This window comes from Felis catus, chromosome D1, assembly GCF_018350175.1.
Source record: "Felis catus isolate Fca126 chromosome D1, F.catus_Fca126_mat1.0, whole genome shotgun sequence".
NCBI lineage: Eukaryota > Metazoa > Chordata > Mammalia > Carnivora > Felidae > Felis > Felis catus.
In genome coordinates, this window is record NC_058377.1 from 111,817,046 (window position 1) to 111,954,709 (window position 137,664).

Below are 137,664 nucleotides of genomic sequence, written 5' to 3' on the forward strand. Positions count from 1 at the left end.
GATCCCTTCGGTCTGCGTGGGGGCCCCTCCCGAAGGCCCACTTCCTGTCCACGGGAACCTGGCACCCTTGTCCCCTCTGCGCCCGTGTTCCCACTGCTGGTGAAGGACGGTCCCCCCTCAGCAAAGCCAATTTCAAAGCGCAAGATGGTCTCTGGTCCGCTGTCACCCCAGGCCCCCCGAGACTCCTTGAGTCTCCCCCGGGCCTTGGGCGAGGAGAGGCACCCCTCACTCGGAGCACTTTCTCCCAAGAAGCGTTCTCTCTTCGTCCAATGTGACGTCATCCCCGTCGCGATCTTGAGGATGGCGTCCAGCTCAGGGTCACCGAAACGGTGCTGGCCACCTTCTCGGCAAGTGGTATCCAAGCAAGCCTGGATCAGAACCAGCCAGCAAAAGAAATCACTCTCCGTGCAGCAAAAGAAGCCAGGAGCTATCTTTATTAGAAAAAACAGGCCAGCTTCTTAATACTCTTGCGACATAATTTTCGCCAGCGGTAATAACCATTTATGATTTATTAAGAGCGGCTCCTTTGAGCCCGGCATTGTGAGCGTGCCCTGCGAGGACGCCAGGGCGCGGCCCGTGGGCGTTAGTATTTATTCTTCAGAGAAGTGAAAGGGCGTGTCCAAGCCCCCTGAGCTGCTGAGATGCAACAGGACTCGAACTCTGACTTCCAGATGCTCAAGTCAGTGCGTATCCCCACCGCGTCACCATAGGATTATGTAGAAAAGAAAAAAGGACGCTGATCTGTGCAAAGATCAAGAAAGACAGCGATGGGGGCACCTGGGGGGCTCAGTTAAGTATCAGACTCTTGAGTTTGGCTCAGGTCGCGATCTCACGGTTCGTGGGTTCGAGCCCCGCGTCGGGCTCTGTGCCGACAGCTCGGAGCCCGGAGCCTGCTTCGGGTTCTGTGTCTCCCTCTCTCTCTGCCCCTCCCCTGCTCACATTCTGTTTCTCTCTCTTTCTCAAAAATAAATAAACATTAAAAAATTAAAAAGAATTTTTTTTAATCTTGTATTTGGCATAACATAACACTCACCGTCTTAACCATCTGCGAGCATATGAGTTCAGTGGCACCAAGCACGTTCACGGTGTTGTGTAACTGTCACCACTATCTGCCTCTAGAACTTTTTCATCTTCCCAAACAGAAACTCTGTACTCATTAAGCAATGACTCTCCCTTCCCCTCCCCCCGCCCCTGGCGACCTCGACCCAACTTTCCATCTCTATGAATTTGCCTGTTCTAGACACGGTGGAATCTAAGTAGAAGCACACAATACGTGTCCTTGAATTTCTAATTTTAGTCATCTGTTCTTTTTGTTGCCTTAATCTGGCTGAGTGTCTGTCAGTTCTGTAGATCTTTCAAAGAGCCTATTCCTGGTTTCGTGGATTTCCTCGATTGTCCTCTGATCCTCCATTGTGTTCACCTCTGTTCTAATCCTTACTACTTCCCTTTCTTCTGCTGGCTTTGGGCTTGCTTTTCACTTCTTTTTCTAGTTCTTTAAGGCCTATGGCTAGTTTACTGATTGGAGATCCTTCTTCCTTTTTTAATACAGGCATTTACTGCTGTGGATGTCCCTCCTGGGACATCACCTGGGATGTCACCTCCTGGTGCCCATCTCTGATTTCCCTTGTGATTGGTTCTTTGTCCGATTGATTGTCTAAGAGTACATTGTTCGGGGCGCGCCTGGGTGGCTCGGTTGGTTAAGCGTCTGACTCTTGATTTTGGCTCAGATCATGATCTCACGGTTTGTAAGTTCGAGCCCCACATCAGGCTCTATGCTGACAACGTGAAGTCTGCTTGGGATTCTCTCTCTCTGTCTCTCTCTCTCTCTCTCCTCCTCTCTCTCTGCCCACCCCCCCCCACCCCCGCTTGCTCTCTCTGTCTCTCAAAATAGACTTCAGAACAAAATTCAAAGAAAAAAAAAGACAATGGAACTTTTAAATGTGCCAATGCTGTTGTCCCCCTCGGGGCCGGGGCTCTGGACATTTTGAGTGTCTGTTTGCCCTCTCAGACCCGACCGTGGCAAGGCCCCGTGGTCCTCGCAGGGCACTGTTTTGACCTATATTTTAGCCCCCGCCCCCATTTCTCTTTTAAGATTTGTATAAATTTCAGTTTTTAGAATAAGGAGGGCTATTTTTTTTTTTAGCTCTATCAGAAGAGATTAAGCAGAGGCAGAATGGAAAATAAAGTATATTTTAAAATAAACCAACAGCTTGGTTCACATTCTCCCTCGGAACCTCTGTCCATTTAAAGCAGCCTCGTTATTTTTAATGCGTCTGCTTCCTCGGCCCCCGTCCTCGGTTTTCCCATGTTATTCGGCCGAGAAACCCCAGCGGTGAGATCCGTCCCACGTGGGCCAGCCGCTGGGCGAGGCCTCGGGAGCCAGGCTCTTGCCCGGGAGGCCCCAGGGACGCCAAGTGAGAGCCCGTGAATCCGTGACCCGGAGCCCCGCAGACCGTCCAGCCCCGGCCGCTGTCGGAGCCCCGCTGCATCCCACCGCGGTGACCTGGAAAGTCAGGAGCGTGTGAACCGAATCTCGAAAAGCACTCAGAGTATTTTAAAACCGAGCCGCCGTCACATGACAGCTTGTTGTCCCAAAGACGCAAGCGTCAGAAGGACAAAACAGGGAGACGGAACTGAGAACAGGCGTGCTGCTGTGTGTTCTTATCAGCCCAACCTGAGAGATCCTGCTTCTCCCCAGAAAACTCCCCTCCCCCTCCTCCCCCTCCTCCCCCTCCTCCCCCTCCTCCCCCTCCCCCTCCTCCTCCTCCTCCTCCTCCTCCTCCTCCCCCTCCTCCTCCTCCTCCCCCTCCTCCCCCTCCTCCTCCTCCCCTCTCTCTGCTTCCTGGCCCTCTGACATTTCCCTTTGCAGCAGAACTCCCAGAGAAAAACAAGGTTTTCCGAGACGGGTGGGTGCGTGGCCTGGGGAGGGGGTGGGGAGACACCAGCTCACCCTCTGGGACCCACTCGGACCGGCTCATCACCTCCCTCAGCCTCTCTGTTTTCACTAACAGACTATCTTCAGTTAAAAAAAAAAAAAAGAAGGGGCACCTGGGGGCTCAGTCGGTGAAGCGTCCGACTTCGGCTCAGGTCACGATCTCGAAGTTCATGAGTTCGAGCCCTGTGTCGGGCTCTGTGCTGACAGCTCAGAGCCCGGAGCCTGCTTTGGATTCTGTGTGTGTCTCTCTCTCTCTGCCCTTCCTCCACTCAGACACACACACACACACACACACACACACACACTCCCTCTCTCTCTCTGAAAAATAAATAAAAACATTTAAAAAATTAAAAACAAAACCAAAAAAGACCCCCTGAGGGTAGGGACTTGGTCTGGCCTCCTGGATGCTGTTTCCCCAGCAGCCATAACAGAGCCCGGTACACAGTAGGTGCTCAATAAACATCAATGAACGGGCGCCCGGGTGGCTCAGTCAGTTAAACGTCCGACTTCGGCTCAGGTCATGATCTCGCTCGTGGTCCGTGAGTTCGAGTCCCGCGTCAGGCTCTGTGCTGACCGCTTGCTCAGAGCCCTGGAGCCTGCCTTGGATTCTGTGTCTCCCTCTCTCTCTCTCTCTCTCCCTCCCCCACTCACGCTCTGTCTCTCTCTGTCTCTCAAAAATAAACAAATATTAAAACAAATTTTTTTAAAAAAAAATTTTTTTTCAACGTTTATTTTTTGGGGGACAGAGAGAGACAGAGCATGAACAGGGGAGGGGCAGAGAGAGAGGGAGACACAGAATCAGAAACAGGCTCCAGGCTCCGAGCCATCAGCCCAGAGCCTGACGCGGGGCTCGAACTCACAGACCGCAAGATCGTGACCTGGCTGAAGTCGGACGCTTAACCGACTGCGCCACCCAGGCGCCCCTACAAATTTTTTTTTTAAAACATCAGTGACTGCACGAGTGCGTGTGTGGCAGGTTAGATGCTTTTCTCCAGTTCCTCTCCCCCCACGCTGGGACCCGTTCACACTCAGGGTGCAGCAGGCAGAGTGATGGCCTCCCCAAGAGGCCCACGTCCTGACCCCTGGGACCTGTGAAAATCTTACGTTACGTGTCAAGGAGAAATTAAGTTTGCAGGTGGAACGAAGGCTACTGAGCAGCTGACCTCGAGAGGGGAGATTATTCTGGGTGATGCGGGTGGCTTCGCGGGGTCGCTGAACTTGGAAGAGGGAGGCAGGGAGGCCAGAGGAGACGGGAGGCAGAGGTCACGGTGATGGGCTGCTGGCTGTGACGATGGGGTAGGAGCCCCGAGCGGAGGGGAAAGCTGTTCCGGTGCCCTGTGTTTCTGTGTCTTTCGGGGTGGATTTCCTGCCCTGGGGGTCCATCAGTGCCAGCCCCTGCCCTCTGGAGCCGACCAGCTTGGGGGAGCCTGGGCTAAACCAAGTGGAGTCGATTTCTTCACAACCCGTCTTCTCGGATGCTGCCGTGCACGGGGGATGCCCAGAGGAAGGGGCGGGGGACAGCCTTCCCGAGGCTTCAGGTCGGGGGAGGGATCATTCAGTCTTCCTCCAGGGGTGGGACTGGACCCGGCACTGAGATGGCCCGGCCACCACCAACGTCAAGGCTTAGGGAGGTTGGCTTCTGTTCTGTTCTGATTTCGGACTCACAGACTCGCGCCCAGACTGCAAGACGACCCATGCGAGATCTGTTTATTTTAAGAAATGCCAAATATTCAAACCATCGCTAAATGGCTTAAGATAATAGAGGCTCTGTTAATGAACTCACGGAGAAGTTTCCTTCCCAGAACGGGCCTAGAAGCGTGTGCCTATCCCAGGCCGTCTGGGAGCAGCTGAGAGGAAGACAAAGGAAGGACACAGGTGGTGCTTTAAATCTGGGAGAGCTCACCAGACAGACGCGGAGTGAGAATTCAGGCAGTTCAGCACAAGCCCTCCATTTGATTCAGGAGCATTCGGGTTGCAAGTGACAGAAAACACCATCCAGCTTCCGTCATAGCTGGACCCGGGCACTCAAGGTCTGCAGAGTTCCGTCTTCCTCCGTCTCGTGGCTCTACTGTCCTTCGAGCTGGGCCCACCCTCAGGAGAGTCCTTTCTTGGCGGCCAGGTGACAGGTGTGCCTCCTACTCTGCACCCTATGCAGCCTCCGGGGACAGAGAGCACTCGTCCCCTGGGCCCTCCAAACGAGAGTTCCAAGGTCAGCTCTGATTGTCCTGACGTGGGTCCGTGAGCGTCTCTAAAAGTGAGTCACCATGGCCCGGGGAATGCTAAGCTGGGACTGACCAGAAGCAGCCCCCGTGGCCACTTTTAGAGCCGGTGGGGGGGGGGGCATCCACTGCTTCTGAACCGTGTGGGCTAAGACAGGACGCTGGTCGGTCCTCCAGGTAAACCGGAGTGCCTAGAACAAACGTCGGGAACGGAAGCTGGGCAGAGGACTCCACGCTGTGGGCTCCCCCACCCCCTAGAGAGTAGCCCCTCTTCAAGGGGTTCCTCAGACGTCGTGAAGAAGACTGTAATGGCCCAGGTTTCTCACACCCGGCCGGTCTGGCACTGTGGCAGAAGCATCATCTGCTTTCGTTCCTGGAACATCGCTGGGAGGTCAGGGCTGACAGCCCTCTTCTCCGTTCGTAGAGGAGGAAACTGAGGCTTAGGAGCCACAGCCCCTTGTGGGAGGTGCGTCTGTCCAGGGTGATGCACGGAAACCCGGGCCGAGCTCACAGAGCTGCTTCCCCGGAAGAGGAGGATTGAGTCCGAGCAGGGTCTCCTGACGCACCTCTGGAGGGACTCGTCTGGTCCTCCCGCCAGCCGTGAGCTCTGGAGGCAGAGGCCACGAGGGGCCAGCAGCGACCTTCACAGGCACGCAGGGGTCAGCAGGCAGGGGACGGCCAGCTCCAAGGACTCGGCGCTGAAATGCTGGGCTCCCGTGACAGCGGGAGGCCATCGGATGGTCTTCGCGGAGGGAAAAAGACAGGCAGCGAAAATAAAGGCTTCTCCAGGGCTGCTCAGGGAAACGGCCGGGCCGGAGCGGGATTTCAGAGCCCGCCTCGGCCTCGGACTGAAGTTCCGTGGCCAGACCTTCTCCCCGTCGGCTGGATGACCGTGAGCAAGTGACTTCGTCTCCGTGAGCCTCAGGCTCCTCATCCAAACGAGGGCGTGTGACCGAACGTCCAGCCGATAAGGCAGTGGCCAGGATTAAATCATACCCAGAATCTTAGCTCCGTTTCCGACGTGCAGGAAGGACTCGATATCTCTTGGGATAATGGTACCAGTGATATGACGGTGAAGGCAGGACCCCTGACATCTCTGAGTGTGACAGCCACGCCTCTAGTCGCACCCACATCAGACCCTGTGTGCTTTTCCAGTTCCAGACGAGTCGTATACTGGGAGGTTTGCTGCCTGCCTCCACCGCTGACGCATAAGCCGCGAGAAGGTGGGGACCGTTGCCTCCGCGTGCAGGACGGGGCCTCGCACGCAGTAGGATCACAGCTGGCCATTGCTGTGCCTGGGAGTAACGCTGAAGACAGAGCTGGGCAGGATACACCGCAGGGGTCGGGCCAGTCCCAGGGATGCTCTGGGTGCAGGTGGACGTCTCCTTCGGGGAAGATGCGGGCTCCTGCTCAACTCTCGTTCAAAGGGGCTAACCCACCACCGTTGATGGCACATCGGGAAAACCCTCGTCTCTGTGTTCTGCCATTCTTGTTGTCTCGGGTCATCTGTGGTCGAACCTCGGTGTTTTTCCTTTGTATTTCAAATAATTAAGTTTGGGGCGCCCGGGTGGCTCAGTCGGTTCAGCGTCCGACTTCGGCTCAGGTCCTGATCTCACCGTCCATGCGTTCGAGCCCCCGCGTCAGGCTCTGTGCTGACGGCTCAGAGCCTGGAGCCTGCTTCCGATTCTGTGTCTCCTTCTCCCTCTCCGACCCTCCCCTACTCGCGCTCTGTGTCTCTCTCTCTCTCTCAAAAATCAACATCAAAAAACAAAATAATTAAGTTAAATTCACCCATGGGGTTTTAAAAAGAAAGGTAGACAGTATTTTTGTTTTCTTAAAAAATAGATTATTTCGCTATCAGTTAGGTACCACGGGTTCCCCCCAGAAGAAACGGGTCTGAAGAAACAGCAACCCTGTTCCCCAAGGGCAGATGGGTAGGTTTTGAAACCTGTTGGGTGTAGACATGAAACGTCTTTAAAGGCAGGTCTGTCACATTTCAGCCTTAGTAACGTTTGAAAACTAACAGGCCGTTGCCTGTGGTTTTGGTGTTTATCCTACAGGTGCCTGTCAGGTCCACTCTTCCTTTCCAGACGTGATCCTTCTCCTGTCTCGTTTCCAAAATGCGGAGCTAAGATCACGGGCAGGCGTGTGTGCATGTCGTGTGCGTGTGCAGAAGGTTTCCGTGTTCTGGGACAGCTGGAGCCCATCAGGGGCCCCCCACGGCTTTGCCTTAGTTCGGGTTGTTCCAGAAGTTTGCAAGACTCAGTAGGATCCAGAGTTTCATCAAGTCCAAAATCCTTCATCGGTGCAGTGATGTTTAAAAAAAAAAAACAGGTCGGTTGTGAGACCTCTCGTTTTGTGCCCCAACCAGAGGAGTGAAGGCTGGGGGCCCAGGGCCTTCCTGTCCGCGTAGGGCCCTACGTTTTGCAAAGGCGGGCTGGCGCTGGCCCTCCCAGCAGCCCTGGTGGGTGCCGCGTCACGGGGCTCGAGGCTCGGACTCTGGCGGATGCGTGACCGGGAAGGAGCACCCAAGGCGCCGTCCGCATCTCCCTCCTCCAGAGTCAGAGGGTGGTGCTCCCCTCGCTGTCTGCAGACCGCTGGCTCCTGGTGCTGAGTCAACACCACGACCCGGGCCCGGCTGAAGGTGGGGAGAGGGACCACCCCGCGGCCCGCGCGTATCACGGCCCCCAGCGGCCGCTTCCGTGGCCCGTGGCACCCACCGCCCCGGGTCAGGGCTTCGTCCAGCCGAGAAGCCGCAGGACACGAGGTCAGCTCAGGCCGCGCCGTGCCGGGGGGCAGTCAGCTTCTCTCCTGGTCGATGCAGTGTAGGACACGCGCATAAATTCCTCATCGTAAAAGAAACAGGGAGGCATCGGGTGGTGGCGCCCCCGCCCCATCTGTCGTTCATTTTGCCGTCTCAGCCACAAGGTCGGGGGGGGGGGGTCCGCCGCAGGAGGGGGGCTGCTGACGCACTAAGGACGTACCTGGACAAAGGTTGCACGTCCGAAGGGGAAGCAACTCGAGAAGATGAGCCGGGGCAGAGACGCTCTTTCCAAACCATACACAGAACAAGATAGACTTTTGGCAGAAGCAACCGTTGCAAGCGTCGGGCTCTGGGCTGACGGCTCAGAGCCTGGAGCCTGCCTCCGATTCTGTGTCTCCCTCTCTCTGCCCCTGCCCCGCTCATGCTCTCTCTGTCAAAAATAAACATTAAAAATTTTTTTTTGATAAAAATTAAAATGAAAAATAAATTTAAAAATTAAAAAAGTATAAAGAAATCCACATTCTCACGTTGCGGGGGTCAGGATGCAGACACGTGCTTTTGAACCGCCATTCAACCCACCACACCTGCCCACGGCCACGTGAGGCATAGTCTGCGACTCTTCCTCTGGGGGTGAACATAAGAGGAAGGGCTGAGGACCCTTGCCCCCTTCTACACCAGCTCTGACATTTGCACGCACTTAGTTTTTGACACGTTTTCTCTCCCCGAAGCCAGGAGCCGCGTCTCAGGCACCCTTGTGTCCCAGCATCTGAGGCAGTGATTGGTGATTTGCTGGCCTTAAATGAACATCTGTTCAGTGTGTAAGTGAGTGAGCAAATGAATGACCCGTGAGTCCCTGTCCCTCAGTCATCCGTCACCCGTAGTCCCGCCCCTCCTCCCCGAGAAGCGGCCCCAGCGTCACAGGAAGCTTCACAGCGTCCACGTCCCGCCCTGACTTTCAGCGTCGGCGTCTGGGCCAGGGTGGCCCCGGCCCATGGAGACGTGTGCCACCGGGCAGGGCAGGCGGGGACAGGCGCCTCTGGGACACTTGGGCAGAGCCGTGGGGGAGGTCTGGGGAGGGAGGGGTGTGGGGCCGGAGAAGAATTCGGGTTTGGGGGGTAATGGACGTACAGGGGTGGTTAGGACAAACGTGAAGCAGGGGGTGGAGGGCCGGCCCCGCAAACGCCCACATTTGGAAAGCAGACGGGAGAGAAGGAGCCATGCCCGTTTGACCGGGTGGCCCAGTGGAAAGAGTGTGTCTTCCCAGGTCACACACGAGCACGGGCGAAACCCGCCTCCGCCGCCTGCTTCTGAAAAGGCTTCGTGAAGACTCGGAAGGATACACCCAAAGCGGGTGGTAGGTAAAACTCTTGCGGGGGGGGGCACAGCCGTCCTGGGTAGTGTCTGTGGAGCCCTCACGAGCGCCGGGGCTCCGCGCGTCATAACCCGGCACTCAGGTCCACCCCGAGATGAGCACGGTCCCGTCCACTGGCCCGGGAGGAAACTGGGCAGTCGTGAGTGGTTAAGCCACTCGTCTGCCGTCACAGAGCTCATCCCGTGGCTCCGTCTCGGATTCCAGCCCCGGGAGAAAGCAGGGAACCCCTCTCGTGTTGCAAAAGCAGAGGCGGGGAGACTAGGATCTGAATGTGCCTGCCCGGGGCAGCCGCCCAGAGCCCGGCTGGATGACAGCGGGACGTGCGAGGAGGACACAGAACCGTGTTCCAGGGAGACCCGTCAGGAGAAGCCGTGTGGAGAACAGAGGCTCCGAGTGAGTCATGAGACTCCGCGGCCTCAGTATCACGCAGTGGAGCCGGTGAGAGCTTTAAGAAGCGTCAGCAAATATTTGAATGGAGAAAAGCGCTTTCTAAACGTCCCAATGCGGGGGGCTCCGTCGGGGGAGCGGGGGGCCAGGGTGGGGGGACGTCTGCAGAATACACACGCGTCTCTGGCCAAGTGCTGAGACATGTCTGCCCAGACACGAGACAAAACCACCCAAGGCTGGGGCACAAGCCACCAGAACGCACTTCTGAGGACGCACAGATGTGTGGCAACAGCTTGTGTGCCCACGGGCGGAGGTGGGGGGTCCCGTGATACGTGGGGCATCACGTCGCAGGGTCCCCTGAAGCGTGTCGGACTGCTGTCCCTGCACCCGCACTGTCAACGCACGAGAGGGACCTTGGGGACATTGCGGGGACTCCGGGCAGCTTCAGCGTGCCAGCTCAGAGCCGAACACTAATCAGAGGAATAAAGAACAAAATCCAGCATCCGGCATCAGTGAACGTCTGTCATCCCTTCAGAAGGTACCAGGCGAGGGCGCCCGGGGGGCTCAGTCGGTCCGGTGTCCGACTTCGACTCGGGTCACGATCTCAGTCCCTGAGTTCGAGCCTCGCATCGGGTGAGCTCCGCTTGTCTCTCTCCCCGTCTGTCTGACCCTCGCTCACTTGCGCCCTGTCTCTCAAAAAATAAATAAACAAAAATGAAATGAAAAGCAAAGAATAAAGAATTTTTTTAAAAAAAGTTACCAGGCAAACAAGGAAGGAGGAAAACGTGACCCGTAACTAGGGGGAAAGTCAATCAGTAAAAACAGACCCAGAAATGATAAGATGATGAGGTCAGAGGAGTCGAATGTTGAAGCAATAATTCACGATTTGCTCCGTGTGCTCAAGATGGGACAGGGCATCATGAAAGGTAAGGGATGCAGAAGAGATAAGAAAGCCCCCAATGGGATGTCTGTGGTTGGAAAACACACAGAATGAGGTTAACGACAAATAAAACGGCCCAGAAGAAAAGATCAGTGAACTCGAAGACGCCCCAATAGAAACTTTAAGGCCCAGAAGAGGAAAAGACGGAGAAAAAGACAGAACCTCCACGTCTTGGGGGGCGATCTCAGGTGGCCCCGCGTACATGTGCTAGAAGCCCAAGAAACGGAGGGAGAGGGGACAGAGAAAGCTTTCGAAGAAATAGTGACCGGGAATTTTCCATTATGAGCGTGAACTGCAAGCCCACGGATTTAGAAGGTTAATAAACCCCAAGCAGGAGAAACGTGAAGAAAACACACAAAGGCACGTCGTCATCAGACCGCTGAACACAGTGGTGATGAGAGCACCTTTAATGCGGCCGGAGGGGAGGCCCCGGGTGGGCACGTAGCAGACTTGCCCCAAAACACATGCGTTCAGGAGACAGAGGGGCGACGTCTTGAAGTATTGGGAGAAATTCCAACCTACGGTTTTCATCCGGCAACGACGTATCTCGGCGTGAAGGTGAAAGACAGACGTTCTCGGAATAACGAAAGCAAACCTGTTCCACGAGGAAGCTCCTCAAACAGAAGGAAAATGGAAACATGAAATTCAGAAGGACACACAGGGACGGAAAGTACGGTGATTAACAAATAAATAACAACCAGGGGCGCCTGGGTGGCTCCGTCGGTGGGGCGTCCGACTTCGGCTCAGGTCACGATCTCACGGTTCGTGGGTTCGAGCCCGTGTTGGGCTCTTTGCTGACGGCTCGGAGCCCGGAGCCTGCTTCGGATTCTGTGTCTCCCTCTCTCTCTGCCCCTCCCCTGCTCATCCTCTCTCTCTCTCTCTCTCTCTCTCTCTCAAAAATAAACAAACGTTAAAAAAAAATTAAAGCAAATAACCAGTATGTGGGTGAACATTGGAGCATTTTCTTATTGTTTACATCTCCTTATAAGATAATTGGTTGTTATCGCAAAAAAGAATAGTAATAGTTGGATAAAGACGCACGGAGCGTGGGAGGAATGTGTGAAAGTATGTGGCCACGAGGTTCTGAAACGATACGCGAAGCGGAGAGATAGTATCTGAAGGGAGACTGGGCGGGGGGCACGTGCGTGAGTGGGGAAGGGGGGACGTAGAGAGAATCCCAAGCAGGCTCCACACTCAGAGTGGACACGGGGCTCGACCTCACAGCCGTGAGGTGCAGACCCGGCTCCTGGTGCCGGCGGGAAAGCTGTGTTCCTGCAGGAACAGAGCAAATCTGAAGAATGAGGCTCTTTTAGAGCAAAAGCTTCGGCAGTCTCGCCCTGGCCCCAAAATGTCGTGATGGGGACACCAACGATCACCAGCAAACATTCCAGGCCAGGCTCCCGGGGCAGGTGTTCCAACACCAACCAATGGATGCAGGGTTTTTTTTGTTTGTTTTAATGTTCATTCATTTTTTGAGAGAGAGAGAGAGAGAGAGAGAGAGCGCGCGCGCGCGCACAAGCGGGGGAGGGGCAGAGAGAGAGAGAGAGAGGGAGACCCAGAATCGGAAGCAGGCTCCAGGCTCCGAGCTATCAGCACAGAGCCCGACGCGGGGCTCGAACCCTCGAACCACAAGACCATGACCTAAGCCAAAGTTGGACGCTCAACCGACTGAGCCACCTAGGCACTCCTGAAAATAGGTATTTATTTTCTTTTTAACATTTGTTTATTTATGAGAGAGAGAGCATGAGCAGAGAAGGGGCAGAGAGAGAGGGAGACACAGAATCTGAAACAGGCTCCAGGCTCTGAGCCATCAGCACAGAGTCTGACGTGGGGCTCGAACCCACGGACCGCGCGATCGTGACCTGAGCCAAAGTCGGACGCCCCACCGACGGAGCCCCCCAGGCGCCCCTCGCGAGTGGGAGTTTTAAGGGAAGCTCTACGCTTTCCACATCCCTGTCCCCACACCTGTTGATGCTCTAGGCTCGCCCCACAAGGAGCAGAGCTGGGCACCCCCTGGTTCAGACTGGAAAGGGGGCCCCTACAGGTGTGCTGCAGATATCCGGGGGTACAGGGGTGCGAGGCGGTAAGACTTGTTCATTCGGGGACTGGCCCCTGGAGAGAAGGCAGCGCTCCCTCCCCGGCCGTCCCGTCTTTTCTTGCTCTGCACTTTGTGACGTCTCCTCTGACGACCGTTCAGAAACCAGGTTCAGGAGAGGGATGGGGAGTTCGGTTCCCAGATCGCGGCCGATGGCCCACAGGCCAGCTAGCCCGCCAGGCAGAAGAGCCCGAGAGCTAAATGGATGCGAAAGGCGTGACGAATAACCGGGAAGACACAAGAACGACATGGAAGTCATCGGCTTCCCCGGAAAACAGCCGGTGCGGGCCACCTGCCGTGCCAACCTTCTGTGCTTTGAAATGATGCGAAAGCACCCGTGGGCCCCTGTGACGAGGTTTTGCGAGGCTCTTTCTGTTTGTTCAGGCGTGGGCATGCCAAGCGTAAGCGTGACACACACAGTAGCTGGTTGTCACCTGACAGGCACCCCAGAGGCCATCCCCGGGAACACTTTTAACAGGGCCTGCAGCCGGGGACCTCTGGATTCCGGAGGGCTTAGCAGAACTTCCCCGGGCAAAACGACACAGAGGCAAGGCTGTGGATGTCACAAAAGCAGGTCAGATGCCAACACAGCGTGGCTCGTTGTGATCTCCGGCTTTTCCAGGAGGGTGGCAAATTGAGATAAAGGACCCGCCTGGGGTCCCGTGAGAGCTGGCTGATCCCAGGTCCCGGAGGAGGAAAGGACCGTCTCGTTGCGCTGGGCGGGCTGGCCGGAGACGAGGCCACCAGAGCCTCAGAAAAGAGTAACGATGTCATGTGATGCCCTCGATGGGATTCTGGAATAGAAAACGGACGTTAAGTGAAAACTAAGACAATCTGAGTAAAGTGCGTACTCTGTTCAGTAATAACATATCGGGGCGCCCCGGGTGGCTCAGTCGGTTGGGCGTCTGACTCTGGCTCAGGTCACGATCTCACGGTTTGTGGGTTCGATCCCCGCGTCGGGCTCTGTGCTGTCAGTGGGGAGCCTGCTTGGGATCCTCTGTCCCCCCCCCTCTCTCTGCCCCTCCCCAGCTCGCACTCTCTCTCTCTCTCTCAAAAATAAATAAGCATTTAAAATAATAATAATAATAATAGCATATCGAAATGGGTTCATTAACGAGAGCAAGTGTACCCCCAGATGTAAGATGTTAGTAAGAGGGGCAACTAGACACTGGAACATTTGGGGAACCCTGTAGCACCTTCTCAATTTTTCTGTAAATCTGAAACTATCCCAGAAGCAACAGCAACAAAAGCAACTATATGAAAAACCAGGAATAACGGCCACAGTCCTGAGGACCTGTCAAAGTTGCAAGAATCCTCGAGTGGTCAGGAGAGAGAACGCCAGCTTGGGAGAGGCCTCGGTTTCACAGCGCGCGAAGAAGGCAGAAACCCGGTCAAAAGAGCCCCGGCTCTGCAGTGAGGGCAGAGAAACTAGACCAGAGAAGGACCTTCTACTAAGAATAACTTCTGTTTACTTTTTGGGTCTCTGAAAACTATCGTCTCAGCCGAAAACAAAGAGAGGAGACAAAATTTTCTATACACTTGTTCGAATTCTAATGACCTTTGTCATTCGGCATCCCCGTGACCCCCTTGGAAATGACTTTGAGGGTTCGGCATCCCCGTGACCCCCTTGGAAATGACTTTGAGGGTTGCGTGTAAACCCGTCGTCGTCAACAAAAGCTCTAGAAGACAGAACGTCTCCGCCAGGAAGGCGGGAGGGACTGGACACAATCGGAGGGTCGCCCTAGGTGTGCAGGCTCACAAGGGCTGTGCTTTGTCACCTGACTTGCCGCCAAGTTAAAAGAAGCAGGGAATTTCCCCTGGAGCCGCTAGGATTTTACAAGCCTGCGTTTACAGGCAGTTTCTGGCCGGAATGACATTTTTAGAAATAAATTGTATCTCCGTGGAATGAATGTTTTAAATAATAACCCCAGCCAGTTTCCAGATACTGTAGCTCACAGGACTCAGCTGAGGACCTCCATAGCAGAAGTTACATTGAATCTAGGTATCCAAATTAAGAATAAAATAACTTTTCCAAATATTTTGGTGAAAATAGAAACTTTCCGTTTTATGAGCTATTATTTTTGTCGTCCATCTGTACTCAAAGTAAAACAAAATATTAACGCTTAATTCCATTTTATTTCAACAGTTTAACTTTGCCCCTGAACTTTGAGATAAACATTTACCCAGTGGATGAACTGGTGATTTGAATTTTTGAAACATAGTAAACATTTTCCTGTTTGATCATCTATCTAGTTTCTATAAACCGTATCAATCTATTAGATGTTTCAGCGTCTTTTAAGGTTGACTAAAGTTTAAGGTTCATGGGGCGTGTGTTTTTTTTCCTTTAATATGTTCTTTTCTCCCCCATCTTGTTTCCAAAGTGGTTACGGATGCCCCCTCTGCTCGTGTATAATCAAGTTTTTGAGGTGAGGCGATGAATGGGGTGTGGTTTATTGATTAGGTGTGAGAGTGGAGCTCAGGAAATCCAAGCTTTGAAATAAACCTTGTCCTGGGTTCTCACTCCCTCCCTCCGCTCCCCCCCCTCCCCCCCCCCCCCCCCCCACCAGGTGGGAAGAGGGAAACGCAGTTAACCTCTCCGGCCACTAGGTGCTGTGTGGCACCTGCTAGACCTCTCCCAATTGTCACTTGGCTTCTGCTCACCAGGAAATGATAAACCTGGGGCCTCACCGCCACCAGAAAGTGGGCCGACGGGATTCTGGGCGCTGTGCTTGCCAGAGGAAACAGGTTCTACTCGACTGTGCAGGGCTCTGCCTTGTTTCTTCGTGTTTTTATGTGTGTCCTGGGTGAACACCTGGGCATATGCTTCCCGGACGAGCAGGATGTTTTCTTCCTGGACCGCCACTGCTTTTCACAGCAATTGCCACTGGCGATGGCCTCTGACCGATTTCTGGTGGCTCAGGTCGGGAGCTGGCCGCGACACCCAGGAGGTGGAGGTCTGAGGTTCAAAAGGGGCCAGAGCCCAGCTCAGCAGAGAAAGCCATGACCCGCGTGAAGTAAGACCGAGACCTCAGCCTCCACTGCCTGTGCCTTCCCACCCCTGCCTATGTCACCAGCGGAAGCAGCAGGTGTCCCGGGGGCCTCTTGGCTTGGAACTCTGGCTTGGCGGTTTTGAGCCCTGACCCGGCTCCTGACAGCCCGGTGCGCTTGGCCAAGTTACCTCGCCTCTCTCTGCCTCGGTCACTCATCCGGCAGGTGGGGGAACCCGTCCCCGCCTAAAGGTTTTCTCGAAGATGACCAACGTAGCGGGTGTGACGTGAAACACCCGCCACCTAGTTGGTGTCAAATAAATGGTGGCTTGTTCATTCAATCAGCAGGTGGTGCGTTGAGCACCTACTATGTTCCGGGCGTTGTTAATGGGCCCTGGGGCTAGATCGTTAAAACATTCGTGTTGCATTTACCTCATCAGACAAAAGCCAAAATGCAATGATAGAACTTGTCCAGGAAGTGAATGGGTGGATGGACGGACGGATGGATGAGTGAATGAATTAATGAATGAGTGAGTGAATGATGTGCCCACCCTAGTCCTCTACAAACGTCCGTCCATCTGTGTTTTAAGGAGCAGATGCGGCCCCTGGGCGCGTTGAGGTGAGATCATGCCATCCCTGCAGAGGACAGACGGCGTTCTGGGGAAGTCTCTTGAATGTTACCTGGAGATTTTCCTCCTGGACCCAGTCCCTTAACGTGGAAACCAGTACCCCTCGTGGGTGAGGCCGCATCGTGACAAAGCTAGCCTGATGCGCGAGCCCATAGCTGCTGTGATCAGGCAGCTGTTTCTGTGCCTGTGACAGGCAGACGGGGTCTCAACTGTGGAGGCTGCTGACGTAGCAGGGCTGTTGGCATCGGGGGGCCTCGGCTCCTACTCGCCCCTCACAGACCCCCCCCCCGCCTCCGGTCCCTCGTTGGCCCCGAGCCCAGCCCCCTGTCTCCTTCCAGAGCCTTCTTTGACTCTCCCCAACCCTGGTGCTCCTCCCCTTTCTCCGCTGACCTCGGCCCCTGCCCCCCACCCAAAAGGTGCCTCAGTGCCCACCTGACTCCTTGCGGGGAAATCGCTGCCCGGCCACTGTGGGCCTGAGTCCTCTCTCCCGGGACTCTCCTCGGGGCGAGGCCCACGCCTGCACCTTCCCCACGCCCGGAACATCGGTCCCATGGGGACCCAAGCGTGCCTTACAGAGGTTGGTACTCAAATTAACGTACGCCTGGGGGTCACGGCTCTTTGGCCTCCCCTCAGGGTCGGCGAACTTTGGAAAGGCAGAAGGGACGAGGTGTGTGTAGCCGGGAGACCTGGGCTCGAATCTTCCGGTGCGTTCACGGCTGCGCGGCCCCCGGCAGGTTCCTTCACACCTCTGACCTCGCCCTCCTCATCTGTAAGATGGGGGTGCCAACGGGGTTAGGGGTAGCCAGAGGGGGGTGTCCAGAAGTGGTTAGGAGGATAGACAAGGCCCACGTGGCTGAGAAGCAGAGAGGACCGTCCACAGCCGCCCTTTCTCCTGCTGAGCCCGTCGGCGTTGTTTCCAGCTGGGGCTGTGATTAGCAACGGGCCGGTCTCCGGGTGAACTTGAGCACGCCCTTGCACGGGGCCCCCGCCTGGGAGAGGTGCCGCAGGGCCGAGGACACGCTCGTGTGCCCCTTAGGTCCTTGCCGCCCGCTTTCCAACGTGGTCGTCCCGGCAGGACTTCCGTGGACAGGCGTGAGCCGCCCCGTCCCCCACGTGTGGGTTGTGAGGTTTGAGTGCTTTGTTCTGTTTTGCTTTGCCCTCCACGTTCCGGTGAGGACATAGTGGGGTCTCTCCAGCTTTTAAGTAGCCTTTCTCTGTGGAGCGATGGTGGCAGTCACCACGTCGTGTGCATACGGGGCCGCTGGGAGTGGATCTTTTAAGGAAATATTTTTATTTGTGTTAAATCTTTATTTTTGAGAGAGACAGAGAGAGAGAGAGAGAGCGCAAGCGGGGGAGGGGCAGAGAGAGAGGGAGACACAGAATCCGAAGCAGCTCCAGGCTCCAAGCCGTCAGCACAGAGCCCGACGCAGGGCTCGAACCCACGATCCGTGAGATCATGACCTGAGCCGAAGTCAGCCGCTTAACTGAGCCACACAGGGGCCCCATCTACCTCCTGAACTCCTATGCATCCTTCAAGGCCCGAGCCTTAGAAGAACTTCCCTGATCTCTTCACTCTCATCTCTAAGGTCTGTGATGGCAGCTTTTTGTTGTTGTTGTTGTTAATGTTTGTTTATTTTTGAGAGAGAGACAGACACAAAGTGAGTGGGTTAGGGGCAGAGAGAGAGGGAGACACAGAATCCGAAGCAGCTCCAGGCTCCGAGCCGTCAGCACAGAGCCAGACGCGGGGCTCGAACTTGTGATCTGTGAGATCGTGACCTGAGCCGAAGTCGGACGCTCAACCGGCTGAGCCCCCCAGGCGCCCCTAGTGTGCATTTTTTTAGCCATGTATTGTTATTGGTCTCTATTTGCTTCCACCGCTCCCAGCGGACGGGAGTTCACTTCAACACGTCTCGAGACTGTCTTTGTGGCCCAGCGCAGCCCAGGCCACTGAGGCACATGGCCCGGGGGCCCTTGGAAAGTCCGTACTCGGTAGTTCCGATGGAGTCTTCGCTCTGCCGAAAGCCTTAAAAAATCTCCCGGTAACTGAGGATTGATTTCTTTTTTTTTTTTTTTAACGTTTATTTATTTTTGAGACAGAGAGAGACAGAGAATGAACAGGGGAGGGGCAGAGAGAGAGGGAGACACAGAATCCGAAACAGGCTCCAGGCTCTGAGCGGTCAGCACAGAGCCCAACGCGGGGCTCGAACTCACGGACTGTGAGATCATGACCTGAGCCGAAGTCGGACGCTTAACCGACCAAGCCACCCAGGCGCCCCTGAGGATTGATTTCTTATCTCAGCTCTGTCAGCTCTGGTTTCTCGTAGTGTGAGATTAATGAACATACTCTACAGTTGCTACATCTTTCTGCTGAGTTGATTTATGTTACGAAACATCCCTTTTGGTCTCTGGGAAGACATCTCGCGTCTCGCTTTGAAATCCAGCTTCTTCTGTATTAGGACATCGGCACCTGCTTCATTTTGATCGTGCTCGTGTGGCCTGTATTTCTCCCACTTTTCAACGTGTGAGCATCCGGGGTCTTTATACCCAAGTGTGTCCTCTGTAAATAGTACGGAGCTGAAGTTTTAAAAAATCTAGCCTGATGACGTTGTCATTTGATCGGAGTATTTAGTCCATTTATACTTAATATAATCATCGATGTGTCTGGATTTGCACCCACTGCCTTACTCTTTGTTTTCTATTTGTCCTGTTTGGTTTTTGGGGCCTTTTCTTTGTAACCTCCTCTTTGATTAATAAATTCTTATTTAATTCCAGTTGCTTTTTGATTAGCTGCTTAACCGTACATTCCTCTATTTCGCTTCAAGAGGTTGCACCGGAAATTATGAAATGCATCCTGGCATTTTAGCAGCTGCCTCAAAATAGCACTGTTACCACTTTTGAGCCCAGTAGAAACTTAAATGCCTTTCCCTTCATGTAGCCCTCTTCCCTTTTGTTTCATTTTTGTCACGGATTAACTCTATTTATATCCTAATCCCACGGGACGTGATCATTCTGGCTTAAGCAGTGGTTTGCCCACACGTTTGCCCTTCCCAGCACCCATCCGTTCTGCTTCTATTTGGAGTTATCTCCCTTCCGTCTGAAACACTCCCTTTGCTATTTCCCTTAGCGCAGGCCTGGGCAGTGAGTCCCCTTAGATTTTCTTCGTCTGAAAAATCTCTTTCACCTTCATTTCTGAAAGATCTTTCCCCTGCATACAGAACCCGAAGTGGGTGGTGGTTTTTCCCAGCAATTTAATTATGCCCTTTGATCGTCCCACCTTTTAACGTCCCACCGTTCTCTGTGGGAAAGTCAGCCGTCGGCCTTACGATTGATCTTTCGAACACAGTGCTTCCCCCACCCCCTCTGGCTGTGTGGTCCCCAAAACTTGTGAGTCTCTCACAGTCTTTTCTGTTTCGCATCCCTTCCTGCCCCTCTGCCCCAAGCCGAGTATTTTCTACTGGCCCATCTCCCCGCTCACGGACCTCGTCCGCTCTCCAGTTTGCTGCTCTACCCCCCTTCTGAATTCTCCTTTGGGGTTTTAGAGTCTCCGATGCCCTTTGCAGATTCCAGCCCTTCTATGACATTCTCCTTGTTTTGTGCAGCAGGTTAACACCCGTGTCTGATGACCCCCAACATCTGGGGCTGCCGTTGGACCATTTCTGTTGTCAAGGGAGTGTGTGTGTGTGTGTGTGTGTGTGTGTGTGTGTTGCTTGAGTTTTAACGATCTGACCCTTGCTCCTGGCACCTGCTGTAATTTTCCTCGACAACTTGGATGCTGTGTGTGAAAAGGGGGCAGCCCTGGCAGACGCTCGCCTCCTCCAGAGAGGATCTTTGTGTCTTTGGTGGGCATGTCCACTCATTTCTCTCAGGGCTGCAGAGGACTTGCGGCTAGACGTCCTGATTCGGGGAGGCTGGGCTCTGGGAACGTAGATTTTCCAGGCTCGATTGAGAGCCGGTAAGTTAACGAGGACCCCCGCCTCCTGATGGGCCCTGGATTTTGTGTCCCCAGCGTCAGGGGTCCTGCTGGGGTCTCCGACCGGCTGCCTGTTTCTCAGCCTGTCGGTCTGTGCACCTGCAGCTGTCTGACCAGCTGAGCAGAGTGTTGGACCCATTTCTCGGGGGTCCCCTTCTCTCTGGGGTCTCAGCCCCCGAGTCCTGTCTGCCTCGGTCACCCTCCAGGCCCTCCCAACACTCGGGCCCTTCTCTTTCCGTTTTTGCTTCCATCCAGCTTCTGTAGTTGCTCTTGGCAGAAAGGCTCCTCCGACACGGTCACGCTGTGCCATGGCCCGAAGCGGGCTCCCCGTTCTGCATCGTAAAAGCTGGCTCCTGCAGGCCCCCGTATGCCTTCGAGGGGTGTAGGCGCAGAGGGGCGGCGGAGGTGGGACTTCAGACCAACAGCAGAGGGAGAGCCTGCCCCCCGGGTCAAGTAGTTAGGGAAGAGACCCCCCTCTCTTGCTTCCAACACCGTGACCTTGAGCAAGCCCCTGCATCTGTGCGTGGGCCTCGCTTTTCTTACCTGCAAAATGGTCTAACGATGCCCCTTGCCGTGTATTTCAGAGACTTTGTGGGAGGAGGAGCCATAGGGAGTGTAGCCACAGGCAGTCTGAGAATAATGACTTCTTTTCTTTTATTTATTTATTTATTTATTTTTTATTTTATTTTTATTTTTAAAAAAAAAATTTTTTTTTCAACGTTTATTTATTTTTGGGACAGAGAGAGACAGAGCATGAACGGGGGAGGGGCAGAGAGAGAGGGAGACACAGAATCGGAAATAGGCTCCAGGCTCTGAGCCATCAGCCCAGAGCCCGACGCGGGGCTCGAACTCACGGACCGTGAGATCGTGACCTGGCTGAAGTCGGACGCTTAACTGACTGCACCACCCAGGAGCCCCATGACTTCTTTTCTTAATAAAGATGCAGAGAGCCCCGGTCCAGATGTGACCGTCTCTCTTCAGCCTTGTGCAGCAGCCCCTCCTCGGGGCATCCGTGGGCTCTGTGCCCGATCGATAAGGGGTTACTGGTCCAGCGGCTGCGTGGTCCCCTGTGTGCATGTCCGTCGTCCTGAGATTAGGGGGCGCCCCAGCCCCAGCTGCCCTCCGAGCCCCTCGGAGCGGTTGAAATCTGTGCACGTGAAGACTTCCATCTGGCATTTTCTAAAGCAGTGACTACCCAGACCTTCGCTCGGTAAACATTGGCCGAGACGCTGCACTTTGCTGGGGCAGGGAAGTGCCGTCGGCTCCAGGGTGCTGGCACTCGCTCTGTGCTCGTTGAAAGAAGGCAGGGAGGGAAGGGAAGCATTCCCTCGGACAGCGGATCCAGCTCCCGGCGCCCGGTCCCCAGTCCCCAGTCCCACGGCAGACCCAGCTCCCGGCGTGGTCCGGCGACCAGCCGCCTTGCAGCGAGAGCGGGCGTTTCAGCCGAGCGATTTCTGCCTTTCTTCAAGATGACAGCGCATTTATGCTAACGCGGGTCTTATCACCGGGGCATTACCCTTCCCTGGGAGTCCAGCCTTCCCGAGGTCTCAGCGCTGTCTTCTGGGCATCCATGAGGAGAGTGCCGTCACCTTAGAGCACGTTGTGACCCTCCCCCACCCACCGGCCGCCCCAGAGCCCCATTTGTCCCTTCTTTTGGTCATTTTTTGATGACTCAAAACCAGCCCCCCCCCCACCCCCCGAGACAAAGGTAGGACCTTGCCTGGCTCTGGGCCGGCGTCTCGGGCTTTGCCCACCCGCCTTTGTTCCCTCCGTGAGCCAGCTGGAGTCGCCCCCCCGCCCCGCCCCTGCCGGTTTCTTTCCCTTATCTTCTCTTCTTCGATTCCTTTTTTTTTTTTCTCAATGTGGAAGCAAAAAGCTTCACTCTGGCCTCCCCCCGACCTGCCCCACTGCAGAGGCTGTTTCCACGGTGGGTACACTGGCAGGGTCATGGCTCGTGGAGGGGGGGGGCACTGATGAAATACCACCCAGGGTCCTCCCTCCTGCCTCCGGGGCTCCCTGCATCGGGTTGATGGGGCTGGAGCCTCAGCCCGCAGGGGCAGGTCCGTGGGGCCTCACAGCCTGTGCCCGGGGAGCTGGGGCCCGGGTCTGCACACAGGCGCCGACTATCGAGAAGAACCCCATGCCCCCCCCCCCCCCGCCCCGTGCTGGTTCCCTGGCCTCAGCCCCACAGACGAGAAGGAAAACTCCTCCAAAGGCCAGATGCTTATCTGAAAAACAGGTTTCTCAGTCCCCATGTTGCCCTTTGTTTCTCTGAACCATTTTTTCTCCTTTGTTCTTGCTTCTATTTTTGCAGTGGAGAAACTTTTCAGATGGACACCCTGGGCTAGGATGAACTTTAAAATCTCCCCCCTGGGGATCAGGCAGATGCTGGCCCCTTCCCTGCTTGTGTTGGCGGCCAAAGTCAAGACACTGGGCAGCGAAGGCCTGAGCTCGTCCAGGCCAGCCCAGCAAGAAACAACAATTTTCCTTGTCCCTGTTCCTCCTTCCCTGTCCCTTTGCTGTGGAAAGTTCTTTCCCTTTCTTCACATCCATAATCCCCACGAATCTGTGGGCCTGTTGCCGGTTGCCCTGTTCACCTACTAAAATGATTTGGGAGGGGATAGTCATTTACACCTTAGTATGAATTTGATCGGTAATTGGCCCTCTTCTCAGCATGTTTGCTCTCGGTGCCAGTGAAAAGCTTAGTGCCGCAATGTAGACATCTGGGGTGGTTACAGGAAACCGGGGTTAAGGATGGAGGGCCTCCCGCAGAGCCCGGGCACTCATACACGCAAGCCGCTCACCCTGAGTCCCGGCTGAGTCTGCGTACTACCCGTGCTGCGGGACAAAGGGGCCCAGGGCGGTCCCAGGGTGCAGGGTGCTTTGCGGCATAACCCAGGAGAGGGTGCGGAGAGAGCTGGGGGCTGCCGGGCTGGGCAAGGAAGGGACGCACGGAGCGCAGGACGGCTGACTCCAGTCTGTGAGGTCCTTCCTGTGAAGGAGCCACTGTGTGGGGCCCACGCGTGGAAGCAGCGGCTTTTGTGGAGCGGATGCCCTCCGAGACAGGCAGGGCTGCCCCGCGGACAATCAGCCCCCTCTGGGATCTTTGAGATCTCGGTTCGCCATCATCAGAGGAGGCCTCGCGCCTTGTTGGGGGCCCTTGGCTGAAACTTCAGCACAGCCTGCTGAACCCCTACCTCTAAGCTCCTCTCCAGCCCAGCAGGGTCGGAGCCCCTGCAGCCTGACCCCCCTCTCCCTGCCGGACCCCCTCCCTCAGGGCGGGCCCCGGCTGTGGCCTCCACCCGGAATGCTCCTCACGGGAGCATCGGTTCCTGCGCTGGCTCCTGCCGTGGCCTCTGCTCAGTGGACACCTGCCCAGAGGGACCGCACGACCATCCCTACGTCCCCGTCGCCACGGCGGCCCGCTGACGCTCCTGCTTGCTCCTTGCCTCCCGCGCTGGGGTGTCGGCCCCGCGGGCGCAGGGGGCGTCCAGTGGGTGGCTGTGACTGGTGGCCGAGAGGCAGGTCCCGGGCGGCTGAGTGCTCTTCCGTTCAGGCCCCTCCGGATCCGAGACAATTGTGACGATCGGCGGCTGTCACGAGCAGACGGCCAGGCGAGGAGCTCCGCCCGCGTCGTCACAGCCCTGACCAGCGGGGTCCGGGCAAAAAGCTTGTGTCACGTGTGGGACTTGTGCTGGGCATCTTGGGTCCCTTCCTGCCATCCCAACAGCCTGTTATTGGGAGCCAGGGTAAACAGGGACCCCAGAGCCAGGGGAATTTGCCCAAGGTCGCCCTGAAGGCGTATGGGAACTTGGCGGGATTCTCGGGGAAGTTCCGTCCCAACAGAGGACTTAATGCTTCTGGAAGCCTCCCGGGCCAGTGTCTCCCAGGCTCTTGGAGCACCTGCTGTGTGTCAAGTGATTCAGGGCGGGGTGGCAGGGGCACCCTGACTTTGGCCTTCCCCCTGGTGGCTGCCAAGCCTGCTGCTCCCCCGAGGACTTTTAAATCCGTCCAGGAGCACGGACGCAGGCCAGGCCACCATTGTGACCTTCCAGGCCACGGAGGGTCAGAGGACCCCAGGGCCACCCCCTTATAGTTCAGCGAGGAAGTGCCCGCCCGCCCCGACGAACGTGCAGAAGGGCCCAGAAGCAAGGAAAGGCCGTCCCGAGGCCCGAGGGAGGCCAGTCTGTGGCCCGCGCCCGGGCTGACAACCAGCACTGCCCGTGTCGGTCACCCTCGTCCCCAAGGACGTTGCTCTGCAGGGGTCACCCCTGCTGCCGAAAAGAAAGTGCCAACGTACATCATTAAAAATCCTTGTGTTTGGGGCGCGTGGGTGGCTCGGTCGGTTGGGCGTCTGACTTCGGCTCAGGTCACCATCTCCAGGTCCATGAATTCAAGCCCTGCGTCGGGCTCTGTGCTGACAGTTCAGAGCCTGGAGCTGCTTCCGATTCTGTGTCTCCCTCTCTCTGCCCCTCTCCCGCTCACACTGTGTCTCTTTCTCTCAAAAATAAATAAACATTTTATTTATAAACATCCTCGTGTTTGGGGCTCCTGGGTGGCTCAGTGGGTTGAGCATCCGACTCTCGATCTCGGCTCAGGTCATGATCTCACCATTCATGGGATCGAGCCCAGAGTCGAGCTCCGTGCTGAGCGTGGACCCTGCTTGGGATTCTTTCTCTCTCCCTCTCTCTCTGCTGCTCCCTCCCCGCTCGTGCATGCTCTCTCTCTCTCTCACTCTCTCTCTCTAAAAAAAAAAAAAAGCCTCCCTTCAAATACTATTTGAAAACTATTGGTCCTGGCGCCTGGTCAGCCATGTCATGCTGTGTTCCGGGCAGCAGTGGGATGGATGAGCCCACCGCCCTGCCCTCCCCTGCCACCCCTCCGTCTCCCGTGCGCCCTGCCGGCCCCACTCAGGCCTCCTCCGGGCTCCTGCAGGCCCTCCCCCTGCTTTGGAACAACTGTCCCCTCCTCTGCCGCTTCCTGTCCCCGGGGGAGTTCTTAGGGCTCCGCTGAGAAGCCACTCCCTCTGGAGAACCTTCCTGAACTTTCTTTCCCAGATCTGTCTCTACTTCTGTAGCCCACGGGTTTTTCTTTTTTACTTTCCCGGGCGGCTGTGAGCTGCGTCCGTCCGTGTCCCTTTGTGTCTGTGGCCCACAGCTCCGAGGCAGCTCTTGGTAGGACCCCAGTAAATCCGCTGATGGCCCCTGTTGGGGGGGGAGGGGGTGCCGTCCTGCCTGGAGAGCCCAGCCCTGCCCCCTCCCCCGGCAGGGGCTTGTCAATGGTGCTTTTGTGGCAGCTGGACCAGTGGCCTCCAGAACGTTCCCTAGCTGCTGCATTAGCTTGAAAATGTTAAGACAACAACCTCGTCCTCCTCGCTCCCGGAAAGAACCCGTCTGTAAAGATCTCTGGCGTCCCGTGACAGGCAGGCCGCGCAGACGAAGACGGGCCCGTGGGTGCCAGTTCTCGCTCCGCATGGCGCTGGGATGTGTGGACGCTGATGGAGCGCATGTTATTCGTTCGTTCGTGCTTCGGAAAAAGACCTCTGCAGCCTGCCGAGTGCCAGGCTCCACTGGGTGCTGAGAAGACAGCAGACAGCAGGACGGACAGAGAGGAAATACTTAGCCAGGGGACAAGTGACAGAGGCCAGATTGGAGCTCAGGAGCTCGGGCCGGGGACGCGCTCTGGAAAGGCGCTGTCTGAGCCTGAGGGGAAGAAGCGAACTCCTGTGAGGGCGTTAGCAAGAGGCTGCTCCTTGGTGAGGGGCTCCCAGGAGTCATTTAAGGGAGAACAGTCCCCTTGCTCTGGTCCCCAAGGCCGTGACCTGGGGCCGTAGGACCGGAAGCACCTGGCTCCTCGCCGGAAAGCCGGCCCCACGCGTCCCGGGGCTGCAGACGGCCGTCCAGCACCGAGGGCCGGAGGCCGTGCTGTCTTTTCTGAGCCGCGTTCACAGAGGCGGGGCGGGGCCCGTTCGGCGTCCCCCTGGACAGCGGGATGTCCCCCCCACAGACTCGCCTCACCAAATGGTTTCAGTGCATCTGCTCACACAGGACCCGGTCCACCTCTGGGCACCGTCCAGAGTTTCTCCTTCCCTTTGTTCTCCTTTTGGAAGGAACTGGGCGCGCCGACCTCCTCCCTGAGCACGGACAGGATGGGCTTTCTCTTCGGAAAGGTGGCAGGAAGGAGCCGGGGCCAGCAGGGGTCTTGGGCATTGTACCCAGAGCTGAGGTCAGAGGTCGGGCTTCCAGCAAATGGGGAAGAGAGCAGAGAGGAGGCGTGATGCTTAAGAAAATCTCAAGGTCTTTGCGCCGAGGATCCAACCACGAAATAAGAAACCGACACGTTACCTGTCCAAGGGTTTCTCTAGGTGCTTAAGGGTGGGTGGGAGGGGCAAGAAAGGGGCAAGAAAGCAGAGACATTTGGTTTTCCAGAGTCTGATTTCAGAGGTAACAGTCCACACACAGGGAGTGGGGAGGCCGAGTCGTGCAGGGTCGAGGGGTGCGGGTGCCTCGAAGGGGGCCGCCGATGTCCGATGTCCGCGGACCTGGGCAGTGCTGGGCTGTAGCCGGGCTGAGCTTCTGGATGGATTTCAGGGCCACTAATTATATCGACGGGAGAGGGGAGGTCAGACGCTTTGGGTCCCTTTTGGGCCCCGTAGGGATCAGCTGGTCTCCCCGCGTACGTGTGTGTGCACATGTGTGTGCATACGTGCACGCGCGTGTGTGCCTTTCTCCTGGGTGCCCACAGCTACTGCCGGTGTCATTTCCAGGCATGAAAATGTAGAGCCAGTGACTCGGGACAAACTGGCCTGAAGCCGACGTTGTAGCTGAGGGGGAGGGGCAAGACAGCAAACAAGACAAGGGCCCCAAAGTCTGGGGACGGAAACAAAGCCAGGGGAGGGAGAGGAGGGCAGAGGTGACAGGATGGTGGGAGGGGGAGGGAGCAAATACCAGAACACCTGCCGATAAGCCAGTGCGGTGGGAGGGAATGAACAGGGTAGATGAATGAATGAATGAATGAATGAATGAGTGAGGGAATGAGTGAGTGAATCCTGGGTAAACAAGTGAATGAGCGCCCCCTCCCCCAACCAGACATCCTGGTGCAGAAGAGCCTGAGACACCTCCTCCAGGGGGCCCGCCACCTCCTGAGCATCGGCCTGAGTCCAGGGCTCCCCAGGGGAGGCGGTTGGGTCCGACGCCCCCAGCCCTGTGCACGCGGTCGGGCGGTGGTGAGGCTGACACGGAGGGCCCCGGGTGCCCTCGGGGAGCCCTGGTGGGCTGGCTTTCGGGGCCGGCTGGAGAGCTCCGCCCCCTCCACTCAAAGCCCGCGTGACCCGCTCCACGTGATCGGTCTCGTGGGTGGAGGCGCTCTGTCAGAACCTCGAGGAATGTGCTCCGTCGGCTCTGAGGCAAAGGGGGCCTTCTCTCAAGTGGTGCCGGAGACAGAAAAGTTCAGCAGGTGGGTCACTTTCCCTTAAACGATAAAAGGGCCCAGCGGAAGCCCGTAGACCCCACGGGAGGTCAATGGCGTCCGAAACCGTCACGCGTTTCCTGGTGAAGAAACTAATTCGGGTTCCTTGCGGAAGCTTCCGGAAACGCAGAAGGATACACGGCAGAAAGCTTTGTAGCCAAGCTCTCTGACACCTTGTCCCTGACCCCGCGCGGCCCGAGCCCCGGGAACGTGGCCTGTCTGAGCTGGGACGTACCGTCGGGGCAAAAGGCACCCCAGGTCTCGAACATGCGGTGGGGGAAAGAAACGTAAAATATCTCATTAGTAACTTTTGTATTGATCACTTATGGAAAAGATGTTACTTTTCTGTGAAATAGGCTGCATGAAGTCTTATTAACTCCCCCGGATTATTTTACGCTTGTGATGTGGCTACTGGAATATGTCAGGTTACCTGCGCGGCTCACATCACGTTCCCGTCGGCCAGTGCCGTTCTCTAGGGTCCAGGAAATCCCTCCTTTCAGAGAAGTTCCTTCCGGAGGATGAGGTCTGCGGTTCATATTCTGATCGCCGGGGTTGGGTCGGGGAGACGGGCTGACTTGTCGCTGAGGCCCCTGCTTTCCGTGTTTGTTCGTATGTCCCGCAAACATCGTGGGCAGTTGTGCCCGGCCGGGCCGGCCCCGGGGATACCCCGGGGGTGTCCGCCCGAGAGAGGCTTGTGGCCCAGCAGCTCGGTGCAGGACGGAGACCCTGGCCCGTGCGGAAGTCACGTACATGTGAAGGGCGTGACCAAGTGAACGTCAGGGTTTCCAGGGGAAGGCCATTCCGGGCCCCGCGAAAACCTGGAAAGGTCGCTTATTCCTGTCCCTTATTTCCAGTCCCCCAGGAAAGCATCAGAATCATCCCATAAAGATCCCTAAGCCTGGTCATCTGTCCAGGGGGCTCTGGGTCTGCTCGATCCTTGGGGAAACTCTATGAAGCCACACACGTCCAAGGGGATTGGACGTCCAGCCATAGCCAGAGCCCGTGACGTCAGGGTCCGGCCTCCCTGGAGATGGGTCCTTAGGGAAATTAAAGGGCAGCGTGGGGCCACTGACCCCAGGGGAACGACCGTGCAGGTGTGATGCATTTACTCGCCCAACACACACGCGCGCACACACATGCACACACGCGTGCCCCCCGACACACGTGGAGGGTGCAGGGCTGCGTGGGGCGGGGGGGGGATGTTCACACGCTCTCCGCAGGGCAGGGGCCCCGGCTCGCCCCCCAGCTCCGCAGCCCGGAGGCCTCCCTGCCCTCACCCCGAGCGAGCACCCCGTCCTTGTCTGTCAGAGCCTCCCGTCCACCTGGAAGGCAGCACGCGGTTGGGAGGCAGGCTCTGCGTGTGCGGAGTGGTTTAGGCTCAGGGGACGGCAGATCAATTCACGTAGGTGACATGGGCGTCCTTTGTCTTCGCCGGGAGCTTTGGTGCAAGGGACTCCCCCCTGCCCCGAGCAGGACAGTCTGAAGCAGGGCCTTCTTTCAAACCCCGGGGAGAACAGTTAAAGCGGAGAAGGACCTTCTGAGGCTTTGCTTTTGAGAAGCAGGGGCTGGCGGGCCATGACGCGGAGTTTCCACACCGCTGGGCAGGGGGGTCTGGCGGCTGGCTCGGCCTCGGCAGGGAGGGGGGCTGTCCCTGTCCCCAAGCCCCCAGAGCGGGGAGGGGGGGGCGGGGCTTCTGAGGCCCAGGCATCTGTCGTGAGGATTAACGCTGTGATTCCCAAAGGGGCACTGGGGAGGAGGGAGACTCAGGCCGGACTTCCCCCGACGCTTCCGAAGGAAGGACCCCGGGGTTGGAGGGTAGGGGACGGCTGTGCCAATCTCCTCGCAGACGGCTGTAGTGTCCGTAAGAGCTCGAGCTGATGTCTGTAGAGGGCTCAGCGCGGTGCGGGCTCACAGCAAGCCCCGTGCCACTGCTTGTTAAATAAATAAACACCAACAGGGAAATCTGTGATGTGCTGAGGACCGGAAGGGGCGAAGGGTGGAAAGAGAGCAGAAACGAGCCCGATTGCCGGGACGGAGCCGGGAGCGGGGCCAGGAGAGGAGGGTAGCACCAACCGAGCCGGACCAGAGAGGCTTCCGGGAGGAGGCGGCGGCCGGCTGAGCTGGCCGGGCTCTAACCCAGCCGGGCGTGCTCGCGGGGTTCTTAGGAATTCTCAGAAGGCAGGCACGGGTTAGCAAAACACAAGAGGCGTCTGAAAACGCCTGATCCAGGGATCAGACAGAACTTCATGCCCTGGCCGTGCTCCAGAACTCGGGCCTGGCGGGGTCTGTGCCCGCGGAGTCTCCCTCGCCGCCTCTCAGGGCTCTGACGTCATGCGAGGGAAGGAAGTGACAATAGTCCCGTCTCCTGCCCACCCTATCTCAGCTGTCAGCTCCCGGGCACGTCTTCCCCGGGGGAAATGACACCCCGAGGCGCATTTAGCGCGTGAGGTCATACACCTGTCTGGCGCGTGTCTTTCTGGCGGTCGCCCACCGGACCCTGGAAGGGGCGCGGGGCCGGCCCGGGAGCGGGACGGGGCCGTTGGGCTCACAATAGCCCTGACTCATGAGTGGCTCACTCCTTCCATGCTGTCTTCCCCACCCGGCTGCCTGCGTGAGTCAACAGCATTTATTTAGCACCGCTGAGTGCAGAGACGGGTACTGGGGCGAGGGCTGTCCTGCTGCGGGGACGCGGCCAGAGCCAGTACGACCCCCTCCACCGGCTGCGGGCAGCCCGAGGGCCACGTGTGCATTTTGTGAAAACAAACTGAATCTCCTGCTTCATCGGTCTAGTCCCGTGTGTGCACGCGTGCATGCGCGTACGCGCGTGGGCGTGGGTGCGTGTTGAATTCACGGAACGAGCCCTGGTTTGCGGGGTCAGGAGACCTAGATGGAAAGGCAGAGCTGCCTCCTGGCCGGGGCCTGAAGCCAAGGACATCACCTCTCCCGGCCTCTGCCCTCCCATCCGAGGACGTGGGTGGTAAGATCAGCCTTGCGGGTCTTGAGAGGCAGGCAGGGGCCAACGGGGAGCCTGGAGACAGCGGTTCTCACCTTGGTGGGGGGGGGGGTGCCCCCCACCCGCCCCGCCCAGGGACATCTGACAATGTCTGGAGACATTTGTTGTTGTCACACTGGGAGGGAGGCTGTTATCGGCATCTAGTGGGCAGAGGCCAGGGATGTCGCTGACCTTCCTGCTGGGCACAGCCTGGCCCCCGGGACAAACAGCGAGCCAGCCCAGATGTCAGCAGCGCCTCCGAGAAGCCCAGCCGGAGGGCGCCCCGTTAGGAGAGGCCATCGCTCGAATAACCCTTGACCTGGGGCTCACCAGGGCCTGGACGGGTGACCTGGGGCTCACCTGACCTGCCTCACTTTCTAAAGCTTGGCCTGTTTACCTTTTCGCTAGGCTGCTGACGGCCGGGGAGTGCCCTGGCAGGTGCAGCTGGGCAGGGACAGAGCAAGGTGTCCCTTCTCGTGGGCGATGGCAAGGAGGGGAAATAACTGTCGCTGGCCGGCCCCCTGAGCCTCTTAAAAGGGAGCTTGTCTTGCAGCTGACTGTGAGCTCAGCCCCCTGCCCGGCTGCCCTGTCACCCCGTCTTGTGCTCCTGGCGATTACTCAAATGTCGGCAAAGACGTGAGGGCATGACAGCACTGGACATCACAACAGCCCGAGAGGGTAGCGTCGCGGCAAAGTAGGGCGAGCGGTGACGCCCGGAACTTCCCATAATAAAATGCGCCATTTAGACTAATGAGGCTGGTTTTTACTAATTCACGAGCGGGGACTCAATCCGGCTGGCGAGATCTGTCCCTCTGGGTTTTGGACGATGAGAGTCACTGAGGCAAAAAGCAGAAAGTGCGAAACCAGCGCACCAGTGTCTCCAGAGGTCCGGTTGACGAGCAGTTAGCGGCTCAGGGTAGAGACCCAGTCCCAGCAGGACAGCCGAGGCGGGAAACCAGGGAGGGAGGCCTTCCGGGTCCCAACTTGGAGGAGAGCTGTAGGTGGAAGAACCCCGTTGCCTTCCCTGGTTTGGGGGCAGGGGGCGGAGAATGCTGCTTTTCGTTTCGGATCCCCGAGATCCCAAGACCCACAAAGTCCCGGCCCAGGCCCCAAGCGGCCCTGGGGACGGAACGAATCCATGCTGGCCTGTCCTCTCCGCTCTGCACAGAGGCCACCTTGCACGTCCCCCTCCGTCTGCTCGAGCGTTTCCACCCTGTGCACCTGGCAGCCCGGGGGTCGGGAGAGGGCGCAGAATGCAAGGCCAGGGGCAGAGCAAGGAAATCGGCCGACGTGTGGCCGAGAAACGTGATGCCTGGCGAGCGCACCCGTGTCCGGACCTGGCCACGTCATCAACCACGGACACAGGTGAAGCCCAGCTTCTTGGGCAAAGCCACAGAGGGGAGGTGGGCACGGCCTCCCCTGAGAGACTGTGCCCCACCCGGCATCTCCCAGAAGCGCCCGGCCGCTGCGCCCCAGAGCGCTCTCGGTCCGCGGTCGGGTGCCACTTCCCAGGCGTCGGGGACTCTCAGTGTACCCAGAATGGAGGCATTCTAGTTTTTGCTCCTTTTTCCCAAATCATACCTCGTAGATGTTCGCCTCTCCGAGTTCAAGAAATTCACAAACCCGAGCCTAAATGGGGGTGAGGGGTGAGGGAGCAGGGAAGGTCACGACAGTGGCAAGACCAGCCTCCCCGTGCCAGGTGCTGAGCCGAACACAGCTTCACGCACACGTGACTTTCACGGGACGGAGCCTCTGTGAGGCTGAGGGGGCCTGACGGAGATCACAGGGCCGGAAAGTGCTGGAGCTGGAACCGGACCCCACCCCATCCCCCCACCCCGTCCTCTGCGATTCCAGAATCCACCCTGGGCATCAAAGCGTGCCGGTGACATCACCACCTCGGAGGACAGCTTTCTGGTCACTTCTGTAGGCCCTGGATGTTCCTCGGTGGCCGGCCAGCAGCTGTTGAGCATTGATTGTATGGAATAAACCTGGCGTAAAGTGAGGTGGAGGAAAGGGAGTGCTGTAGTCGAGGTGCAGAGTGGGTCTTAGGCTCGAGCGCTTGGGCGAGGAGCAATCCAGAAGGACTTCCCGGAGGAGGTGGCGCTCGGTACACCCCTCCCCCCCCCCCCCCCCCCCCCGCGAGGAACTAACAAGACGTGGGGAGGCAGAGGAAAAGGAGACTTCATTCCCCTGGGCAGGGTTGCCAGCGTGGCCCCTGGGGGTGGGGGTGGGGGCTGAACCCGAGCACGGCTGCTCCTGGAGACCTGTGCCATCCTCTTGACGGGAGGGAGGATTAGAAACATGTCCTGAGAAGCACCTACCTGCCTGCCTACCTACCATGTGCCCGGTCCCAGTCCCTGCTAATCCCGGGATGAGAGCCATCTAAGTCACCGTCCCTCCCTCGGGGAGGCAGTAGAGTGTCGTGCAGGGACTCCAGGCCCCTTCCCTGGCCCTGGGAAGCCCTCACCACCACCCCCCCGCTGCAAAGTGAGGACCAGACTGTGCCCGGTCACGGGACACTAAGCCTCCCGTAAATGGGGGCTCAGAGAGACGCTTACCCCGGAGGAGGCTGGAGAGGGTGGGCCCACAGGAAGCAGGGGAGGCTCCCCGGAGGAGGTGTCTGACTGGTAGCAAAAGTCCCCCAGGGCGGGCATTCCCACTTCAACCCCAGGAGCCCCTCCCTCTCCCCCAGGCAAGGCGACCCCGCCGCCGCTGAGCTGAGCAGGGCGAGGTTTGGAGACTTTTCCTGAAGGTGGGAGCTGTTGGGAGCCTCCCCGCCCCCCCCCCTCCCCAGGCGACGAGAGCGCCGCCACCCTCCAAAACTGCACGGGGCGCCCTCGCGGGTGAAAAGAACACTTGGAGGGGGCCCAGGGACGGAGCGCTTTCTTCCTGTGTTTAAATTTCTTCGGAAACTCTGACCGCGCGGCCGCCGCCCCTGCCCCAGCGCGGCCCCGGCAGCCCCGGCAGCCGCCGCAGCAGCGGCCGCAGCAGCGCGCGGGGCCCGCAGGGGGGCGGCCGCAGCGCACGGGGCGCGGGCAGGGCAGGGCAGGGCGGGCGGCGGGCGGCGGGCGGGGCGGGAGGCCCGGCCCCCTGCGAGCGCGCCAACGCTGCCCCGTCCGCCCCGCAGAGGCCGCCGGGGCCGTGGATGCGGAGGGCGCGCCGCCCGGCCGGCCGGGCGCACAGGCGGCCGCGATGAGGGTCAACGAGAAGTACTCGACGCTCCCGGCCGAGGACCGCAGCGTCCACATCATCAACATCTGCGCCATCGAGGACATCGGCTACCTGCCGTCCGAGGGCACGGTGAGTGCGGGCGGCCGCGCCCCGGAGGGAGGGCCGCTCACCTGCGCCGCGTCCGGGGGGGGGGGGGTGGCGCGTGGGGGGGGCGCCTCCCCGCGGAGCCGGCCTCCCCCGCCCCGCCCCCACCCCGGGGGCACGGCTGGGTCCGGGGGGACGCCCCCCCTACCGTGGGGGCCGCCGGGGGCAGCGCCGTGGGGGAGGGGGGGAGCCGCCTCGCCGCGCCGCCAGAGGGTGGCAGCCTCCGCCCCCCCCCCCCCCCCCCCCCCCCCCCCCCCCCCCCGGTGGCGACAGCCGCGCCCTTCTGGGGTTGGACCCTCCGGCGAGTCGCTCACCTGCTGGGGCACGCGGAATCCCCGGGACGCGCCGTGCCGCTCGGAGCGCTCAACGCCCGGGCAGCCAGCGAGGGGACGCCGGTGGAACCGGACTTCTTCCCGCGCGGGTCCCGTCCCCAGCCGGCGCCCGGTGGGAGTGGAAGCCGGCCGCGTAGGCTAGCGCCAGCTGGCCACGTGCTTGGGGACCCCTCTCTGGGGCCTGCTACCCCCACCGTTCCCTCTGGGGCCAGATCCAGAGGTCACGGGGACCCCTGGAGGGCAGAACTCGCCAGTGAGGGGGTTTGGTTTAAAGTTAGAAGGAAGTTTGCCCCGAGAGGGAAGAGCTGAGAGGGGCCCTCAGTGAGAGCAGAGGGGACCCCGGGGTGCTCACTCCGGACCAGAGACCAGACTCTCCTTCCCCCGCCCTTCCCTACAGCGCTGCCGCTGAGGCCCCAGCCTTGTTTCTTGGCTCTGACCTCGCGGGGATGCAGGCCTGGCCTCCCTAGTCCCGGACTGGAGAGCCCGGCCGGCGTTCAGGGAGGCGCCTGTGGGATGGGATCCTGGCAGGGCGGCTCTCAGTGTTCCAGGGACGGCAGACACCCTCAGGCCCTGAGCCCTCTCTGCACTGGGGTTTGCACAGAGATGCAGGGGGCATTGGGAGCGGGTGTTGATGGAGGGAGAGGTGTCTGCTTGGGATAAATACCACTGGCCTCAGAAGCTCGGAGCCATCGTTTCGGCAAAAACAGCGTGTGCCCACATCGGGTCGGGCGGCGGGCACCCCCGGGGAATGAGACGGGGAACGGCACCCGTCTGGGGCTTTGTGAGTGGTGACGGAGCGTGGCCCAGGACAGTGGCGGAGGGACCCTTCCGTAGAAGGGGCCGGAGCTGAGAATTAGCCCACTTAATCTTGACGACTCTGGGGGGTAGGCGCTGTTACTACGACCCGTGAGCACACGGAGGCCGGGAGTGGGGTCACCCAGCAGCTGGGAGGAGAGCTAACTGGGACCTAGGCACAGAAGCGGGTGTCATGGACGGCCTGCCAGGGGAACAAACGTCCTGGGGGAGGAGCTGGTTACACCCGTAATGGGGGTCGGGTGGGGCCTTCCAGACAAAGAGGTCTCTCTCCTGTGGCAACACCCAGAGGCGGGAGTGTGGGGGCACCAGTGAGAAGGCACCGGAGATGATGCCAGCCAAAGAGGTGGAGAGGAGTGGACATTCCAGAGGAAGACCGAATTCCCCTTGATGATGGGCTGGGTCTGAAATAGGGAGCCGAGCCCTTAACAATGGCCCTGGGCTCCGGAGTGTTACTTCAGGGGCCTGTTGCTTACTTATCTGGATCCAGAAACTCTCTGTCTGCCCCCGACCCTGGCGGGGGCCACGAAATCTGCAAAGACTTGGCCCTTCGTTAGAGGTCTTCACGGTCTGGAAAGGCGTAGACGAGCCCCGATGAGACTGTCGCCTCTTAATTTGCACACGGCTCTTCCTATGGGCAGGTGTCGGGGCAGTCCCTGGGCTCGGAGGGCCGTGAATCAGGGGCACTGACCCCACGAGCAGTGTCCTGCCGGTGAAATGTCTACGGGCCGGGCTGGAGGCACGACGGGGAGAGCCTCCAAGGGCATCCCCAGCACAGCTCAAGCCAGTGATGGTCGCTCGGTGATTACCCTGAGTCACCCGGTGAAGGCCGGAGGGCGTGGGCTGGTCACAGAGTTCCTACCCAGTTCCCAGACGAGCTTGCATACACGTGCCGCTGCAGCCCGCACGGAGTTTAACTTGGCCATCGGGACTCCCCTCCCGCGCGGGCTCCACTTCCCAGCCGGAGTCCCCGGGCCTCTCCTTTTCCTGCCATTCCCAGGTTCCAGGATAAGAGCCCGTTGTTTCTGCACCGAGAGGCGCCAGAAACGACTCAGGAGCCAGAGGCCAAGTTGAACGCAATTCATTTCGCTAAGTTTTCTTTGTGTTTATCTTTGAGAGTCTCTGCTGGCCGTCGGCGGCCCCGGATCCGTATGCCCCGACGAGCCCAGACAGCCGCAGAGAGAAGTGCCCGGGCCTGGTATCCACCTGCCTGCAAAATAAGGGGGCTTCTCTGTCGGCGACCGGGGGCGATCCGTGTGGAGGTGGTGGGGAGCGCCCGACAGTCGTGGGTCGCGCGGGTGATCTAAGCTTTAACGTTTGGGGAAGCAAAGTGAAGTTCGCAAGTGAACGCGGAAAGAGTCCCAGAACCGAGAGAAACTTTGCAGGTGGCTGGTTCCCTTTTCCCCGTTTTCGGAACAAGGGAACGTAGCAGCTTCTCTCTGCCCCCCGTTAGACCTGCCCCGGCTTCGGCCATCTCGCACGAACGTGCGACTTCGGCTCCTGGAGCTCCGGTTCCGAGCGAGAAGCCAAATAAACGAATGCTGGTCCTAGGCCAGCTCGCCTCTTCTGCCGTCTTCTCGGAGCTCGGGGAGAGAGTTTAGAGAGGCAGGTGTGGACCGGATGTAGGCTGCCCTCCCGCTGTCTGTGCTGCTTGGGGCAGGCCTGCCGTGGAGGGGACCCCGGTCCCCTGACATCCTCCGGTGTGACCTCAGGAAGTCGTTTCTTTTCCACTATGTTTACCGTCCTCCTCAGGGAAGCTCCTTCCGGGAGCGCTTCCTGCCAGGCGCTCTGGGGATGATCCTCGGAATACTTTCAGATCTCCCGTGACGCGTGTCCGCGTAAGAATCCCGTGACTTAGGTCGAGGGGATGCTTTTGTCCCCACCTTACAGATGGAAAAACTGAGGCTCGGGGCTGGGGAGTGTGGTGTTACGGTTGCTGGCCCGGCTGGGTCTCAGCTCCGGTATCCTTGACCTGGCGACGCCCGCCGGGAATCGTGCAGAGGCCCGGCCCCGGTGGCCCTTTATGTGCGCGTGCGCTCGTTCGTTCCTTAACCACGCATTGGGCGCCAGGCGTCAAAAAGATGATGACAGATCCCCCGCCTTCAAGAAAGGTGTGCCGAGCGGCCACCTGCCCCTTTCTCGAGGATCCGGAGAGGAGAAGGTCTTGAGGCTTTTTTCAAGCTTTTCTCGCCCTGGAAAGTTGCACATAGAGTCTAACCCGTGACCTCCCTGCTGCAACTTAAATCTTCACCGCTTCGTCCCGTCCTGCACGAGAAAAGCACCCACTGCCCCGCTTCACGGAAGGGCCCCGCGGAGACACATGGCCACCACGGCCGCCCCCGTGGCCTTACTCTGCGACTCCCTCTCCAGCTCCTTCTATACCCGGCTCAGAATCGCTCTCTGATCTGCATACAGTGTGGTAGAAAGGGAACCCACACCTTCTGTGTAAAGGTTGCTAAGCCCTTACGCTTACTCAGATAGTTCCGCCCCCATTTCATAAAACTAAGACCCAAACAGAGAACGCCCCTGGTCCACAACAAATCAGTGACCAGGCCAGGCCCTGAGGGAGATCAGGGACTCTCGCACCAGTGCCTTGGGCTGTCTCCTGCCCGTCCCCACGGTGCAGCCCACCGTCTTTCACTTGTGGTCCACTTGGACCATGGGATTGTTTTTCCCCTGCCCTCCCCTATTTCTTTATCTGTTCTTGTCTCAGTTTCCACTTACAGCAAACTCCTCTTGTGGGTTCTTTATATGCCGGGGCCTGGTGTGAACTCTTTGTGTATAGACATGTTTAATCCTTCCAGTAACCCTTTGAGGGAAGTCGTGTTCTACGAGGGGGGTTTTATTATTCCCCCTGACCCTCATTTTGCGAGGAAGGTTCCAGAAGGAGCTACCTGGGGTAGCAGAGCTAAGTGCCCAGCTGGTCTTGGAATGCAGGTAGAAGGGACAGTCGTTCCTGACGAGGCCTCCGTGCCGCTCCCCCCAGGTGGGGGGAGATGTTTCAGGGATATTTTTTCTCTCCCCCAGACTACAAAGGCCCTGAAACGTCACGATCGGGCCCCAGCAGACAGATGGTTAGTGTTCAGTTTTGAACCCGGTTAACTTTTCCCTGTCTCATGTTGGTGGGGGATTCTTGGATGTCCCCAGACCCACTTCCCTGCCCTCTGACCTGATGGGCTCACTCTGAATTTCCTTCCCGTTCACTACAGCTTTTTTTTTTTTTGTCCACTTTGTTCAATACTAGCCATTATCCCAGCCACGCAGGAGCATCTGCAGGGCCCCCGGGAGGTGCCAAGCCCCTTGTGTGTGTAGCTGGTTCTAGACGGAGCTGTGTGAAGGGGGGTCCCTGGCCCAGCTTTGGGGATCCCACCACCCTGCTCCTGGGAGTTAACACCTCGTGAGTAGATGGTCCCAAGACAGCCCCAGCCCAAGAGACTCCGCTGGCTGGAGTGACCGGGGGGCCCCCGGAGCACTGGGGATGGGGATCGGCCCCACGTCCGGGAAGCAGGGAGGCACCTGCAGGGAGGGAACACGGCGTGTGCGGAGGCGAGGACGGGGGAGACGGATGTCCCGACTCGGCCAGAGCCTGCGGGAGTGGGGAGAGGAAGCTAGGGAAGTCGCTACAGGCAGGTTGGAGAAGGCGGTCGGCCCCCGCAGCGTGGGCTGACCTCCTCCCACGGGTGAGCCTCCACCCGCTGTGTGGGAAATAGTTCTGCCCATGGTACCGCAGTGCTCCCTCATCAGGTCAGGACTCAGTGAGGGGACGTGCCCTGAGCTGAGGAAGAGTGTCGCCCCTGTCCCAGTTACTGGGGCGGGGGGGGGGGGGGAGGGCGCCCTGGGTGTGCAGACGGCACTCGGGGCTGGGCTCAGCCTCCCCACCTGTGCTGTATCCCCCCCCCTGCCTCCCAGAGGAGAGGAGGAGAGCCGCTCTTTCCTGCCTCTCAGGACCCTGAAAAGAGGCTGGGGTCTTGGGCGGACGTGTCCCGTGCGGGGCTTGGCGGGGCTGGGACTCCCTTCTCCCCTCTTCCTCCCACCCTGCCTGCGCAGGTGGGGCCCTGGCCCTTGCTCACCCACGAGTCTCCGGATGGACACCCATAAGAGGAAGCCGGCTGGGCATCCACACTGCCAGGTCCCGTGAAGGCCGCCTGAGCGGCCCTAGATTCCCAGTCGCTGCGGGTGGAAGTCGACTGCTCACGTCCAACCACCTGCCGGCCCTGGGTGCAGGCCGCGCCCTGTCGGGCTGTGAGCACCCTGACACCAGCCAGGGAGCCTGTGACTGGGGGGGGGGGGGAGGTGACGCCCCCCCTCCCTAACCAGGGGTGCATCCGTCACTTTGCCTCTCTCCCTCTCCTCTCTCCCCACTGCCCCCGAGCCGGACATTTGGAAGGAAACCTGATCACACGGGGGCCCCCGCCCTCCAGATGTCCTTGTTGCACCTCGGACCTAACACAGACCATCAGCCCCGAAATTCGGGACTCCCACGGCTTCTCCTGACCACGCGCGAGGCCCGCTGGGAGCCCAGTGCGGGGGTCGGGGGGCATCCTGGGTCTCCAGGAGACCCTGTGGGGAGACTGTGAGCACAGCTCTGTCCTCGAGCCATGGGGCCTGGGGCCTGCCTTCAGCCACGTGCCAGGCTCACGCGCTGGCTTCATTCTTGGATGAAGGTGCGTGTCTAGGACTGATGGCAGGAATGGGGTGAAAGCCGGGAGGTCAGGTTGCAGGACTGAGGCTCGGCTCTGAGGAGAGCTGCTCGTGAGGCTACTTCCAGCATGATTTTCTTTCTTTTCCCTTCTTGCCGAAGACCCGTTTGCGGATTAACCTGTCTGCCCTCAGCAACCAGCGAAATCCCACGGGAGTTCTAGAAATTCGCGTTGAGCGTTAGTGGCAGTGCAGCTGTGCTGAGGTTTTTCATGTGTTTTTAACGTTTATTCATTTTTGAGAGAGACAGAGCGTGAGCGGGGAGGGGCAGAGGGGGGGAAGACACAGAATCCGAAGCGGGCTCCAGGCTCCGAGCCGTTGGCACAGAGCCCGACGCAGGGCTCGAACCCACAAACTGTGAGATCGTGATCTGAGCTGAAGTCAGACGTTTAACTGAGTCACCCAGGCGTCTGGAGGTTTTAATTTTTACTCCTCAGACCCCCATTTCTGTCTCGTTGGCCCCCTAGAGCCCCTCAGGCAGACAGGGAAACCGAGGCAAGCAAATCCATGCAGAGCAGACCCTGTCAGGGCCCTGCCCCAACCCCTCGGCCCACTCCAGGGCACCCCCTGGTGCGGGAGCAGGTGGAGGCCACCTGGGAAGGGGAATTAATGCCCAGGAGTAGGTAGATAACCACCCAGGATGGAGCCCGGCTGCCCCAGGCCGTGACCCTGCCTGCAGCCCGCCTCTCTCAGCCCCTCCCTCCGTGCCCACCTCCCCTCACCCTCACTCTGGCCCCCGAGACGACCTCTCGGGTAAACCTCTGAACCCACGCACTCAACTCAGGCTCTGCCCTTGGGGGACCCAGACTAACACACAGCTAACTGGCGTCAGAGCTGGAACCGGGCCGGTGGGGGGGCCCACGGCCATGCTGCCGGGAAGTTACCCTGCACGCCGGCCATCAAAGGCTGAGATCTGTAGGCGCGGGACCCGAGCGTGGCTCTGCCCCGGCCGGGGACCCTGGGGAAGCGAATAAAGGTCACTTCCCTGGGTTGGAGGGGGTGGGTGGTCTTGCACTTTTTCTGGCCGCCTTTGCAAGCAGGCCGGGCCCTCCCCGCAAGCCCGCTCCACCTCCGCAGACCGGGAGGCCTCCCGAGCAGGGGGGGCGGGGGGGGGGGTCCGGCCCGGCCTCCCTGCATCGGTGACGGCGAACGTCTCCTCGAACGCCGGCTCCACGGAGACGGGGCCGCCGTGCGCCCACCCTGCCGGCCCCAGGGTGGGCGCTCGGGCGGTTAGGACCCTGCTCCCCTCCACGGGCCCGCCCCTGACGGTCTGACAGGGGTGATCTGTCCTCCCCTCGCAGCTGCTGAACTCGCTGTCCGTGGACCCCGACGCCGAGTGCAAGCACGGCCTCTACCTCCGGGACGGCAGACGCAAGGTGGACTACATCCTAGTGTATCACCCCAAGAGGCCCTCGGGCAGCAGGACCCTGGCCAGGAGGGTGCAGCACAGCGACGCGGCCCCCGCAGCCCGCGGCACCAGGCAGGACCAGCCGCTGCCGGGCAAGGGGGACGTGGGGGCGGCGGGGGGGCCCGAGCCCCCGATGGACTACCATGAGGACGACAAGCGTTTCCGCAGGGAGGAGTACGAGGGGAACCTCCTGGAGGCCGGCCTGGAGCTGGAGCGGGACGAGGAGGTAACCATCCCCGCTTCCTGTGGGCGCGCGGGGTGCGCAGGCCAGCCAGGGCCCCGGCGCCGTGTCCAGAAGGCGGTGCGGCGAGGGGTCCTTCTGGCTTTAGCCTGCTCTCCGACAAGGGCCGATGCAAAGGCCGCTCCTGTTAAGGTTGGGCAGAAATCGCTCGTTCGGGTTTGGGGGAGACCCCCCCAGCCAGCAACCCGCACCCACCAGCCCCGGAGACACCTGCTCTCGGGGAGGGGCTGGCCTTCGGGGTCAGGGCGTTTCCTGCTCCGGTCACGTCCTTCCCTAAGGAAGATGTGCCCCTCCCCAGGGACTGAGGATGAAGCTCTCCTGGAGACTGACCTTGGCCCTTCTGGGGCCTCAGTTTCTCAATCTGTCAGGTGGGGAGGTCAGTCTGGCTTGATCTCTGGGGGCTCTGGTGCTCTGAAATCCCCCGACCATAAAACCGTTCTCTGGAGCGCCTGTCCCTGGCAAAGCCTGAGCATCTTTCGAAGGAAAGCGTTCTGGGGAGAATGAAAGGCTGAGTCTCCCGGGGTGCAGGGCCGCCCCGGTGGCGGGAGGCTGGGCAGCGGCCGGGAGCGGGGCCTCGGCAGCCCTTGGGACAGTCGGTGCTTCCCTCCACTTCTCGGCAAGCTTGCCGTGCCCTCCCCTGCCAGCTCCTTAACCTCTCTGTGCACAGGGTGGTGGGGGGTTCCTTCCGTGAGCACTGGGGGGACAGGCCCCTCGCCCACAGCGCTGTCACCGTGCAGACTGGCCGAGAATGAGCAAAAGTCTCTGCGACACGTCGAGAGCAGCGCGAGTAGTCAGCCGGCGGCCTGAGGGAGTCGTGAGCCAACGGCGCGTGTTTAAAAGTCGGTTTCAGTTTGCCGCGTATCGCCGAGAACCACCGCGTCCTTAAATGATGGATGCTTTGGGTCTGGCGAGAGGGACGCCTTTGGGGCCCTCCGACCAGCAAGCCGGTCGGCGGAGTCAGCTGGCGTGAACGCCCTTTCCCGACACGCTCAGAGTGCTGGCCCCGAACGTGTCCGGAAACGCGTATGGGGCCTCTCTCTCCCCTGACCTAGCAGTCGAGGGATCTCGTGCTGCACACGGAGCATTTCTCTGGGTGACTTTCTCCTTCGGAGGCTCGGCTCCCTGGCCGGGGTTGATTTCTGCGGCTGGCGTGGTTCCCGTCGGAGGGGCGTGTGAGCTCTGATGTTCGCGGTCCTAAGGAGACTGCAGAGGGCTCTCTCGAGGGCAGGGCGCGCCTGGGCCCGTCCCCTGGATTTTCTGTCTCCTCACTTTGTCTGAGACCTGAGCCCCGGGCCGCTCAGAAGAGGGGAGCCGTCGGTGCACTGACTTCCGGCACGTTCCGCCCGGCCAGCCCCGTGCTGTTGTCCGAACAACGTGGCCACTACGCAGACTGAGGTCTGACGTGGCACTTTGTAGCTGGAGGAGACATCGGGCTCCGTCGGAGGCAGGAGAGGCTGCTGGGGGCTGCGCACAGAGCGGCGAGCCTGGGCTCCGAGCTACCTGTGCCTGGTCCGTCCGCTAAGGGATGCGCTCCCTGTTTCTGTCATTCTTTCCCGACGACGGGAAAGAGTCTTGCGCCCGGAAGGCCCCCCTGAGGTGTGGCAATGCGCACTGACCCCGGCCAGATCCCAGAGCCTTGGCCTGCCCTTCGCAAGGCTTACGGGGTTGCGTGGGCCTCAGTTTCTCCGTCTGTAACGTGGAATGGCAGTCGTGTTTGTATCACTGGGTGATCCGAGTCTGGCACGAGGCAAATCCTGGGCTGTCGTGAACGTTAAATCACGTGTTGTGGTTCATCTGGAAGGGGGGGAGGAGCCTTTCCAAGTCCAGTCAACGGCAACACACACGCCTTTCTTGAAACTTCATAGGATGTGATCGTGACTTTGAAGTAGAAAGCAAACACAGAAGGGCGCCTGGGAGGCTCAGCCAGTTGAGCGTCCGACTTCGGCTCTGGTCGTGATCTCACGGCTCGTGGGTTTGAGCCCCGCTTTGGGCTCTGTGCTGACGGCTCGGAGCCTGGATCCTGCTTTGGATTCTGTGTCTCCCTCTCTCTCTGCTCCTCCCCCACTGACAAAAGCGCTCGCTCGCTCTCTCTCTCTCTCAAAAGTGAAAAAAAATTTTTTTTAAATAATAATAAAAAAAGGAAACGGAGAGATGGCAGGCACTGTCCCACAAAACATCCGGTTTTCCCAACAAGACCTAAGAATTTCATTGAAAGTTTTGCCCTATGGCTAAAAGAGGTTTTTCAGCAGTGGATTTGGGTCGTTTTAAAGCAAAAGCAGCGCAGGGCGGCTCCGGGCTCCAGCGGCTGAAGCCAGGCCGTGTCGTCTCCCTCCCTGGGGTCCCTCAAGTCCTAAACCGTGCTCTACGAGGGCCCCTCTTCCCCCCGGGCTTTCGTCGGAGATGGCCAGGGCCCAAGGCGGTTGGCAGAACCATCCGCCCGCCGCAGCCTGGTGCCTCCCCCCGCCCTGCTGGACACGGGCAGACCCAGAATCTGTTCAGAGACCGTCTGGGCGCACGCGGCCGCTGAGGTGTGCCCGGGCCCCTGCCAGCGTGATTAGCAGATCGCGGCTGTCGCCTCGATTTCAAGGAGAGACGTCCTGGCTAATGAATCACTCCCGGGGGTGTGTGTGCTCCGATTACAAGGAGCGAAGGGTGGCAGTTTTGGAAATAGGATAGCCCCCAGGAGAACCCAGTTGTGCAAGCTGACCCGATTGGAAGCGGCACCGGGGCTTAGGTGCGCTTTCCTGGTGAGAAAAACCCACGCGTTCCACCAGATACTCAAACGCTCGCAAGGTGGGGAGGCACTCTTTAAGGAGGGGCTTTTGCCATGCCCCGGTGGCGCCCCCAGGTCCCGATCACCAAAAGGCTTCAGAGGTTTCCAGACGTCCTCGGAGCCAGCATCACTCCTGGAGGAGAAACCCGGCATTCGATGGCCTGGATGAGGAGGCAGAGGAAAAGACGGAGGGAGAGAAATGGGGCGGGGGCGGGGGGCAGGGAGAGAGAACCTCAAGCAGGCTTCCCAGCACGGAGCCCTACGCGGGGCTTGATCCCACGACCCCGGGATCGTGACCTGAGCCGAAACCAAGAGTGGGACCCTCAACCGACTGAGCCGCCCGGGTGCCCCGGATGAGGGCCCCTCTTGCACTCTGCTGGCCCAGGCTTCTGCGGCCACGACCGGGCAGCCGCCCAGAGGTCACCAGGGCACGGAAGTGACCTGCCTTTGCTCCGCGAGAGGCCAGCGGGCGTGCAAGGCCGCGCTGCTCCTGGGCAGAATGTGCGCCCCGACGGGGCCTTTCTCCCGAGTCAGGAGGTTTATTGCTTTGAAGACATCCTGGGATGATGTTCTAGGGACGCGGACCGGTTAGTGCCCTGGGGCAGCCCGAGCAAATGACCACAGATTGAGTCTCACGGTTTTGGGGACCAGATGTCCAAAATCCAGGTTTCGGCAGGGCTGTGCTCCCTCTCAAGGTTTCAAGCGCAGGGTCCTTCCTGCCTCTGTCAGCTTAGGGGGCCCCCGGCATCCCTGGGCTGTGGTCGCGCCCCTCCAGCCTCCGCCTCCGCGGGGCCGCCTTCCGTGTGTCTCCTTTGCTTGTAAGGGCCTGCCCTCCCGCGCTGTGACCACGTCTTAACTTGAGCGCATCTGCAGTCTTATACCCAAATAAGCTCCCGTTCTGAGATTCTGGGGTTAGGACGTGGACGTCTCTTTGGGGGGACACCACCCACCCCCTGCAACAGCTGAGGCTGCGCTGGAGCGGGCATCTCAGGGGTGGCGCGGTGCCCGTGGTGGGCAGGAGAGGCGTGGCTCGTGGTTGGGGGCAGATCGGGGCAGGTGGTCTGGAGGGCGGGGTCCGGCCTCGGGCATGTTGTCCAGCTGCAGGGCCCGGAGATGCACAGGAGCGCTGGGGGGGGGGGGGGGGTCCTGTCAGGATGCTCGCTCCGACTCAGCAGGCCGGGGGCGGGCCTGAGCGGCGTCTCCAACCAGCTCCCAGGGTGCACGGTGGCTGAGGAGCCCGGAACGTACTTGGAGTTGTGAGGAGCTGGCACGCCTTTTCCTCCATGGGCCAGCAGAAGCATCCCCCGAGATGGGCCTCCCCGTGTCCACGCGAGCCCCCCGCCGTGCACTGTTCGGTCCCCCAGAGGCAGCCCCGGACAGAGACCCCAGCAGTGGCTATGCTGGGCCAAGGGCGCACGGGGCACGGGACACACACTGTCCCTCACACCCCCCCCCACCCCGGGTACGGGACAGTAAAGGTGGGGCTTGTGGCCGGGGGTCCCCCATCTTTCCCCTCCGCACTGCCCTCCCCCAGGCACCGTAGGCTCCGAGGAACCCCATTTGAAAACCACGTCCCAGACGCCTAGAAGGGAGAGACCCCGGGGCGGACAGGCCTCGGTGCCGCGATCCGGAGGGTGGCCCCACACGTCCGTTTTGGACACGAGGTCCAGGAGGGCTCCCGTGTCAGAGGCCCCAGGACGGCATGACAGGAAGTGGCGGGAAGGGAGGGCGGTGTCCACCCCCTCCCCACCCACCGCAGCGGGGCCAGCGTCCGGGCTTCCCACCAAACGGAGGACAGCGTTTCCTTGCCACTGAAACCCGTCAGCGTTTTTCAAGTCTGGCCTCAAAGCCTGCCGGACATTATTTATGTCCGCGGGTCACTGCCGAGAAGGCCACGCGCTCAAGTACCGGCTGTGTGTGCTGGGGTGGCTGGGGCCCATCCTGCCCCGGGGTTGAACTTGACCCTGGTTTTGGTAGAGCTGTGGAGGCCACGGACGCAGGAACCCTGTCACGTCTGTTTGCTTTCATGCTGCTGACGGGGGCTCGCCTCTGCACCCAGGCCGGCCGGCCGGCGCTTCTCGGCATGCCTGCCCCGGAGCTGACGTGGCCCCCGAGGCAAGGGTTTCCCATCTTTGTTAGCGTGGATGTTGCTTTTCAGAAGCGAGTCGGGAGGAGTGGCTGCTGTTTCCAGACGAGCTTCGGGGGTGCACGGTGCCGCGGGGAGGTCGGCCTCCGAGCTCCCAGTGAGGTTCAGACCCGCTCGGCCGGGGCAGCCGGGGGGCTTCTCCTCTCTGGGCCTCAGTTTTCCCGCCTGTGAAATGGGGACGATGGCCCTTCCCTCCTCGCGGAGTGCTGGGGGGGGGGGGGCTGGAAAGCAAACAGCTCCTTGCCCGCAGCCCCCCGGGACCCCTCCCGCCCAACGGGAATCAGAAGGCATATCTGGGCAGGGCAGGGTCCTCTGGTGCGTGGGGACCCCTCGTGCACCACACTGACACGAGGTGACCATGGCTGGTGGTGGGAAGGGTTGCCGTGGTCCCGGGAGAGAGAGGTGGGGGGGACAGATGATCCAAAGCAGGCTCTGAGCTGTCAGCACAGAGCCCGACGCGGGGCTCGAACCCACGCGCCGTGAGATCGTGACCCGAGCCGAAGTCGGACGCTTCACCCACTCCTCTGACCCTCCCCTTGCAGGCAGGGAGGATCTTCAAACGCGTTTGCTGAGCGTTAGGGCTCCTTACGACACGTTTTTGTTTCTGGAAGTTCTGCTTGGTTCTTTCCCAAATTGGCTGTGTCGCTTTTTCTGTGGTTTCCTGTCCTTTGCGGGACCTTTCTGACTTGACGTTTATTTCTTTGAACGAGGTAAACATGGCTGGTTTGTGATCCATGTAATCCTTTCTGCGTCCCCTGGCTGGGGTCGGGGGGGGGGGGAGGAGGCCCTGTGCACGTTCTCCCCGGCCGCCTCTCATCCTGGGGCGCCTGGCCCTCTCGCCCGCCAGCCCCTGCCCTTTACATGCCCAGGGGTCCCCAAGGCCTGGGAGGAAGGGGCCCTCGTCCGGAGAGGCTTGGGGCTTGTCTGCATCACCCATCTGAGGGCGTTACAGCTGGAACCACCTTGAACCAAGGTCACAGGCTGAGGTCCCCGGATGCACTGGATCCGAGGAGTTTGGGGGCCAGGACTTTTCAGGGCGATCTCCACCTCCTCCCTTCCCCCTTCTCCGGCTCTGCCCGGCACCACGACCGCCCTCCCTGCAATTGCCCGTGTGTGGAGGGGGAGGGCCCTTCCTGGGGGTCTCCAGGGGTGTCCAGCTCCCTAGGGGGTGGGCCTGGGGCGCCCTGGGAACGGCCCAGCCTTGGTCAGCGTTCTGAGCCCATCAGTGCCCTGCTCTTACCCCTTGAGCTCCTTTGAGGCTGTGACGTTCATCTTATTTACTTTTTGCCTTTCACAGAACAAGGACCGCGAAAGACTATTTTTGGTGATTTATTTATCACTTATTCCCTCAGCACACCAGGCCTTGGGGCAGAGCCCGTGGCAGGGACTGGGGGGTACAGATGCCCCCCGCCCTGTCCTCGCTCCCGTTCTCGGCCTCCCCCTGGCTCACCTGAGCCTTGACTCTGGCGACAGCGGTGTGACGGTGTAGGAGGCGTGACTGCCCCAGTGCACGACGTGACCGCTCCTCCTGGACATGGTCAGCAGAGACTGTGACGCGGGGAATGCCCGTTGGCGGACCACACACCTGGTGACGGAGGGTGACTCCAGGACGCCATGTGGGTGGGGGAGCAGGTGTGAACCCATCAGGGTTGAGCTGCCCCGAGCCAGGGCACGGCGGTACCTGCCAGCGGGTCGGGGAGGGGGCCGCCCCAGGCTGCGCCCAGCGGGTGCTCGGCAGGGGTGGCCTCGCCCTCCTCCCCCCGGCCCACTCGGCGAGCGTCATCGAGCACCCGCTCCAGGGACCCAGGGCACCAGGCACCCTCTCCATCCCTAGGATCGGGGGATCCGTGGTCAGCCAAACGGACATCTCTGGCCCAGAACCAGTGTTCCAGGTCACGTCCGTGCGGGACACTGGTGCCGACCAGAAGAGCAGACAGACACCCGTGCCGCGGAAAATGCGCCTGGCGGAACACGCGGCACCGGGCATCGCGGGCCACGAAAACCTGTTTGTGGCAGAGAACAGGACCCCTCCCCGAGGGCGGGCCCGGCATTCCGAGGGCAGGGTCTGGAGGGGGCCTGTGCCAGGTGGGCGTCGCGAGGTCCTCGTCGGGAGCTGAGGCCCGGGTGGTGGTCGGGGTCCAGCCTGAGCCCCTCCTGGGCTTCCCCTTCCGGACTGAGCTCAGGCGTCCCTGCTGGGGACAGCAGAGCCAGCGCCCGTGGAGCCGGGGCAGGGTCAGCACACAGGGCGGGAGCCGCCGCGGAGACCTTCCTGGTGCCACCAGCACCCTGGGGACCCTCAGTTCCCTCAGTCAGGACCCCGCGGCAGCCAGAAAGGTGCCCGCGGGGCGTGAAGCGGCCTGGGGGTCAGAGGGGGGCGAGGAGACAGTGCTGCCCGGAGCGCTCTGGGGAGCCAAGGGCAACCCGAAACCGCCCATGCCTGGTCCTTGCCGCCGAGAACCTTCCAGCAATCCCTGAGCCCTCAGCTGCCGGAGGAGGCCGCGACCAGATGGCGGCCGTGGGGACGTGGGGGGAGCCCTTGCGGCGCTCAGCCTCCGCGAGTCCCCTGTGGGGATGTTATTTTGTTTGGTTTGTGACTTTCTGCTTCCTTCTGAAAGGAAAGTGCTAGAAACAGTTCTGGCGAGGTCACGGTTTTTGCGAGTTTGGCTCAGAACAGAGACTTGAACGTACTTAGTTTGCACCCGGAGAGCTCCTGGCCAGGTGGGCATGTCCTCGGCTTGGGCGCCGGGGGCCCTGCCCCTGCCCAGGACAGCGCCAGGGGCCTGCGGGCGCTCCCGCCCCTCGCTGCTCGGGGCATCCGGCTGGGGAAACGGGGACCCGGCCCTCTCGCGCCTTCTTCCCGCTGGGGGCGGACTGCGGTCAGGCCGGGCACCACGTCCGAGAACATCCCACATGTGTTTTTTCCGAACTGGTCCCACGGCCCCTTTCCCAAATCCCGCCAGATGTTTCCTGGGAGAGACCTCGTTGCTCACGTAAACAGAGGAGCGTGCTTTCCCAAGTGGGCCGGCCACAGGCACCAGCTCCTTCGTCGTCGTCCACACAAATCTCCGTGGGACTCTGGAGAGTGGATTTCGGGTCTTTGTGGGTGGGTGAGCGGTGCCCAGAAATAGACCCGGGTCTGTGACACGGGAAGACAGCCTCCTGCTGCGTGTGGGCTGTTGACGGTCACTCATCCCCGCCCCGGGTGCCCCGCGGGGTCAGCCTGTGTCCGTGAGTCACCGGGACCCGGGGCCCTGAGGCCTCTCAGATCTCGGTGCCCGCCAGGGCTTCCCCGGGCTTGCTGGCCAAGGGCGCCCGTGCACGTTAGCTTCATGGCCTCGGCTGCCCCGTGGCCAAGGGGAGGCATTCCTGAGCAGAAGTAACAGAGTGACCTCTCCTGCCCGCCGGGGGGCTGGGTGGAGACGCCAGGGGCACCAGGGGCTGCCCTGAGGATGCAGCAAGTCTTACGCTGCAGAGATTTGCAGATGGGGAGACGGGCTCAGAGAGGTTGAATCGCTCGCCAGAGACACACAGGGCTGGGCAGGGTGCTGACTCGGGCCACCCAACCTCAGGACCTTATCCGGTGCCTGCCGGACCCGCCGGCCCTGGAGGAGGATGGGGGCTCCACTCCCCAGAGCCCCCTGCGCTGGGTACGGCACGCCGGGGCCCCTGAAGCCCTCACCCGTCGGGCCTCTGTCCCGAGCACCCTGGTCCTGGCTGGTCCCTCTGAGGCAACTTCAGGCCCCAGCTCCTGGGCCCAGGCTTCTTGGAAGCTCCTCTGACCACGTAGACAGGCTCCCTGCACAAAGCCCTGCGGGGCTCAGAGCTGCAGCTCTACGACCCGCGTGGCGGGCTGAACGGTGGCCCCCAAAGCTGCGTCCACCTGGCACCTGCAAATGTGACTTTGCTTGGAAGAAAGGTCTTTGTGGATGGAGTTCAGGGTCTCTGGGCAAGACGACCCGGGATTTAGGGCAGGCCCTGCATCCAATGACAGGTATCCTTAGAAGAGAAAGGAGGGGGTTGAGACGTAGAGACACACGGGTGAGGCCACGTGGTGGCGGAGGCGGAGGCTGGAGGGACGCCTGGAGCCCCCAGCGGCTGGAAGAGCCAGGCAGGACCTTCCCGCTCGAGCCTCCAGGCGGACTGTGGCCGCGAGGGCAGCTCAGTTTAGACTTCCGGCCCCGGAACCGTGAGAGAACGAATCCGCATCGTTTTAAGCCGCGCAGCGCGTGTCGTGAGCCTGCACGGGGTCCCCAGCTCCAAGACGAGGACAGGCTTGTGTTCGGGCTGAGTCCACGCACACCCGTGCGCCAAGCGGGTCTCAGCACCGTCACGGCCGTTCCTCCTGTGTCTGGCTTTCGTCCCCTCACCGGACGAGCACGTGTGGGGCGCGTGCGCTGTGCCCGTGGGCAGTGGGGCCGGGAGGCCGAGGCCCCTGAGCGGGACCGGCCCTCGTGCTGGGGCGGCGCAGAGGAGGCCTGTGCGGTGGCACTGAGGCCAGGGTCCCGGACAGGACGGCTCCCCTGGCCCCCGAGGGGAGTGGGGGCTCTGGTAGAGGAGGGGCGGGCTGGGATTCCGCCAGAGGGCATTTGTCCCCCTCTCTTGGGATGGGGAGGAAGCCCCAGATGGAGCTCGGCGTCGGGGAGGGCCCCCTTCCCCGGGCCGGGTGCAGGTGGGGTCCGCCTGTCACTCTCTGTGCCAACCTGGAAGCTTTGCCTCCCGCCGCCCAGCTGCCCGCGTTCTCCTGGGTTCCTGTGAATTTCGGCTTCGCGGGCTGGTGTGCGGGTGTATTTGGCCCACGGAGGATGTTCCTCTTAGCATCCCTCCCCACGTGACTTTGGCCCCATTGTTCCTCCCCCCGGACCTGCAACGAAGCCACGCGCTGTGCCCACTCCCGGGCTGGGGATGCGACACGGAGCCTGGGCCCAAGTCTGGGTGCCGGGCTCACGCGGGCGACACCCTCCCTTCCACAGCCTGGGCCCCTTTTGCCAAGACTCCCAGTCGGTCCCCTTACGCCTCAGGACCGTTGAAAGGAGAGCCGGGCGGGACCTCTGTCTGGGGCAGCCCGGCCTTCGAGCCCGGGGGGGGGGGGGGGTCCCCCTCGAGGAGTCGGACGGGCTGCGGGCCCCTCTGCCGTAGGCGCCTCTGGCTCACAGACGAGCCGTGTTTCTTCGCTTTTGTTCGCAGTGACGTCACCACCACGGGGCACGCTGGTTATCTCGGGGCGCTCGGAACGTCCGTTATGTTGCACGCGCCTCGTATCACCTCCTTGGGGCTGTTGGAGCCACCAAGGGAATCGAGGCCCAGAATTCAGGGGCTCGGAGATAGGTCGAGGGGTGTCGGAGGCTTCATGTGTCTCACCCGCCGGGGGCAGGGGTGCGGTGGCCCAGGTGAGATCTCGGACACGGCCGCCGTGGAGGATCTCCGCGGTGTCGGCGTCGCCGTGCTGCGTGGGGACCTGAGAGCCCGGCTTCCTTTAACGCCAGCTTGCAGCCTCTGACCCACCTCCCTTGGCAGCCAGCGGTCGATTCTCCGCTTCTGTGAAACCCGCCGTCGAAGATCCCGCGTGTCGGGGGTCCCACGGGGTGTTTTCTTTCTCCGCCTTGTCTCATAGAGTAGAAGGCACAGGTCTGTCCACGCTGTGGCAGATGGCGGGATTTCTGCCACGTCGTGGCCGGTGATCCTCCTCTGTGCGCACACACCGCGTCTTCTGCCCGCCCGTCCATCTTTGGACGCGGCGGTTCCGCTGTCTTGGCCGGCGTGAAGGGTGCTCGTGAGGGTGGGATGCACGTATCTTTCCAAGGTCCAGGCTTTTTCCCTCTGGGTATACAGCCGGGGCCGGGGGACGGGGGGCGTTGAGGCACCGTGTGCTGCTTTCATTCTAGGGGGAGGCGGGGTCGTGACTCTACTCCCCAAGCCCCGTGTTCCTGCCGTGAAGGGCCATGGTGTCCACGCTGATAAAGTCCCTGGCCGTGCAGCTCCCGGCCAGCCAGCCCCCGTAGCCCTGGGCCGTCCCTCTCTGTCCCTCAGACCCGCTGGCCCAGGGGGAAGCGACTCCCCCTCCGAGCTCTCAGCAGTTTTGGGGGTGCCAGGCTCCAACAGGCCCGCCCTCGAGCCCCTGTACCGGGCTGTCCGCTCACGTGAGCGTGGAGGCAGTGGGTGCAGACGCAGGGGCCGCAGGGGGACCGCAGGGGGGCCGCTGGGCACAGGTGGAGGCGTGGCCTGGCCCCACGGAGGGAAGACATCCAGCGGGGGGGTGGGGACGCCTCCACTTTGCCCGTCCCTGCTGGGGGACACCGGGCGGCTCGTGTATCCCCCGGGTCAAACGGGCCCAAGCTCCCTTGTGAAAGGTCCTCTCTTGCGGCCCTGCCGCTTGGAGTCCCTGAAAACGCCCCAGGTGTCCCGGAGTCCGGGACCCCGGTCCAGGCCCTTCTGGCTGCCGGGCGCCCTGCAGGGGTGGGGGGCCAGGAGGAGTGAGCGAGCACCCCAGCAGCCGCGGTCGTGCCCCCGGGGGAAGACGGTCCCCGAGCCCGGGCTCTGCGCGCTGACCGAGCACTTCTCTCCTCCCTAGACTAAAATTCACGGGGTTGGATTTGTAAAAATCCACGCGCCCTGGAACGTGCTGTGCAGAGAAGCCGAGTTTTTGAAACTGAAGATGCCGACGAAGAAGGTTGGTGCTGACGTTCCTGCCCCGAGGTCTGAGTGTCGCAGGGGCACGTGGCGGGGGAAATGCCACCCGGGGGGAGGGGGTCGGGATGGGGGGGGGGTTCCTCGGCTGTGGTGAGAAGCCGAGCGAGGGCCGTGGGCTCCCGTGTCCTGACTGGGGGGGGTGTGGGGCGGCCCTGGGGGGCCCTTTAGAGACCCCGGACCAAACGCCAGCAAGAGATTGGCGTGAGCAGAGGGGTCAGAGGAACCTGCTATAAACACAAACACAGGCTTCTCGGTCTTGCTTTTCCGGCTTGCGGTGTTTCGGCTAATTCATCAGACTCCTTTTGATTACGTTTCCTAGCTTGCTGGGATTTTTCTTTGTCATCTCTAAAAACTTCCGGCCGGGAATCGGCCTGACAGCGTGTTCCTGAAGCTTAGCGAGGCGTCCCTGTTTACCTTCGCGTGCAGAGAGGGAGGCAGGAAGCGAAGCTGTCCTCGGGCGTAAATCAGCCCCCGGCTTCTCGGGTCCACTGAGACCGTCTGGATTACCCCTTTTGACATGAAGCAAAGTCCACAGGCAGGCTTTCTGGAGGGTGTGTGCTTTCGGGGCTCTCCTCGGACTCCGCCGCGCCCGCTGGGCTTGTCTGGAAAGCAGGCGGGGAGGGAGCCTTCTGGCCCATCCCGGAGCTCTGTTCCCAGGACCTGCCATCTCGGTGGGGAGGGACAGTCCTGTGACCTTCTGAGAACAGACTGCGAGGGTCACGGCTCAGCAGATGACGCAGACTCCCCCCTTCCCGGTCTGCTCTGCAGCTGTATCACATTAACGAGACCCGTGGCCTCCTGAAAAAGATCAACTCCGTGCTCCAGAAAATCACGGACCCCATCCAGCCCAAGGTGGCAGGGCACAGACCCCAGACCACAAAGAGACTGTCCTACCCCTTCTCCCGGGAGAAGCAGCACCTGTAAGTGGGGAAACACCCCTCCCCCCACCCGCTCGTCCCTTCCCAGAGGGCCCTACCGGGTGGCCCCCACAGCATGGTGGGTGACCTGAGAGGTGCAGGTTGTAGGACAGTCCCCCGGGGCCGAAGGAAGCTCCCCATCACCCAAGGATGTGGGAGTTTCGGCCCCAGAAGCACGTCCTCATAAGAGCCTATGGTTCTCGAGCACAGAAGAGGTTCAAGAGTGCTTTCCAAGGTCACCGTCCGTGGAGGAGTTGTGAGGCGAAGAGTCTCGTGCTTCTGCCGGGGGACCCTTAGGACAAATCGGGTGGGCTCGAGTGAGAGCATGCTTGCACCTTGGCCCGAAGCCCCAAAGCGGTGATCTGGGCACCTCCTCCCTCCCGCCCCGCTCCGTCCCTCTCCGTCCCTCTCGGGACGTGTTCCAGCGGGAGGGTCCGGTTGACCGTGCCTCCCGAAGGCTGCCGAGCTCCATCCGGGAGGCAGAGGCTGAAAAGCAGCCCCAGCTGGAGTCCTGATGCCCCAGGGACTCGCGGCCAGCAGGCTTGCCTGGCACCTGTTCTGGAACCTTCCCTCCTACTCGGCTCCCGAGGGACAGTGGGGCATAGCCCCCTGGGTCGCTGGTGGCTGCGGCTTCCGTGGGGCCTCGCAGGACACAGCTGGAGTGTGAGCAGTGGTGGGAACAGAGAGGGCTCGGGCTCTGGGCCCAGTGGGACGTGGATTTCAAGCTCGGGGTGGGGGCGGGGGCGTCACCAAGATGCCACTGGTCTCCCGGGGCGTGGAGAACTGTTTCTCGGTTCAGAACTGGGGCTCCTGCTCGGGCAGATGTATTAGTCACAGGGCAAGGACCACGTGCTGCACTCCGCTGTATTTCTCGATCCTGCCAGGGATAGGAAGTTTTTAAAAGGTGGCCCCCAGCCCAGCTGCTTCCAGGAGGGGGGCTCCAGGACAGGGGCACCCTGGGTGTTAGAGGGAGATGCCCTCCTCCTAGGACCCCACCCCCACCCCACGCCCCAGCCTCCCTTGGCTCTGCCCTGGCTGACACCCTTGGCCAAGCCCAGCTTGCTTGCAGGCTCCATGGGGACAAAGCCACCCTCCCGGCTGTACCCTGAGTGCCTTGGGGAGCGGGGTAACACATCCCAGAGACATCGCTCTGCCCTCAGGAAACTTCAGGAAAGCTCTGTGGGGGCCAAGACCTCAGGGCTAAAACCATTTGTCAGGAACAGGGAGACTGCCGTAGATACTAGACTTGTCTGACGGCGGGTTGGCATCATCGGTTGAAGCAGAGACTGGGGGTGTCATCAGAAGGAAGCAGATCCTTAGGAGGGAGGCGTGGGTGTGCGGGCCTCCCGGAGGGGGGCAGAGGGACGAAACGGACCGTTCCAGACGCCCAGGGCTGGCTCACCCCTGGCGTTCGAAGGGAGCTTGCCCAATTTCACGGTCACGGCTCCTGGGGACGGCGTGGCCTCCCAGGGCCTTGGAAACCGGGAGAGCCGCGACCCCAGCGAACTGTGTGTCTGTTTCTGCCCAATGTTTCAACAGATTTGACCTGTCTGACAAGGATTCCTTTTTCGACAGCAAAACCCGGAGCACGATAGTAAGTATTGCCGTGGGAACCACTGGCTCACCAGCAGGGGGGCCCCGGGGACACACGGGTGATGATTCCATTTCGGCAGAACGCCTCGGGTGGAGGGCCGCTCTAATTGCCTGTGACAGCAATAATTAGAATAATGAGACGGAGAGGCTTCAGGGCCCAGGGGGGGCCCCTGCCCCTCCTCGGGAGGAGGAGAGCCTCTAGACCCCTCGGCGTCTCTCCCCCGCCTCCCTGCCCTTGCCCTTAGTGGAGATCGTGGGGCCCCAGGCCCGGAGGGTTCCAGGCAGGCAGTCCCAGCAGGAGCGATGGCAGGGGGGGCAAAGCTGTGTGGGCCCAGGTAGATTGCGGGGGCTGTGCTAGAGGAATGTACTGCAGTTGGAGATCTCACCAGGCCACCCTGCCCTCTTCAAGGTATCGGTTTAATGTTTATGCATCAGCCACCGGCTTGTCTGCCAGCCAGGCTGGGCCACGCACGGCTCGGGACCCGACTTTCCTCTACACCAGAAATGAACCTCGCAGCCAGGCCACCGCCGCTGCCTCCCCTGCCCAGAAAGCCCAGCCTGGAGGGGAGACGTGCAGGGCTGGGGGGCGGGGGGAGCAGCCATTGGCTTTGAACAGATAACTGCCCCTCGCGGCCGCGTTCCCCGGCCGGCAGGTGGCCGGGCGCGGGACACCGGTGCCGGTCGCGTTGGCGAGGGGGGCTCGGGAAGGCAGATCTGGGTGCCATCCGCCCTCGGTCCCCTCCCAGCCTCGTGACCTCAGGAGACACCGAGCCTGCGTCAGAACGAGGATGATTCTGGCTTCCTGCTCGAAGGGCGGTGGTTCACCTCCACGCGGGGTGACCTGGGCACAGCGTGATTTTCACTCGGCGTGTTACTGATTGATCCTGGCAATGAAGTCTCATTACAATAAACGAGAAGGAACTCGTTTATGCAGGAATATCGGCCCTCTGGCGTAGCTGGGGGCCGCCAGGTAGCCATCAGGGGGAGAGTCTCCCTCAGACTTCGAGCACGGGAGAGGAGGAGGACCAGCCACGGTTCTTTGTCACCATGAAATGGGCGAGAGTCGGGACGGCTAGGGAGACTGAGTCACGTGTCGGCTTCAGTATGTGCGCGTGCCCCCGCTTTTTTGCATGATCTGGGGTTGCCAGGATGCCCCCAGAAGTACAGGGCAGGGTGCAAATTTGTGAATTCACACTGCAGAGGAAGGGGGAACATAGGTGAATGGAGAGCTCTAGACCCCATCTCATTAGGGGTCTCTGTAATAGAGCTCTGCCCCTGACCCCCTGGTCCATTTTATCTCCGGGCTGGGGGTGGCCTCTCCCAGAGACCTCGAAGGCCAGTTTGTAAACCGCCAACCAAACACCAACCCCCAGAGAAAGCGGCAGTCCAGAACTTTGCCCTTGGTTAGTCCGGCCCCATGGTCTTTGAGACCTGACGGTCTCCGGCGTCGGGGGAAGGTCATTCTAGGCAAAGGTATGGCGGTCAACAGCCCCTCCCGCCTCCCCCCCACCCCCCGTGCTCCTGGCATCAGGGTCGCCCAGTGTGCACGTGGGTAGGAGTCAGGATCAGCAAGAACATGATCGGACATGTCGGTCTTGGGACTCGGGCTTTCAGCCTCTGGCACTAGGGAGCCACAGAAGGCTGCAGAGCAAGGTTTGGGTTGTGATCAGGTCTGTCCTTAGAAAGATGACAGCCAGTGGAGGCGGATGTGGTTATGAGGGGGGCCGTGACCCCAGATGGATGGGGAGGAGGTACTTAGGGGAGAATCGGCGAGGTCAGGACGGGGCCACCAGTTAGATTCGGGAGGTGACAGGGAGGGGGCCACCTGACTGAGTGGTTTGTTCATGTATCCGTGGGCGGTTGTGGGAGCACCTGGTGTGTGCCCAGCACCGGCGGGAGGAGAGAGGCGACAGGCACCTCTTTGGCAGGTGGTAGGGAGCACCCCGGGACAAGAGCAGAGTGAGGAGGCAGAGCAACAGAGTGGCAGTTGCCCCGTAGCCTCAGGTCTCCGGCCACAAGCGCTTCTGGCAGAAGGAACAGTGACAGCGAAGGGCCTGGGCCTCGGGAGAGGGTTTGCTGAGGCCAGGTTGCTGGGCCGGGGCTGGGACAGGTGGGGACGCCGGACAGGGGTGAACGGAGCAGGGCCTGGGGGCGGCCGGCAGCCGTGGGAGAGCCCTGTGCGCCCCCGCTCTCACTTCTGTGGCCTCGGGCCAGTCATTTCAGCCCATTTTGCAGGTGGGGAAACTAAGGCACGGGGTGGTGAGGTAGCTTGCCCTTCACATCTACACGTGAAGCCAGGCCCAGACCCGGGCAGGCTCCCAAGCCTGGGCTCTCGAGGCCACCGGGTGAAACCTTTCGTTAGTGAAGACGGCCCAGAGCTGGGCTGGTGCGGGACCTTCCAGGCGGCCTCCGCCAGGCACCCCATGCCCTGCTGCCTCGTGACGCACGGTGGCATGGGACCCCGAGACCTGCCCCCACCTCGGGCTTCTAGAAGATCCAGGGCTACACCCGGGAGGGGCGCTGTTGCTTGGGTCCCTGTGGCTCTGAATGCCAACTCCCTTCCCAGCCCAAAGGGAGGGCGGCCCGTCCCCCAGGGCGCCGGGGACAACCCTCAACCCTGAACAGCACCACACAGCCGGTGCCCCCACGGAGGGAAGCGCGACACGGGACCCCTCGGTCACACGCATCCCTGAGAACGCCACGCCCTTGGCCCTGTTCTTGTGCACCTCACGAAGGCTGCCGTCTGTCCTCAGAGAGCGGTGGGGGGTCGTTGCCCGTAACGCTCGGCCACGTCCCTCTTGAGCCACCGCCTGGCAGGTCCTGCGTGCCGCTGCCGCCTGGATAACCGTCTGCCCCTCCCTCTTGTCTCCGCAACAGGTCTATGAAATCCTGAAAAGAACGACATGTACCAAGGCCAAGTACAGCATGGGTGAGGACATTGCTGGGGCCTGAGCCCAGCGCTCCCCTCCCCGGGCTAATCTTGCCTCCATCGTCTCCGTGGGGGGCGGGCTGCCGGTTTGGGGGTTTTGAGCGTGTTTTGGTTTCAGCTGGTCTAACCGTTTCCGACGGGAGGGCCGCTCTGGGACCGCGGGGCCGTTTTATGCCCCGGTGCTCAGGATGCCTTCTCTCTGCTCGAGGCTTCTGTGGTGCCGTTCGGAGCCTCCCGCTGGCCTCCGGACGCGACAGGGGTGACCGAGGCCCTGTCCCCCGCCGTTGACCTTCACGGTCCAGCGGGAAGTAGGGTTCCAGCCGGGGGCGGAAGGCACCCCACCAGGGACCCGCACGGCCCCACACCAAGCCTCGCCAGAAGGCGCGCGCTTGGCACGCGCCCCAGGTTCCGAACCTGCCGCGGAACCAGCCCGGCTGGGCGCCTCGGGTGCCGGTTTATAGGACACCTCAAGCCACAGATGCAGACGTTTCCCGACCGAGGTGTGCAGAGTTGAACCCCCGGCCCCACCCAGTGCAGGCCCCTTGCTCGCAGCGGCAGGCTGAGGTCCCCAGAATGAGAGACTCGGAGCCAAGGAACGTCCTTGCCTAGCGCTCCCCCTTCTCCTTAAGCTCTCCTTCGCCCCGCTGAGAGCTGTGTGCACAACGCCCTCCAGGGGTACAGGGCGGTGCTGGCTGGCACAGAGCCTGTGGCAGGACAGGGAACCCTCGCACGCGTGGCTTCCCGCAGAGGGGAGAGTACCGCCGGAAGCAAGCAGAGAGCAGGAGTGTGGGGGCTTGCTGGGGGACGGCCCAGGAGGCAGGGAGGGAAGGCTGGGCCCTCCGGAGTCAGAGGGAGGGGAGGCTGGGCCCTCCGGAGTCAGAGGGAGGGGAGGCTGGGCCCTCCGGAGTCAGAGGGAGGGGAGGCTGGGCCCTCCGGAGTCAGAGGGAGGGGAGGCTGGGCCCTCCGGAGTCAGAGGGAGGGGAGGCTGGGCCCTCCGGAGTCAGAGGGAGGGGAGGCTGGGCCCTCCGGAGTCAGAGGGAGGGGAGGCTGGACCCTCTGGGCTGACGTGTCCTGCTGGGATGCCCGATGGCCAGTCACAGGGACTCCTTCTGGGCCTGGAGTCTCTAAGCCCGTGTCCTAAGTCCGTGGGAGCGAGGGCCCCTTCGCGGGTCAAGGAGGAGCCCAGGAGACCTGTCCCCGGAGGCCCAGCCCACCTCAGGGGGAACAGGAGCTTCCAGGGTGGCCCGGGTCACCAAAAATGGGAGAAAGTGTGGCTGCCGTCCCTGCATTGTGGCCCAGACCTCAGTCTGCCTGTCGGGTCCCTGTCGGGTCCCTTCCAGCACAAACCTGCGTGGTGGCTACGAAGGTCTGTAAGCGGTCCCGGGTCTGGGGGCTTCTCGGCTGGAGTTGATCTCTGTTCTGGGTCTTCCCCGGGGTGGACGTCTGAGTGTTCCTGTCGGTTCTCTGGCAAACCCGGTGGCAAAGCAGATAGGTGAGGGGTCCCTGCTGCACCCCGTTTCACCTCGGTCCCTTGTCTGAAAGCCCTGCCGACCTCCGAGGTCACACATTCACCTTGCAGCGAGTACTGATGGGTTCTGTTGCCCTCGGGGGATTTACATTCTGGGGGACGAAATAGATAATAAATAATCAGAGAAGCCAGAACATCGTCTTGCTGCGGTCGGAAGGGATGCCAGGAGGATTTAGGACCAATGACCAGAAAGGCCTTTCTGATGAGGGGACATCTGAGCAGAGATCTGAAGAAAATGAGGGGTCCAGACAGAGGGAGCAGTCTGTGCAAAGGCCCTGTGGCAGTGCCACATTGAGAGTGTTCTAGGAACAGTAAAGAGCCTATGAACCTGAATCAGACCCACGTCCGCTTTTATTACAGATGAATTCTCACGCAGGTGGGCGCTAGCCGTAGGCTTCCGCCTCTCGCTGGCTTGGGTTTCCAAGCATCCCTCAGGTACCCCGAGCATTCCAGATCACTGACCGGAGAGGCGGCCTCTTTTTAAGTGGGTTTCAGGAAGACACTTTCCCACCGTTTTCCCGTGGAGTAGCACAGGATGGGCCGGCCAGGCCACTGCAAACCCTGACCCACTGACCCCCTACAAAGCCCCTTCGGCCAGGCAGAGGGTTCCGTGACCAGGAAAGGGCTCCTGGAGACTCGTGTGCCGCGCTGGCCCCCGAGGATGTGCGCGAGATCAGAGTTCCGGCTCCCCGTGCGTGCGTGGCCGGCTCTGCCTTTCCGTCTCCAGGGGCGGGGGCGCCGAATGCACACCTCCGGGCCCCGGGAGGTGCAGGTTTGGCGACTGTCGTAACACGCCCAGCGCAGGGCCTGGGGCAGCCGTCGAGGCCCGGCCACCGCCCCACCGAGCGCTGTCTCCCCCAAATGCAGCTTTGGTCCTTTCAGGCGTTTTCATGTAACTAATAGCCCGATGTACAAACAGGGCAAGGAAAGGGAAGAAAGAAGGACTCTGCCCTTCTAAGTAAGAGGCGAAAATGTAGTAAATACGGTAAGTGCCTCCGCCCCCACGCGGGGCCCACAGGCCTCCCCTCCGGCTTCTCCCAATCAACCTAAAATCTAATTGCAAATTGTATGTGTGTTTTCTGACACCATCAATTTTCCCCGTCCGTATTTTTCTCGTGATTCGGCTTTTCTAACCACTTACAATCCACCTTTCTTGTCTGTAGGCTGGCCCTCCAGCAGCTGTGGGTAGTTGGTGGATTGGCAGGTTCGGGGAACCTCCTTCCTCCCAGATGGAACTTTCTCTCGGGGTGTCCTCTCTGTCTTCCTAATTCTGCCGATAGAGCATGTTTTTTTTTTTACCGTCTCCTGGTCGAACCCGGGGAGGAAACGCCAGAAAGGCGGCCTGGCTCCGGGCCGCCAGGTGCAGTGGGCTTTGAGAAAATTCTCGGCGACTGAGTCAGTCCTGGGACTGTTCTGTCTGCAAAGAGAGAAGCAGGAGACAGACCTGGTCCCTAATCCTCGCTCTGCCTTTGTCTTTAAGGTATCACCAGCCTGCTGGCCAATGGCGTTTACTCGGCCGCCTACCCCCTGCACGATGTAAGTAACCTTGACGGAGTTTGCCCCTGCGTCATTGGCCGCCCCGAATCCCCGCGGGCCACACCCCCGGGGAGCTCTAATTATCCTGCGGTCTTGGCTTCCTGCTTTGGCTCTCCTGTAAATGTCAGCCGCACGCAGCCCTTCCCTGCTCCCCCGGTGGGGGCCCTGCTGTTATACCCCCGAGCATCTCTTCTTGCAGACCGAGCCCACCGAGGCAGGGGCGTTTGTGGCCGACACCCTGTCCCAGTGGCCGGCTGGTCCTTGAGATGCTGCCCCTGCCTGGGTCTCCCCGGCCACCCCGCCCCCGCTCTGGCAGAAGGACCCGGGCTCTGTGTGTGTCTGTTTCTGCAGAGCAAGTGGCCAGCTTCCTGAGCTGGATCTCCAAATCCCTCCGGTATCCCCCGACAAATATAGCCCATGGCCACGGCCGTGCATTGGCTTGGCCGGAGAGGGATGAGTCTCTTCTTGTTGTCTCTATGGAGACCGGGGCTAGGGTTCAGCAGGGTACTGGGAATGCAACCGTGGGGCCCCAGCAGTGTGGGAACCCCGGACAGAGGGCCTCTGGAACTTTCCAGACGTGCGTGGCTACGGGGACTGGGGGCCTCGAGGCGGGAGCCGGGCGGGGAGGCGGGGCCCCCAGAGTCTCGTCCTGGCCGCTCTCTTCCGCAGCCCTGAGCGGAGGCGGCCCCTGTCCTCTCGCTGAGCCTCAGTGTCCCCATCTGCAAGTGGGAGTGGTTCCCAGCAGTGTCACAGGGAACACAGAAGCGGAAGGGCTTCCAGTGAAACGCTGGATCGGAGAAACCCAATCTCCGCGACAGCAAAGGGCCGCCCCTCCCCCCCGCCCTGCCTGACCGCTGCCTCCAAGAGACACACAGCTGCCAGCCTCGCGTCACTCCCTGTGGGGAGGTGGGGTCACCTGAGCCGCTTTGTGCCTTGGGGGATGCTGTCTCTTCTGTCTGCAAGCTCTTCCTCGGCAGCCGCCCTCCCCGGGACAGACCATCCACCCAAAGCCTTCCTTTCCCCCTCCTCCTGCCCCTGCCCCTGCCCCGTTGATGTCTCCCTGCTTCCCCCCATCCCCCTGGCTTCCAATGCTCCCCGTCCCACAGAGACACCGCCGTCTGCCTGCTGGTCCTCGCCCACGGGTCTCAGGACAGGCGCAGCACTCGGCACCTAGGTGCTCAGCGAGCGCCGTGTTGATTTGGGTCGCGTGGGTCGGTTGCCTTGGCCAGCGACCTGTTGCGTGTTTCAAGGGCAGGGCTCAGACCTCCCGGGTCCTGGCCGGTGGTCCTGGCTGAAGGGGCCTCGATCACCGTCCTCGTCAGTGGGTGCTCACCCCGCTGGCTCCCGGAATACGGCCCCGCCCCGCAGCCCTGCGCCAGTTCACAAACTGCTGGGCCCTTGATCTCACCCCTGCTGAGATGCCAGGGCCTGTTCTGGGCCATCCAGACCTGTTTGGAGTCAGCCCTCTGAGGCTTGAAAGGAAAAGGGGAGGCATCAACATTTCTGAGCGCCCGTAGTACGCAGAGAGCTGTGTTTAGTGGGAGCTCTGTCTCCTTTAATCTGGTGCAGACGTGGAGACTCGGGCTTAATGACGTGGTCCGGATCGCAACAGCTTCTGCGGGGGGCGGGGGGGGGGAGCTGGGCCCAACGTTGAACCCCACACGGCAGTGGAGAGGCCCTCCATGGGGGGCCCGCTCCCACTTTACAGACGGGAAAACTGAGGCTGCAGTTGCCCAAGCAGCTTGTCCAGGGGCACACAGCCTCCAGCTCTACCTCCGGGGTTCTTTCCAGCCGGAGTAAGGACTCTGGGCGTCTTGAGGGACTACAGAATTTTACAGCCATGAATTTTCCCCACAATTGAAGGGCACCCACCCCCGTAGGTACCACAGCTGATGTTGGGACGTTTGGGGACATAAATCACTCTGAACTGGTCCAAACGTACCCCGCATGCTCAAGCAGGGGGCGGGACCGTGAAGCCACACACCCAGGCTCAGGTGCCCGGCTCTTGGCCGCACGCTGGGTGGTCCTTGCTCCAACTCCGCCGTCGTCCTGCGTCACGGCTTGCTGCCCTCAGAGTGTCGCCCGCGGCATCGCCACCCCCTTGCAAGGCCTCGTTTACTGTGCTCATTCGTTCATCCGGTCATTCATTCCACAAGAATACCCATCAGGCAAGGCAACCAGAGAGCCACTGTGAGAATGGTGTGTGGAGTAGGGGTCTGCCCCGAGCGAGACCCTAAGGAGGGCTCCTGGAATTCGCGCATCAAATACGGGGACAGGACTAACATTTCAGGTGGCGGCTTGGCGGCCTCCCTCCTGGTTGGCACCTGTCACCCTCGAGGTCCCGAACAGATGAGATGCTGCTGGAGTGTGTGGCTGTCGGGGCCATGGAGAGAAACACCCAGAAAGCCTCCGGGGTTGGGCTGGGGCGGGGGAGGGTGCCCTGAAGACTCAGGGGGAAACATTAATGACACTGGTCTCAGGGCACCTCTGTTCAGAGAGCGTGAGGCCAGGTGCTCCCTGCCTGGAGGGGCGGGAGGGTCATAGAAGGATCTGGTGAGTGCAGCAGGTACCCTGCAGACCTCCGGGAGGCCTCAGAGCTTCCTCCCGGCCATCTTCAAGTCCGCTTGGCCAGGCCGGCCCCGCGGGGGGCCACGCTCCCTCTGCTGCTTCCCGAGTCCCTGGTTCCAGCTGTTGATATGCCGGGCAGGCTTCTGACTTTCAGGTCCCCCCTCCCTTGCGTTGGATCTAAAGACTCGGAACCGGGTCCCAGCTTAGCAGTCTGTCCCGGAAAAGTCACCTTGCTTCTCTGAGCCTCAGCGTTACCAGTGTGAAATGGGAGTGTGGGGCTCACTGATCTGTCTTCAGTGACTGTGTAGCTTCCTGTCCTCCCAGCACCTGCAGGGCAAGGCCCTGGGACTGTCCCGCCCGCCCCCCCCCCACCCCCCAACGGCCACGCAAAGCCCCTTTCTTGCATGCTGGTTCCTAGCAAGTGGCCCTGGGTCCTTTCCGGGACGTGGCCTCTGTGACAGGGGGCGAGGGCAGGAGGGCTGCCCGGCAGAGGTGCTGGGCCAGGCCAGCCTCCCTCTCCTGCGATGCACCGTCTGGCCTTCACTCTGCAAGAGCTCGCGTTTGGACGCCGATTTGCGCTACTCGAAAGCTGCATCCGGTGGCGAGAGTTAAAGCTCTTTCCTCCTTTTGAACAGGGAGACTACGAAGGTGAAAACGTGGAGTTCAACGACAGAAAAGTAAGTGGACGTGGAGCAGAGGCCGTGCTGCTCGGCCCTGGGGGCCCCGGGTGGGGCGGGGCTGCTCCGAGGCCCCCGCGGGAGCCCCCACGCCTGGGGGGAAGGCGCCGAACCCTGCCCGCTGCCTCGCTCCCCTCTCGCTGATGCTGACGAGTGTCCGGGGCGCGTTGCGGGGGTTGCGTAAAGGCAAGGGTGTGCTGTTCCACCTGTATCTCACCCGGCTGTTCAGTCTGCCGCGCTCCCTGCGGACGCTGGGCCTGATCCCGCACGGCTCCTGGGTGAGGAAGTTTGGGCCCCGCTGTGGCCAGGCTCCCTCCGCACACCGGCGAGTCTGGTGGACGCGTTCAGCCGGTGTTTCTCAAGCTTATTCGGCCTGGAAGCCTTTCTCATGGAAAAGTTACTGTTCCTGGGGTTACACGTCGGGAGACACGGAGTATTCTTTTTATTCTCCAGTGTTCTCCCTGCTGCTCCCAGCCCAGGCTCCCTGCTTCCCCACACCCACCCCCACCCCCCCACCGTGGCCCTTTCTCTTCCATCCCCCACGCTCCGGAAGGTTCTTCCCAGACGTCCAGCGCCCAAACCCATGCCTGGCGTCCAGCCTCCTCCCCGTGTCCACCGCAGCCCCTCCCGGTTCCCAACCAAATGCAAACTTCATTCACCTCGGGGAACAGTCCTCGCCGGACCTGTGTTTGTCCCCCAAGAGCAGATCCTTCCGGAGGCAGTGGGTGGAGATACTTCCCTGAGAACCTCACAATGGTGGCCTTGTCCCAAGTCTCAGGCTGGGAACCTCTGTGCGAGGAATGTTCTCCATTCCTGCCTCCCTCCAGCCCCCCGTACATGTTTTTAAACCTTTGGTACTGGATACAACTTGCCCGCCCGGGAATCCAGCTGAAGATACTATCTGATTTAGCTCAAAAATTACATATTTGGTTATTTTTAGTGGGACATCTGGCATTTGTCTGTGACCCTGTGACTTGCAGAACTCCCCCATTCGATCCCGTTGGAGAAGTGCCGTCCCCTCCCCAGGCCTGCCTGGGCCAGCTCTGGCCTCAGAATCCACCCCCTTCATCTTTTTGTGCCCCTGGGTCGCTTGTCTGATGCCCTTTCTCCACCTAGGGAAGCTTCCTCCTTGGGCCCCGGGGACCCCCTTCAGGCCCAATTCAGTCCTCCTGTGGCTTCTCCCCACTGCCTCCCTGTGCACCAGCCACGCTGGCCACCTCGCTAATCTGAGACTCCGCAGCCTGTGGCCACCTGGCACCAAAAGTGTCTCGTTCAGTTACCTACTCGGGAACTACTTGGCATCACTGGGCACCAGGCCCAGCAAATATGATTCCAGGTTTGTTCAGATCTACCTGTTCCTTTTGCTTAGAATGCTGTCCACCCTCCACTCCCCTCGCCCCCACTGAATTTAGTGTCCCAGCAGTGAGTACCAGGCCCGGCCCATGGGGGTAGTCTGGGAGTACTGGATGGACGGATGATGGGTGGATGGGGGGGTGGGGGGTGAGTGGGTGGAGGGATGGAGGGATTGAGGGATGGGATGGATGATGGGTAGTTGGATGAATGATGGATGGGATGGAGGGATGGATGGATGGATGATGGATGGGATGGATGATGGGAAGTTGGATAGATGATGGGTAGTTGGATGGATGGTGGATGGGATGGAGTGGCGGGTGGATGGATGGATGGATGGATGGATGGATAGATGGGTAGTTGGATGGATGATGGATGGGATGGATGGATGGATGGATGGATGGATGGATGGATGGATAGATGGGTAGTTGGATGGATGATGGATGGGAGGGAGGGAGGGATGGATGGTTGCATGGGTAGTTGGATGGATGATGGATGGGATGGAGGGATGGATGGATGGATGGATGGATGGATGGATGGATGGATGGATGGGTAGTTGGATGGATGATGGATGGGATGGAGTGGCGGGTGGATGGATGATGGATGGATGGATGGGTAGTTGGATGGATGATGGATGGGATGGAGGGATAGGTGGATGGGTGGATGGATGATGGGTGGGATGGATGGAGAGATGGGTGGGTAGTTGGATGGATAGATGGATGATGAGTGGGGATGCTGGGTGGATGGACAGGTGGAAGGGACGGAGGGTGGGGGGAATGTCCCAGATAAGTGTTTGGGTCCTAACTCAGAGCTTTGGAGAACTTCTCCTTCTTCCGTGTGGCTTCATTTTAAGCAAACTGGTTCTGAGTATGTTGCCTTTCCAGTGACAAAGTCTGTGGTTCCCCCATTATTGGTCCCATCAGTGTCAATAGCCCCAAGTGCCTGACCCAAGATACCTCACAGGATGGAAAGGGGGTTGCAATCTAGCTAAGGCCATTTTTCTGTGCTGAGCTGGAGGAGCAGGGGCACAGTAGGGATGTTTGAGCAGGAGGCAGGCTAGACCCAAGGCTGAGCACGGCTATAACTGTTAGCTTGATCCTCAGGGCCCTTGGGAGCGAGCGTTCCTTCATCCGGGGACACGGGGCAGGGCAGTTGCTCCAGATGTCAACTGGAGTTGTCGCCATCCCTGTGCTGGACTGAGAGCCACAGGACCCTGACCTGTTATTCCCTCTTTCCTTCCCTCCCTTCTTCCTTCCTTCCCCAGTTACTTACTAGGACCCTGTTATCTGCCCCAGGCCCTGTTAGAGGCTCTGGGGATAACATGAACCAGACAAACCTGGCCTTCCTGGGCCTTCGTGCTAGAGGGAGACAGCAAGGGACAAATTAAGGACAGCGTTAGTGCCCTAACGGATCTGCCCAGCCACATGGGCCCAGGAGGGAGGTCTGAGCAGGAGAGATGCCAGCGGGTTGAGCCGGGCTCCTTCTGAGGCCCGGGCTCTGGGAGGCTCTTAGGTCACCGTGACTGGGCCCACCAGCCCCCAGCCGGCGCACCCCAGGGCCCTGACACCTCCCACCCTGCTCGCAAGGCTGAGGTGCACCCTTGGAGCTCTGCCAACCGTGACAGGGAAATCTCGAGTTCGATTTCTCTACGCTGACAGCTGCCGGGTGATTGATATTCTTTTCTTGGCCGGAAGAGAGTCACGTGGAGGTAAAGTGGTCACGTAGGAAGCCACCGTGTGCCACACGTACCAGTGAAGGGTGGCCGGCCTGCTGCGGGCCGGTTTCACTGGGCAGGCCCGGGAGCACGGGGACCGGTGTGACGTGGCCGGCCATGCCTTTGAGAGGGCCTTCCGTCCCCCGGCAAAATCCTCGTCCCTGTCTTTCCCTCCCTCCCTCCTCCCTCTGGCTCCATCTCTGGTGTGCCTCCCAGCCTGCGTGTGGCCCGCGGCGGCAGCTTGATCTCGGCTCGGGGGGGAAGCCACCCGGGTCACTGGTGGCCGCTTCGCTTCTGCGGAGGTGCCCCGCACCCTCGTCAAAGTTGGCGCTTTGCAGGGTGAAACTGGGGGGGGCCTTCGCGTTCTTTTCTGCATACCTGGGCCTGCTGAGACACGGAAGGCCCCAGCTCTAGGCCTAAGCCCGTGGGGATCCCCCCAGACCAGGGAGGAAGGAGAGCCTGTCACGCACTCAGAGGGGAGTGTCTGTCCCGGACAGGGCTCAGAGGGGAGGGGGCCCCACCTGGCGCTCGGGACTCAGACTCAGTGCCCAGGACGCCCACCAGGGGCCCAGCAGAGCCCGCATCTCGGCACAGGAGTGGGGCTTCTAGCTCCTGGGGGGACCCCATGCACCCCAGTTCCGTAGGGGGCTGCAGAGGCCGCCCACCAGCCGGCCCGGCCCCTAGTCCTCCAGAACGTGGACCCGGCTGAACACAGTGCGTAGCACTTAGAGGAAGCTTTAAAATCTGAAGAGAGCTCCTCTTACAAAGATCAGAGCAGGCAAAAGCCAGGATTCTGACAGCGAGGTTTGCTTGTACTTCCCTGAGGATGCATTTTGCTTCTCTGATGTTTGCCTCCCCGCTCCGAAGAGAGGACTTACGTTCTCCCCTGAGTCCTGTTCCTCAGAGCTGCAAAGGATCCCGAGGACATGGAGAGTTGGAGGGTCATTTCTAGGGACCGCTGACTCCCTGGTCCGTGGAAACAGGACCCCTCCCGGCGAACCGTTTGCACACGGTTGGTTTTCAGAGGATTACTTGAAGGTGTCCCGTGCACGTAAAGGTCACGTCTGTCAGCTCCGGCCTGTGGGGCAGTGGGGGCAGGCGTATCCGTCAGGGCTGGCCACCGACAGCAGAACCCCAGACGTTCATGGCCTCCCGGTTCTGGAGGCTGGAGGTCCCAAGATCCTGGGGTCAGCCGGGCCGAGTTCAGGGGAGGGCCCTCACAATGTTCTCCACGCGGACGTGGTGAAAGAAAGCTCTTGTGTCTCTCTCTCTCTTTTTTTTTTTAAGTTTATTCATTTTGAGAGAGACAGAGAAAGTGCGAGTGGGGGAGGGGCAGGGAGCGAGGGAGACAGAAAACCCCAAGCACTGTCGGCGCAGAGCCCCACGCGGGGCTCGAACACGAAACCGCGAGATCGTGACCTGAGCCGAAACCAAGAGTCGGACGCTTCACCGACTGAGCCACCAGGCGCCCCTCTCGTGTCCCTTCAGATCAGACCCCCACCCGCACAATGTCGTTTAACCGGAATCACTTCCGCAAAATCCCCATCTCCAAATGCAGGCACAGCGGGATTAAGGCTTCGACTTGACGAATTGGGGCGGGGAGGGTGGGGGGACACCCATGCGGTCCATAGGACGGCGTGTTTGTGGTGGGGACGTGGCGTAGTGTGCTTCCCGGGGACCAGCGCACGATGTGAGTCTGGGAAACCCACCCCCCAAAATGTTAAACTTAAGTGTTGAGAGATGGGGGAAGGTCACAAGGCAAGCCGTGTGGCACGGAAGGGAGCAAGGGGCCCCTGGGGCCGTGCTCACACCTGCCTCGCTCCTCCTCCCTGCCTGGTGCCAGCCGAGGCAGGCGGCCCCACGCAGAGGGTCCTGGCCGTGTGACCTCGGCTCCGTGTTAAGGTTGGAAAAGCATCGATTAGCCACAGGAGTGGGGTTTCTTTTTTAAAACCTGCAGCCCTAACCTGGTGTCTTTCCTAGGACGCCCTCTACGTGTTCATACAAGCTCATTACCATCCCTGCCCAAAGCCCGGGGGGGGGGGGCAACGGGGTGTGTGCTGATTTTCACGAAGCCATGTTAATCAGACAGCCCATCTCGGGAGACGAACGTCGAGCTCTCTTTGCATCCCGTGAGGTTTTTAAAAATCTTGCCACCGGTATTCCTCTGCTCCCAGAGCCTGGTGGTTTCTGTCCTTTATGAAGAATGACATGGTGTCTGACTGGGACAACCAAGAACCCTGAAGGGAAAAGCCTCACAGCATTGGGCTGTTTTAGATCAATTCCGGGTCAAATCATGTAGAGTCAGGGTTCCATAGGGATTCTAGAAGCTTCTCTCCCGTCCTCACCCGCACTTAAAGAAGTAGCCCGTTCTGGCTGAGGAGCAACCCCCCCCCCAAGCTGGGGGTCCCCGGGGGGCTCAGTCAGTTAAGCGTCTGACTTCGGCTCAGGTCATGATCTCACAGTTTGTGAGTTCGAGCCCCACGTGGGGCTCTGTGCTGACAGCTCAGAGCCCGGAGCCTGCTTCGGATTCTGTGTCTCCCCCTCTCTCTTCCCCTCCCCTGCTCACGCTCTGTGTCTCTCTGTCTCTCAATAACAAATCAATGTTAAAAAAAAAAAAAGAAGAAGAAATTAAAAAGGAGGCCCCTGCCGGCCTCCCCTGCCAGCTCAGCTCCCACGGCGGTGGGTTCTTTGAGACCTTCGTGGGAGCCGAAGGGTTTGCGTGGGTCTCCCCTGCCTGAACGGGAGCCCCGGGGCTCAGGGCTGTGTCCGCCGTGCTCCTCTCCGAAAGCCCAGTGCCCAGCACCGTACCCGGCATGTGGCCGGCGCTCGAGGGGTTTTGTCGAACGAATGGACGGTGCACCGCAAGCCAAGACTAGGAAGCAAAGCTGTGTTCCACTGGTCCTCACTGCTTGCTCTCTCCCAGCTCCTGTACCAAGAGTGGGCGAGTTACGGGGTCTTCTACAAGTACCAGCCCATCGACCTGGTCAGGTGAGAGGGGGTTGCCGGGTGCGAGCAGGCCCGGCTGCTCAGAAGGAGGCGGTGGGAGGCCAATCCCTGGTGGGCAGCCCGTCGGATGAGCGTCCCTGTGCGTTTTCACCGCACTGACTGTTCCGCACCTGGGAGCCCGTCTGAACTTGAGCTTGGGTAGGGGGCCCGAGGTCCCCCACAGGCCCACAGATTCTTTTCCGTCCTGTTCACCCCCTCCTCCCCAACCCGCAGCCCGGGCCCCACCCCGCTGAGTGGTGAGGCTTCTTGAGTCTGTGGGTCGGGAGGAAGACGAGAGCCGTCCTCTCTCCCGGGTCGGGAAGGGGAGCGGAGTAGGCGACGGATGTCCTGTGGGGACTTGTAGACGGGAGTCCAGCCCGTCAAAACTCATGTGAGCCCCTCCAGGCGCCAGAGACCCTTGATACGTCCTCTTGGCGTCGTGCGCTCACGCTGACCGGGACCTGGGACAGCCCCCCGGGTAGCCCCCCGCCCCCCCCCCGCCAGCAGCACCCCACCTTCCCAGGGCCCCCACCCACCCTCCGAGTCCTGCTCGGGAGAAGCCGGGGCCCCGGTTGGAGCCGCTCCTTTGCGGGGCGGGCAGGGGCGTGGGGCGAGCGCAAGCCGGTCTCTGTTTGCCCCGCGGCGCAGGAAGTACTTTGGGGAGAAGATCGGCCTGTACTTTGCCTGGCTGGGCGTGTACACCCAGATGCTCATCCCCGCGTCCGTGGTGGGGATCATCGTCTTCCTGTACGGATGTGCCACCGTCGACGAGAACATCCCCAGGTAGGCGGGCGCCACACCCTTGTCCTGGCATTCGGCCCCCCAGGAAGCCGCGGCCGCGGGTTCGAGCGCTGAGCGCGGGCGTCCTTTCCGAGCACAGACGCCCTGGGAGGCGCTCTCCCGTCCGGAGGAAGACGTCCCTGAGCATCCGACTCCTTCTCGTCCTTGGGAGGGCTGTTCCCCCGCTTTGAGCTTTCAGTCCCCATGTGATGAGAACATCCGCTGCCTCCCGGTGAGCTCCGGGAAGGGGACAAACCACCCTGCCTGGGCTCAGCCCCCGGGTCCCTCTCTTCTCGGTTCCAGCTTCCCTTGTCCCCAGGGCTCTGGGACGTGGCGCAGGGGCAGACCCAGGTCTTTGAGCTCAGAGCTGACGTTCCCGCTGCCGTCCCCCGACGGGCACGTCAGGCATGGGGAGCTCGTGGAAGAAGGCCGGGGTCCCCGAGGCGGCCTGGCCTCGTGCCGGGGTGTGGCTCTCCCCACATGGCAGCCAGAACATGAGTCAAGTGGCGGGAGCCTGGAGGCCGCTTCTCAGTGCGCAAGGAGTCTCTCTGGTCCTTTCCGACTGTTTCCTCGGCTCGCTAACACGGAGCCGGAGGGAACTGGGTTGCATGCGCGGAACAAGCCCCTGCCTCCGTCAGCGGCCCTGCCGGGGTCGCCCGCTGGCCCCCCCCTTCCGCGAGCTTGCAGTCCCTCGGGGAAGGTCCTAGAACATCACTCGCTTTGGCTGTATTTCTTACGACTCAGCCCGGTGTCTCCAAAGCAGGGCTGTGGCTTGGAAAATTCGCCTGTAGTTCCCGTCACTGAAGATCCAAAGAGTCTCTACCTGGCCAAGAAAGTGGCTCATTACGACTCAGCAGTGCAGAAAGGCCATATCCGGCAAATTTTTGTATAAATGGTGCTTTGATGCATGAGTAACACCTAAAGTATTCCACCCACCCAGAATCAAAACGGTAAAGGAATCTGGCTTATGTCCCCTCCAGGGTTATTTTGGGCACAGACAGGCCAGAGGAAGCTTGTGCCTTTGTTGGCTAATGTGACATGAGGTCACCGTGCTTGGGTCTGACTGTGGCCGTCAAAGTAGCCTAGGTGTGGCGGGGATTTAACCCCAGAGCCCCGAGGGACTTGGCCAGTGGCCGGGACCCCTGGGGACTTCTCCACCTCCTTTCCTCCCTCCCCTGGAGGGCAGCACCACCGGCTGCAGCCTCAGCCAGGAGGCTCTGCCCTGGCAGGCGTGTGCGCTCCCCCCCAAGGATGCCGAGGTCCCCTCGGCCAGGCCCGCACCACCGCCCCCTGACACGGCGAGAGAGGCGAACAGCATTTCCTGGGGATTCCGGAGGAATCTCGGAGATTCTCGGCCTCCGCCCGCTTGGTGCCGTGTGCGAAGCAGGAGGCGTGTGTCCCCTTTGGAGTCCGATCCGCCCTGCCCCTAGAGGAGCCGCCTGCCCGCCCCACCGCACCCATCCACTCCAAAGAACAGACCTTCCCGTTCCTTGTCTTTATTTTGGCTACAGGTGATGAAGGGCGCGGCACAGGGTTTAAAACCAGCAGAAAAAGGCTTTTTGTCTGGCTGGCCTTGTTTATGCCAACGCGGAGGAGGGCCGGGCGGCAGGCCTGGCCCTCCGTGCCCCCCCCCACCCCCACCCCCAGGCCAGGTCACCGTGGCCCCGGGCGGCCTCTATCAGCAGGAAGGCAAGGGTGGGACGTCCCACCCCCTCTCACACCTGCCACCCAGCAAGGGCCCTCAGCAGAGAGGAGGTTCAGCCAGGGGGACACGCAGCCGTCTGGGCTTGGTTACCCCCGTGATACTAACGATGGGCGCCACCGTTCCAGGGCCTTCCTGTGCGTTCCCGTTGAATCCTCTCGACAGCCGACTGTGGGGGCAGCTTCATTCCCAGCACACACCCCCCCCCGATACAGGTGGGGAAACTGAGGCCCAAGGAGTTCGAGTAACCTGCCCCAGGCCACACAGATGACAAACGCTAGAGGCTAGGCCCAAAGGCAGAGCCGGCTGGCTCGGGGGGGCCACGCTGCCCAGCGCCTGCGTGTGCCGTCCCCCCCCTGCCCCCCACGCACGCGCGCTCGCTCCCCCACGTGCCCCGAGGCAGCAGCCTTGCTCTGATTCGTCTTTGCATCTCCGGCGCCTCGTACGTGCCTGGCACACACATTGTATTCACGCTGTTTTCACAGCTGCTGAGGGTAACTGAGAAGTGAGCCAGAAGGCCCCCCGCGCCGGGCAGAGGAGGGTCGACGGGAGCCTTCCAGCGGGTGTTGATTAAACACCGACCGCTGTGGGCCGGGCACGATTCTGCACATGAGTCCGTGTGCGGCCAGAAACAAAACACTAAAACCATCCTCCACTTCAGCCCCTGGGAATGAGCACTCCCGCCTGGTGTCTATTCCTGGCTCGGTGCCTCGTCCAGGCCGGCAGGGAGGAGAAAGTTCAGGGCAGGCCAGAGCCGGGAGGCCCTTACTCCGGCCCCTCTCCTCATCTTCCAGAAGGAGAAACGGCCTGGCCAGGGGCACAGAGGGCGGGGATAGCCAAAGGAGGACCCGGGAGCAGGAGGCGAGAGCCGGGCACGGCACGGGCTCCACAGACAGAGACCGGGACCCCGTCCCCGCTCTGCTGTGTGGCCCGAAGCAAGGACCGTCCCTTCTCTGGACTCCTTCCTCCGTCAGTGGACGCGGGAGTCTCATCGTCCCCAAAGCCGGTCTGGGCCAGACGACGCTCTTGCAGCTTCCTGCTCACACGGCCGATGGCCTTCGAATAGCGTATCTCAGCGTGAGCAGGGGTCCGGCCCGCGCGGGCAGAGGCCCTGCGCGTCCTGGCCCGGGGGCTGGCAGGCTGTTCCCTCTCTTCCAGCATGGAGATGTGCGACCAGAGACACAACATCACCATGTGCCCGCTGTGCGACAAGACCTGCAGCTACTGGAAGATGAGCTCGGCGTGCGCCACGGCCCGGGCCAGCCACCTCTTTGACAACCCCGCCACCGTGTTCTTCTCCGTCTTCATGGCCCTCTGGGGTAAGCAGAGAGCCGCCGCCCGGCTCTGGGGGGCAGGGGCACTCTGGACGGGCCCCTCCATTTCCTTCCTTCTCCTCGAGATCATCGAACGTGGGAGGGAGGGTCGGGGGAGGTTACGCCCCGTGTTGGGCTGTGTCCCAGAGGCAGACTGGTTCTCCCGACCCAGCCACCAGCCCCTTGTGCAAAGCTGAGGAAGGTGCTCTGCTCTTAGAAGCGGCCCTCTCGCCCGGGACCGGGATCGTTGGCCCAGGAAGGCAGGTGCCTCAGAACCCGGAGTGCCAGGGGATGCTGGGAAGGCTGACGGGGCCAGGCCCTGGGGCGCATCGCTCGTTAGATCCTCAGAGCCTCCCTCCAGGGTCCGCGTGCCCACCCAACAGGGAAGGACGCCAAGGCCTCAAGACAGTTGGTGCGGCTCTCCCAAGATCACTGAGCCCCTGAGCGTCCAAGGGGTGGATCTGTCCTGTTTCCAGAGCCTGTGCCCTCTGGACTCCGGTGCCACCCGAGTCCAGGGCACTCAGCCCCTCCTCCGGGATGCTTCGTGGCGGTTGGGTGCATTTGGGCAGGTGGTTTTGGATTGGCCGACTGGCCCGTTCGCTTCTCTGTGGCCCTGTGTCACAGCTTTGCCAGTGGAGGATCGGGACTGGAGATTGGGATTCGGGCCCTGGGCGGCAGCGTGCTGACCTGTCCTCCGGGGGCTCCCATCTAGTAGGGGATGGAGCTGGGCACGGGAGCTACGGGTCCAGAGCCCTGGAGGAGGAAGTCAGGACAGACTTCCTGGAAGAGGTGTGAGCCCCTCGAGCTGGGTTCTAAAGACGTTGAGGGCAGAGATGCTGAGCACCTGTGGTGCGGGGACTCGGCGTAGAGACAGGGAGGCCTGGGCACAGCCCGGCCGGCGCCTCCCGGAGCCTCACGTTGCTGCCGAAGGGCCCCCTCCGGGGCTCCGCACGCTCGGGATTGTCCCCGTGCACGGTGGGCAGGCGAGGGGCAGGGATGGGCCGAGAAGCTGTTTATTCTGTCAGCCAGGCGTGCGGTTTTTGCCCGTCAGCGTGGCCTAGATCCGCGAGGATCGGTCCGACGGAGAATCTGGTGCGGGCGGCTCATTGCTAAGCGGAGTGGGTCGTCGCAGACGCACCGGAGCCCTCCATTCGGGAGGATTCTTGGGAATCTCGGAATCCTCGAAGGCGGGACCTGTGCTTCCCGACTTGGCAGCTGCCCCGGGGGTGCCTGGGGAGGTCTGTCGCGGCAGGAGAGAAGGGACGACAGGCGGAGCCAGCCTCCGCGGCAGAGCAGAGCCGGTGCCCGGGCTGCACGTTGCCGAAATCCTCACCGGGCCTGAACCCGCCCCTGCACGGCCCGGCGGCCTCCTCCCCTGCCCACGAGAGTCTGTTTAAACCCAAGGTGGGGTTTGAGAGAATCCTCGGCGAGGTCCGGGAGCGCCGGGCGTCCGGGGGCGGGGAGGGGAGGGGGGCGGGCTGGGAGGCGTCTCGGGGGAGGCCCGGGAGCAGAAGGCTGGGCATCGGGCCCGGTTCCTCTGGTACGTTTCTGCATTTGCTGGAAACGGGGTCGGGGCGACTGGAGTGGCCACCAGCTGTGGGATGGGTCCCGATGAGGATGTGAGCTGGACCGTCTCCCCTTAGATGCTGTGTAGACCCCCCCACCCACCCTCGAATCTAGAGAGCCGCTTGGTGGCCTTACCAGGAGCCCCTGTCCAGGGGCCTCCCTCCCCGAGGCCTCGTGCCTCGTGCCCCGGGCCCAACGCCCCAGCCCCCACCTCTGCCCGCTTGGTCAGGGGGTGGTTCCCAACAAGCACCCTCCACATGGGCCCCTGGCTCTACTCACCCGTTCGGGGTTCCCGGGCCTGCGTGGCGGCCAGGCCGGCACACCCCAGTGGTCCGTAGGGTGACCCGTGAGCAGTGCCGAGCTCCTGAGCTGCTCGGAGGTGGCTCAGTGCCCCTCTGACTGTCAGCCCAGGCTGCCCAGCGGGCATTTAAACCCCCCTCGGGACTCGGACTCCAGCCCCACCTCTTCCCCACCTCGCCCCGGAAGCCCCGTGGCAAGGGTCAGAGGCACTGGCTGCGGAGCCTCGGCCGATGCTGAGCGCGTAGCTGAGCCAGTGGGGGTCCTGCCGCCGGCCTCGTACCCGCTGGGGGTGCTTACCATGCGGGGCAGTGTGAGAAGTAGAGAAGATGTGTTGTGACGGTGCCTGGCCGAGGGGGGCTGCCCGTGTTCGGGGAAGCCTGGCAAAACTGATGTGTCCACTGCCCTTGGAAGGTTACAATCGAGGAGGCAAGTGGGAGCAGCATGTGCAAAGGCCCTGTGGCAGGGGTGCAGGGCCGGGTGAAGGGGTCTGCTGGGGGCAGGGAGCAAGCGGGAAGGGTGCAGGAGGATCCCAGAAGCCCAGCCGGGGCCCGTGTTCTCACGGGGACGGATCAGAAGCCAGTGCCATCGGCCTGCTGTGCCAAAGGTGTGCCTGTGTCCCATTCTGGAGTCCGAGCAGCAGATACAGGGACAGCTTGGGAAAAAGTGAAGGGAGGGCCAACCCAGCTGCAGTGGGGACAGCGTGTGGTCACGCTCGTCACCACAGCGAGCTCCGCGGCAGGTGCTTGGGCCAATGGTGAGAAGCCGGGTTATCCTGAGGGAGGCATAGCACGGCCGAGCAGGGAGGGGGCCTGTAGGAAGGGTCAGCAGCCGTCGGGAGACTGTGTCGCCTCCCTCCCCAGCCCCGGGCTGCCAGTGCTGTCGCACCCAACCCCCTTCCCTCGAGGGGCGCTCTGAGAGGAGCCCAGCCCCCAGACTCCAGGTGACTCTGCAGAGAAAGGACTCGGGCCTTTGTTTCCTCTCTCACGCGGGCCGTTCCCAACGGTTGAGGAGAAGCCGGCAGGCGTGGCTGGGCTGGTTTCTTGTGACGCACGAGCGGTACAGTTAGAGCGTCCCCCCCTCTACTCGTGACAAGGCCTGTAAGGGCGTCGGCCTCCTGGGTTTTGCCTGTCCCGGGCGTGGCCTCTGGATGGGGAGCAAGCAGTCCCCCCGGGTTCCCGGAGCACGGACATCGGAGGCCAGCCCGCGAACACGCCTGCTTCTGCGAGCCTCTCAGAACAGATCGTGGAACAGATCGTAATTTATAGGTGGCGGCATTTCTCCTCGGCAAAGCAGCACTTTGTGTCCATGTTCTCCCTGCCCAGTGAGAGACCGTTCCCAGGCAGGGGGCGGGAGCAGAGGTCCCGGGCGCTCGGTGCAGAAATGAACCGTCTTGAGCCGTAACGACCGTGTTTCCGGCCGAAAGGTGTCGGTACCAGGTGTCCAGAGACGGGCTCCTGCCCAAAACTCCCCGAGAGCTCCGTTGGCTTCCTGCCATCACAGGCGTCGTCTTATGCGTACCAGCGCCTCCACGGCCACCCGCGGCAACACGTGCAAACGTGCGTGGGGCGCTGCACTTTTCCCCCCGGGCAGTCACCCCAGAGCGGACACAGGCCACGCCCGAGTCCGGGAAGGGTGGCCCAGCCAGCGCCCGGCGGTCAGACTCGTCCCTCGCTCGCTGGGCACCTGCAGCCCGTGCACACTCGGGCGACAGAGCGTATCCGGGACTGTCCATCCGCCCTGGCTCCCGGGAGCCCCCGCCCAGGCCCGGCCCGGCCCTGCTCCCCGAGCGGCAGCGGCCCTGGGCTCGTCTGTCCCGCATGCCTGAGCCGAGGGTCTCGGCCTGAAACAGCTTCCCCGTGGCTCTCACGCTGGGCTCCCTCCAGACGTCAGCACTGGACCGCTCCCCCACCGCCCCCCACCGCCCCCCACCTCTCTGGTCTGGTCCCAGGAAGCCCCAGGTGGAGCCTGGGACACCTGCTGGCTGGGCGCACGGCCTCCCGGGCCTGCTGCGAGCTGGGAAGGTGCCCCTGGCAGGTGCATCTGGCAGTGCCCTCCCCACCCCGGCCCGGTGGAGCAGAGCTTGCACAGGCTTGACGCTTGGGTCCCATCCCACACTCACCCGGGTCGGCCCTGCACCGGGCTGGCCGCATACAGTCGAGAGGTTAACGGTGCCACTTCCCGGGCCAGACCCGGGGTCGGGTCTCCCCGCTCAGTCACCCACCAGCTGTGTGACCTCAGGCAAGTTGCTTCTGCTCTCTGGGCCCCAGGCTCCCCATCCGCAAAATGGGGAGCATGATGCAAGCCACCCTGGGGGTCGCTGGGAACGTTGGGTGCGTCATTCCTGGTGACACCGTCGGGCCCGTGCCTGGTGCTGGCTGTCGCGTTGTGTCAGCTGTTACGTTGGCTCAGCGAACACTTGGTCCTTGAAACCCTGGCAGGCTGGAGCTCCAGGGTGATCCCTCACCCCGTGCTTGGGGGCCTCTGTCAAACACGTCACTTTACCCCGTTCGGGGGAGACCTGCTCTCCACCAGGCTCCATGCAAGCAGCTTAGCTGCTGTGCTCAGTAATGCCCCCAGTGGCCGTAGCAGGTAGGCGGCTTGATGACCCCATTTGACAGATGAGCACACTGAGGCCGCTGTCCCAGGCTTTCTGGCGAACCAGAAAGAAGAGGCAGGTGCAGAACCTGAGCCCTCGCCTCCTGATTCTCCAGCCCCCTCGTTGGCCCCTGCCCCCTCCTCCCTCTGCCTGCACCGTGAACCCTCTCCCACCGACACGCGTGCTCCACACGGGCCTTCCTCATTCCCGATGGCATTGCCCCAGGTTTGCTCTCACCTGGACAGCTTCCCCATCTGCCCCCAAATATGCCTCCCTCCCCTCAGAACCTGCCCCGAGGGCTGACTGTGTGCCAGACCCCGGGAGAGGGCCCTGCTGTGGGTGACCTCAGTGCCGTCCCAACAGCCCTGGAGCAGGGCGGGGGAAGGGGTCGGTGGTCACTCTCTGATGGGGACGCTGCAGCACAGAGAGGGTGTGATTGGCCCCATCAGCCGGCCGGCCCTGCGGGGATCTCGTCAGATTCTGCCACCTGCTCAGGGAGGCCAGCCTGCTCCTCTCACGCTTCTTTGAGCACCTACTAGGTGCAGGGCAGTGCCACTCTGTAGCCCCAAAGGTGTCGGCCGGCCCTTGATAGATAGACCAACGTATGCGTCCACCCCGCCCCCCCCCCAAGATGTACGGAAAGGGGCAAATCTGTGTTCCTGCTGGCTGCCCCCCCCTCCCCGCCCACACCTTCCCCAGCTTCATTTCCACCACAGAGAAACGACAACGCGCCTGTCTGTCAAGTGCAAGTTCAGCATACACACTCCCATCTGGGGGAGAAAATAACAAAAAGGCCACACCACTCCCATGGAGCACTTACTTTAGGAAAACAGGAGCTTATGGTGAATTGAGACAGAAGCCACAGGAAAGAGCCGGGGCGGGGGGGGGGGAGGGCTGGGGCACGGGAGGCAGAAGGAGACGCCCCCTCGGCCCTGGCCTCTGCACAGTTGCCGTCACGCGTAATTGGCCGAGACCGCGAGGTTCGTTTTCTTTAAATCCCTCCTTCAGCCGTTTGTTCGTTTCCCTCTAGGGGATCGTTTTCCCACCGGTGCATCTTTCTTGTGTCCTTTCTTCTGTCCCCCGGCTGCTGACGTTTCTGCTGGCACAATGGCAGAGCCACCAGACCTGCCACCGCCCGTAGCGGGAGCCGGGCCGTGTCACCTCCCACTGCTCTAACTTCACGTCCACTCCGCAGTGGGGTCCGCGTGCCCCTGCGCTGACACGCGGGGCCCAGAGGCGTCAGCTCCCTGCCGCCTGGGATTTGTGACATTTCAAAGCCTCCGATAAGGCGCCCCACAAAGCAGCTCGGAGCCCCGCTTAGCTACTTGCTGGGATCAATTTTCTGGAATTACGGCATAATGATGGGGTTTTAACTGCTTGTCAGTTCCGTGCAGAACAAAGCAGGTTGTTTGATTTGAGCCCCGGCTGCAAGAAGGCTCAGAAAGGTGGCGCTGACCTTAATGAAATGGCGGAGATGTGATTGACATCCCTCCGGGGGCTGGGCTGGGCCCGGTCAAGCCCCCCAAGCCAGCAGGGAGGGGGTGTCGGGAGAGCGATACGGCCAGTGGCCGCTCTCGAGTTAACCCTTGTTCGGGGCGAGCAAGTACGGTTCCTGGTGACTCAGTGAGGAAATGAAGGGCTGGGCGCCTTCGCGCCCGAGCCCCATCCCCCGCTGAGCGGTCACGGGCGTTTTCAAGGTCCATCTGCCGGACCCGCGGCTCTCAGGGGGGTGCGCCTCTGGTCCCCACGCGGAGGAGTTCTTGTGGGTGGCATTTCAAGGAGGACGCGCCCCTGGGCTGACGCGGAGCCCTGCCTGCCCCCAGGGCCCCGGGGACTGACACCCCAGGGATGGGCTGGGGAGCAGGTGGCAAAGGTTTGGGAGGACAGACGGACGGGTCGGCGCTTCAGACCCTCGCCTGCCTGCGTACGGGCGGCCTGCTGGGCTTGTTCAGAATGCAGATTCCGTGGTGCCCTGGAATCTGAGTTTTAACAAGCTCCCCTTCTGCCTCCCCACCCTACCCCCCCCACCCCCCGCCCTTGGCAACCACCGATCCACCTTCTGTCTCTACGGATTTACCAGTAAATACTCCGGGTGTTTCCTGTAAGTGAAACCATACCACATGTGGCCGTTTATCCCACCCAGACACGGTGGCGATCCTTCCACGAGAGCCGGGCCCTAGGAACGATCCTCAGGGGGGTCGTAAGGCCCCCAGAGTAGGCTCTGTGATCGAGCCCCCAGTGTAGACGGGGGGAGGGGGTGCTGCAGGGGGCAGGGGCCCAGGCTCACACCTGGATTTGATCCAGGGTGGCTCCCGCGTCCCGTGCTCACCTGCTGCCTCCGGGCTCCCCTACAAGCATGTGTTTGCTGACCATTGTGTCACAAAGACAAATGTTTGAAGAAAGAAGAATTATACCTCGAGCGCCTGCTTCCGTCCTGGCCTGACTCCCTCTTAGGCGTCTGTCTTCGTGCCCTGCTGTCCTCCGGGCTCTGGATTTCGGGGACCTGGGCTTGTCTCTTGGGCCCGCTGTTCACAGTGGTGAGGCCACGTGGCCATCCTTTTGCACCCTGACCACGTTCAGCACACGGCTTGCCCTCAGATGGGGGGGGGGGGGAGGCCGCCACCCCGACCCGGCCCATCTTGGCATCTGTTCTGGGTCCGGTTTTCTGCCCCTGATGAACCAGTCACCGGAGGGCTCAGAGCCTCAGTTGGGGCGCCCGTAAAGAGGGGTGTGTTATCCCCGCGTGGAGGCCTTGAGGCTGGGGTGGGAAGAGACGGGGCGTGCAGACACTGGCGGGGCTCACATCACGTCTGTGCGACGTGACCCCCTTGTCACGCAGGCGGGAACCTCGCGAGACCCACTGCTGTCCGCGTGGTCAGGGTGGGGGCGGGGCTCAGAGCACAGCTGGGAAGGACAGAAGGACGGGCACTCGCCTGTGAGCCCAGTCGCTCGCAGTGTCCCTTGAGCTGAGACCCCGGGACTGCCCCCGGGCGCAGCGTGAGCCCTCACATCCCCTGCTGCCGGCCAGGCCTGAAGTCCGCAATGACTCTACCCCTTGGCTCCAAAGCTGGAGCGACAGCCTCAGTGCCAGGGTCCGGCAGCGGGGCCTGGTGGGGTCTGTGGCCAAGTGGAGAAGGTGCCCCCAGCCTTTGACGAACGACGGTCTCCCCACAGCTCCAGCCTCCTGGTGCCAATGCTTCCGAGGTTTAAAGAAGCAGGAAATTAATTATTTTATATAAAATGTTTTTATTTCTTAGACAGAAGCGAAGCCACATGAGGCTGGTCTGTATACCAAACTCACTCCTGGCCATCAGGCTCCGGTCTTGGTCCTTGACCCAGATACCTCTGGGAGAGGGTCCTAGTATCTGTCCTAAGATGTCACAGCACCTGGGCAGCTCAGTCGGTTGAGCGGCCGACTCTCGATCTCAGCTCAGGTCACGATCTCACAGCTGACATCATGGATCCTGCTTGGAATTCTCTCTCCCCGTCTCTCTCTGCCCTTCCCACTCACTCGCTCGCTCTCTCCAAATAAATAAGGAAACATTAAAAAAAAAAAATGATCGGGGGCGCCTGGGTGGCTCCGTCGGTGAAGCATCCGACTTCGGCTCAGGTCATGATCTCACGGCTCGTGGGTTCGAGCCCCGCGTGGGGCTCTGTGCTGACGGCTCAGAGCCTGGAGCCTGCTTCGGATTCTGTGTCTCCCTCTCTCTCTCTCTGTCCCTCCCCTGCTCACGCTCTGTCTCTCTTCTCAAAAATAAGTAAACATTTTTTAAAAATTAAAAAAAAAAAGATTTCGGGCACAAATTCTAATAAGAGTGCCTGGGATCAAATACCAGGTGACCTTGGGCAAAGGTGTTAAACTCTCTGTGCCTTTGTTTCCTCATCCATAAAACGACAGTACAAGTTTGGCCAATTATCAGACTTCTTTTCGCTGTGATTATTATTCCTTTTAAAGACGAGCGAGTGTCCGTACAGAGGGCTGGTCAGGTTTAAGTATAGATGCTGGGGCCAAACAGGATCGGGTTCAAATCCCAGCCCTGCTGTTGGCCTGCAGTTGACCTTGGGCATGGCATTCAACCTCCTGCGTCTCTGTGGTCGTTGGTAAATCCGCGGATAGAAATCCTTCCTACTGCGTGGCGTGGGTTGCGAGGGTCGGGCTAACCTGCTGGTGACTTCCGAGCACAGGGCGCAGTAGAGGGGAGTCCTCCTGAGCCCGTGGTGGTGTTAGCACACGGGCAGGTGGGGCCCCAGAGTCAGAGGTGGGGAGGGCCAGCCCGGGAACAGAGAGGACACGGGAGGCCGGACGGGGCGGGTGAACAGGCCCACCCTCGGGGTGCGCCGTCAGACCTTCTGCATGTTCCCACGCTCGCTCGGCCTGAGCACTGAGAGGAGGGGTTGCCACGGGCCAGCGGGCAGGACAGAGGAGTGAGGTGCCTTCCAGAACGGGCGTCGGGTGGAGAAACCCCCTCGTGTCTTCCTTCCTGGGAGATAGTGCGGCCTCAGCCTGGCCCGCCCGGCCTAGCTTTCTCCCAGCGGCCACGGCCACGGCCACGCTGCTCAGCATGTGGTTGCTGGACACACCTCGGTAGCCCGCGGGGCCGTCTCTGCAGCTCCCTCGCTTTCCCGTGCCCCGTATCGCCAACGGGAAGGCCCTGGAGGTCAGAAGGCGGGCCGAGGGAGGGATGGGTACTTCTGCCCGCGTCCCCTGCTTCCCCGGGGCATCTCCGGCAGAGGCTTTTGCGGGCTCTGTGGCTCTGACACCCACGGGAAGGCCCCCCCCACACACACACTGTGACGCTGGCTGCTCGGGGGTGGCCCAGCGGGGCTCTGACAACACAGCCTCTCGTCCCCCCTCCCTGACCTGCCCGGCCAGCGGCCTCCTGTTGCTGAGTTCCGGCCGCTCACCTCCGCCCTTGTCTCCTGGGCTGTCCCGCTGGCTGGGCGGCCGGCTCCCACGATAAAATCACCCCCATTTGAAAGACCTGGAGAGGTTCCTGGTTCCTGGCTGGGCCCGGCTGGGTCAGCAGTTCATACCGAAAGCACACCCACTGTGCACAGACATGTGCAAACTCAGAGGCCCTGTTCTGACACCTCCTTAATGCAGAGGGGGGTAATTCTGGACGGGGGGGGGTGCTTGTGGACAGAGGGGAGCTTGTGGACAGAGAGCGGCGCTTCTGGACAGAGGGGGGCGCTTCTAGATGAATGAAAGCCCTCTGAACCTGAAACTGATTCAGACTCAGACCCCCTCCTTGCCTGTTCCGAGGCCGCATCCCTTCCTGGTGACGGAGCTCACTGCTGGGGGCTCGCCCAGAGGTTCACAGCGGCACACCTCACTTTATTTCCATCTTGACCCCGCCACTTACCAGACAAGCCATTTAAGTTCCTCTGGGCCTCAGTTTCCTCCTCTGGAAACCCAGAGAAGGAACAGCACCTCCTTCCTCTGATGACTGTGGGAGGGTTTGGGGTTTTCTTGTTTCTTGGGGGGGGGGGGTTAAGTTCATTTATGTATTTTGAGAGAGGGGAGAGAGCATGTCCAAGTCGGGGAGGCACAGAGAGAGAGTATCCCAAGCAGGCTCTGCACCATTAGTGAGGAGCCCAATGTGGGGCTCGAACTCATCACCCATGAGATCATGACCTGAGCCAAAGTCGGACATTTGAGCCACCCAGGCACCCCCGGGAGGTTTAAATAAGGTCACTACTTCCTGTGACAGGTCTCAAGACAGTGCCGGGCACCCGCGAGCTCAGAGCTCGGATTGACGTGATGACCGCCCTTATCATCCCTCCAGCCCTCAGCCTCCGCTGACTATCGTTCCGGGAGGAGGGTCGTTGATAATAGATGATTCCCCACTGTTGTGCGCTAAGAGCCATTCATTCATTCACCGAGCGCCACTCCGCGGAAGGGCCCCCGTCCCGGGATAGGGATCATATGGAAGGTGGTGTGGACACCGTGAGCAAGAGAGGTCCCAAGAAGAGTTGGGTTTTCTCTGACACTGAGGGGGATGATCAGGGGCTTCCTGGAGGAGGCAGCGTTTGAACTGTGTCTAGTCTGTTGGGATTACAGCTAAGAGTGCGGCTCAGCAGTCAAACTGTCTACGCGGCCGTGAAGCTGGAGTGAGTGACCTTGGCCCACGCTGCGCCCTTTGTGACCTCAAGACACCCACCTGTGACCCGGGGTCCTCAGGATTGACATAGCAGGATGTTAGGAGCACAGGCTCTGGGACCAGCCTGCCTGGCCCCTCCCTGGCTGGCTGAGTAACCTTGGCCGGGACTTGATTTCCTGTGCCTCGGTTTTTCCATCTGTAAAATGGGAGAGTGGGCGTCCCTGTCCTGTGGGGTCTGAGGGAAGGCAGAACAGGTGAACTCGCGTGAAGGTCTCGGTCCAGAATGCCGTCACCCTCGCTGGCCAGATGGTGCAGCGGACGAGAGTGCCCTTATGCCGTCGATGACTCTGCCTTCCCTCCCTGCCTGCAGCCGCCACCTTCATGGAGCACTGGAAGCGGAAACAGATGCGGCTCAATTACCGCTGGGACCTCACTGGCTTCGAGGAAGAGGAGGTGAGCGGGTTTGTCCCTGCGATCCCCACGCCGCACCCCTGCCCCCAGCCGGTCGCCTCCTGGGGACTCACAGGGGAGCCTGAGATCGCGGGCTCTGCTCGAGTCTGATCTCGAAGCTCCCGTGGACGTGCCCAGGCTCCCCGCACTGACCCCGTCACGTCCGGGGCGGCCTGGAGGGCCTGGGAGGGCCGGCCATCCTCTTTGCCTGCAGTCAGGCCTGGCTGGGGAGACCCCTGCCCCAAAGCCCCGGATCAGTAGCTCTGGCCAGAATTCCCTGGGGGTGGTGGGAGGGACTAAAGAGGAAAGCGGCCCCCCCACACAGCTGCAGCACAGGACGGAGCTTCATCGTGTGGCCCCATGACCACGACTTCCTTTTATAAAACACATTCTTGTTTTTTAGTTTTTATGGGTTTTGTTGATGTTTTTATTTTATTTTATTTTGAGAGAGACAGAGTGCAAGCAGGGGAGGGGCAGGGAGAGGGGGAGACACAGAATCAGAAGCAGGCTCCAGGCTCTGAGCCATCAGCACAGAGCCCGATGCGGGGCTCGAACCCGTGAACCACGGGATCATGACCTGAGCGGAAGTCGGACGCTTAACCGACTGAGCCCCGCGGGCGCCCCTATGTTATTTTATCTTTAAAGTAAACTCTGCCCGCAGCATGGGGCTCGAACTCACGACCCCAAGTTCAAGAGTCACATGCTCTTCTGACTGAGGCAACCAGGCGGCCCTACGTGCTTTTTTTTTTTTTTTTAAAGAAGCCTCTCCTGCACTTTCACGGTGACGGGGAAATCCCTTCCACTGATTTTCTTAACATCCCTCTTGTGTTTTTCCACACACCGCGCTCCCTCCTGGGACTGAAGGGCCCGCCGCTGGTCAGCGGGGAGGCCGGTGCCGCCTCTGTGCTGCCTGTGCCGTCGGTAGACAAGGGGGTGAGAGAACCACAGCGCCTTGGAGAGACAAGATCGCCCTCTCGGGCCGGGCTACGGGGTCCCGTCCCGATGCGGCCCCGCCCTCGCCCTGTGACCTGGGGCGAGTCTCTGTGCCTCAGTGTCCTCGCCTCTCAAATACAGATTGAGGAATAGTCCTCACTCGGTGGGGTTTGAGGGGGTCTTGAAGGCTCAGCAGATCCGGAGCAGGGCCCAGCCGCGGGAAAGGCCCCAGAACCGGGCCCCCAGCTAGCCACCACCGGCGGGCAGTTCTTTAGGGGTGCTGCCCCACATGGAACCCAGCACGCTGCCCCCACCTGGGCCATCCACCTGGACGTCTGCCGGGCAAGCTGCCTCCCTTGTAACTTTCTATAGAAATACTCGAGTAGCACAGAAAGCAGTCTTCTTCTTTAAGAAGATTTAGAATGACGTGCCTGTGCTTGAAGGAGAGTGGGGTCCGGGGTGAGGGGCAGCCCCCTTTGTTCTACCCCTCGGGGACGTTGGACACGGGTCCCCAGCCCGAATGAGTTCCCCGGAGTGAGCCTCCCGCCCCCCAACAGCTGGCCGGGAGCTGGTCACTGGTGGGAAGGCAGGTCCTCTGTGGGGGTCTGAGCCCCGGGCCGGCAGCCAGCACAGTTGGCTGGCCCGCATGCCCTTATCCCCGGTCTCCGACATCCGGCCCTTGGGGGCCCCCAAAACCCCACGAGCTGCAGGAGCCACCCGGGCGGCCACGGCTACGGCCGGTCCCACCCCCGCGCCCACCTCGCCCCCTGTGCGTACCTGCCTCCTTCCTAGTTCTTGAGAAACCGATCTCGAGAGGACACAGCCTATCTTTAAAAAACAGCACAAAGTAACGCGATCTTTTTGTCTTTGTTTTTACGTCCTGGTGCCCCGAAGGAGGCCGTCAAGGTTTGGATTTTTTGTCACTCCACTGTCTGCCCGTGGCCTGTCTTCCTGGGAGAGGGACCTTCTCGCACACTGACGCGTCTGTGCTGCCCAGCTCCCGGCTTCCACCGTGGGCAGGGGTCTCTGCTTCCTCCCCCTCCTCCGGGCCTCTCTTAACCCTCGTTCTTCCTTCCAGCACCCCCTTCGCTGACCTGCTCTGGGCTCGCCTGAGGCCCGGCGCCTCTCGTCTGCCCGCACTCGCTGATGCTCACTGCCGTCTCTTCCGACCCCCACGGCTCCTGCCAGAACCATCTCGGGGGCCAGTTCGTGGCTGGGTGCTCGCAACGGGAACGTGGGGTGGCGGGGGGGCTGGGCGGGCCGCAGCCTCGCACACATGACCTGCCTCCCGGACGCAGACGCCAGGAGGCCGGGGTTCCCAGCGAGGGGGAGAGTCCTGGGTGGGCACAGGGCAGCAGCCAGCTACGAACTGCCCCCACGGGGCGCCCGAGGCCAAGGGCTGAGTTTGTCTTGTGGGCTCGTGCCGAGGCACTCAAACTCACAGTTAACGAGGCCCCGCGTGGATTTGGTTTTCTTCCACAGGACCATCCCAGAGCCGAATACGAAGCAAGAGTTCTGGAGAAGTCACTTAGGAAAGAATCCAAAAGCAAAGAGGTACGGCGGCCACTGCCCAGGTGGCTTTCCTAGTAATAAACACTGTGCGCCCGTCGGCGGTGGAGACCAGGGCCCGGACACCAGACAGGGGCCAGAGAGTAAATATCTTAGGCTCTGCAGACCTCGGTCACGACCACTCAGTTCTTCTGTGTGTAGGTGAACCGCAGCCCTAGACAAGAGGTAGGCAAGGGGCCAGGTTTGGCCTACAGGCCGAAGTTTTCCGAACTCTGCTGTGGGTCCCCCTCCTTGATCTATCCTAGGGGCATCTCGGACCTCAGCCAACACGTCCACACCAGGAGCCAGGGAGCCGTGGAGCTTTTTCACAGGACGCTTGACATTCAGTATGTCCAGCCCTTGTGTTCCGTGTTGAAGGAAGGGGTTGCCCAGCCAGCACCCTTGAGCACACGGCCAATTCCCTGTTCCCCCCCCAGACGTGGGGGCGAGAGAGAAGTGCTCCACGCTGGTCTCAAGATGATGACCTGTTGATAATCAGGGACTTTGCTTCTCCCCGAACCTCTCATTCAAATGGGCTGTCTGGTGTTTGCAGACTGATTTCTGGCCCACCTCTAGAGGCGCGTGGCTGTTTTCTTAGGAAGGTGTTTTACGTGCCCTGGGAACAAGCCCGGGGGGCAGGGCGCTGGCCCCCATCAGCCTCCGCCTGCGGCTGGGGAAGTTTGTGTCTGTCTTGAAGGGTGGGAGGCAGACGCTCCCTGAGCCCCGCGGTCCACACTCACACCCCCCAGCCTCTGGGGCTGCTGAGGCGGACCCCTGGGTTTATCTTCCTACTGAGGCACGCGGACGGGGTTTGCTCGCTCCGAGCGGCCAGAGGTGGCAGTTGGCACGGTCCCCTCTGGGGGATAAAGTGAGCGCACCAGAACCCTGGTCTCGGGCCACAGCTCCCGGAACGTGGCAGAAATCCGGCTTAGTCCCGCTGCACCCAGGAAGGGGGTGCGCGCTCTTGGGGTTTGAGTGGGACTCCAGTCTGCCAATAGCCACACGGGCGTGAGTCGTCACCCCAAGTGAGGTCATTGTTTCAGTTAAATCAGAACGAATGCACATCCCCGTGCACGCTGCGTCTGGAGCAGGCGCCCAGCAGCTTTGATCAGCCCCGTCAGGCTCTCTCGACCTCATTTTCCTCTCCTAAAGGGAGAGGCCTGGACACCGCTGTCCGGGAAGCCCCGCAGACCTCACTGTGGGCCGCCAAGACCCGTGTTCCGTGCAGCATCCCCCACCCCCAGCCTGTGTCGGATGTGCGGCCCCCGAGACAGTCCACCCCGTGGCTTCACGGTGGCACCTCTTAGCGATAGGCTCTGTGGCACCCGTGACATCCATTGAGGTCGCGGGACTCAACCAAGCCCCGGCAGCGGATCTGGGCAGCCGTGCCAGGGGCGCCTCCCGGACGCTGTCACTCCGCCTCTTGGCTGTGATCGTGAGAACAGCAAAGGTACCCGGTTCCTTCACGCAGGGCTCTGATGGCGACCCCAGGGCCCGTATGCTCCTGGCGGGCACACCCCGGATTTTCTCCTCGGTTTCCTTGGGCCCCTAGCGGCTACTTGATGGTTGTAATTGTTCCCCAGCTTTGGCACCAGATTCAGTTACCAGAGAAAAAGAGACCCACCCCTTACTTGGCCTACGAACTTGCACTTCTGGGCGCGGCTTCCGTCGCCGCTCAGAGTAACCTGTCTTTACGTGCCGCGCGCCGTGGAGACGACAGTGGCCACGTCCCCAGCGGGCGCTTCAGAGCCTTGCCAGCCTTTCCCCGCTGAGGCCATCGCGAAAGCCCGGTCTCCCGTTGCCCGACCTTTGCTGCCATCTCTTACTGGTTGCAAATGCTCAGAACCCGAATCGGCCTGGCCCCCGCGGCCTCCGAGCCTCGTCGCGCTTCACCCCACGGTGCTCTCTTGTTCCCTCCACCCGCCCCCAGAAGCGCCGGCATATTCCAGAGGAGTCAACAAACAAATGGAAGCAGAGGGTTAAGACAGCCATGGCGGGGGTGAAATTGGTACTTTTCTGTTTCGGGGGCAACGCGAGTCTTGACTTGTTTGCCGACGACCAAAGTCCGTTGTGTGTTTCCTCCACGAAGTCTGTTGTGTTCTTTTCTTTAACACTCACGTTCACGCCTCTTTGCCTTCCTTCCACACCCGTCGAGCCGTGCCCATGTGTGTTGAGATGTCACTGCATGGCTCCAGTGGGTCTGCGGGGGGGGGGGGGGGGGGGGGGGGGCGGGGGCAGGGAGGGGGCTCCGGTCTTGCCTGGAGCTCGTGAGTCCTGCTTGTCACGGCTGCCTGCCAGCGGTTGTCGCGTTTCCATTAACACGCATGCCGTCCCGTGGGCGTCCCGTGCGGCGCCCTCGCCAGCGTCGTCTGACCTGATACGTGCGTGTCCCCGTCCTGAAACCCGCCCCCGTTCTCGGAGCCTCGTGGGTTGGTGACCAGCTGCCGCTACTCATGGGCCCGCCAGACGGGCCGTCCCTGAGCCAGGGAGCCTCGGGGCCACGAGTCGCCGCGGTTCGCCATTGCTACGCGGCAACAAGCGTTTTTACCTTGGAATGCTAGTTGCCTGTTTCGGCTTGCCCTGCAGAGGGAAAAATAACTCTTATGGTCTGGGTGGCAGAGGGCAAGATCTCTTAGATCTTCTCGCCTCCCACGGGAGACTTTGGCCGCAGACGCAGGCTTCTTCTCCCAGACGTGGGCCTAAGCGCCTCCTTTAGAAAGGTGTTTGGGTCTGTTACGCCCTGGACGCAGACGAACCACGTTTTTAAACGCTATTTTTTCTGTCACATGACATCGTCTGATAGGTGGTAAGACCCCAGACCCCTCCTTGGACGCTAGGCGTCTGCTTTCACGCATCACCCGCAAGCTTTTTTTTTTTTTTCCCAAAGGTGTTCTGAGTATTTCTGTCTGTCCAAGTCGTTCACCCATGCCCCACCGCGCGCGCACAGACTTCTCTCCTCCGCGACGGTTCCCACCAGGTGACCCAACATTGTTTCCTGTTGTAGACAGACAAGGTGAAGCTGACCTGGAGAGATCGGTTCCCAGCCTACGTCACCAACTTGGTCTCCATTGTCTTCATGGTAAGTTCCGGAAGGCTGAGGCGGGAGAGGTCAGGGAGGCCCACGGGGAGAGGTGTGTGCTCGCCCAGACCAGAGCCGGCTATCAACGTGACATTTGCTCCCGTCCCAGGGTGCAGGGTGGGGGGAGGCCCCGAATGATGGGAGGGGACCAGGATTCCACAGAGACCCCAGGGGACCCACGGGCCCCAGGGTACACGGTCCCCGGCACACGGCTTTCGCTCCCAGAGTGACACGTTTACGCCATTAGTCGTTCAAACCTAAAATTTTACCCATGTGGAGACAAAACTGGGTGGGGTTTTTTGGGGGTTTTTTTTTTAAGAAAATCATGAAATAAATAATGCACAGACAGACCAAGAATCAGAGCAGTGCTGTTGAAGCAGCTACGTCTTGGCCAGAGCCCTCCCGCCTCCCAGGCAGCCACCTCGCCAAGGGTCTGTCACTCCAGGCTCATCAACGCTGCTGATTTAAATCAGCCAACACCCTGGCTCTCTTTGGGGGTGTTCACCCCACGTGAGTTGGGTCTCATCCCTGGAAGGCCTCAGCCCCCTGCTAGCTGCTCTTTGATCCTCCCCGAGAGGTCAGGGCCACCTGCGGGCACTGTACAAAGGACCGGCCCCTTGCCCAGCTTTACATTAGAGTCTCACACGGCCCCCAGCCCTGTGGGCTGATACCCAGGGGCCTGGGGTTGGCCGCCGTGGACCGGACCGGTGCTGAGTGCGTATCCAGCGGCCTGAGGGCCTTGCGGGGCGTCTCTCACTGAGTCCTGGAAACCTGCCTGGCCTGATACCTCCCCCTCCTGCTGATGAGGACACAGGCCACGGGGCTCGTCCCTCCCTCCAGGCCACCAGGCAGGAGGTGGTAGGCCCAGGTGCCACTCAGGCATCCTGCCCCCGGAGCCCCCCTGCTCTGTGTGAACCCAACTGGAGGTGGGGGGCGTGCCTTTGTCCCTCATGGATGAATCAGCCACGGCTCTGTCCCCCGCCCAGGAGCTTCATTCACCGAGCACACGCTGGTTGAGTGCGCCCCCACGTTCCTGGTCCCGGGAAGGCCAGTGTGAACACGCCGGCTAGACCCCCGTGGCCCTTTTGACCCAGAGGGGGGATCGCCCGCGGGCAGTGAGACCGTTGTGGGGGCGCACAGCCCCTTGGCGGGGAGAGGGGGACACCCTCCCCACTGAGTCATCCTGCGGGCCAGCAGCCCTGTCCCCACCTCCACGTGCTGCCTGGGGCCGTCTCTGGGGCCAGGGTGGTGCCCTCCCCTGGGTGGGGCCCTTTGGCAGGAGAGAGGGAGTTTCCGAGGAAAGCCCTCATTCCCGGGGCTGGCGGGGGAACTCGGTCAGGGTGTGGCGTGGGCTGCAGAAGCTTCCTGAGCGGGGCGTGGTCACCACCGGGCACCCACAGATGTGTGCAGAGTGAAGTTTAAAATAGGAGCTTTCCTAGATTTCTGATGGCTGCAGCCTTGCTCGGGGGGGGGGGGGGGTGGAAGCCACAAGTTTTCCAGGCTGTGACCTGAGACACAGAGGACAGCCCCACACCTCTGCAGCACGGTCCCGGTCCCGGGAGCCATGAGGGACCAGCCTAACCGGGCAGGGCCTGCCCTCCCCACCCTTAATGGGAAGAAGTGACACGGGTCGCACAGAAGGGAACGGAAAAAGCACAGAGCCTGGCCCACAGGTGGAGTTGGGCTTGGTCCACAGCCGGGCTCAGCCACCCTCATTCTCAGTGCGTCCTTGGGGTGGGGGGATCCTCAGTGCGTCCCTGGGGTGGGGGGATCCTCAGTGCGTCCCTGGGGTCGGTGGGGGGGAGCTGCCTGTGTCCTCCTGCCAGTGCAGGACAGCTTGAGAGTAAAGATGGAATCATCCGTGGGGAGTTAGGGCCTCTGAGGAAAAGGAAGAGGAACCCAGAGCTCCACACGGACTAAAGTCACCATCCCAGCCAGCGCACCCCCCCCCCCTGCCCCGGCCTCGGTTACCGAACGCCTCCTGCTCAGGGCCACGCTGTGGGCAGAACCTCCCCCCCCCAAGTCAGCCTGGCTCGCACACACCAGGCCAGCCCCTGGGGTTCCAACCACCCTGTGCCCTGTTGGGGTCCGTGGGTGGGGAAGGAAGCACGGTGCCCCACGGCAGGTGGCAGAGAGACCCCGTGAATGTCAGGCTGGGTGGACTCACCTGGTGAATCCCGGCTCGAGCCGGGTGACCTGGCCTGCTTACCTAGCCTCTCCGAACTCAGTGCCTTTTTTCAGAAAACAGAAACCAGTCCCTCGTTCATCTGTCCGTGAAGGTTTGCCAGCCTAGAGCCCTGGCATCGAGAGGGTGACAGGAGCCCATGTCTGTGTCGAGCCTGAATTGCCGTAGGCTTGGGGCTGGAGCTAGGCGTGTGGGGGTCTGACGGGACCTCCTCCCCCCGGCAGATTGCCGTGACCTTCGCCATCGTCCTGGGAGTCATCATCTACAGGATCTCCACCGCAGCCGCCTTAGCCATGAACTCCTCCCCGTCCGTGCGGTCCAACATCCGGGTCACGGTCACGGCCACCGCGGTCATCATCAACCTGGTGGTCATCATCCTCCTGGACGAGGTCTACGGCTGCATAGCCAGGTGGCTCACCAAGATTGGTGAGTGCGCGCCCCAGGCGACCGTGGCCGCCTTCCCGCTGGGGGGCCTTGGGCTGGCCCCTCACCCTCTCTGGGCTTCACTCACGTGAGAGGGGAATACGTGGTCACGTGCATCTCACCCCTTCTAGAAGTCCCAAAGACAGAGAAGAGCTTCGAGGAGAGGCTGATCTTCAAGGCTTTCCTGCTGAAGTTCGTGAATTCCTACACCCCCATCTTTTACGTGGCTTTCTTCAAAGGCAGGTAGGGACTTCAGTTACTGAAACTCACGGTCTCTCCCAACACGGTCCTCCCGGTGCAGGAGAGACTCTCCTCCCCATCTCCCTGCAGGCCGGGGGCCAAGGCCCAGGGCAGAGCGGTCAGTGTGGTTCTCACTGCCACCAAGCCCATGGAGAGGCCTGGCTTCTACAGGGGTGCCAGACAGCAGGGACCCCGGGAAGCAGGGACCCAGACAGCAGGGACCCCGGGCAGGAGGGACCCCAGACACCAGGGACTGCAGACGGGAGGGACCCCAGACACCAGGGACCCCAGGCAGGAGGGACCCCAGACGGGAGGGACCCCAGACACCAGGGACCCCGGGCAGGAGGGACCCCAGACACCAGGGATCCCGGGCAGGAGGGACCCCAGACAGGAGGGACCCCGGGCAGGAGGGACCCCAGACAGGAGGGACCCTGGGCAGGAGGGACCCCGGGCAGCAGGGACCCCAAACAGCAGGGACCCAGGGCAGGAGGGACCCCAGACGGGAGGGACCCCGGGCAGGAGGGACCCCAGACACCAGGGACTGCAGGCAGGAGGGACCCCAGACAGGGACCCGGGGCAGTAGGGACCCCGGGCAGGAGGGACCCCAGACAGGAGGGACCCCGGGCAGGAGGGACCCCGGACAGGAGGGACCCTGGGCAGGAGGGACCCCGGGCAACAGGGACCCCAGACAGCAGGGACCCAGGGCAGGAGGGACCCCAGACGGGAGGGACCCCAGACACCAGGGACCCCGGGCAGGAGGGACCCCAGACACCAGGGATCCCGGGCAGGAGGGACCCCAGACAGCAGGGACCCGGGGCAGGAGGGACCCCGGGCAGGAGGGACCCTGGACAGGAGGGACCCTGGGCAGGAGGGACCCCGGGCAGCAGGGACCCCAGACAGCAGGGACCCAGGGCAGGAGGGACCCCAGACGGGAGGGACCCCAGACACCAGGGACCCCGGGCAGGAGGGACCCCAGACAGGGACCCGGGGCAGTAGGGACCCTGGGCAGGAGGGACCCCAGACAGGAGGGACCCCAGACAGGGACCCCGGGCAGCAGGGACCCCAGACAGCAGGGACCCGGGGCAGGAGGGACCCCAGGCAGGAGGACCCCAGACAGGAGGGACCCCGGGCAGGAGGGACCCCGGGCAGCAGGGACCCCAGACAGGAGGAACTCTGGGCAGGAGGGACCCCAGACAGGAGGGACCCCAGGAACCAGGGACCCCAGGCAGCAGGGACCCTCAACAACAAGACCCCAGGCAGCAGAGCCCTGGGCAGTGAGCTCCAGGTGCCCTCACAGGGGGGCGGGATGACTGGAGAGGATTAGGGTTGCAGGAGAAGGTAGGCGAAGGGCAGTCATGGCCAGCTTGCTGTTCCAGCTAGTGGTGTGGCAAACCCTGTGCCGGGACCCTCTGAGCCACCCTGGGCTTGGAGGGGCTTGTGACCCACCCCCCAAGACTCCCCAGCACCCCTCCTGCCAGGAGCTAGCGGGTGCGATCCCAGAACTCCTCCAAAGTCTTCTTCCTCAGCATCGTGTGATTTAGTGGCCACCGTCCCATGCCAGAGCCCAGCCAAGGGGTCCAGGCTCCCCTGAGATCATGCATGACAACGGGGCAGGACCTGAGAGGTCCCCGCCCTGAACGTCCTGCAGGAGGCCGAGAAGCTGCCTCAGGGACCTCCCCTCCGCCACCTGACTTGACCGTGGCGGGTGGAACGGTGTGCCCTCCAGCTGCTTCGCCTCAGTTCCCCACCCCCACCCTGCTGCCCGGGGCCGGGGGGGGGGGGGGGCCTTCCCTCTCGGTTTCCCTCTGAAGTTCCGTCGCGTCTCACCCCCGTGGGTTTGGGAGTAATACACAGCACAGCAGTCCTGGCTCAGCCTGGGGGTGTGCTCGGGGGGGGGTGGGCTCCAGCCCCCTCCTCGGGGTCTCCCCGCGCTGCCCCTCCTCTCCCACTGCCCCCCCTTGTTGCAGGTTTGTCGGCCGCCCGGGTGACTACGTGTACATTTTCCGTTCTTTCCGGATGGAGGAGGTAACTGACCCCGTGTTCTGTTCTGCTTCCCCGGTTGTGTCCCCACGGCAGACTCGGCAGAAGCAGATGTTGTCAAGTAGCGTTTCCCTCCTTCTTGGGGGAGTCCTTTTCTGCTGTCCGGCTGCTGGGGTGGGGTTTTGATCTCACTTGGTGTGTCCATGTAGGATTACCCTCAAAGGAGAAACCAAAGAACGATGCCAGTTGTATTCCCCCCCCCCCTTTTCTAGCATCTAGAATGTTTTTGTCTCTGGTTAGAATGGATTCGTGGGGGAGAAACAGAACTGAGCTTCATTGTTTGACTTTAACATAGAAAGGCCCACCTCTCTCCCCTAAATCTGTGCTGGTGGCCTTTGGCTTTTGCTTGGCCGATCCAGCCACCGTGGGTCTGGTTAGCGCACCTGCCACTCAGTTGGCTCCTGCAGCCCCGTCAGACCAAGCCGGGGCCCCAGGGCCGCCCGTGGCTCAGGCCTCGGGAACAGTCAGCCAGTTTAATGCCCAGGATAATTCAGCTTATTGGAAAACAAGGGATAGGTCTTCTGATAAAGACCCTGTGAAACACAGTAGAGAGGATGGGGGTGGGCTTCAGGTACAGGGTGATCTGGCTGCCCAGGGCACAGCCTAGAGGTTCAGCCCCCTGAGTGCCGGCCCCTGAACGTCCCAAGACGTGGGCCTCACCCGCAGTAACATGTTTGCAAAAGGACCGTGAAGCGATCTCCCCTTCTATGATTCGTTCTTTATGTAAATGATACCCTGCCAAATTCTTTAATAGTCGCAGGAATTGGAGAAATGCTTTTGTAAAATGAATAGATTAAAGGACATTCATTTTTTAAATGAAATTGTGGCTCTCCAACATAAATTGTAAAAAATGTTGTCCTGGGCCTATAGAGGGGTCAGCTCTGCCCCAGAGGGCCACCCAGTGTCCCGTGAGCTCTCTTCACTTGGACAAGTGAAGCTTCTGGTCCGTCACCTGCCTGCCCATCACCCAGCCTAAGGCGGTTGGTGCAGGCCCAGCAAGGACAGGGGACAGGGACGTTAGACCTCAGAGGGGTGGCCAGCTGCCTCACCATGTGGCTTCCCAACTACACAGGCCCCGGCCTGCCGCGGCCATACGGGGACTGTAGATGGACAGTGGTTCATGGGACCAGGCCGCTGTAGCAAAAGACCACAGATCAGGTGGCCCCGAAACAACAGGAATGTATATTCTCTTACGGTTCTAGAGGCCAGAAGCCCAAAATCAAGGAGCCAACAGGGCTATGCTCCCTTTGAAGGCTCAGGAGCGGGCTCTCCAGGCCTCTGTCCCGACATCCTCGGCTGGCCCTCCAATCTCTGTCTGTGTCTTCAGACAGTCTTCTGTGTATCTGTGTGTTTTCTCTTCTCATGAGGACACCAGTGACGGGATCAGGGCCCACCCTACTACAGTGTGACCTCGTCTTAACTCGGTCACGTCTACAAAGACCCTTTTTCCAACGAAGGTCATACTCTGTGGTTCTGGGGGTTAGGATGCGGACATATCTCTGTGAAAGACACATTCAACCCACAACATGAGGGCTGACCTCCCCTCGCTGGGGGCTGCGGCCATCTCTCCAGGATGGGCAGGGGAAGGGGGGCCTGATGCCCCTGCTGTCTGTCCTGCAGTGGTGGGGGGGGGGGATCTGATGCACCTGCTCTCTGTCCCCCAGTGGGGGAGGGACTAATGCACCTGCTGTCTGTCCTGCAGTTGGGGGGGGGGGTCTGATGCACCTGCTGTCTGTCCTGCAGTTGGGGGGGGGTCTGATGCACCTCTTCTCTGTCCCCCAGTGGGGGAGGGGCTAATGCACCTGCTGTCTGTCCAGCGGTGGGGTGGGGGGAGGGCTGATGTATCTGCTCTCTGTCCCCCAGTGGGGGAGGGGCTAATGCACCTGCTGTCTGTCCGGCAGTGGGGGTGGGGGGGCCTGATGTACCTGCTCTCTGTCCCGCAGTGGGGGGGGAGGGCTGATGCACCTCCTCTCTGTCCCCCAGTGGGGGAGGGGCTAACGCACCTGCTCTCTGTCCCGCAGTGTGCCCCAGGGGGCTGCCTGATGGAGCTCTGTATCCAGCTCAGCATCATCATGCTGGGCAAGCAGCTCATTCAAAACAACCTGTTTGAGATCGGCATCCCGTGAGTAGCGTGTGGCCTCGGGTCCGAGTAGAGTGGGGGGCAGGGGATGGGGCCCTATGGGGCCCCGGGGGGGCTCCAGGGTGGTCTGAGTGGGTGACAGGTGGCGTGGGGTCTGGACCAGGATGAGGCACCAGGAAGAGGGAGATGGGGAGGGCAGGCGGGGGGAAGCAGAGAGGAGCCACCCCATGGAGGATGAGGAGGAGGTGGAGGCGGAGATGACCCCCTGCTCCCCAGCAGGCTGAGGATTCGGGGCGCTGACAGGCGCCCTCAGACACGCAAGCCGGCTCCCTGTGATCAGCAGGTGGACCCCCTGGAGGCTCTGTGTCCTTACCTCGTGCCCTTTGAGAGTCGCGCCCCGCTCCCTCTCCACAGCCGCCTGCCCTCTGGAATCAGGGACACTGGACGCTTTTCAGTGACCCACGCCCCGCCCCCACCGCGCTGCCCCCTGACACCTGCCGGGCCCTTCCTGGGGCTTCAGGTGGCCGTGTGCCCTCCCTGCACCCGTTGCCCTCTGTCAAAAACCAAGCGAGGACACTTGACCCCTGCCTCTGGGGGGAGGGCAGGGGAAATCCCGGACGGAGAGGCGCTCCCAGCGCGTTAGGGCTTAAAACACACACCGGCTCCGAGAATTAGAAGCGCGACTCGCAGGGGACGGGCCCCGAGCCGTCTTCCCAGACACCTGGCCGCAGTGACGCCGTGTCCCCTCAGGAAGATGAAGAAGTTCATCCGCTACCTGAGGCTCAGGCGCCAGAGCCCCCCCGACCACGACGAGTACGGGAAGAAGAGGCAGCGCTACGAGGCGGATTACACGCTGGAGCCTTTCGCCGGCCTCACCCCAGAGTACATGGAGATGAGTGAGTGGGGGCGGGGCGCCTGGGGTGGGGGTGGGGGGCTCCCGCAGCCCCGTGCACCGGAGAGGCCCCCGGGGGGCTCAGCGGCTTGAGCGTGCGACCCTTGATCTCGGGCCGGGTCGTGATCCCCCGGCTCGTGAGCCGAGCCCCGCGTGGGGCGCAGAGCCTGCCTGGGATTTCCTCTCCCGCTCTGCCCCGCCCCTCCTCGTGCTCGCTCTCAAGATAAAGAAGTAAACTGGAAAATAAAAGGGGATGACGCAGGGGCGGAACCGTGTCACCAAGCAGCCGTGTCTCTGGACGGGAGGATACTCAGAGGTGGCACCGCACTCTGAGAGGGGCCGGAGAGAGAAGCGGGGAAAGGGCGGGTGCAGCCTGCACGGCCACCTGGAGCCCCTCGGCCCCACCTCCCCCCTCCATTCCCGCCAGACCGGCCCCCTTGCCGTTACCCAGACACTCGTGCCTGCCACGGGGCCTTTGCACTAGCCGTGCCCTGCCTCCCTGATACCTGCGTGACTTACTCTCTCCCTTCAGACCCCACCAGAGGGGTCTTCCTGACCACATGTTTAAAGGGGCAGCCCCTGCCCTGCCAGCTGTGACCCTGGGCCTCCTCCTCTGCTCTGACACCTGGCACCAGCCGGCCTCTCAAGTCCCCGTCGTGCCTTCGCCTCTATCCCCCGGCAGAGTGAGGGAAGTCCTGTGACAGCAGGACCCTTTTTTCTCTTCACGGCCGTACCCCCTACACCTCGAACGGATCCCGGCAGGCAGGGGTGACCCTCCTCCCGGACCCCAGGGCTGAGACTAGACAGCCAGGGAGGGAGCAGGCCCACGGCGGTCCTCCGAGGTGTATGGTGGGCACTCATACATGTGCGTTTGGAGAATAGACAAGCAAAGGTGGTCAGGGAGACCCCGGCGGAGGGGTCCCAGAGTGGAGGGCCCCTGGTCACCACGGACAGCACGTTTTAAATGCCGGCTCCGGGACCAGGTCTGTGCAGGGTGGGACCTGGGACCTAGCCTTGGTAACAGGTACCCGAACAAGGCAGCGTGGCCCCCTCGCGTGCCCCTCTCCTGCTAGCTCAGTGTCCTACCCAGCTCCCCAGACGATTTGTCAAGAAGCACCTCGCCGTTGACTCAGAAGGAAAAGCACGTTAAGACTTTGAAAACTGGAGACGGTGCCGTGTTCAGATTCCATTCTCTTTTCTCCTGCAACGAAATCCAAGATGAACCAGAGATGGTCGGGGGCTCTCTCGCCCTCATGGACCTCCGTGGACCCCCATGGGCCTGCTCCCTCCCTGGCTGTCCAGTCTCAGCCCTGGGGTCCGGGAAGAGGGTCACCCCTGCCTGCCTGAGGCCAGCGGGAGACCAGGCAGCGAGAAAAGTGGCCCGTCACCGGCTGGGAGACAGGTGCCCCCCCAGATTTGGATTCCTGGGGCGGCTGGAGGTTACGTCCCACTTTCCTGTTGGGTACGGTAAGACCCTGGGGCAGGCCCCTGCCTGCCCAGGGAGCGGCCCACCCTGTGGCCCACGCCGTACCCACTACCGGTCTCCTCCTGGAGGACAGACCCCCCTGAATGCCTGTGGCACACAATGCCCGAGACCGGAAAGAAGGCGCAGCTGGGAGCCCAGCCCCAAGCCATCACCGGCTCCCCTGCCAGCTTCGAGATCCACCAACAGGAGGCAGCACCGGGTGGCAGCGGGGATCCCACGGCCTCGGGCACCAGCAGCCCACACAGGGCCCACGGCCAAGCTCGTCTGAGGCCTCCATCACCTCTAGAGCCGCCTTCAGGCAAGGCCACGTCCATACAAGCATCCCGCGAAGGCCCCCGGGCCCAGGGAGAAGCCAGCGGCCCGGCTCCCAGACGGAGGCTCCCCTGGGGCCCCCACCTGCGGCGCTAACAATGGCCACACTCAGCCTGCCGGGCACACGGTGACATTCTGCCGGCTTCCTTGTTTACCGCCTGGCAGCCAGGGCCCTTGGACATACTGTACAGTTCCTGAACCGGCCTCCCCCGTTCGGTTCCGTGCAGCAACCTTTACCTGACCTCTCCCCGGAGCCGGGCTCCGCGCTGGCCGCGGCGCCCGAGGGCGAAGCCCCACCGCCGGCTTGCTGACCGTGAGGGTGATGGGCAAGAGGAGGGACACGAGGCGGACCGTCCTGGACAGTGGGCCCTGCCGGCTCCCCGAGGCCCCATGGGAGGGGACGACGGGGCTCTGGGAGACCAGGGATGGCGGCGGGACCCCTGGCTGCTCAGGGCTGCCCCCGCCAGGCCCTTGCCAGCCCAGGCACAGCAAGGGCACCGAGGCTGGGCCTTCCTGCGCACAGGGCCTTTTCCCCGTGATCTGTTAGGATGAGATGTTCGATACGCGAGTGCATACCCGTTATTCTGGGGTCAACGCTGAGGGCCAGAGCAAAATGTGGAATCTTCCCTACAGCCCCCTCCTAGCCCGGGGTCACCCAGGGTTGCAGTGGGTGTGTCCCCAGGGCCCTTCTTATGTGGGTGCAGGGGCCACGTCAGAGGCAGGACGCGAGCCAGACCCAGCCCACGCAGTTCAGCTTGCGGCACGTGGGGCCGTGCATCCTGCCGTGGGGACCACTGCCATGGGGTCCCACTCTAGAGATCCGCCTTGGGGGCCGCCGCCACGGGGTCCCACTGTGGGGGCCGAGGGGCACGGCGACGAGCTAATTGTCCTGCTGTCCTTGCAGTAATCCAGTTTGGCTTTGTCACCTTGTTCGTCGCGTCCTTCCCCCTGGCCCCACTGTTCGCGCTGCTGAATAACATCATCGAGATCCGCCTGGACGCCAAAAAGTTTGTCACCGAGCTCCGCAGGCCGGTGGCCGTCAGAGCCAAAGACATCGGTGAGTGACCCTCGGGAGCTGGCTCTCAGGGCACGCCGGGTTTGGGGAGGGAGTCCTGCTCCCCAGGAGCCTGACCCAGAGCCGGAGGAGTGGGGTCAGGCACGTGTCCCCCTGGGCTCCTTGCCGCGCCTGTGCTGGATGGAGACTCGGGGGCCGGGTGTGGGGGGCTCGAGACGTCAAGGCTCCTGCACGCCCCCGCCCCAGCCCCGGGCCTCCTGAGAGCGTCAGCGCCTCGGATGTGTGCGTGTCCCCGCAGCCTGCTGCACGAGGAGGTCCCCGAGGTGCACGTGCTCTCCCAGGCCCTCCGCACCACCCCTCTCCCGTCCGTGTGGCCCCCGGAGCACAGACAGAGCTAGACAGATGGGCAGTCTGTAGCGTGTCGTGTATTCAGTCAGCATTCACAAACAGGGAAGGGGAGGCGGAAAGGGGCCCCTCCCACTGACGCACGAAGGGTACTGCATGGCTTGCCTACGGGGTCAGGGCCCACGGGGTGTTAACCCCAAGTCACCAAGGGTTCCTCATGGGGGCGCAGGAGAGAGGCTGAGGGTTTCGGGAGGCCGCGCTTGCGGGGATCGTGGGAACTGACCACAGTGTCACCCGTGAGGATGATTCTCTCCACGTGAGTCGACTTAACTAAACCAGGACCCCGTTTTCAAGGTGAAGGCAAGGAAGGTCCCACTGTATCTTGAAATGAGATGGAAAATCACAAAGATGCCTCGAAGTCCCGTTTCACACAACTTTAGTTAGAACGGCCCGTCTGTGCTCAGTGACAGAAGACACAAAGATTGAGTGGCCTGTTAGGCAAGTTGTCACTTTCCTGAGACCAGGGCGGGACGCCATCAGGGCAGGCGTAACCTTGCCGAACCGTGGGGGCTTCTCCGGCACCTGGCCCTGGATCATCCTTGTGGGAAACGCCTGTCACCCATGGGGACAACTCAGACAGTGCCACGCTTTGAGGATGAACCCCGGAGGGTTACGCCGGGTTTGGGGGAGGGGCCCTGACCATTTCCTGGGGCCTTCGGTGTCAGGTCCTCCGAGGAACCTCTCGAGGAAGCTTGGGGAAATCCTCAGTCCCGTCTACCGGATGGGGAGACTGAGGCCAGGTAGTTAACAACGCTGGGCGGGAACCGGAGACGGGAAGCCCCCAGCGCCCCCCCACCCCCGCCCCGGTCTCCCGTTCCTGTGCACGTCCGTGAGAAGAGGCTTTGCCTGGAAAAGCTTACGTGGCACACCAAAGTCCCCAGGAGGAAAGGGCCGCTTGCCAGGCGCTCCCTGGACAGCCCTTGGGAATTCGGGAGCCCCGTGGCGGTAAAGACAAGAGTGTGGCCTCCCCGACAAAGGCCTGATTCTCAGGCGCCCAAAGGCCCCGGGCGAGCCCACAGCGGTGTGTGTTTGCTTTGGCCCCTTGGCTTGTCAGTGCTTCCCCTGCGGCCGCGTCCTGAAACTCGCCAACCCATCGGGCTGAGAGGGAGCGCCTGGGCCACCTCCCCTCCCTGCCCGCCGCCAGTGAGGCTGGGACGCCCGTCTTCATTCTTTGGCCCACGGCTCCCCTTTTCTCCCCGTTCTTACGGGTCAGCTGCTCACTTCCTGGTTCCCGTCTGCTTGGTCGGAGGCATAAGCTGCCGGGTTTTCACGGGGTGTTTATGGGCTCCTTCACCGTAACCTTTCCTCGAACAGGCCTCTGTGTTGCTCCCGTGATCCGTGTGCGCCCCGAGGGGACACGCGGCCCCAGGGGCCCCCACGGCCTGCGCCCAGGCGCCAGGGGCGGCTCCGAGGGGAGGCGCTGCGGGGACCCAGCTCCCTGCCAGGGGGAACCCGGCCCCAGCTTCCCAGCCCTGACCTGTGACACCAGGCTCTTTGGAGCCTTCCTGGCGAACAGCCGCTGCCCGCGTTCAGCTCCTGGGCACCGCGTGTGGTCGGGCGAGACTGAACACCTGCCCATCTCGTTCTCGGAAATGGGGTTTAGCGTCCCCCGGTGCGGCGGGGACACCTTGAAGACTGAGACCGCGCCCCGCCCCCCGCCGAGATTCTCAAGGAGCCGGAAGGTTTTCGTCTTGTATCTGGAGCTCACTGGAGCATCGTGTGCTCTCTACCGCGTGTGGCCGAGTAGCTCAGAGGGACGGTCAAGACGCAGACAGAGACTGACCCTGCGGGCGGGGCTGGCGTCCTGGGTTTGCTCGTCTTGAACAAGACCCCGTGATTTCGGCACGGGGTCCCCCAGCGGATCTCGGGTCTAGACACACAGAGACATCCTGGGGCCCGTGGGCCGGGCTCCTCAACCCTCCCATTGCCCAGGCTTGCCTCCTGTGGCCCGTTGGCCCGTCACCCGTCTCCTTTCCCCGCACTGCGCTCGGGTGGGTCCGCCTCCCCCGGGGAGTGCCAGGCTTACCCATGGCCCGGCGCCTCGTCTGCGAGGCCTCCAACCCAGAGCCCGCAGGGCCAGGCGGCCACGTGAAGGAGTGAACAGCAGGCCAGAGGATGCTCTCATGGCAGAGAGCAGCGGGACTCCCTTCGTCCGTGACCCGTCCTCCCGCTCAGCGGGGACTGGACTTGGGAGGCTTCCGTGGTGGCTCCGGCCTGCAGAGAACAGAACCGCAGTGTGTGGCCCGGCCAGGAGGGGGCGCCCCCACAGCCATGGCGCCGTGCCAGCCCCCGCGGACCAGAGCGGGGCTCTCTCTTTCTCAGGGGCTGCGGGTCCAGGTTTTTAAAAACACATCATCCTGCTTTGCAAGCACCAGTCAATGTTTTTTAAGTCGCACGTGAGCGAGCTCGACGAAACACCCCCGTGCCAGGGGGTGCTCTCCGCCCTCTTGCGGGCACTCGGCAAACGTGGACCCGGGAGCGCCGAGCCCCCAGGTGCCAGACAGCACGCTGGACACCAGGAGAGACGCAGGGAGGAGCAGCTCGCGGCCCGCAGCCCGCCCGGGAGCCCGGAGTCTGCAGAAGGGTCTCCCAGCCCCGAGCAGCAGGCGGGAAGCACCGGCAGCCGACCTTGCGGGGACGCGTCACCCCTGCCAGGGCCGCGGCCCGCTCACCCCCATCCCCGCCGGCCCCCGTGAGGGGAGACAGGCAGGGTGGGTGCCTGCCCGTGCTGTTCCGCCTTGAGAGCCGCCCCGGTCGTGGAGAAGGTCCGGTCCTGGCTCCCTCGGGTGCTGGAGCTGCTCGCCGGAGGCGGGGAGGCCACCCTCGCTTCCCACGCAGCCTGGCGGAGTTGGGTCTGCGGCACGGAGCTCAGCGGCTGCGTCTGAGCCTGCGGCCTCCGCTTCTGGGCCCCGCAGGCCTGCACTCTTGCTGTCTTTGCACACACCGTGGGCCCGGGTGGCCCCCCAGCGCCCCCCGCGAGGGCAGAAATGCCCACGTGTAGCTCTCCCTGGCCATGCCTGCAGCGGTCTCCGCCCTGGATGCAGGAACCCCACCCCGCCGTCCTGTTGCACGACAACAGGAGCACCAGAACTCTGTCCCCATCTCAGATGGGTCCGGGACAGGGAGGGACCACCGGGACTGGGCTCTGAGCCCACCAGCTGCCCATGACACGTGCCTGGCCCGATAGGGCCCCGCTAGGCTGGAGGAGGAGGGGGGCAGTCAGGGGCCTAAGGGGCAAGGCCGCCCGGGGCCCTCAGACAGGGCACTTCCTCCCCGGGCCCTGCTCCCCTCACCTCTGCTGGGGAGGCCGGCAGAGGAACATGCGTTTGTCCGGTGCTGGGCGGGGCCCCCTCTGCTCAGCCGTGATTAGGTACAGGACAGCCCCGGGCTGGCGGAAACCGGGGCTCCCGGACGGGAAGCGTCTCGCACCTCGCTGCTGTCACGTGAAACTCAGGTCGTGAGGCCGGCGTCGCCAGCCAGGGGCCCCGGTACTGCTCGTTGGCCCTGACACTACGTCTGGTCTGTCCCTAGACACAGTCCTAGGACCACAGCTGCGCGACGGGTCTAGGACACCCGAACCTCGCGGGCTTGGACCCTTAGGGGCAGGAACCGCACCCAAAGTGAGTCTTGTCTCTCTAGAAGGAAGGGCTTTATCCACGCCAGTTAGCAGTGTGAACAGGTTCACGGGAGAGGCAGCAGCTGATTTGAAGCACCTCTTTCAGAAGCTACAACTTGCAGATTACAAACAGCTCTGTCGTCAGCCAGGGACCCCCCCCCCCAACCCCCGCCCAGAGCTCCAGAACATCTCCTCACCGCCATATGCATCACAGCGGGCCCACTGGCCGGCAAGCCCGAGTCACTGAGATCCGGGTGCAAGGGGGGGTCTTGAAACCGCTGCTCTCCTCCCCCAGGAATCTGGTACAATATTCTCCGAGGTGTCGGGAAGCTGGCGGTCATCATCAACGTAAGTGACGCCGGGGACGTCTGCCGAGTGGAGGCCCCGGCCGAGCTGACACGCGGCGGGGCGCCCTTCGCAGGGAAGCTGGGTGGGGTCCCTGCCTCCGACCCCGGTGCGGCCCCAGCCTGGCGGAAGCATCCCCTGTCTAGACACGTCCCTTGGTCGTATTGAGGGGTTGGGACGAGCGGTGGATGGGAGTGGCAAGTTCTTCTCGACCTTGTTCTATAACCGTGAGCCAAGTTCTCCGTATGTCCACCCTGGCTCTTAGGTCCACTCTCTCCCCAGCGTCCTGAGACTACGAGAGAGAGAGAAGGAGAGAGAGAGAGAGAGAGAGAGAGAAAGAGAGAGAGAAGACAGAAATGAGTCCGTAGCAATCCTTCTGGTCCTCTTTTAAAAACTTAGCTTTTCCCCTTTATATAAAACGCATGCCTATTCTTCAGAGGTTCTGGAAACGCAGAAACGTGCAGATAAGGGGGCGAAGCCTGCCATCCCCCCACACCCCCACCCCCCACACACACACACCTGGAGCTCGCAAAGCATTTTGTTTTCCCCACCAGACTCCTGCCCGGGCAGCCCTCCTCCCCAGAATCTCATCCACACCTTCCTGCCCCATGGTGCCACCCACCCTCCCGCCCTCTCCCGCCTCTGAGCCTACAGGTTAGAAGGGCGGTGGCCCCTCTGTCATGCCAACCAGCCCTCAGTCTCCCCTGCAGCCGCCCGTCTAGGTCCACGTGACCGTGCTGGGGCCAGGACCGCCCTGGGCTGAGCTGTCCGGTGGTCCCTAACACATGCTTCTGCACCCAAGGCTGAACCCCAGGCGTGCAAACCCCAGACAGCCTCACGGGTCCACCACCCTGGGACCCTCGGCTCTCCGCCTTCTGGCCGTGCCCGAGCCCCCAGAAGCTGCCTGTTTGCACACAGGCGACTGCTCTCAGGAGTAGGCACAGCCTGGGGCCTGCACCATGCTGGGTCGGGGTCAGGGTCAGGGTCAGGGCGAGGCCTGGGGATCGGGCCCCCACAGCACAGGAAGTAAAGCTCAGTCCCGGAGAAGGGACCCTCAGAGTCCTCCGACGCCGCTTCCCCTGCCGGTGGCCGCCCCCCTGCCCAGTCGAGGCTTTGAAACCCCTCGTTAAAGGGCCACGGCGGGCAGAGCGGGCACCCTGGACAGCGACGGCCCCTCATCCCGACCTAGGTGGCTGAGCACAGGGCTCTGAGGCGGAGGGTGGTGCTGGAACAGGGGACAGTCTCCCTGGGGCAAAGGGGTGCTGTGAGCAGCTGGAAACATCTCACGGGAACAACCAACAGCAGTAGTAATGGCAGTTAACATTTATCGAGCATCTAGAATGTTCCAGTCCCTTCCAGGCTCTTTGCACACATCCACCCATTCACACACACGACCTTCAGGGCGGGGGCTGTCGTGGCCCACCTTACGTGCGAGACAACAGAGGCACAGGGAGGTCAGGCGACTTGCCCACCACCACACAGCCAGAAAGAGGCCGGGCCGGACCTCACCTGAGGCTGTCAGGCTCCGGGGCCCTGCCCTGCCGTTGGCACCACACGGGCTGCCCCCAGAGACGGCTCTGGAATACATGGCCATTTACAAAGACCTTTCTACTCCCACGTTCCCTCTCAAGCGAGCCAGGAAGGCGAAGCACGCGGAGCACAGAGAGGTTAGGTGACCCACCCAAGGCCACACAGCCGGTGAGAGGCAGCATTTGTCCCCGGGCCTTCTTGCTCGGGGTGTCCTGTTCCCTGCCCCCAGGCCCTCCCCTTCGGCTGCCAGGGGGGCCTCCGGGAGTGCCTGGGACTCTCATTTCTTCGCTCAACACGCTGCTCACATGGCCAGCTCGTGGGCAGAGGGTCACATGGCCAGGCCCGCTCGGGGCGAGCCCCCCTCCCCCACCCAGCCGGGGGTCCGCGCTCACCCCGCTGTCCCCTGGCCCAGGCGTTCGTGATCTCCTTCACGTCCGACTTCATCCCTCGCCTGGTGTACCTGTACATGTACAGCCAGAACGGGACCATGCACGGCTTCGTCAACCACACCCTCTCCTCCTTCAACGTCAGTGACTTCCAGAACGGCACGGCCCCCAACGACCCCCTGGATCTGGGCTACGAGGTGCAGATCTGCAGGTACGGCTCTCAGCATCTCTCTCGGGGCGCTTCTGGGCAAACCCCAGTTCAAGTGAGGGCTCTTTCAGGGGCAAGCCCCAGAATGGTGGCACCAGGAGGGGCTTTATTGGTTCCTTTGGTCGTTGAGCAATTGCTTTCGTGTTTATTTAGTATTTTGAGAGAGAGAGAGAACGTGAGCAGGGGAGGGCCAGAGAGGATCCCAAGCAGGCCCCGCACTGTCAGTGCAGAACCGGATACGGAGCTCGGACTCATGAACTGTGAGATCATGACCAGAGGTGAAATCAAGAGTCAGACGTTACCGACTGGGCCACCCAGGTGCCCCCGTGAGCTCCTTTAACTAAGAAGGCCAGGACAGCTTCAGGCATGGCTGGATCCAGGGGTCACAGCTTGCCATCCGGCCCCCCCTCTGGCACTGCCTCCCAGCTTTGCCTTACTCCGTGGTGGTATTGTGTTCTGGCAGGCAGTGAAGACGCCCTCTCTGCTCAGCCAGGCCAGGGACAGAACGTCTTTCTCAAGAGTCGGGGTTGAATCTCGCTGGCCTGCCCATCCCTAAGTGAAGCACTGTGGCCAGAGGGTCGAGGCTAGACCTGGGTCATGTGCCAGGGTGTGGGGTCGTGGCTAGAGAATTGAGAAGCCCTAAGGAAGACTGGGCGCGCTGACTTGGAGAAGAAGTCATGGATGAGACGGCCAGACCTGGGGGGGGGCCCCCATGGCCAGACGCTGGGGGGTGTGCAAGGAGCACCCCAGGAAAGATGGGGACAGGATCCGGCATGGGAGGCAGAGCTGAGACCTGGCCATTCCCTGGGCCTCTTCCACGCCTGGGTTAGGGTCTGCGGCCCCGGGAGTGGGTGGCACGGTCCCAGCTATCCAGGGACCTCGCTGCAGATCAGTGTAGAGGGGAGGCAGGTGAAGGGTGGATGGTGGGGGGGAGGGGGGGAGGCGGGGGTGGTAAGTGCAGGGGCGGGGCAATGCAACAAAAGCAGGGAGGAGGGAACCGGCGTGAGCTCGTCTAACTCAGCTGAGATTCAGAAACGCGAGACCTCAGAGGCCAAAAGCCCAGCCACGGAGCCCGCGCGGTAGAGCTCGGCGGGTCCTTGCCCCGCTTTACACATAGTCCGATAGACTCGTTCATACGTCTCCATCACCTTGACCAACTGAAGGGGAGCTGGGGCGGGGGTGGGGGGCGACTGCCAGGCTCCAGGGTACCGACGGCAGCAAGAAAAAACAGGCCCAGGAACTGGAAAACCAGCAACACCGGGGCCTTTGGAAGAGGGAAGCAGGCCTGCCTGGCTTCGGGGCTCCGGAGGTCCTGTGGTCACGCTCGCGGCTGGCCCTGCGTGACGACAGCCAGGGCGGGGACGGCAGCGGAAAGCAGCGAGTGAGAGCGAGGCCGGCAGGTAGAGAAGGCGCGTAACACAGCCAGTCCCGCGACATAGCCCGGTTCCCAGAAGCCCACCCACCGACTCGCTTCGGCGGGCTCGGAACCGGGCACGGAAATCCCAGGAAAGGCCCGGAATGGTCTGCTGCCAGCTTCGGGGTGGTGACCCGGGGAGGGGACCGCGTGGGGGGCTGGAAGTGCAGGGAAGGGGGCCTCCGGCCCCCTGGGTTTCCTCTCCACCAGCGCCTCGTCTGTGTTGTCTGAAGGCTCCACGCTAAGCACACAGGCTTGACCCACGCTGCTAAGGGTCCGTTTTAGAGCAAGAATAATAACGAACAGAGAAGGCACGGAGATGTGCTCACGTTATCAGAAATTCCCTCTGAAATGTCAGTGTTGCCATTTACGAGGTTAGCCTCGGTTTTCCGGAACCGGGCGTTGGGTCCCAGACACCGGCTGAGGAAGCAGCTCCGTCCCATGCGTCAGCCCAGGGTCCTGGCCACGTGGGGGAGGGGCCAGGGACACAGGGCCGGGACCCGTTTGTAAGTGTCTTGTTTTTTCCCCCATGGACTCAGAAGACCGTGGGTCAGACTGCTCCGCTCCCTGGGATTCAGGCTCCAGCCAGGCCTTACCCCCCCAACCCTTGGCCAAGATCCTGCACCGCGGGCCTGGGAGCTCCGGGCCTCTGCCAGCCGCACCCACACATGCTGCCTCTCACAGGAATTGGTGGCAGGGGGTGCACCAGCCTGGGGCGGCGGGTGTGGAGAGACGCAGAGCAGCACTGAGAACTGTCATCGCTGCTGGCTAACATTTATCCCTGCACCAAGACAGGCACTGTCCCATCTGATCGTCACAGCCACCACCCCCAGACAGAGCGTTAGTATCCTCCCCATGGGGGCTGGCAGGCAGAGCTGGGAAGGGGAGAGTAAGACCGTCTCTGATAGAGGTCGGTGCAGATGGCAGCAGGTGGCATCGGGACAGGTCTGTAAGTGGGCTTTGAGGGATGCGTAGGAGTTTGCCAGGGGGCCCAAACAGACTTTCCAGCACAGACAGGAAAGGGAGGAGCAGGTGTGTGTGGCCTCTGACGCTGGAAGAACAGGCGCTGCCTGTTCCCATCAGAGAGCAGGTCGAGCGAGTCCTGTGTCACCGTGCAGCTGGCATCCAAGTGCGCGTTCCCCTGCCCGGTCCTGTCTCTGGGTTTGGCAGCTCAGTGCCGAGTGGTTCCTCAGAGACTCCCATCCAGCTCGCTCCGGAAATAAAGCTCCGTGGGTGAGGGGCCCTGTCTGTAGTGGGTTCCTGAGTGGCCACCCCTGAAACGGGGGCTGGAATGTAGTAGCTGTTCAATAAATGCTTCTAGTGTGACTGAGAAGATCACTGAGGCCCAGAGGGGCCAGGCCGTTGCTCGGGAACACACAGCAAGGCGGTCACTGGTTCTGGATGCAGGCCAGGGCTGTGCCCGCAGAGCCGGGTGCTTACTCTTCTGGTCCCCTCCCCTGGACCTCAGCTTTTCGGTGCCCAGCAGGTGCGCCTACAGCCCGGCCCCCGGAAACTGCCCCTGCCACAGCTCTGATGGCTTTGGGGAAGCCTTTGCCATGCGTAGCACAGGGTCAGCGCCATTAAAGCCAACAGCACCCCCTGAACTTGGAGGGCCTGGGTGGAGGCGGAACCCTGGGTTGTGGTCCTCACCCCGCCTCTGCAGACTGGTCATCTCGGGACCTCTGAGAACGAGAGGGCGGGCCGGGCCCTCTGAAGCGGGGAGGGGGGGGGCAGTGCGCGATGGCAGGGCGGTGACAGGCAGGCAGTGAGGACGGTGCTCCGTGGAACGAGGGTCAGTGGGGGAGAGGGTGTCCGCCCAGGCAGGGGGCAGCGGGCAGTGTCTACACCTGGTAACCCAGGGAGGGGAATGAGCCGGTGTCATGTGGAGATAAGGAGGGGACAGCCAAGAAGCTTCAGCTGGAAGAGAGGAAGGAGGTGCCCCTGCGGTGCTGGGTCCCGTGGGGCCGGCAGTCAGGGGGACAGTTGACTGGCGGGTCCTGTCCCCACCAGTCGCGTGTTTGACCTCATACTTGGGCTGCTTTCGGAGAATGTGTGTTGGTCCTCAGCAGACAGGAGAGACTGGAGAGGTGGGTTTCAAACCTGGGGTTCATGGAACCCAGCGGGGGTCTTGTGGACGGTGGGCATTGGGCTGAGGTTGGGGGGCTCCAGGCTTGGGAAACCAGGCGCCCCCACTTGCTCTGTGTGACCCACTAGAGTCTCAGGTGAGATTCCTGTTAGGAAGAAGGGCTTTGCTGCCTTTAAAAGTCTGGAACCTCATGGGGCGCCCGGGGGGCTCAGTCGGTTCAGCGTCCGACTTCGGCTCAGGTCATGATCTCGAAGTTAGTGGGTTCGAGCCCCGTGTCGGGCTCTGTGCCGACAGCTCAGAGCCTGCAGCCTGCTTCGGATTTTCTGTCTCCCTCTCTCTCTGCTCCTCCCCTGCTCACACTCTGTCTCTCTCTCTCTCAAAAATAAACAAACATTACAAAATAAAAAAGTTTGGAACCCCAGGACCGGATGGTCCCAGAGTCGCCTGCTGTGAGCTCATGGATGGGCCCATGGGCCACGTTGCGGTGTCTGCGTTTTGCACGGAAGCCCCTCGGGCCCTGCCCAGCCCTCGGGGGTCCAGGCCCCGCCCTCCAACACCGAGAGTGACTCACCCACCGTGTGAGCGGCTGGTCTGGAGCCTCTTCCGCCAGGGAGGGCCGCCCACGGTGGTGGTGGCTCCAGAGCTGGCCGAGGCCTTCCTGAGGCCGCAGGGCGCCGGCCGGAATCCCGGTTCCTGCTCGAAGACCCACACTGATGCCTGGCCATCTCCGCAGGTACAAGGACTACCGGGAGCCCCCGTGGTCGGAGCACAAGTATGACATCTCCAAGGACTTCTGGGCCGTGCTGGCAGCCCGGCTGGCCTTTGTCATTGTCTTCCAGGTGCGGAAGGTCCCCGTTTCCAGAAGGTTTGAGGATTGGGCACTGAGGAAGCACCGTGAGCCAAGGACAGGGTCGGAGGGCAGGAGCTGGCCAGCAATGGGGACGTTTAGAGGCCTGGAGAACTTACTCTGAGGCCCCCGAGGAAGGGACCTGAGGTCACCATAGCTCCATATAAGTGGCTTTTATTGAAGGAGACAGTCTCCCCTCTCGGCCTCTCACTGTCTCTGTGTATCAGGAGACATCCCCACAGGACAGGACCAGTACAGGCAGGAGGCCAGTGGGTTCCCCGCTGACTGCAGACCCCAGCCAGGAGCCGGGGGACCCAGCCCCACCTGGTCTCTAGGGAGGAGACAGCTTAACTCCGAGGCCGAAGTGACTCCCAGTGGATGGGACCCCAGACTGGGGACCACACTGGTACACACAGCACCTGAGGTCCCAGAGATGGGGGAGCATCCTTAGCCACGTGGGCCCAGCCACGGTTCCATTCACGTGTGTCCCACCAGCATCTGGAATCCCAAGAACTGGGTTCAAGCCTCCGCTCTGCCTTTTACACACAATGCGGCTGCGGGCGGGACTTCTGCCCCCCCTCCCCTTCCTTGAGGCTGTGCTGCCTCACCTGTCAGCTTTCCAGAACACTCTGCAATAGGAATAACTAGTGTCTGGGGCTGAGTTTACCAGAAGCAGAGCCTGAGGCAAGGATTCTGTGCAAGTGGGTTACTGGAGGAAGCCTCCCAGGAGAGGGGAAGGGAGTGCAGCGGAGAGGGAGTCTCAGCGGGAGACACTCACCTGGTCTCACGAGAGCTCCAGAGCATGAGCCCCAGCACACGTGGGCCCACCTTGAGGCAAGAGAGCGCCTTTTGCCCGCCCGTGTTGGCTGGTCACTGGCCGCAGGCCGTTCAGGCCGGGAAGAGGCAGACAGGAGGGGGCGGTTCCCTGGAGAGGAGGCAGGTGTGAGCGTCAGCAGCCAGCACTGGCCGCAGCTGGGGGCTGGGGGCACCCCCCAGGAAAGGCAAGAGGGTGAGGGAGGGCGCCAGCACCATCCACAAGGTGTCTAACTCAGCCGGATGTGCTGACAAACGATCACTGGACAAGAGTTTTAAAAACAGATTTCGGTTTTTCTGTAAAAGCCCATCCCTTGCTTTCTGCGCACCAGCAACTTCCCCGGGGAGGGAGCGGGCTTTTCGGGTAGGCCTGGGAGGCCTTGCGAGGTGAAGAAGGGGCTGTGGAATCATCGGAGACTTAGGTTCCGTCCGCTTCTGTGCTATATCTATTTTACCTACTCTCCTTAAAGCCTGACGCTCGTTATAGGCCGATCGTATCCTTTTCTTGAGCTTCCCAGCCCCGCGAGTCAGGACCACTCAGAAACTTGCTGTGTCCTGAGCTCAGGTCCCTTATAGGCGTCAGCCGCCATTCCCGGATGGCCCTCTGGCTGGTTTCCTGCCTCGTTTAGACCTTGTGGGACACCGAGGCCCGGGGAGCCCAAAGTATGTGTCTGAGGTGGGCTGGGAGCGGTGGCGGGGGGCGGGGTGCAGGCGCGGGCCCTCCTCCCCCCCCACACACACACCGACTGTCCTTGCAGAACCTGGTCATGTTCATGAGTGACTTTGTGGACTGGGTCATCCCAGACATCCCCAAGGACATCAGCCAGCAGATCCACAAGGAGAAGGTCCTCATGGTGGAGCTGTTCATGAGGGAGGAGCAGGGCAGGAAGCGGCTGCTGGGCACGTGGATGGAGAAGGACCGGAAGAAGGATGAGCCCTGCAACAGTCACGGCCCCCAAGCCGGCCTGGACAGCCCCGAGTACCCCGGGGGCGCCCTGTAGCTGCCCCTGGCCTCCAGGCCGCCGGGCCCCCTCCGCCGGGCCCCGGGGCTCCTGTGTTCGCGGAGAACCTGGAAGCCCACCTTCTGATAGGACAACCTCTTCCTGTCTTCTTTTTCTGTTTTTTTTTTTTCTCTCCTCGTTTTTGCACAAAACTGTTACGCAGGGAATTTTTTTTATCTTTAGTATTCAAGGATAATCAAAATGATCGCTGGGGATAGGGTGATAACACGCGGGAATGCGGGCGCTTTGCAGAAACACTTCTTGGGGACCGTGGGTTTCCTTTGCAGCGGAACGTGAGCAGAGGCCTCCAGAAAGCGTCTTTTCTAACCCCGCCTGATGCCTTTAGAGAGGCGAAAAGGTGTCCCAAAGCATCGGGGCAAACGCCGTGCGGTACTGGAGGGAGAATGGAAAAATGAGGTTGACGCCAGTCCCAGAAGGCATCACCTGCCTCCGGGTCGGAAAAGTCCGACGGCTTTTCATCTTCTGTTTCCGGTTAGTTCAGAAACCGAGTCACTGTGGCCAGAAAGAGGTGCCTGTGAGTTTAGAATTTGCTCTTGGAGCACAGCAGGGCTCGGGTGTCCCCGAGGAAGCAGGTGACCCGCACCTCCGGGGTCCCCACCCCCGCCGCCAGCCACACACCTGCCCCACCACCACGAGCCGAGTTCGTCCTCTTGGTGGGACAGAAAGAAAAAGAAAAGAAAAGAAAACCGGGTCAACAGGAAAATGAACAGAGAGAGAGGACCTCGGAGGCATTTCTAAAGACGGCTTCAGGTTTCAAGAAGTCTTAAGGCATCGGGAAAACATACGCAGCTTTAGAGTATTTATTGGGTTTTTAATCAATTCTATGGTGGATGTGAGGGTTTTTTTCTGTAGCTCAAACGTGCAAGGAGTTAACCAGATATCATTGAGAGGAATTTAAAATACTGTTACTACCAAAGATTTTTATTAATAAAGCCTTCTATTTTGGTAACACTTCTCTATATTTTTACTTACAGGAATGTTACTGTTGGACAGTTACCGCTTTAACGCTTGTAAAAACAAGTCTCCTAGATGACATGAGCACTCTAAATTTGCAGCAATTACCCTAACCAATTACCTGAAGTTTCTCAAGCACCGAGAGAAACACAGGAAATGTTTCACCAAAGAAAGGGAAGAAAACGTAAAAGTGTTTGTCTTGAACATGCGGTTGGGTGTGATAGGATTCCCTTAAGTCGCCAACTGTGATCGAAGTCCGTAGGTGCCATAGGTTTTCGCTATTTGCTAAGCTCGTGCGGTCTGATGCTTCTGTTTTCTCTCGTACAGTGAGTAGCTTGAAATGGGGTTTTTGTATATAAACATTGTATTAAAAATTAGGTGATTACCAAAAATCCTTTTATGGAAACCATTTTTTAAAAAAAAAAAAAAGTGTGTACACAAATCCGCAGAGGATCGCGGCTGAAGGTTCACTCAACTAAATAAATTTGGATACACGACCACTTAACTTCAGTTGAGCGCTGTCCGTGCGGCCCCTCGCCCCAGGAAGCCGGGCAGCTGTCCTCAGAGCCCCCGGGTCGAGCTGCACATTTGGGAGGGATCATAGGCATCCATTTCCTCCCGTGTCAGACACGTGGATTGTTCTAGATGTTCCTGGGACTCCCTCGCCCTGTAAGGGCGTGTGTGCACGTGTGTGGTTTTGCATGTGCTCGTGTCTGCCTGTGCACACGTGTGCATATGTGTTGATGTCTGGGCGGTGTGCACATGTGTGTGTACCTGTGTTTGCCTGTGTGTGTGTGTGTGTGTGTGTGTGTGCACCTGCGTTTATGTTGGGATGGGAGTCGTGGTCACGCCTTCCCAGCAGCCTCTTCCGCCATCGCGATCCTCAAGTTCCCATCCCTGGTCCCGCCAACCCAACACAGCACTGAGGATTCCACGGACCTAAAGTGTCCCCAACCCTTTCGGGGACCCACCTAGGATTGCCGGTGTTTTCACTGGGGCCCGTGTGCACACTTTTTAAAACTACCACCTAGAAACACAACCATTTCACGAAGGAAAGGTATTTTTTCACACCCAAGGCCAGCAAAGCCACACAGCCCTGCTGGCCGGGGACCTTCCTTCCGCCTCACGTGCGTCCGGCACCAGGGAGAGCTTTGAGCGCCCCCTAGTGCTCACGTTCCTGCATCCCCAAGAACATCAGCAAAGCACAAGCTCAAAGCCCTGAGCATCCTTCTCAAGCTCTGGAACCACTTCCTTAGTCTAGACATGAAGGCAACGTCCGGGGACAGCATCGCAAGGACGATGAGGGCTCCTGGTAGGATCTTTAGCCCCGTTTGTCAAATGAAGAAACCGCCTCAGAGTGGGCAAGTGACTGGCCCGAGGTCACAGGGCTCCGTAGCACCTCAGCCGAGACTGGCGCCCGGACCTTATAGACATTCATTCGTGCAGGGTTCAAGCAGACAGCAGTGGACAAAGCAGACCAGTCCTCCCCCCAGGCGATGACTTCTTACAGAAAGTGTGAGACGCTTAACCAGAAAATGGAACCCAGAACCAGATAGTTTCAGAGGAAGAAAGAGACACTGATGAAACAGAACAGAGCGTGACACGGTTGGTCCGGGAGGCCCCTGGAGGCCTGAGTAACAAGGAGGCAGCAGGACAGTTCAGGTAGCAGAAGGGCAGTGCAAAGGCCCGGAGGCAGCAGGGTGCGGACCGCTGGCTTGAGGGGAGGGGCGGGGCGGGGCAGGGGAGGCGGCAGGAGACAGGGTAGGGAAGGTAGCCACAAGCGACTCACACAGGGCTCCCAGGCGACCCAAGGACCTGGAGCCTGGCGGTAAAAGCCACCGCAGGGGCTGGGTGGTGTTAACCAGCCCAGAGACGGGATCTGGTGCACATTTTGAGGTCTTTGCATTTGTCAGGTGAAGTCTGCAGTGGGATGGGAAGCCAAAGAGAGGTGTTCCAGAGATCCAGGAGGGCAATGGTAGGGTTTGGATGGGGTCGGTAGAGGTGGGTGGAGAAAAGCCGAGAGATGATGCCACAGAGACCCGACTTCTGGCCTTGGAAGAGATCAGCCCGTCAGCCGGCACTGTTATCTCAGCAACAATGGGGCCCAGAGAGGGTCAGGGCTCCGCTGCAGCCACACAGCAAGGTAGCGACACAGCCGTCTCTCGAACCCAGGCCCCGTGGTCCCCAACGCTGAATGTTGTCTGCTATTGGTCTTGGAGTGGCGTCGTGCCCGCCCACAGCAGGACAGTGATGGGCAACGGCCCGCAGAGGCCTGAGGTCTGGGGCGGGGAGGGCACTCGTGCTGGCACCTGCTTTGGGGGCTCTGCTCTCCCCCCCCCCAACAGGCGGAGGCCGCCGTGAGCTACATCCAGCCCGATACAATATCCGTTTGGCAGGTTCAGCGTTTGCTCATTTTTGTAGTTGAGTTAATATGCAAAAACCAAGTAAACCTACATAAAAACCCAGATTTGCATGTTCTCCTGAAAATTCTCAAGCCATCTGACAACACAGCCCCGTTTTGCAGCCTGTCACCTCCTCCCAGGTGACCGGAGCCACCGGTGGCTGCTGTGCTTTAGATGGTGCATGCACCCTGCAGTCTCCCCAGCCCCCTCCCGCCCCCCCAAGTGTGCCTGCCCACTGACTAAGCACACAGCCGCGACGGTGGTTCCGAGGGCCACTGGGGCCAGGCCCAGTCCTGGGATCCCCGACCAGCCGTGAGATTCCCTGCAACAGAGCTTGGCCGGGGTGTGTGCCTGGGACAGGGGTGTCGCCAGCCCAAGACTGGATTCAGAGCCCCTGCTCCGGGGCACCCACTTCCCCACCACCCCCACACATTCATATGTGACAGGTCCCCAGGAGTCATTTGCGTGCCCCTTAAAGTAACCCCCTACCACAGATGGCGTGTGTCCCCTACTCAGGCAACACTCGTTTACTTGTCCATGTTTTGTAAGAGCCACGGCTAAGTAAAGAAGCGGGAGCTCTTGTCAGAAAACAGGCCAGTAAGGGGAAGTGGTGCAGTGCCAGGCGCAGAGGAGGCACCAGAAAGTGTTGAATGAATGAATAAGTGAGTGAGGGATGGCCGGACAGATGGATGGATACGGGTGGATGTTTAGATGGATGAACATTTAGATGGATGATGGATGGATGGATGGAAGGATAGAAGGATGCAAACAGAGAGGTGGGTGGTTAGACGGAATGATGGCTATCTGACGCATGGGTAGATGGATGGAGAAAGCCACAGACTGACAACTGGGCCTTTCTGCCTTTGGGCTGCGTGGACCTTGGAGTCCAGCTGGCAGACGCATTGGTGGAGGAGGTAAGGGGGTGCCACAGGTATGTCCACAGCAAGCAGCCCACTCACTGCTCCTCACACAGCTTTGGGCACAAGACTGTGTGGCACCCGAAGCACTGACCCGGACCAGCCCAGGGATTCAGCCTGGCTTGCTCAGACGGGCTGGCGTCTGCCGCCCCTGCCAGGAGCCGGCCAGGATGCACCCCTGGGGAAAAGGCAACCTTGTAGACGCTGAGGTCTAATTTCCTCTGCTCTGCTAAGTAATCGATCTGCTGTGTCCCATTCTCAACCCCCTTTCTTTTGTCCCCTGCTTCTACGCCCTCCTGGCTCTCCCCCTGCATTTTTACTGAAGGATGACGCACAGAAAACCGTTCAGCTTACATATGCAATCAACTTCCACAGAAAACACACACGCCTGTAGCCAGGATGCTCCCTTCTGGTCCCCGGTCTTTACCCGGCGGTGAGCGGACCTGACCTGCGGTCCTGGCTTCCGGCCCCAGCGAGGCCTGCCTCGTTCCGCTTGTTGGTGGCTGCTGCCCTCTGCTGGCTGCCTGTGGGAGCTGCACTGGGGGCAGCGAAGCCTGTTAAATTATCACAAACTTCATGGCTTCAAACAACACAAATGTAATCAAGTTCTTGGTTTCTCTTTCTGTTGCTTCATTATGGATGTATAGAAACGCGACAGATTTCTGTACGCGGATCTCATATCTTGCGACTTTGCTGAATTCATGTATCAGTTCTAGCAGCTTTTTGGTGGAGTCTTTTCAGGTTTTCCATGCAGAGTATCAGAAAGTGAGTCTGACTTCTTCTTTGCCAAATTGGACGCCTTTTATTTCATTTTGTCGTCTGCTGATGCGAGGACTTCCAACACCATGTTAAACAACAGTGATGAGAGTGGACATCCCTGTCATGTTCTTGGGCTCAGGGAGAAAGAAATCGATCCCATTTACAATGGTACAAAGAACCACAAGATTCCTAGGAATAAACCTAACCAAAGATGTAAAAGATCTGTAAGCTGAAAACTATAGAAAACTCATGAAAGAAATTGAAGAAGACACAAAGCAATGGAAAAACGTTCCACGCTCATTGATTGGAAAAACAAATATTGTTAAAATGTCATTATTACCCAAAGCAATCTACACATTCAATGCAATCCCAATCAAAATAGCACCAGCACTCTTCACAGAGCTAGAACAAACAATGCAAAAATTTGTATGGAACCACAAAAGACCCTTTATAGACAAAGTAATGTTGAAGAAGAAAACCAAAGCAGGAGGCATCACAACCCCGGACTTCAAGCTATATTACAAAGCAGTAATCATCAAGACAGTATGGTACTGGCACAAACACAGGCACACAGATCAATGGAACAGAACAGAGAACCCAGAAATGGACCCACAACCGTGTGTCCAACTGATCTTTGACAAAGCAGGAAAGAATACCCAATGGAATAAAGACAGTCTCTTCAGCAAGTGGTGCTGGGAAAACTGGACAGCGACATACATAAAAATGAGCCTGGACCACTTTCTTACAGCAGACACAAAATAAACTCAAAATGGATGAAAGACCTCAATGTGAGACAGGAAGCCATCAGAACCCCAGAGGAGAAAACAGGCAACAACCTCTTTGACCTCAGCTGCCGCAATTTCTTGCTTGACACGTCTCCAAAGGCAAGGGAAATAAAAGCAAAAACGAACTGTTGGGACCTCATCAAGATAAAAAGCTTCTGCACTGCAAAGGAAGCAATCAATAAAACTAAAAGGCAACCAACAGAATGGGAGAAGATATTTGCAAACGACATATCAGATAAAGGGTTAGTATCCAAAAGCTATAAAGAACTTACCAAACTCAACACCCAAAAACCAAACAATCCAGTGAAGAAATGGGCAAAAGACATGAATAGACACTTTTCCAAAGAAGACATCCAGATGGCCAACAGGCACGTGAAAAGATGCTCAACGTCACTCCTCATCAGAGAAATACAAATCAAAACCACACTGAGATACCACCTCACGCTGGTCATAGTGGCTAAACTGAACAAATCAGGAGACCCTGGATGCTGGCGAGGATGCGGAGAAACGGGAACCCTCTTGCACTGTTGGTGGGAATGCAAACTGGTGCAGCCGCTCTGGAAAGCAGTGTGGAGGTTCCTCAAAAAATTAAAAATAGATCTACCCTATGACCCGGCAATAGCACTGCTAGGACTTTACCCAAGGGATACAGGAGGGCTGGTGCACGGGGGCACTTGTACCCCAATGTTTATAGCAGCACTTTCAACAAGAGCCAAATTATGGAAAGAGCCCAAATGTCCATCAACTGATGAATGGATGAAGAAATCGTGGTTTATATACACAATGGAATACTACGTGGCAACGAGAAAGAATGAAATCTGGCCATTTGCAGCAACGTGGATGGAACTGGAGGGTATTATGCTAAGTGAGAGAAGTCAGGCAGAGAAAGACGATATATGTTTTCACTAATACATGGAACTTGAGAAACTTAATGGCGCACCATGCGGGAAGGGAAGGGGAAAAAACAGTTTCCAACAGAGAGGGAGGCAAACCATTAGAGACTTTTAAATACAGAGAACAAACTGAGGGTTGATGGGAGGGCCGGGGGGAGGGGAAAATGGGACGTGGGCAAAAACAATGAATCATGGGCATCTACCCCCAAAGCCAAGAGCACACTGTCCACACTGTATATTAGCTAACTTGACAATAAATTTAAAAACACACACACGCGCAAATATATTATCTTACATTTCCATGGGTGAAATGTCTGACACGGGCCTCACGGGCTCTACACTTTCCACCATCTTCAAGGACTAGGTCCCTGGGAAAATCCAGAATCATCTCCCCATCTCAGCAGCTGAATCTTCACCACACATTCTGCCATATATTCTGTGTCTTCCCCATAAACTAACTTATTCACAAGCCGGGAATTAGCATGTGGACATCTTATGGGCCATTCTATAGCCTAGCACATACCCCTTCCCATCAGGAAGGGATCGTTTTCTTTGGAAAAGACTAACTACCCCCAAGCAAAGCCCAGAGCCCCCCGATGTTTGAGAAAAGGCTTCCACACAACTGAGAGAGACCAAAACAAACAGAAAAAGTACCCAGGGGAAACCAAAATGATACAAGAAGAAAAGAAAGGAAATTCCTCTGCTCATCGTCCTCACCAAGACGAGTTTGCCTCCATGAAACCAGCAAATGCTTTTTTCTTGTTCTAAAAAGACACAACGCTAAGCGAAACAAAATATGTGAAACGGACTTGATCAAAATGTAACATTTTTGTGCATCAGAGAACACAATCCACAGAGCATCCACCTACAGAATAGGAGAAAACATTTGCAAATTGTATGTTTTCATTTTAAAAAATTGTTTTAATGTTTATCTTTGAGAGAGAGAGAGAGAGAGAGAGAGAGAGAGAGAGAGAGAGAGGTAGAGAGAGAGGGGGACACAGAATCCGAGGCAGGCTCCAGGCTCCGAGCTGTCAGCGCAGAGCCCGATGCGGGGCTCGAACTCATGAACCGTGAGATCATGACCTGAGCCGAAGTCAGATGTTTAACCGACTGAGCCACCCAGGTGCCCCTCATTTTTTTCATTTTTTAAGTTTATTTATTTATTTTGAGAGGAAGAGAGTGAGCACAGGTAGGGAAGGGGCAGAGAGAACGAGAGACAGAATCCCGAGCAGTCTCCGCACCATCAGCCCAGAGCCCAAAGCGAGGCTCCAATTCACAAGCCATGAGTACATGACCTGAACTGCAATCAAGAGTTGGACGCCCGACTGACTGCATAACCGAGGCACCCCGCAAATCGTATTTCTGATAAGGGATTCATATCCGGAATATATAAAGACTCTCCTCAACCTGAACAACAAAAACACAAGCAACCCAATGAAAAACGGGCAAAACACTCGAACAGACGTTTCTCAAGAGAGGATACACGAATGGCCAACGGCACATGGACAGAGGCTCAGCATCAAGAGTCGTCAGGGAAACGCAAATTAAAACCCCAGTGAGATACCTTCTCACACCCGGTGGGATGGCGATTATCCAAAAAACAGAAAACAGTCAGTGAGCAAGAATGTGCAGAGGCCGAACCCTCAGGCACTGCTGGCACGAATGCAAAATGGTGCAGCCGCTGTGGAGAACAGCATGGTTGTTTCTCAGAAACTTAAAAATAGAATTACCGTATGACCCAGCAGATGCACTTCTAGGTATATGCACAAAAGAATTGGAGTCAGGGACTCAAAAAGATATTTGTACACCCATGTGCACCTGTGGCCTCGTGGGGAGTCCCCTCTGATCAGTTGACGGGGGAGAGGAGCCCCGGGCCTGGTTAACACACGGCTCTGCCCCCTGCACAGATGCAGACCGCTGCCCCTCTGCAGCTCCTCGCTGGACACCCCTGAAGGGCCCGGGGAAGGGACATCCTCCCGGGGCGCAGAACCGTGGGCAGCACACCCGGCCGTGCCCTCTGCCCGGAAGGAGAAGGGCCGGATGTGAGGTTACGCACCGATTCATGGGCCGTGGCCAGTCTGGCTGGACGGTCAGGGACTTGGAAGGATCATGACTGGGAAACTGATAACAAAGGAATTTGGGGCGGAGGCATGTGGCTAGCCACATCTGTGGATATTTGTGCCCCGAGAGAATGCCCACCGAAGCGGGAGCTCGGCAGAGGGTTTCACAATCAGGTGGGTAGGATGACCCGCTCCGTGGATGCCAGCCAGCCCTGCCATCGCCCACTGAGCTGTGAACAAAGGGGCTGTGGTGGCAGAGAGGGAGGTGATGCGTGGCTCAGCATCATGGACTTCACCCGCCAAAGCCGACTGGCTCTGGTCACCAGTGCATGTCCAGTGTGCCAGCGGCCAAAACCCACACGGAGCCCTCACGCGGCACCATTCCCGGGGCGACCGGCCAGCCACCTGCCGGCAGGTGGATTGCACCTCACAGCTTCCGTCACGGAAAGGGCAGGGCTGTCCCTACTGGAAGAGACACTCTTTCGGGACACAGATTTGCCTTCTGTGTACGCTGTGTTCCACCCAAGTGACATCGTGGACTTCCAGGATGCCTCATCCGCCCTCGTGGTGTTCCGCCAGCAGAGCTTTGATCCAGCAACTCGCTCCACCGCAAACGAAGCGTGGCCTTGGGTCCACACTCACACGGTGGGTCTCGCCACGGCTCCCGCCAACTGTAGCAGCTGCCATGACAGAACAGTGGCTCCATTACGGCCCCGGTGAGGTGGCAATGCCCGCCAGGGCTGGGACAGGCTTCTCTCGAAGGCCGTGCGTGCTCTGAGTCAGTGTCCAGCATGCGGGGCTGTGTCTCCCAGAGCCAGGATTCGCGGGCCCAGGAATCAAGGGGTAGAAACGGCAGGGGCCCCACTCACTACCAGGGCCCCACTAGCAAAATGTTTGCGTCCCATCCCCACGACCTTATGCTCACTGCCTAAGGTCTTAGCCGCAGAGGGAGGTCTTCCATCAGAAGACACAACAATGGTTCCACTGGACTGGCCGCTCAGACTGCCACCTGGCCACCCTGGGCCCCTCATGCCCCTGAATCAACAGGCAGGGAAGGGAGGTATGGTGTCGTCGGGAGTGACTGATCCTGACAGCCAGGGGACACGGGATCGCTGCTCCACAGTGGGGTAAGGAAGGAAGAGCGTGTCTGGAACACAGCAGAGCCTATAGGGCGTCTCTTAGTGGTACCACCCCTGGGATTGAGGTCAATGGAAAACTACGACGGCCCAACCCAGGGAGGACCAGCAATGGTCCAGACCCTCCAGGAAGGAAGCGCCGAGTGGCTCCACCAGGTTAAGAACCACAACCATCTGGGGTGCTTGCTGAGGGCACAGGGAGTGCAGGCAGAGGGGGCAGTGGAAGAAGGGAGCTACAAACACCAGCGATGACCACAGGACCTACTGGTCTTCACAAAAGTGAGGACTGTAATGGTCGTGAGTATTTCCTCCTGATTTTTCTATGAATGTGTGTGTGTGTGTGTGTGTGTGTGTGTGTGTATGTGTGTGTGTGTGTGTATGTGTGTGTGTGCGTGCATGCACTGGTGAAAGAAATCAAAGAAAACCCAAATAAATGGAGAGACATACCATGTTCATGGATTGGAAGATCCAATATGGTAAAAGATGTTAATTCTCCCCGAACTGATCTATGGATTTAACGCAATTCCTATTAAAAAATCCCAGCAAGTTTTCTGGACAGAGACAAGCTTATTTTTGAATTGATATGGAAAGACACAGAACCTAGAATAAAGCCGAATAAAGTCAGAGGAATTGCTCTACACAAAACTAGGGTTTCCCATATAGTAACAACAGAGCATGGTCTTGGTGGGGGATAGAATCGTAGATCAATGAAGCAGAACAGAGAAAATCGAAGGAAAACAAACGTGCTTGATGGGGTTTTGGCAAGAGCATTCCAACAGGGACAAGGATGGCTTTCCAACAGATGGTGCAGGAGTGATTAGACACCTACAGGCAAAGCAAAACAAAACAACCTAAACACTACACTTTGTACAAAAACTAACCCAAAATGGGTCATAGAATGACACAAAACTAGAACACTTTTAGAAAAAATATACATAGGAGAAATATTTGGGACCCAGGGGTAGGCCAAGGGATCCTAGACTTGATACCAAAAGCATAATCCATAAAAGGAAAATTAAATAAAAGTGAAATCTTCTGCTGTATGAAAGATCGCATAAAGAGAGTAAACAGACAAGCCTCAGACAGCGAGGCAGTGGGTCAGGCATGGGTATAGTTGTGCCAAGGGAGACTCAAATTAACCACACCTTATGTAAGAGTCATTCATAAACATCTTGTGAGCACCCATCAAGCTCCAGCCAGTGTCCTTGGCACTTGGAGTCCCTGCCTCACATTCTAGCAGGAGAGATGGGAAAAGGTGCAGAGCAGGAAACCAAGTATATGGTGAATCAGGAGACTAAGGGACACGTAAGGAACAAAGAAACCCTAGCAGGGTTCGCAGGTAGGGGTGTCGTTTGACCCTCCTTGGTTCACATCCCGCCTCGAGGGGCTTCACGGGCTCCTCCACTTCTCCCACCCAGCTGGACACCCCAGAGCTCAGCTCTTGACCCTCTACTGTGTCCGCTCTCTTCACATAGGTGACCTCATCTTGCTCTAAATACTATACGAGTCGGGGCTCGCCAGAGAAACAGAACCAGTAGGATATACAGTGATCTATACAAGAGAAGATGTATTACAAAATTGGCTCAAGGAGCACCTGAGTGGCTCAGTCAATCCAACTCTTCATTTTAGCTCAGTTCATGATCTCAGGGTCGTGGGATCACACCCCACATCAGGCTCTGCACTGACAGTTCAGAGCCTGCTTGGGATTCTCTCTCTCTCTCTCTCTCTCTCTCTCTCTCCTTCTCTCTCCGCCCCTCCCTGTTCTCGCTCTAAAAAAAAAAAAAAAAAAAAAAGGCTCAAGTGGTCATGGAGGCCGAGAAGTCCCATGATATGCAAGCTGGGGACCTAGGAAAGCCAGGGGTGTATTTCAGTCTGAGTGTGAATGCCTGAAAATTGGGCGGGGCGCAGGGGGGTGGCTAGTGCTCAATTCAGAGAATTCAGACAGAGTGAATCCTCCCTTCTTCCGCCTTTTTGTTCTATTTGACCCCTTAATGGATTGGATGATTCCCACCCGCCCTGGGGAGGGCCATGTGCTTCACTCAGTGCGCTGGCTCACATGCTCCTCTCTTGGGGTGCGTCAGTGGCTCAGCCGGTTGAACATCTGACTCTTGGTTTTGGCTCAGGTCGTGATTCCAAGCTCCTGGGATCGAGCCCCACATGGGACTCCACCTGCTTGGAGCGTGGAGCCTGCTTGGGATTCTCTCTCTCTCTCTCTCTCTCTCTCTCTCTCTCTGCTCCTCTCCCTCACTTGCTCTCTTTAAAATAAAATTTAAATTAAAAAAAAATGCTCATCTGTTACAAAAACACCTTCAGACACACCCAGAATCATGGTTGACCCCTATCCGGACAGCCCTTAGCCCAGCCAAGTTGACACATAAAATTAACTATCATAAACACCATCTGTCTGCTGAATACTCCCAAATCCACATCTCTGTCTGTCTGTTGAGCACCCGACTCTTGACTTCGGCTCAGGTCATGATCCAAGGGTCATGAGATTGAGCCCTGAGTCAGGCTCCACACTGAACACTGCGCCTGCCTAAGATTCTTTCTCTCCCTCTCCTTCTGCCTCTCCTCTGTCTTCTCTCTCTCTCTCTCAAAAAAACAAACAAGAAACTTATTTTTCTTGTTCTTCTGCCCATAAAAGCCTTCTGTTGTGTATCCTCAGCTCCCCAAAACTCCTTTCTACTTGCTACATTCCTGGCTCACAAACTGTTGAACGAAAGTCAATTCAATCCTCAAATTTACTCAGTTGAATATTGTTTCACAGTGGAAAGAATCGAAATGTCCGTGAGCTGATGGCGGGATATACAAATGCGGTCTATCCACACAATGGACTATTGACCCATTAAAAAAGAATGAAGCACTGTCACCTGCTACAACATGGATGGACCTTGAAAACACTTTGTTCAGTGAAAGACAGCAGGCAGAAAAGGCCACCTAGTGTATGGTCCCATTTCTATGAAATGTCCAGAACAGCCAAATCCAAAAACGCAGAAAATAAAGAGGAGTGGCTATCAGGGGCTGAGGGGAGGAGGAGGGAAAGGAAGCGGTTGCTAATGGGTAGCAGGTTTCTACCGGGACCGATGAAAATGTTCTAGAAGTAGCTAATGGTGAGGTTTGCACAACCGTAGGACTATACTAGAATGTACTCTTTAAACGGTGAGTTGTGTGGGTTGTGAATGGTCTCAATTAAATATACGTATATATTTTAAATGCTTATTTAGTTAGTTGAGAGAGGGAGAGAGAGCGAGAGCGAGAGAGAGAGCGAGCCAGGGGAGGGGTAGAGAGAGATCTGAGAGAGACAGAGAATCCCAAGCCGGTTCCTGGCGGGGGCGGGGGGGGGGGGGCTCTATCTCACCAAAGGTGAGATCAGGACCTGAGCCGAAATCAAGTGTTGGATTGTTAACGACTGAGCCACCCGGCCCCACCCCCGCCCCCCACCCCCGCCCCGCCCCACTCCTTTATTTTTTTTTAAGGTAACCCGGATGGCCTCACTCCTCTGCTCACACTGCTGCGGCTCTATCTCAGGGGCAGTAAAGCCTGGTCTGCACCTGGCCCTTGAGGCCGCCTCCTAGTCTGCCCCTCCCCTCTCCGGCACCCCCTGCAACCCCCCCCACCCCGCTCTGCTCCAGACCCACGGGTCTCCCAGCTGCTCCTAGAACCTGCACCTTCACCTGCCCCCGCCTGCACTCTTTCCCCCACACCTGCCTCTGGCCCCCGCACCTGCACCTGCACCTGCGCCCGCACCTGCAAGCCTGTTCTGACCGCCCCCTCTAATCATGTCCCCACCTCGGCACTCCCCATCCCCTTATCCTCTTTGTCCCGGCGCTCATTAACTTCTGGCATACTGCACGACTTTCTTATCCGGAATCTGTCAGCTTGAGAACTAAGGACTTAACTCCAGGCAGAGGGGCACTTCTACTCTTTGTTCCCAAATGTGTCCCCGGCACCTACCGCCTGGCGTACAGTGGGCTTTCCATAAGTACTAGAAACATTAAAAAGCATACATGACCGAAGCTTTCAAAATCAAATATTAACGACATCCAACGTTAGCGCTTCAATAAACCTCTATTTCGAACGCGACCCACAGGGCGCTCCGAAGGACCCGTTCTGACTTGCACTTTCGCAAACGTTGACGCTAAATGCGTGTATTATCGGCGTCTGCAGCGCAACCCCGCCCGGGAAACGCGGGCCTACCTTCCCCGCCCTCGCTCAGGTCCGGGAACCGCCCCCCGGACCCCACGCGGCGGGAGAACGGCCGCAGCGCGCAGGCGCAGACGCCCTCCCGGCCCGGCGCCGCCCGTTCTCCAGGGGCGCCCCCTGGCGGCGGCCGGGCGCCTTCCGGGCGGAAACGGCTACGGTAGGGCCCGGGGCGCATGCGTGGGTTCCGGGGTTCTCGCGAGATTTCGGGGAAGTGGCCTCTGGCGTGGACTTCCGGTGGTGGGGCCCGCGGCGCTAGGCGCGTCCGGGGGAATCCGGGAGCGGTGGGGCCGCGGGGCCGCCGAGAGGGCCGCGGGGCGGAGCGGGGCGCTGCGCGGAGGGCCGGGCCGGGCCGGGCTGGGCCGGGCCCCGCCGTGGCCCGCCGCCATGGACCCGTTCCTGGTGCTGCTGCACTCGGTGTCGGCCGGCCTGTCGAGCAGCGAGCTGACCGAGCTCAAGTTCTTGTGCCAGAGCCGAGTGGGCAAGAGGAAGCTGGAGCGCGTGCAGTGCGGCCTCGACCTCTTCTCCGTGCTGCTCGAGCAGAACGAGCTGGACCGCGAGCGCACGGGGCTGCTGCGCGAGCTGCTCGCCTCCCTGCGGCGCCAGGACCTGCTGGGGCGCCTGGACAGCTTCGAGGCGGGCGCGGCGGCCGAGGTCTCGTCGGAGGAGCGAGGTGGGCGCGGGGGCCGGGGGGCCGGGAGGCGGGTAACCGGTCCTGGGGGTTGGGGGGGGGGGAGCGGGCGAAACGCCCAGTTCGCCGATGGGAGAGCCAAAATCCCAAAAGCTAACGTACTGTGTCTGGGTTGCAAAACGTGAACACATACACACCCCGATTCTTCCGAGTTAATTGGAAGTGACTCCGGTTAAGGAAAGGATGTTGCCCACCTCCTCTGGCTAGAGAGGAGTGGACAGAGAGGGGGGTCAGGAGCCAGGGGAACCTGCCCCGCTGCTTTTGGTTTCATTCTGCCTCTGGGAATGCCCCAGCTGACCCTTTACCGCCCTGTCAGCACCGGAAAATGGCTCTTGGGCAGGGGTTTAGTGCCCCGGACACTTCACATACTTAATTTTCACAGTAGCCCCAGCAGTTAGGTACTGCCGTCTGGTCCTATTCCGGTCTTAGAGCCAGAGGACAGTGGCTGGGACGCGTTAAGTGACTTGCCTGAGACGCACTGCCAATACCTACCAAGGACTCAACGGAGGCGGCCTGGGGTACGCGGGTGGTATTAGAATTCCGTTTCCAGGGACATTCCCTTGAGGAGGAGATCGTTAACCTGATACATTTAAGAAGCAGCCCCCAAAATACAGGGGATCACATTTTAGATTTACGCGTGTCCGTGTTTGTATGTATGTTGCAGGAGAGCGCGCCGGAGGTGAGCAGGTGTGGGCGGGTTGACACGGGGTGACTCTTCGTCTTTCGAGGATGACAGTGTAGCCTGGCGGTTGGGAGTGGACCCTGGCACGAGGCCATCAGGGTTTCACTGTCTGGCTGTGCTGTAGTCTAGCTGTATGACCTCAGGAAAATCACTGGGCTTCCCTGTGCCTCAGTTTCCTCATCTGCACCAGGAGCGCCCACCTCCCGGGGCTGGAAGAGGCGACGCACGAGCTGCCAGCATCTTGAGGGCTCGTAGCTAAAGACACACATTCGCAGGGCCCTCCGAGCAGCGTTTTGTCCTTCCTCTGCTCACCCTCCATTCCCGAAACAGCCTCTGGCCTGTAGTGGCCCCGCTTGCTCGTCTCTGAAAAGCAGTGACTTTTCAGCAGATGAGGACAGGGTAGCCAGGGACCAAAGACTGGTGGTCAGTCTGGGCAGCTTCCAAAATAAGAACTGGGTTGTCTCCGTTCCCCCGCGGCTGACATACACACGACCACAACTTGGGGCCTTGAATAGCGGGAAGCAGATTCCCTCCCAGAGGGGAGCCAGGAGTCAAATCCAGGTGTCAGCAGGGCCAGGCTTCCTCGGAGGTTCCAAGGTCCTTCCCCCTTCTCCAGCCTCTGGGGGCCGCGGACATTCATTCTTTGGCTTATGGCCACGTCTCTCCAGTCTCTGCCTCCGTGGGCACGTGGCTCCCTCTTCTGTGTATTTACAAGGATTCTTGTCACTGGATTTGGGGCCTACCTGGGTAATCCAGGATGATCTCCCAAGATCCTCAACCGAATCACGTCTGCAAAGACCCTTTTCCAAATAGATTACCGTTCACAGTTCTGGAGATTTGACATGACCCGGGGGCCACCATTCAACCCACGACAGGCCCTCCCTCCGCTTCCCCTGTCCCGAGCAGTTAGCTCCACGACGACCCCTTCCACGACGCCCCAGCCAGCACGTCTTTGGCAGGCCGCACCTCCTGAGTAGCGGTTTGGGAGTGGGGTTGGGACAGGGTTGGAGGCCACCCTTGGGCTTTCCGGGACGTTCTTCCCCCGGCCCCTCCACTCCTGGATGCCTTCAGCCTGCACGAGAGGACCTCTTGTCTACCCAGCGCTTAGGTTAGCCCTGAGGAGCCCACTGAGAAAGTAGGGTTACCTGTCTTCTAAAGGGCTCCCCAACTCCTGGTAAATCGTTGTGTTCTTTCCACAGACCTGCGTGCAGCGTTCGACATCATATGTGATCACGTGGGGAAGGACTGGAGAAGGCTGGCCCGCCAGCTTCGAGTGTCTGACGCCATGATCGATGCCATCGAGGAGAAGTATCCCCGCAATCTGACAGAGCAGGTGAGGGAGTCGCTGAGAGTCTGGAAGAACATCCACAAGGAGGACCCGGCTGTGTCCCACCTGGTGAGGGCGCTCAGGGCCTGCCAGATGAACCTGGTGGCCGACCTCATCGAGGACGATCAGCAGGCCCGGAGCCTCGAGAGCGAGACCAGTCGAGGTGGCAGCACCGGCACCGTGTCCCTGACGTCACGGGACTCAGATAGGCCGTCCTCGGGGGTCCCCTGGTGACCCAGCGGCTCTTCCCCGGGGGCCTGGGGGCATCGGCACAGCCCGAACTTTGGTTCCCCCGCCAAGCTTGACCACGTGCCTTCCGCGTGCCAGTGCCGTGAAGTCCTAGCCATGAGCCGGGACGAGGGACCCAGCGCTCAAGGCCCAGAGTGGCGTCTCCATCAGAGCTGGCATTCACTGAGCATTTGCTCTGTGCCAGACGGGACTTGGGCGCGTACAGATGCTTTCATTCGTTCCTCGTGATCGCCCCAGAGAGGGGGAGTCTGTTGTCCCATTAAATGAGGCCCTGCGGGAGGAAGTTTGGGATCCACATCCAGCACACAGAGGGACATAAAAGTCAGCGTTATCACTGTCGTCACCATACGGGTGGGGGGACAGTGCCGAGGCCAGCGGCCGGGCGGTCGGCAGCCGTGGGAAAGCAGGGAGTTGAGCCGGGGCCGTGAGGCTCCAGCGTCCACACGGGCCCACAGGGTCATTCTGTTGCTCCCAGAGCCGGCCAGAGGCTTTGAGGCCGTCAGCGTAGACCCGTGTACCCGGACAGGTGGCGTGGGGAAAGCTGGTGGGCTCGTGGCCCTTGCGTGTGTCAAGGGACGGCAAGGCTTATGAGGACGGCCGGGAATAACACTGTTAAGTGCTCAGGGGTGATTGGTACAGAGTCCGTGCTCTACAGATGTTAGTTCTTAGAAGTATTATGACTTCAAAATCATGACTATCAAAATCACTGTTCTGATAACACATCTTAGTAAGGGAGCTGGATCCTGTAATTGTAAAGAGCGGTCTTCGTGCTTCGGAGGTAATCCTCTTAAAGCCTGTGCCTGTACAGTAAGAAGCTGCACAATACAGAGAATTTCCCTCCCTGATGATGATGATCTCATTTCTCATGTTCTCGAAAGTCCCGTCGGGTCAGTTTCAATACCTCTTGTGGCTTATCTGAGGCTGAGCTGGGAACAGCACGGCCGCTCTTCATAACGGTTTCAGGAGCCACCAGCAAGGGAGCTTTTGCCACCTCTCGCCAGCCCCTGGCCCGCCTGTCTCTGAGAGGCCCAGAGAGTCGCGTGGCTGTCCCTCGTTCGGGCCTTCTGGCCACGGCCTTGAGAAAGCCACCCGTGATGTCCTTCCGTGCCACCTTGACCTTAGGCTGGACGAGGCGGCCCGCTCGGCAGACCGCGGACACCTGGCCAGGAGCACAGGCGTTAACCAGTTCACGGGTTCGGGCGCTGCCAGGGGGCTGAGCCAGTCTGGGGCCCGTGCCACCGCGGCCTGGCCCTGCGTCGTGTGCCGGGCGTGTGCCCCACGTGCCAGCGCGCCTGCCTCTCGGAGCCTGTGTCAGAGCGGGTTCTGCGGGTAACAGACGTCGTCACGGCCCGTAACTGTCGGCGCCTTTGCTGACGAGTAGCTTTGGGCAGCAGGTTTTCCGGAAGATGTGCCCCTACCTGTAGGACAGGCGGACTTCAGAGGTCCTCCGTCCCCTCAAAGCCGCTGAAATGTGCGAGTGCCCAGACACCCTGACATCCACCCTGTGCCCCCCTACGTGCCTCCCACCCCTGGAAGGAGCCCCCGACCCTCCACACCAGGTGCGCTGATAGGGGCCTTGACCTGTGATTCCCGCACGGGGAGTTTTCCGCGGCTCTGCCGCCGCGTCCCGTCTCAGTCCCGCGCGTGGCGAGTCACCAGGGTGCCCCCGGCACCCCTGTGCATGTGGTGAGTGGGGAGGAGCACGGGCTCTGGAGCAGCCTCGCGGGACCTCCTCTCTAGGCCCGGATCTGAGCTCCGAGACTCGGGGAAGACGGCGGGTGAGGAGAGTCTCCGTCCTGCTCTGCGGGGCCGTGCGCGCCACCCGCTCCCCAGGACCCGCCAGCTGGGTGCCGCCGGGGCAGAGCCCTGGGGCCCGGTGACAGGGGTGAACCTGCCCAGCAAGCTGCCCCCGAGAGATGGCTCAAGGCCAGACAGAAGCACGGGTCCCGCGTCGGTGGCCAGGACGCCCCCGCCGAAACCAGCGTGGGGCCGGGCATCGAGGGGCCACGGCAGGGCCAGCAGCCTGCCCGCGGGTCCCCTGCCTCGCGGGACGAAGGGAGAGTGTGTGGCTTGCGGCGGAAGCACAGGGCTGGTGTGGGCGCCGCGGGCGGGGAGACCCACGGCAGACGTTTGAGGACGGTGGTTTTTTGGGTGATATTTAGACTTCCCGTATCGTCCACATTTTCTGTCCTTGTGTTTTCGTCATCCACCAGATACAGGTAACGGGTGTGCCCTGGGCCGTTAGGCGGGAGAGGCCCCGGAGAGCAGGGGAGCAGGGGGGCTTTCCAGTCTGACCCGGGTCGGGTCCCGGCCTCACCACCTTCAGAAGCGACCGCTAGATAAGTATCAGGCGCTTGCCCAAGTGCGTGGCAGCTTCTTCCTCAGGCACCTTAAACGTGAGCGGTGACATTTCACCCAGAGCCCCACAGGTTTGTCGAGAGGCTCTTCCGGTCCTTGTGACCTCACCGCACTTGAGCCCGGCCTGTGGCCTCTGGTCCTGGGATGTCTTTCCACCCCCCCCCCCCCCAACCCCAGGTGATTAGAAACACTGCTTCGGGGTAGAAGGTCCTCTGGGTCTATGGTAACCGCTGCTGGGACAGAGCTGATTGACATCTGATCAGAACCATGACCTTTGTGACGGCGAGCGGCCACCACGTTTAGACAGGAATTTCTCGCGGCAGCTTCACAAAAAAAGACGATCCGTGTGCCATTTATTTGTTGTGTGAATTTTTGGGGGGTGACACGTATGCCTCCAGCGAAGGTGTGCGCAAGCCACGTGGCTGACGTGGAAAGTAAGGTCAGAGCCGCATTTTGCGCCTTGGTTCTTTTTGTCCTGAGAAAGATGCGGGGAAAGGCCCAAATGTATGTGCTTTTGGGGAGATTTCAGGCCAGCGAAAGGGAGTTTGGTCACGTGTTTCCTGGAACGAGGGGTCAACCCCCTAGTCTCACGGCCCCGCAGATGTCCCCACATCACCCCCCTCCCCACCTCCCCTTCCGCCCTCGCCGCAGCCGGCCCTGCTGGGTTATGGACGTGGGTGCCCAGGGAGCTCCTTCAGTCACCCCCCTCCAGGCCCTTCCGGACTCTGGCACGGGGGCAGGGGTCGAGGCAGACCCTTGCCCATCGCACTTCCGCCTTCCTCCGTCGCATCTCCCTCCCCAGCAGCCCAGGACCACTCCCCCCCCCCCCCCCCCCCCCCCCCGCCTGAGTGGCACCTGCGAGGTCCCAGGTGCCGCCCACGGTGTTTCTCTGAGGCCCCCAGACGCAGTGTCAGCTGCCTGGGGGCCACACCTTCTGTCATGCTAGCGAGCGTTCCCAGGCCCCAGGGGTGAGGTCATGGGCATCATGAGTCAGACATTATTCTGCCCACCACACTCACTTGGCATCTGCCCCCACCTGTGCCCAGTTCTGTGCCCGGCACCGTGATCTACCCAGTTGCCCAGAGGAGCGGGCCGGGCCCCCTCCTGCCTGGGCTCACTCCCACACCAACTCCAGCCCACCTCCCCAGCCTCTCCTTTCCACCCCCCTCCTGGCTCCCCCCACGACGCCCTACCCCTTCCCGGGAAACACCCTCCATCAGCAGCCAGAAACGCGAGCAGAAGCCTACTCCAGACCCCTGACTATTCTTAGAAATGGCAGTCTCCCGCGTATTTTTAGTTCTGTGTTTGTATTTCCACGAGAACTACTCTGAGTCACCTTGCTGACTGCTTTCTGACCACATGGCTCCGTGTGCGTCGCGTTCAGGAGCCGCCAGCGTGACCGGGAGCAGCACGTGTGCACGTGAAGGTGGCCGGTCACCCCACATCTGCCGAGGGACAGGCAGAACTTCCACAGGGAAAACGTGCAGTTGAGATCCACTTGCCTTGAAGGAGCCGCCCTCAGCTTCGTAAGTCACCGAGTTAAGACGCTGTGGCAAGAGTCACACATAGGTATCAACCACGTGAATCGTCACCAAGGAACAGAGACGCGTTCAGTGCAAGAATGGAGTCTTCCTTGAGCCAGAGCCGCATGACCTGTGGACGAGGCTTTCGTGGCATAGCTGGAGTGGACAACCACCGTGGGCCTTTCGAGTCACCCGAGGCGTCAGGTGCGAGGCCTCTCGATGTCCCAAACCTGCCTGTAGATGCTAGGTGACCATCTTGCTTCAGCAAAACGTGTTTCACGGGGCAGAGCAGCTGGAGACAGTAGAGTTCTGGACGTGGAGGCTGGGGATGGTCATGCAAGATCATGAATGTGCTCAGTGGCACTTAAAAATGGCCGAAAGTTGGGGCGCCTGGGTGGCTCAGTCGGTTAAGCGTCCGACTTTAGCTCGGGTCGCGATCTCACGGTCCGTGAGTTCGAGCCCCGCGTCGGGCTCTGGGCTGATGGCTCAGAGCCTGGAGCCTGCTTCCGATTCTGTGTCTCCCTCTCTCTCTGCCCCTCCCCCGTTCATGCTCTGTCTCTCTCTGTCTCAAAAACAAATAAAAAACGTTAAAAAAATTTAAAAAAAAAATGGGCGAAAGTGTAAATTTTACGTACATTCTACCATTAAAAATCACATTAAATTAACGATGCATTTAATTACAATATTAGTCCAAATTGTGTGTGTGTTGTGGGCTTCTCTCTCCCTGATTTGTAATTCTATTGGCATTTTATAGTTCATGAGGACAGAAGCGTGAGCTTCTATCTGACCTTATGTGCGTACGTATTGAGGTAACACGATTATAAATAAAACCTTGCTCATCGCTGGGAGACCGGGTCCCTGCCCTTCCTCCCAAAGGGGTTTCTGGCTGGAGAAGCCCAGCTCCAAGGGTCCCCAGGCCCCGAGGATCGAGCTCTTCTCCTCTGCAGCATCATGACACGGGAGGGTTGCCCGGCCCTGAACACCCACCCTCATCTGCTGCGTCCTCCACCTGCACCTGCGTCCCTAGTGGGCCTGAGGCCCTGCTCAGACACCCCATCGGATGGCAGCCTTGCCTGCCTGCGGCCCCCGCTCCCCTGAGCGCGCAGCAGGGAGGCAGTCGGGCTGTGACACCGGCTGGGGTGGATGCGGGCCGGCCGGCAGCCTTCCCTCTGGGGCCAGGCCAACCCTCTGTCCATCGCTGATGCCAGTGCCCCCAGCCAGCGTGTCCCAGCCTAGTCCCATGGAGGTCCGTCCGGGGACCCGAGGAGGTGCCTCCCACGCCCTGAGTCACCGCAGGCCACCCCAAGGGTCCCTCCCGCCAGGCGGGGTCGCAGCCACGTGCATAAGAGCGCACACCTCGTGGCTGTGGGCTGTCCGCTCCGTTCACGCGTCCACCCATGCATGCGTCCGCCCAGTAGATCCCTAGCGAAGGGCTAATGGCCGGGACTCGGCTGTCCACGCGCCCTTGCAGCTGGGTGAGCCCACAGTGGAGCCCCAACTCCACCCTCCCTTCTCGCCTGAGAAGCCCCCCCGCCCCCCAGCCCAGGGCTTCCGCAAGACTCAGAGATGCGGTGTCGTGTCCGGGAGTGACGGGCACATCGTAAAGGCCACTAAATGCTATTTTCGTTGTTCCTGAGTGGCGGCACGTTTTAAAAAGACTTGTCTTTATAGCAGGTTGGCTGGGTCAAAACACTCGTGAGTCACAGGTTCGATCCTGGAGGTCTTGGAGGCTCCGATGCTGTCTGGGGAACCAGCCCCCGTGCCTCTCAGCTGGCCGCCGAGTCCTGTCAGTGGGTTCATATTAGGACAGCGGGAATGAGGAATCCTGTGTCGTCTGGCCTCACTGGTGCCCCAGACCATAAACCAAAGACTACAGGAAACAGAAAATGCACATAGATCGACAAGAGTAGGAGACTCAGTCATCTGTCACCTCTCAGGGAGGCACAGTCTCCCCAGAAGGCTGGCCTGCGGAGTCCACTGCCCAGGTTCGGGTCCCAGCTCTGCTGTCCTGTGATCACAGTGACAGCACAGCCAGGGACGAATCTCAC

General features: G+C 60.4%; 2 protein-coding genes and 1 long non-coding RNA gene across 21 annotated transcripts in view; 2 read left to right on the top strand and 1 right to left on the bottom strand.

Annotated features, from left to right (window-relative positions):
• Positions 1-33,864: 33,864 nt before the first annotated feature.
• On the top strand, positions 33,865-116,139 carry ANO1 (anoctamin 1). Of its 15 annotated transcripts, XR_002735963.2 has the most exons (28): positions 33,866-34,057; positions 41,217-41,549; positions 53,052-53,150; positions 53,939-54,090; positions 55,627-55,681; positions 58,558-58,609; positions 61,057-61,122; positions 61,618-61,673; positions 64,877-64,918; positions 70,906-70,970; positions 71,616-71,750; positions 74,608-74,768; positions 85,696-85,778; positions 87,603-87,614; positions 88,191-88,262; positions 90,187-90,264; positions 91,261-91,335; positions 93,745-93,946; positions 94,075-94,186; positions 96,151-96,208; positions 98,245-98,345; positions 99,054-99,199; positions 101,898-102,050; positions 106,325-106,377; positions 108,317-108,501; positions 112,732-112,837; positions 114,417-115,151; positions 115,655-116,139. XR_002735963.2 is itself a non-coding variant. In XM_023238960.2 (27 exons), exons 1-27 carry the CDS (start codon positions 33,950-33,952, stop codon positions 115,745-115,747), a joined length of 2,853 nt encoding a protein of 950 aa, XP_023094728.2. In that variant the 5' UTR covers positions 33,866-33,949; the 3' UTR covers positions 115,748-116,139. The 15 variants fall into 15 exon arrangements, 14 of the variants coding, with proteins under 14 accessions (XP_044895612.1, XP_023094728.2, XP_023094719.2 ...); XM_023238960.2 differs by lacking the exon at positions 114,417-115,151; XM_023238951.2 differs by lacking the exon at positions 115,655-116,139 and having other exon boundaries at positions 114,417-115,629.
• LOC123380671 lies at positions 102,418-114,417 on the bottom strand. Of its 3 annotated transcripts, XR_006586745.1 has the most exons (4): positions 113,624-114,417; positions 112,570-113,343; positions 106,227-106,666; positions 102,418-104,627 (listed from the first exon to the last, which is right to left on the bottom strand). It is a non-coding gene; the product is annotated as an uncharacterized LOC123380671 (long non-coding RNA). The 3 variants fall into 3 exon arrangements; XR_006586744.1 differs by lacking the exon at positions 112,570-113,343; XR_006586743.1 differs by having other exon boundaries at positions 112,570-114,417.
• Positions 116,140-129,015: 12,876 nt separating the features above from the next.
• The window catches only part of FADD (Fas associated via death domain), a 15,124-nt gene continuing 6,475 nt past the window's right edge, over positions 129,016-137,664 (top strand). For 2 of the 3 annotated variants that reach the window (XR_002146084.3, XR_002146083.3), the window contains exons 1-2: positions 129,016-129,459; positions 131,359-131,492. Coding sequence is in view for 1 of the 3 variants with exons in the window: in XM_011287100.4 (XP_011285402.1) it covers positions 129,174-129,459; positions 131,359-131,720 (648 nt within the window). In the remaining 2 variants the exon portion in view is untranslated. Of the gene's footprint in view, positions 129,460-131,358; positions 132,581-137,664 lie in introns of those variants that run through there. The other variant, XM_011287100.4, reaches the window with a different exon arrangement.

Excerpts from the sequence above, each read along its gene's own strand:
- ANO1 (XM_023238951.2), top strand. The coding sequence starts at position 33,950 with ATGAGGGTCAACGAGAAGTACTCGACGCTCCCGGCCGAGGACCGCAGC. Across the intron at positions 91,336-93,744 it reads TGGTCTCCATTGTCTTCATG|ATTGCCGTGACCTTCGCCAT; the intron begins GTAAGTTCCGGA and ends TCCCCCCGGCAG. Across the intron at positions 96,209-98,244 it reads GTTCTTTCCGGATGGAGGAG|TGTGCCCCAGGGGGCTGCCT; the intron begins GTAACTGACCCC and ends TCTGTCCCGCAG.